We start from the raw sequence: 133,442 nt of genomic DNA, 5'->3' as shown, positions 1-133,442 counted from the left end.
ATACACCATAGAAAATGGGGGCCAACCTCTTTCCAGATCTGAGCCACACCTCCCCAGCAGGCTGTTGTCTCTGCAGCCTCACCCCAACTGTGTGCCGGTGGATCCGGGGCCCTACCCTCACCTCCCCAGCCCAGGGGGTCTAAACACCATGTGTGTTGATGGCAGGAGATGGGGGAGGGTAATGAGGGGCTGTCGAGAGGGTAGGCTGATGCTTTCTTAGAGCTGTCTCCAGAGAGGCCCCGCTGAGTATCCCAGGGGCTGAACCCCAGCCCCCACACAGCTGTGGGGCAGGCCATGAAGAGACTGTGGGGAAGCGAAGGGGTGTGACAGATCTACTGGTGAATTAGGAGCACAGAGAGGGTCTCGGGTCTGGAAGGCCTGATCTTTCTGGGTGAGTCTTCATGCACCCGACCTTCTGTGGGTGCGGCCTGAGGTTTCAGGAAGTCCACTTGGGCACTCGTACGGATGGCATCAGCACCAGCATCGAGGCCTGTTCTTTAGCACACAGCACTCTCGGCGTCTTTAAATGTGTGTACTGTGGTAGCAAATCATAACACAGTCTCCCTGGTTTTCTGGCCAAGCGAGGAGGGCTTGACTTTGACCTCTCCAAGGTCAGAAAAGAGCCAGAGCCAGAGCTGCCCAGCCGCAGCACGGCAGCCTTCCTCACGCCATCATGAAACCTTTGCTTGAGCGGCTACATAGGGCCTAGATGTGCCACCTTGACACCAGGCCTGTGTTACTGAGGTCAGGTTTGTGGGCATCAGTGTGCGAGGATAGTCTCTGCCATTGTGTGCAGTCACGCACATAAGAAAGGGATGGGAGAGAATCGGTGTGTCCGATCGAAGCCCCAAGGGACAGACAAGGGCGCGACAGAAATTCAGAGTGAGGGGAAAGTGTCGTGCCACATGCCTGTGATTCCAGCACTCAGAAAGTAGAAGCATGGCCAGGCGTGGTGGTGTACACTTTTAATCCAGCACACAAGACAGAGGTAGGTAGATCTCTATGAGTTCAAGGCCAGCCTGATCTACAAGTGAGTTCCAGGCCAGAGAGAACTATACAGTGGGACGCCATCTCACACACACACACACACACACACACACACACACACACACACACACACACACATATCCTGAGTTTGAGGCTAGCCTGTGCTAACAAAGTGAGACCCTGGATGGGTTCCCTGTGCCTCACACTCTCCCTTCAATGATGAATGTAAAAGAGGAAGATGCTTCACGCCCTCATTAGAGAAGAACCCACACCAGAGAGAAAGGGTCAAAGGTAAGGAAGGGAAAGAAAAGTGCAGGGGCCTGGAGGAAAGGACTCCTGTTCCGGTCTCCTGTGAGAGGATGAGCTAGGCTAGAGGAGGGGAAAGAGGGAACAAGAAATGCGATGGGAAGAGAAGAGACAGCTGGTCAGGGGGTGGGGAGTGGGGGCAGAAAGGAAGAAAGACATATGGGAGCCACTTCCCCCACACAGGGCTGTTTCTCCCGTTTATTGTGCCCCTTAGAGGACAGATGACAGTGGCTGATGAGGTGGATACTCCCAGCTCAAAGCTTCTGCTCTGCCCAAAGGCCCTCCCCATATGTTGCTGAATTGGAGGGCTGGGTTACCATGGCAACTGTGAGACCTGGAGGACAGCTACAGACAGGCATAGCTGGGGCCACTGCTGCTCCTGGGTTTTGGTTGTGGTAGTGACTGTGGTGGGCGGTAAGGCTCCATCTGGACCTCCGTCTCCACCTCCTCCAATCCACTTTCATTGGCCTTCTAGAACTGAGATGTACACCGCTCGGCTCCAAAACAGGTCTCTCTCTGCACAGATTAGGCAAGCAATCTACTGCTGAGTTACAACAGCAGACCCCTCTCCCCGAAAAAAACCTTCTCCCCCTCCCTCATTTTCCCATCTCCCTCTCAGAGCAAAACACACAAACGGTTACCTGAAGCAGGGATATAGAGTTACCTCTTTAAAGTGCAAGAACACCTAGCCAATAACATTAGTTTTTCTTGGACTTGAGGTTTAATTCACAAAAGTCACAGTCTCTCAGCTCCTGGTTAGTTATCCTGTGAGGTGTCACTCCAGCTCTAAGAGGCAGGAGGTAACAAGAGCACCCTCTGCAGTTTGGAGGCCAAGGACACCTAGCAGGGGACCACTTAGAGCCTAGGCAAGGGAGAGTTCCCAAGCAGCCATGCCTAAGTCACAGCCTGGAAGCTGGGGCAGCAGAACAGGATGTCCCTTTGGTACAGTCATCTTGGGCCCTCTTGGGGAGACCATTAGACGGGCCAAAACTAGAACAGTGTTGGAAGCCATCCAGTCCGAGTGGAAGAAACCTTATGGCAGTCGCTTTGCTCAAGGTGACAGACAGACAGCCTGTGACACAGTTGAGACTAGTGCCCAGTTCGCCAGGCTCCCATCCAGGACACTTGTTCTGCTGCTTTGGACTCTAAAGGCCACTGAGTGGAGCAGAGAAAAGCATTTCCAGATGAACTATTACTGTTTGTTTAGGGGAATTGAAATCTTGACAAATCCAGGAGTCGTAAAACGGGGAGTTCAGAGATTTGGTGAAAATGCAGCTTCATTGTTAATTACAGCATCAGTGCATTACGGGTTGAAAACCTTGAATTAAAAACTATACCGAGAGGGGAGCTGCACCCCTCTTCCTCCTCTCCCTCCTCTCCCTCCTCCTCTTCCTCCTCCTCTCCTCCTCCTCTTCCTCCTCCTCCCCTCCTCCTCCTCCTCCTCCTCCTCCTCCTCCTCCTCCTCCTCCTCCTCTTCCCATTCAGCATGCTGCCTACCCTTCCCCCACACCTCCACCCTCAGTACAGGCACTAGCCCCTACAGAATTCAGTACCCTAAATCATGAAGAGTCGTGACCTGCAAAAGGGAAGGGGACTCGTCTCCAGCAAAGGACCAGCATCTAACTTCTGGCATGCCACGAGGGTCAGAAGTTTGGGGATGTTTGTATGGACATACAGGACCACAGGTAGCGATTTGGTTAGTGGCCTTCCTCTCCTGTACCATGGCCATCAACCCAGCCACTTGCCAAACCGCCACCCCACTCCCCTAGTGGCTCAGAGGAAGAGGTGTGTGTGGTCGTCGGACCCAGGGCCACCGGAAGTCAGCCGGTCACAGCGGGCCTTGTAGAGGTCGCGCTCTCGAGCCAGGCGGGCCACCTCCGCCCGTAGGGCATCCAGCTGTGCGGCCAGGCGGGCGCGCTCGGCCTCCAGCCCGCGCCGCTGCTGCAGCCGCTTGGAGCGACAGGCCTGCGCGTAGCCGCGGTTCTTGAGCGTGCGGCGCCTCTGCTTCAGCCGCAGAGCCTCGTCGCGCCCGCAGCCCCGCAGCTGCCGGTTCAACTCGCGCACCGACATCGAGACCAGCGCGGCGTCTGAAAATCTCTCGGGCAACTGCAGAGAAACAGTGCAGGGTCCAGGTTGATGCGGGTGTCACCCGGCTAGACACTCGGGTCCCCATGACAGTCAGGGAGCCCTCCAGGCTCCACCTTCACCTGCTATATGCTCGCTCTTCCTGCAGACCCCACCCCAGGTTCTGACACCCTTGGACCACGGGGCTACGCTGCCACTCCCATCCTCCATCCCTCATCCCCAAGGCTCCCGCGCCCCTGGGTCCTTCAGCAAGTGTCGCAGTGTGGGCTCTGCCCCTCCTCTCTCTGGCGAGCCAATCGTGTCTCTGGACACTGCGTACCCTTCAGCTGTCTGCAGTGTCCCGGACCCGCGCCCAGACAGATCCCGCCCTTGCCACACAGACACGTCTCCTTGTCCTGAACAACACAACCCGGTGACCCTCAAGGATTTGGATTACATCCTAAAGCCTTCAACACCCCCATCTGTGTCTATAATTAATAGGATGATTCCCAATCCTATCTGAGAAGGTTAGGCGCTGGGGAAAACACGGAGCCTTTGAAAAAGCCAACCTCAACCACGGCCTTTACCGTTAGGTTCCACACATCGTTTTTTTTCTTTTTGCTTCCACATAATCGCCCCATCCCCCACCGCCGCCGCCATCACGCTCTTAAATTCCGAACCCTTTTCCCTCCCAAAGCCCTTCGAATCATTTTGCTTTGTTTTATTTTTTGACCTGGCCTCACTCTGTAGTCATGGTTGGCCTGGAACACTATTTAGACAAGGCTGGCTCTGAACTCACAGAAACCTTCCTGTGTCAGCCTCCCAAATGCTGGAACTAAAAGTTGTGAACCACATTTCTCCACCTCCTCCTAATCTTGTCTCTCTGTCCTCCATGATTCAACCGTTTCCAGCCATTTTGAAAAAGTGATCTAGTTTCTCTGATTTTTCTCAAGGACCTTGTTCTCTCTCTCTTTCCAGTCCATAATTCTCTTCAGGAATTCTCCCTCTCTTGACTGGCCTTCTTCCTTAGGTCTTCCTCCCCTCGGACTAACCTTCTGGTCACTCACCTGCACATTCGGGGCTCCTGTCTCTCCTGGGCTCCCTGAATAGTAGCCATGAGGCCCTTCTACAGAGACCGGGCCCTGGCTCTGCAGTAGTTCCACAGCCTCATCAGGACTCAGCCCCAGAACCTCATCGGCCCCCAACTGCTGCTGCAGGGTGGCCAGCCAGTAGAGCTCCTCCAGGCCTGCGGGCCTAGGGGCCTCGCCGTTGCCCACCATGCCTGGCTCACTGAAGGTGGGTGAGGGAGGCACTGAACTGTACGGTGTAGAGCCCAGTGAGGCCGTGGGGACTCCGGACCGGCCCTCAGAGGGCTCCCGCTTTATTTCAAACTTCATCAAGTCAAAGTCATTAACATATTCCATAGCCAAGGGACTGGGGGGAAGAGCCATTCTGGGACTGAGCAGAGAGAGAGGTGCTCCTGCAAGAAAGAGGAAAAGTGTGGACCGCTTAGAGGCTGCCTCCCATCCCTTTCCGTCCCTTTCACTGTGACTCCGGGGACCCAAGTGCCCTGAAACTACAGCCCTGGGATTCCGGAGTAATGAAGCAGCCCTGCTTCCCTGAACAGCTACTTCCAGGCAGCTCCCCGTGGGCAACAAAAACCTGCAGGCCTGAAGGACAGAATGACAGCACAGTCTTTAGTGTGTGGGATCCATAAAAAAAACAACGGCAACATGGTAGTGTTCCCAACCCTGCTGCTGGGACACGCCAAGAAGCGCTGTCATCTCCAGAGGCACCTTTCCATCTACAAGCAATTAAAGTTTGTACTTAATTAACTGTGGCGCTCTCTCTCTCTCTCTCTCTCTTTCTCTCTCTCTCTCTCTCTCTCTCTGTGGGGGGGGTGGGTGCCTGTGCACGTGCGTGTGCACATGTGTGTGCGTGTGCGTGCGTGTGTGTGCGTGTGCGTGCGTGTGTTACAACAATGGATAGACACTGTGCTGTGAATTTGAGGATATGAGGATATTGTGCTGTTATCTTTACCTCTCGAAGCCTTCAGGAGAGTGTCCGTTACACGTTTGTTCTATGGGTTAGTCAAGAGACAAATCTCTTCTAAAGAGACTTTCCATGGGAAAAGAAAGGTTCTAGGAAGAGCGGGACCGGGTGACCACTCTCTCTCTCTTCTTGAGAGCACTCTCTCCGAAGAGAAGCGTGGAGACTTATCATCTTTAACTTAGCACCTGCCATGGTGAGTCTAAGCAGATGGCCTTGGCTATCTGATCATTCTGTTCACCGCGGGCTTTGAAAACTCCCCCAAAGTGCTCTGTGGAAGACTAGCTCTGAGAAGTACCCTAAAAGGAGAGGCCTACACTCATAATTCTGATAAAGGTTGCCTCAGCCTCATCTTTTGCAGAGGCACAAGCACAAAAGCATATTACCCCCAAGAAGCCCTTGAGCAAGCCATGACCCAGCAGAGTGCACGCAATCTTCAACACTAAGGAACTCTCTCACCAGCCAAGGAACACACGCTCACCTCGGGCTAACTTATCTCACTACTTTGCACTTCCCAGTCTGGCAGGCCCTTCTCCAGCCCAGCTCCCGATGCCGAGAGACACACCCACCCCCAGAAGGAGAAGTTCCAGGAGTCTTCTCCCCCAGCACTTGGACTCCGGGTGCCTCAAGAGTCCCCGTTTAATTCGACCGCATCTCAGACTTCCACACTTTGACCAGAAAGTTATAAGAGGACAGGGCTGATGGAAGGAACTAGTCACTGGCCGGAAAGGAGATGGTGAGACACTGGTGGAGGTGTACTGGGAGACTGGGAGATGGTAAACCATAAGGCTGGGAAGGCAGCTTATCTCTCTGATACGATAGCATCCAGAGTAGGAATGGGGCAGGGTGCAGAAGAGCGAGAAGTCTACGTAAGATACACAGCAGAGAGCACACTGAAGAGATCAGGGGAGGGGCTCTACATGACAGGCCTAGCACCCACGAGGGTCACCAGACATACTCACTTTCAGAATGGCAGAGACCTTGTAGTCACCGTCAGAACCAGAACTGCACAGCTCCCCCAGAGACTAGGCACTCCATAGAGCAGGGTCTGGTGTCCCTGTATTCGGAACAAGGGGGCTGTGGGCACAGAGCCCAAAGGGCACTCTTAAAGGACTAGTTCTCTGAGATCATCTGTGGTCCTCAAGCCTCATCCAATGAGATAAGGGGCTTATTTGCATATCTCATTGGCCTGGAGCAGGGACGCAGAAGATAGTGAAGGACAGGTGCTACCAGTTCTCCAAAAAGGAAAACATGGCATCTTCCCCAGAAAAGCTTCCTATCCGTGGTCTTGCTTATGTGTGTGTGCTTGGTTTCCAGTATAGACAGCCATGCTGGCCCCAAGCATCTCCCCTCCATGTGAACACAACTCTCAGCCCAGTCACTCTGGTACAGATCTAGACAAACTATCTATGCGAGGCGTTTACACTTTCCCAGCCCATTCCCAGCCAGCTTGTTAGGGCTGCTTTTTTTTTTTTTTTTTTTCTTTTTTTTTTTTTTTTTCTTCTTCTTTCTTTCTTTCTTTCTTTCTTTCTTTCTTTCGAGCTGAGGACCCAACCCAGGGCCTTTGCGCCATAGGCAAGCGCCTACCACTGAGCTAAATCCCCAACCCCAGGGTTGCTTCTTTTTTTAACCATCCTCATATTTCAGCCCCTGCCCCACCTTCGCCCTGGCTGGCCTTATTCCTCACAGAGTCACTGAATTAGAAAGATAAGCAATGAAGAAACTCACTCTTAAGAATACCTCATCCCGAAGACAAGCAGCCCAGCTTGAGAGAAGAAAACAGAAAAAGCTGAGACCCGAACTCTGGTCCTTCCTCCAGAGACCAAAAGAGACTGACACACTTCCGAAGAGAGTCACACGACTGTGACTGCCCTCATGAGCCCTGTGACTGCCTTCCTCTCACCTTTTCCCTGCGTGTGCCTCAGTCCCTCTCTCCTCCTTGCACTCATTTTCAGACGGCTGGGGTGTGACCTACATTTTCAGCCTAATCCCCTGACGCCTCTTAGAGCTGTCACCCCCTAGTAGGAGCCGGAGCAGGATACTAGGACTTAGCCAAGGAGATGTTTAAACCTGCCTGAAGCTGTTTAAATAGGGGCTGTACTAGATAAACTCCCGAAGTTAAAGGGTATTCCCTGCCTGCTGGGGACTCCCAGAAACAGTTAATAGGTCTTCTTTCCCAATGCAGAGGAAGGTCTGGGCTCTGTCAGCCCCAAGAGTCCTCGGTTATATCAATTAACCAGACTTATATGTTAGGGAAGAGCTGGCAGATGCAGATAAGACTATGGTTTCCATAGTTCCAAGTTCCCTTGGGAACTTGAGGAAACAAATTCTCTTGCTTTACCTCAAACTCACAGAATCAGACACTTAGTAGGTAAGGTATAGACATCTGTGGTTTAATAAGCCCTTTCAACAGTTCTGCACACACTAATGTTTGAGAGCCACTGGGCCCAGATACCTACCTATTCAATCCATCTTATCTCTTGTGTGTGTGTGTGTGTGTGTGTGTGTGTGTGTGTGTGTGTGTGTGTGTGTGTATGAGTGTGTGTGTGTGTGTGTGTGTGTGTATGGTGTGTGTGTTTGTGTGTGTGGGTGTGTGTGTGAGTGTGTGTGTGTGAATGTGTGTGTGAGTGTGTGTGTATATGTGTGTGTGAGTGTGTGTGAGTGTGAATGTCAGTGTGCGTGTGAGTGTGTGTGCACGCACGTGTGTGTGTGTGTGAGTACACCCCCTCCAATCACTGCTATGGTTCGGTATATTTAAAAGGTTCATTTATTTATTTTATGTAGATGAGTACACTGTAGCTGTCTTCAGACACACCAGAAGAGGGCATCAGATCTTATTATAGATGGTTGTGAGCCACCATGTGGTTGCTGGGAATTGAACTCAGGACCTCTGGAAGAGCAGTCAGTGCTCTTAACCACTAAGCCATCTCTCAGGCCCCCGGTTCGGTATATTTTTAAAGGTTAGTTTCCACTGAGAGATGAGTAGATGAGAGAGAAACCACTAGCCCAAAGAAGTCTCTCCTTTGACTTTTCTCAGGGACGTGGCCACAACAACAGAAACTGGCGAACACTAACACAATTGCTCCAATGAATACCTGAAGTAATCAACTTAATCGGAGAGAGCTTTGCTTCGGTTTGCTGCCTTGGAGATGCTAGCCAGTGAGCAGTTGGCCCTATCATTTGCCTGTAGTGAGGCAAGCTGTCATGGCACAGACACACCTGAAAGCTACTCACTGTATCACTAGGACAAGGAAAGGGGAGGGGGTAGGCCCCTGCTTCCCTCAGGGTAAACCCCAGTGGCCAGGGAGGGGATAGGGCCCTGCTTCCCTCTTCCAATAAGGACACATTTTGAACACAAGTGCCTTTGGAGGACATTGGTTTGGTTTGGTTTGGTTTGGTTTAGTTTAGTTTGGTTTGGTTTAGTTGTCAAGTCGGGGTTTTTCTGTGTAGCCCTGTCTGTCCTGGAATTCACTTTGTAAACCAGGCTGGCTTTGAACTCATAGATACACCTCCCTCTGCCTTCCTAGTGCAGGGCATAAAGGGATGCACCACCAGGCCCAGCTTTGGAGTACATTTGAAATCTAAGCAATTCTTTCCACACATTAGAAGGCCTAGGCCAGATATCACAACTCCCCCATCCCTAGGTCTCTTTTATGAAATATTTTATCAAATAGAAATGTTACTCTTCACCAGGCTCCATTGCTTGTTTTCTTAGAAGAAGCAGAAAATTTAAGGCCAGGAACCAGCCACAAAAAGGAAATAGGGATGTTGAAAGAGAGGAAGCCCCCGCGTACATCCTGGTGGAATGAGACCAGGAAAGAGATCCTAGAGCTTCCCAAAAGGAGAAAGGTTGGCAGCACTGAGAGTAGCCCCTTCCATGCCTGCTCTGACCTAACCAGACACTTGCCCCCACCAGGCAGCTGTCATATCTGTCCTGATCCTCTTGTTTACTGGAGGACTCAGGGGAGAGGTGGGAGAGCTAAGCTGCTAAGGGGTGAAGGGAGTCAGGCCAATCGAGCTCAGGAAAGCTGAGCCCTTCCCAGTTCAGGCTAGGTACCACTCACTGGGGAAAGGGTTGGGGCATGGCAGGTGGGCTCAGCGGAGAGCTGTGCTGACTAGGGGAGACCCAGGAGGCACAGAGCATCCCAAGCACCGCAGGGAAGACTTGGAGGCTAGGAAGTAGATAATAGCACTAAGGACAGTTGCATATCCGAGAAAGGGTACTAGGGACCAGACAGATGGGCCGTCTGTGCTCAGTGGTAGGGGCCATTCAAACCCCAGCACTCAAACAAAAAGTAGAGGCACATGTAGGTTACATATGCTGTAAACACAGAACTGGGGAGGCCAAGGCAGCAGCAGTGCGCAAGTTCAAGGCCAGCTTGAACTACAGAAGAGGGGAGGAGAAGAAAGACAAAAGAAAGGGAGAAGGGACCACAGAGGCGACACTCTAGGGTGTCACTCACCCCAACCCCTCTGCTCTGCACACTGACTTTAGAATCCTGGAAGACTAGGTCTCAGTCCTAATTTTAATTTTGGTTTTGCTATGTGGTCCAGTCTTTCTCAAAGGTCCCATCCTCCTGCCTCACCCTCCGGAGTGCTGGCATTACAGATGTGCACATTGTTACCCTTGAGGTCACCTCTAATTCTCTTCTGTCCTTCCCTCTCCCTGCTCCCCTCTCACTGACCCCCTTGGTGGCCCACTCATAACTGACCATTATCTATAAACAGTTATTGTGCTGGACATAAAGGATACTCAATGAATTATAACACTGGTCGTCCATTCATGACATTTGTAGATTAATGAAACAGAAACCACACTACTAACTTTAGGCTACTGGTTCTCAACCATCCTAATGGTGCAACCCTTTAACAGTTTCTCATGTTGTGCTGACCCCCAGCCATACATTATTTTCATTGATATTTCATAACTCGTCTTGGTATTGTTATTAGTCATAATATAAATATCTGTGTTTACCAGTGGTTTTAAGCAACCCCTGTGAAAGGATCCATTGACACCCCCTCCCACCAAAGGGGTTGCCACCCACAATCACTGCTTTAGACCTACTCGAGAGTAACTTCTACCCTGTGCCTTCTGATTTAGAAGATCCATTCTGGTCTTTCTATGACTGAATATACCCCGTGGTGTGAAACATCCACCCTTCTCTGGCCCGGACCCCTGGTTCCCAAGAATCATACTCCAGGTATCCAGAAATTTCCTGTACAAAGAGTTCAAACCTGCTTCTAGGGACCACGTAGACTTTTTCCCCTAGGATTGCCCTTCCATGGTTGGACCTCACTACTGATACACAAGCCCCTCCCTGAGTGGCAGCCCTCATCTGAGAGTTGCCTCTCCCACAATACCACATCATGGACAAGAGCCCCAAGGACTCTAAGTAAACACCAAATTTAAATAAACCCTTCTAGACCACTATGAAGTGTGTATGTGTAAATAGAGAAAAATTAAAAACAAATATGTATTACTTTAAATGATTTATATGTTTTAAATGGAAGATTTAAAAGATGTTAGTACATGACAGGAAAGCACTCTACCACTGAGCTCTTTTGGGGGGAGGCATGGGGTGCAAGGGCAAGGTTTCACTAAGTCGTCCAAGCTGGCCTTGAACTAATGGATCTTTTTAGGTGGCCACCCAAGTAGCTGGGATTAAAGGTTCATATCACTTGGTCTGGATGGATTATTCATTTCACATATTTAAACACAGAGCTGTGGACAACTATTTGTACTCTTGCCCCAGGCAAGACTACTACATTTAAAAAAAAAAAAAAATACACGGGCTGGAGAGATGGCTCAGCCGTTAAAGGCTAGGCTCACAACCAAAAAAAAAAAAAAACAAAAAAAAATACACACGGTTTAGAGAGATGGCTCAGCAGTTAAGAGCACTGACTGTTCTTTCAGAGGACCCAGGTTCAATGCCCAGAACCCATAGGACAACTCACAACCACTTGTTAACTTCAGTTCTAGGGGATTTAGTGCCCTCTTCTGGCTGCTGCAGGAACTGCATGCAAATATACAGTCAAAACATCCTTACACATAAAATAAAAATAAATTTTTAAAATCATTCACACACGCATTATATCTTGAAATTGAGAAATATCTAACTATATTACCTGGGCTTTCCTGGGACTTCTTTTCCATCAAAGAAGTGGATATATATATATATATATATATATATACACATACATACATACAATCAATCACCAGGCCATCCTCGTAACTACAGATGTAACAAACCCTTCGAATTGAAATGCCATAAAGAAGGGCAGGATGCTGCAAGATTTTATTTCATGAAGATGTAATATTTGTTTGTTTATGTATTTATCCAGAGAAAGAGAGTAGATAAAAGAACAAACTTCAGACAGTTCTCTCCTTCTATTATGATGGTCCCCCTGATTAAACACAGGTTACGTATTATTAGCCTTAGTGGCCTAAGCCTTAACTTATGAGCCATCTCTCAGGTGCTGTGAAGATGTAACCTGGTAGGAGTTGTTACAGGCATCTTTCTGGAATAATCATTCCGACACCCATGTGGAAGAGGAGTTGTCACTGCTTGAGGAAGCTCCTGAAAGGCTTCAACCCCGGGGTCTAGTTTATATTCTCGTTCTATACTCTGAAACCACAGGGTGGGGTGAGCAAGTAAGGGTTCACGGAAGCATGAGTGGCGTTCAGTGGATTGTTCCAGGCCATGGCCCACTGCTTCGGCTATTTCTCCAGGTCCTCTGTCCAAGGAAGCAAGCGAAATTGAGTTAGGTCAATAGGCAGTGCATGCAGTGCTGTAGCTAAATCAATCAATCAATCAATCAATCAATAAATCAATACCTAGTCATTGGTCTCTCCTACCTTATTCTACTTACTTCCGAGGAGGGGACAGGGTGCCTATGGAAGTCACATTAAACTAAGACCGGTCAAATGACTGAACCTGGATATGGGAAGAGGGCAGGGATCCCAGGCCACGAGGCTGACATATGCACAGTTCTGAAGCAGACAGGATGGGACACGGAATCACAAACCTGGAGGCCAACGAGGAGAGCAGAGTGGGCTCTGGGTTAGAACTGGTGCTTAGGCATATCCAAGGAGTTGGGGGTCGGGGGAGTATTGAAAACTGGTATCTACACGCAAGTCCAGTAGTGTGGGGTGAGGCAGTTTTCGGCCACAGACACTCAGCAAGGGTCATCTAGTCCTTCCCTCGCACTGAGTTTGACTGCCAGGGACTCTGCAGGTAAACATGTAGCCCCCAGCCTCTGCCTGTCCCCACTTGGATACAAGTGGTTTATTGGGAAAGACTTTCCGGGAGGGTGAGAGAAAGAGCTAGAGAGAGGGGGGAAAGTTGAATTATGTTGCAGATGAATCAATGTGACCACGGTCGGGAGGGGGAGGGGCTGAGGTGCTACAATAGACCTGAGTTACCCTGAGTTGAGGCAAGGAGGCAGGCTACCGCTTCCTTATAAGGACCAGACACAGGACATGTTGCCCCAAGAAGGGACATTGCATTTGCCAACACAGCCCCTGTGGCCACAGAGTGTCCTTAACTATGTACAGAGGGTCCCCTTACCTACACTTCTCTTTGGCTTAAGTAGGCACAGCAAAATCCTTAATAACCAGTTTCCTCTGCCCTGTTTTCGACTCTCTGTGGCCAAACGTGGCCCAGAATTATTAAGTTAGTCTTCTGGGTTGTTTGTCCATTTGTTTTCGAGGCAAGGTCTCACTCTGTAGCCCAGGCTAGCCTCCAACTTAGGGTGATCTCCCTGCCTCAGTTCCTGGGTGCCAAGATTACAGGTATGAACCACCAAGCTGAGAAAATTCAAAACTCCCATACTGCATTGCTCTCACTCGAATACAAAGTGTCCCCTGGGTTTATGCACGGTGGAAGGGGGTGTCAATCTGGGGGAATAGTTGGGATCTAACCAGTGGATTGATGACTTGGTGGATCCCTAATCCGATAGCATTATCAGAAGGCCGTGGAAGTAGGAGTGTCGTCGGGGATACATCCTGACTTGACCCCTCCTGCATTTCTTACTTTCTGCTTTCTATCTGTCCTAAGGTGCCGCCTCCTTTATTTCCACACCCTCCAGTCACCACGACGATCTGTCTTGCTTTGGACTCAGAAGCATCCGTTGGTCATGATGGACGAAAATCTCTGAGCTAATGAACCATCCCTGCCATTTTGTCGTGTCAGATATTCTTGTCACCGCACTAAGGAAAGTATCTACAAATGCCGTTCTGAGCACTGACAGAATCTCAGAGCTTCTTGCCCTGCTCCAGGAAGTGAGTCACCCCAGTCCGTGTGTCCACGCTGTTGTGTGTACTTTCCAGTTAGGTCGGTTGGTAGCTGTCAGTTAGCAGATGGACCGTTCTATTGTCATGTTACTTGTGATTCCTTTATTTTATTTACTAATAGCCACAAGGTGTGAGAGTCATGAGGAAGGCAAACCACTCTCCCTCTGACATGTCAACCCTCTGATGTATCATCAGATCAATGGTGGCCTAACCCTATGTCATATTTCGTCTCACTCTGTGGGCATCAGATCATCCCACACCATAGAAAGAAGGGTAAAATAGGACCCTGAAATACACTAGAAGGTTAGGCATGGTGACACACACCGTTAATCCCAGCACTAGGAAGGCAGAGGCAGACAGATCTCTGCAAATTTGAGGCCAACCTTGTCTACCTAGTAAGTTGTGGGCTAGCCCATGATACATAGGGAGACCTTGCCTCAAGAATAAAAGAAACTAGGATTGGGGAATTAGCGCAGCGGTAGAGGGCTTGCCTAGCAAGCAAAAGGCCCTGGGTTCGGTCCCCAGCTCCAAAAAAAAAACAAAAACAAAAAAAAAAAAAAAAAAACCAAAGAATAAAAGAAACTCTGTTCCATCCAATAAAAGAAAACAGCTTCCTTCATAGTAGGTTGCCATAAGTATTCTTTTATTATTCTCTTTATTTTCTTTTTATTTGTTTGTTTGAGAACTCACTACGTAGATCACGTTGGCCTAGAACTCAGAGAAACCAGCCTGCCTCTGCCTCACGAGCGCTAGGATTAAAGGCACGTGCCACGGGCAGGCCCTGCCATCTGTCTAAGGTCTGGGCTGACCAACTCTGCTCCCATTCAGGCCAAGATCCAGCGCTCTGAGTTGATCCACCCAACACTCGCTCCAACCACAAGCTACTGGAGTTCATGAAGAAGCTGATCCTGCAGAACCAGAGCTGTAAGACCACCATGACTCTGGGCAAGATACCCAAGAGGATGGTTCAGTACTGATGGTGTGTCAGAAACCAGAAACCTTGAGCCAGGCCAATGACTCATTACGATGGATATTTTCATATAAAGCTGTTTGGGGGGGAAATATACTGTGTGACACACTGTGGCTTCCAAAACCACCATGATGAAGGACTACGCAATGGAGAGGTGGGAAAGATGAACTAGAGGCGTGACAGCTGTGACAGGTGTGAGAGAAGGCTGAGGTCGGTGGAGGAACATCGTCACCCAGCAGAGTTAGCAGCCTAGTATGCTGCAGCCTGGAGCTCACCCAGACCCAGCGCCCTGGCTCTGAACAAGTGACAGGATGTCTGTGATGAAGAATGCTCCATTTCCTGGATTGGACCTCCTTGAAAGCCCTCCATGATCCTAACTTCCCCTAGAGGCCATGCTGACATCAATGGTCTGTACTACTGCCCCAGGCCATGATGAAGCCCAAGTACCATGTGGATGTCCGTGATCCAGGCTGCTACCAAGGGCCATGTCTGGGTCCGTGGTCCTGACGTGGCTGGGAGCCATGTTGATATCCATGGTTCATGTTACCACCTAACGCCACACAGATGTCCATGGTCTGTGCCTTCCATGAAGCCATGTCGTTGTCTGTGGCTGTGTTGCCACCTGAGACCATGTTGGTGTCCATGACCAGTTCTTTGGCAAAGGGCTATGTTGATGTCCGTGGTCCATGATGCCACCAGAGTCCAGGTGGAGGTCCTTGTCGTGTGCTGATGCTGGAGACCATATGGATGCCCGTGCATGGTCCGTGCTATTGCCAAGCATCTGGTAAAGGCACAGGATCTGTGCTCCTGCTGACCGTGAAGGGCTAGAAAGCTATTTTGCGGTGGCATTGTTGACTACAGGCATAAGAAGAATGGACACAGAAGGCTTTTGTAACAACTCCTACCGCACAACCCCCACTAACGGTAACATTGTAAAAAGAAAGCCATCAGCCATTAAGTTAAGAGCACCGGCTGATCTTCCAGGGTTCCTGAGTTCAGATCCCAGCAGCCACATGGTGGCTCACAATCATCTGTAATGGGGATCTGATGCCCTCTTCTGGTGTGTCTGAGGACAGCTACAGTGTACTTATATATAATAAATAAAATAAATCTTAAAAAAAAAAAAAGGGCAGCCAAAATAACTATGGGAGAGGGAAGAGGGGAAAGACAGTAGGAGCCAAGGGGTCAAGGACACCACAAGAAAACCCACAGAACCAACTAACCACAGGGGCTCACAGAGACTGAACCCGCATGGCTCTAACCTAGGCCCTATGTTAAGGTTGTGTAGCTTGGTCTTGTGGGAGTCCTGACAGTGGGACGAGAGCTCTCTCTGACTCTGTTGCCTGCCTTTGGGACCCTTTCCTCACACTGGGTTGCCTCATCCAGCCTTAATATGAGGGGAGGTGCCTAGTCTTAGTGCAACCGGATATATCATGTCGGGTTGAGATCACTGGAGGCCTGCCCTTGTCTGAAGGGAAATGGAGGAGTGGATGGGGGAAACTGTGAGGAGAGGAGGGACGGGAACTATGGCCAGGAAGAATAAATATAATTTTTGTAAGGATGCTGAAGTGTAGCTCTCCACAATCAATGGCTCTTGATGGGGCTGCAGGTGGGGAAGGACTCAATTTTCTTTAGGGGACTGGCCACAGGGAGTATGGCCACAGGGAGTTTGGCCTGGCTGCAGTGACTGTACGGGCAACACAAACTGGACATGTTTTCCCTGTTTTTGTTTTTTTTTCCTTGGCTTTTTAAAAAATTTTTTTGATTCTTTGTTTCTTCTCTTTTGGGAGAGGTCACAGGGATAGGGGACAGACATGGGAGGACTGGGCGGTAGATGTGATCAGAGTACATGAAGTAAAATTCCCCAATAAGGCCTCCTGGCTCTCTCATCATTTTTAACCTATGTATGTCAGTGGGTGTATGTAGCATATGTACATACATTTTCACATGTGTATGCATGTGTATATAGGTGCATACCTTCATTTATGCACATGGAGGCCAGAGGTCAGGGTTCAATGTTTTACCTACTTGCTCACCTTACGTTTTAAGACAAGGTCTCTCCCTGAACCTGGGACTCACAAAGTCATTTAGACTGACTGACTGTCCAACAAGCCCCCAAAAGCCTCCTGACTTTGTCTCCCCAGCCCTCAGATTACAGTCGTGTGCCACACAGCCCAGATCTGAGCATGTGTGTGTGTGTGTGTCTGTGTGTATGTGTGTGTGTGTGTGTGCATGCACGTGTACACACGAGGCCAGAGATGAGCATAGGTGTCTTCCTCTATTGCTCTCCACACTACTTTTTGAGAAAGGGTCTCTCACTGAGCCTGGAATTCGTAGGTTGGCTAGACCTACCAGCCAGTGAACGAGGGAGCTTCCTGTCCCTGCCTCTCAGCACTAGGATTAAAGATGTCTGCCACCAAACCCAGCTTTTTACCTGGGTGCTGGGGATCCAAATTCAGTTTCTCATGTTTGCTTGGGACTTTGAACATCATCCTCCGTCCCTTACTGCTTTAATATCAGTCACTTACTATGAATACTTACATATCAAATTTTATCATAGATATATGTCTGTGTAAGAAAAATTGCAGATGTATATGAAATTGAATACTTGCTAAGTAATGGTTCCTTTCCTTTCTGCCTCTCTCTCTCTCTCTCTCTCTCTCTCTCTCTCTCTCTCTCTCTCTCTCTCTCTCTCTCTCTCTCTCGATGGGAGGGTTTTCAAAATAGGGTAGCATCAGCTGTCCCAGAACTCTGTAGACCATGCTGGCCTTGAACTCACAGAGATCTTCCTACCTCTGAGTCTGGAGTCCTGGGATTAAAGGCTCGGGCCACCACACCCAGCTACTGTGAGAGATGTTTTCACTATCTCTCTTAGATAAATTGGGACTGTTCTCAACTCCAGCCAATCTGTGAGGCATCCAGGGAATAAACCTTGATTGTCCCTAAGAAGGAAAAAACAAACAAACAAAAAAAACGAACCAGAGATCAGAGCAAGGCTGGTCGCGGCCCGCCCCCTGGTGGTACTGCTTGCACACAGCGCCAGCTGGCGGCGCAGGCTGGAGTTGCTGGGGATTGAGGAGAAGGCAGACCAAGACGGGGGCAAGCAACAATAGCGGGGGGGAATCCTACAGCATGTCCTTGCTCTGTCTCCCTAAGTTAGGAATGAAGTTGTGGGGAAGAACTGCAGAAATGCAGGTCTTGCTGGGTGTGGGCTACGTACATATATAAATTCCAGTTCTCCGGAGGCAAGGCTAACCTGTTCTACACAGCAAATCCAGGCCAGGCAGGCTGCATAGAGAGAAACTGCCCCCTCCCAAAAAAAGAATGCGGGATCATTCATTCTTTCATACAATCACCATTTGTCAAATGACTATCGTAGGAGGACACTGGTAGGGGACAGTTTAAGGCAAGATTCAGTTTGCTTAGATTCTTCTCCCTAGAAAGCAGAGAAATGGCAGTTAGGCAAGAAAGGAGGTGGAGGTAATCAGATAGCTAGGAGCCAGATGAGGGGCTTTAAGCCTATGCCTAGTCTAAGATTCTTCGGATTCCTCCTTTTTCCCCATTTGTTTTTTGAGATAGGGTCCAGCTCACAATAAACCGATGAAAAAGTATAAATAGGATTGCAGGGAAGAAAACAAGACCTGGATAACTAGAGTCAGAAAGACCCGGAGCCAAGTTCCATTTCTGCAGTCAACCAGATGTGCAACTTTGAGCAAAAGACTTAACCTTCAGTGTCTACATCTGCAAGATAAAGCTATCGCAGACTGAATGAGTTGTGTGCCCCAGCTGCTAACACAGAACCTATCACATCATAAATACCAATCCTTTCTCTATACAAGGTGACACCATACACAAAGACAGATGGGGCGTTGAAAGGCACAGTTCAAGAAGGGCCTTAGAAGTAATCAGGTAAATCCAGGTGAAAGATAAGCCCTGTGCTAAAGTGGGGCTAATTGGGTAGAACCATTCTAAAGGTTTATATGAGTGCACTGTAGCTGTCTTCAGACGCACCAGAAGAGAGCATCAGATCCCATTACAGATGGTTACGAGGCACCATGTGGGTGCTGGGAATTGAACTGAGGACTCTGGAAGAGCAGTCAGTGCTCTTAACCACTGAGCCATCTCTCCAGCGGTCCTGGTGTCAAATTAGCTATGGAGGATTAGAAAAAAAAATCTTTAATCTGACTGAGATGCCCCCCGGGACATTGTGGTAGATGATGATACCATTCACTGAGATAAGGAATCAGATGAAACAAGATTGTAAACAAGATGACCTTCAAAGGGTCAGCCATTCTGACACCAGAGTGAACACCCTGAGCCTACCCTGTAGTCAAGGAGTAACATGGGGATGGCAAGGTGAATGTGGACAGTTTTGATGCAGGAACCATTGGACGGGGTGTGGCAGGTAGAGGGTACAGGTCTATATGCATGAAATTAAATGCAAACGTAATGGGGATGGGAAACACCGGAAGCCAGCTACAGTGTTGGCCTTAGAGGCCATCTCTCTCTTTATACACAAAACTTTGAGGAGACTAAAAATCAAGATTATTTGTTTTCAAAGTGGCAGAATCCACTTAAAATAAGCTTAAATGAAAGAATAGATTTACCCATTCTTGTAACAAGAATATAGGCTTTCTGTTCCACCTAGTTCCAGAAACAGCCACCATTTCGTCCACAAAGTGCCAATCTAAGACCTGAGAGCTGATAGTAAAAGTTAGAAAGGATGAATTTGGTTGTATTGGTGCCGGGTCACCAAGGCTACCTTCAACTCTAGTACAGGAGATATTGATGACATCGATGACCCCTCAATTGACCTCAACTACATGGTCTATGTATCCCAGTGTGATTATTCCCATGGCAAGTTCCATGGTACAGTCTGGAAGGCAAGTGGAAAATTTCCCAGGAGTTAGATCTCTCCAACATCATGGGGGGATGCTGGTGCCCAGTATGCTGTGGAGTCTACAGATGTCTTCACTGTCATGAAGAAAGGTGGGGTAACTGGAAGGATGGAGCCCAAAGGGTCATCATCTCTGCCCTCTCTGTTTGTGATGGGTGTGAACCAGGAGAGGTACAACAACTCATTCAAGTTTGTCACCAATGCCTCCCATACCACAGTCTGCTCAGCAAACCCCAGGCCAAGGCCACCCATCAGGGGATTTATGATCACCATCCTCTAGAAGATCTTGGATGGCCTCCTGGAGACTTTGGTGTGATGGCCATGGGCTACCCGAAACGTCCCTTCATTCCTGGTACACATTTAAGTCCTCGGCCACGGCTGTGGACAAAGGTCGTGCCTAAGCTGAACAGGGAACTCATTAACATGACCTTCTCTGTTCCTACTTCTACTCTGCATCCTGGATCTGACAAGCTGCTGGGAGAAAACTGTCATTTGAGAGACAACAAGAGGTGGTGGCTGGGCGTGGTGACTTCCCAGCACTTGGAAAGCAGATTAGATCTTTCAAGGACAGTTTCGTCTACATAGTGAGTTAGTTCCAGGACAGCCAGACTACATAGGGAGACCTTGTCTCCAAAGTAAATACGTACGTGCAGATATACATATATAAGAAGGTGATGAGGCAGGCATTGGAGGGCCCCTAAGGGGCATCCTAGGCTTATTTAGGATCAGTTGCCTCTTGAGACTTTAACAGCAACATCCATTCTACTTTTGATAGTGGGGCTAGCACTGCTCTCAATAACCACTTTATCAAGTTCGTGTCCAGGTGTGACAAATAACTTGGCTACAGCAACGAGTAATGGACCATTTAGGTCCACACAGTCCTCCAAGGTCCACATGACCTCCAAAGAATAAGAAACCCTGGACCACCTGTCCCAGCAAGAACAGGAGAGGAAGAGAGCCCTCAGCTTAGGGAGAGCCTGCTCTAACTCAACCCCCACTACACTGAGCATCTGTCCCTCCCAGTCTCCATCTTAACTCCCAATGGAAGGGGCTTCAGAAGCCCTTAGATGCCTCAACAGAGTCCACTGTGGGAGGCTAGGGGACATCTACTGATCTTCGTCTCCTGGCCCTGCTCCTGTCTCAGGCAGGTTCGTGTTTTGTGTTACCAAGCCGACATCCAACAGAGCCCAACTTAGACTCTACGGGCTCAGCGATCCAGCAGAACATGAGCTCATGTCCAAAGTTTAGAAAAAGTCTCAGACAGGGATCTCATGGCCCATCTCTGTGCATCCTGATGGCTGTGGTCAGGGTGTCGGCCACATGAACTGTCCCTAAGAGAAGCAAGGTCAGACCCACATGACCTGATGGTGCAGTGCTGTCACCAGAAAGAGGATTCTGAGCGGCTGTTCGCCGTGGATGTGTTGAGTTTGAATTGCTGCATCATTTGGATTGGAGAAAATCAGTGGTCTCAAGTTGGAGTGACATGTTGAGAAATTACACAAGGACTTTATAATAGTGGCAAGATAAGGGCAAATACGCTCTTTGGAATTAGGTGGCGGTGGGCTAGGGTGTGTGGGAGGGATTAGAGGACCAAGGATGTGTCTGTGAGCCTGAAAGACCCCCACCAACCTCATGGTGCTAGAGGAAACTCCCTTGGTAAGCTGGGGGGGATGGGGACACCCACTCATCTCCAAGTGTTTAACCCAGAATTGCTCCTGTCAGAAGGAAATATGGGGACAAAGTATGGAGCAGAGACTGAAGGAAAAGAGACTGCCCCACCTGGGGATCCATCCCATATACAGACACCAAACGCAGGCACTATTGCTAAAAGGTGCATGCTAACAGGAGTCTGATACAACTGTCTCCTGAGTGGCTCTGCCAGAGCCTGAGAAAAACAGAGGCAGATGCTTGCAGCCAACCATTGAATGGAGCACGGAGACCCCAATAGAGGAGTTAGGGAAAGGACTGAAGGAGCTGAAGGGATTTGCAACCCCATTGCAAGAACACAATATCCACCAACCAGACTTCCCAGAGCTCCCAGGGACTAAACCACCAGCCAAAGAGTACACATGGAAGGACCCATGGCTCCAGCCGCATATGTAGCAGAGGATGTAATTGTCCGGCATCAATAGAAGCCCTTGGTCCTGTGAAGGCTCCGTGCCCCAATGTAGGGGAATGCCAGAGCGGTGAGGTAAGAGTGGGTAGGTGAGTGAGAGACGGGATAAGGGGTTTGTGGAAGGGAAACCGGGAAAGGGGATAACATTTGAAGTATAAATAAAGAAAATATCCAATAATTTTAAAAAAAAAGAAGAAGAAGAAGAAGAAGCTGGGCAAGGACAACTGTTTGGTTCTGTTAGTGTTTGAGGACTAAGGAGAGCTTAGCATCTGGGACCCTGGAAAAGAAAAGCCTAAGGCTAGGAGATCTCTGGAAAAGCAAACCTAGTCCCTGAGGTTTTAGGTGTCTTGTTATCCTGAGCTCCCCACCCCTGGTCTCATCCCTCATTCTTAGCTTGTTTGACATTTGACGTCTCCTAATTGCCTTCTCTAAGGAGCAACAGCCTTCAAAGTTACATCAGTATCCTTGCAGCGTGGCGGGTCGTAGGGCAAAGCCTGGGAGTGGGCGGATCCCAAGCTGAACTCAGGCCTCCAATGGCTTGAGGGTGTGATGACCGTAGGGCGGAGGCTTCCCAGAGCCGGAGCCTTGAGCCCGGGCTAGTGAGCCAGCCTACAGATGGTCGAGAGAACCAGCTAGGTTCCGCCCTGGCGACTGCCCGCCTCCTTTTAAGCACCTCCCGCCCAACCTCAGCTCCCTCTGGCTTTGCCACGCTTCTTCCTTCCCCGCCTTCCTTGACTCCCCGACTACACTGGTTCCTGTGGCCATCCCGCAGCTCCAGTCCAGGTGCCATGGCTGCTATGTACCTCCCCGGCCTGCGGTGAGTGACCCATAGCACGGGGCCCACTCCGCGCTCCATCTTCGGGGCTTCCTCCGCTTGTTTCCCATCCTAGCAGGAGACTGGCAGGGCGGCTGTTCACCAGTCTGGATCTCCTGGTGGTGCATCCTTCCCCACCTCTCCCCCGTCCCATCCCCAGCCGTGCCAGGTTTCCCACCCAGCCTATGTGCTCTCCCCCCACCTCGGGCCCGCTGGTGCGCTGTTTTATCTGCCACTCGCAACCTCCTCCCCCTTCTCCTCTGCCTTCCTCAGCCTCTGCAAATGCTCTACTTACCGGATGTAATTGTTTCAGACTGGGGGCTCCCAGTCCACCTTCAGTGTGAGAAGCCATTAAGGGCTTGAGGCCATAGGGCTTGAGGCCCCAGGGGTGCCGAGCTCAAAGCTCCCTAAAGAAGGTAGAAGGTAAACATCATTTGCAGCCTCCCTGAGAAGGAACCTGGCATGAAGCCCAGTGAAGCCTCTGGGGACTAGGAGGGAGGGAGGGAGAGAAGGAAGCAAGATGGGAGAAGGAAAGCAAACTGCCTTCTTTTTAACTTGGCTGGCTTCCCCTGGTAGGTCCTGGACCCCCAGGCTCGTCCTGGCTGGCGCCCCCCCCCCCAACCCTCTACAACCGGGTCTCATCTCTTCGCCCCTTTCTCCGTGGTCTTGGACGTAGAGTCTGAACTGACTCCTTATCTCTCCCGCGCAGGTTTTACTTGGTTAGTCCATGTGAGAGTGGTCTGTGCAGGATAGAGAGAAGGTCCTTCTTCGACTTAGAGACCTGCAGGAGAATGGGGGTGGGCCTGGGAGAAGCTGTGCTTCACCTAAGACAACTGGAGCAATTCCCGGAGGGCAAAAGCTTTCAAGACCATGCCAGGCCCCCATGCCCTGGGGCCACACAAACCATGCTGCCTTTTTTTTTTTTTTTTTTTTTTTTTTTTTTTTTTTTGTCTTCTGAAACCATCCCACCCAGGCCCAAACTCCCACATCCAAGAGCTTCATTTTTTCCCCCTTCCCAGGCAGTGGTCTGGGCTTCCCGTCCTCACTTGTTCTGACCCCACCAACAACCCCTCTCTTAGGAGAGCCAGAGAATTCACGGGCTCAAGCCATCATGGCCCACTATGGGTTTCTGACAGGTGAGGCCTCACACGTGAAAAGGGTAGCTGTGTCTCTCTGCGATGGTGGCCTTTGCTATCTTGGGTTCAGGCCCATCACAGCAGACCCTACCAGCTTCCAGGAGCATGGCAGGAAAAAAAACGACATAGAGACGCTGCACTTCTGGAAATCTAGGCATGGACCCTTAGCCAGTGGCACGATTCCTCTTGATCCACCTCTCGCTTAGTTAAAACATCCTTATCTAATCCACCCTTGTTGACCCAGGCAAACGGATGAATAGCCTGAAACTCCAATATCAGTTGTCTTCATGCGAGAACCCTAACGGTAAAGCCTAGCACTGGAAGAGGGCTTTACCGTCTCCAGCTATGCCTTTCGTTTGAGACCTTTCCACCAGAGGAGAAAGACGAGAATAGCTGTCGTTTTAACATAAAACCTGAAGGGAAAGAACATGTGCGAGCTTCTTAAAGACCACTTATGAAGCTCTCGTTTGAGCAATTTCTTCACTCTTGGGCCAGAAGCTTGACTACCTCTCCTCCCTGATAGGAGACCCATACCTCAAAAAGGCCACAAATACAAGTAGCCTGAACTCATCCCACATACCAATCATAACCTGGTCTCTGGGTGTCTGCAACCAGACACACATTCTCCAGAGGCATGTCTTTCTGTCCCTTGCCGAAACTTGTCCCCCGTGATAGCCACTGGTTGGTTGCCTCCCTGTTTTGACTCTTATAGGCTTAGCTGGCACGGGCTGAGGCCCTGGTGCCGGTCACCATGCCGTAGCATCCAAACCCTGCGCGTGCTCAGTGGAGATCTGAGCCAGCTGCCGGCTGGGGTTCGAGACTTTGTGGAGCGCAGTGCCCATCTGTGCCAACCAGCAGGCGTCCATATTTGTGATGGGACTGAGGCTGAGAACGCTGCCACACTGGCCCTGCTGGAAGAGCAGGGTCTTATCCGGAAGCTCCCCAAGTATGAGAACTGGTAAGCCTTAAAACTGGCAGCCCCCAAGATGGTTACTACTTGGTCTGAGGTCTCCTTGGGTTCACCACGACGAAGATACTTCTAGACCCTACCAGTGGAATGAGCCAGAATGGGAGCTTCAGGGGAAATGGAGTAGCAAGTGAATGTTTTCACATTAAATAAAAACGTTGATATGAATTTACATATTGGAGCTCTGATTTTGGAAGGGGCCTGCCCACTGCCTACCTCCTACTTCATGAAACATTTGCCAGGGGTAGAGGCTCCTAGGCCGTGCTTTGGAGAAACCACCTCTTAATGAAATAAAGCCTAAAGGATCTAAACTTCAGTCGGATAAGAAAAATTAAGGCCAGCAGATCTGGAGTCAAAGTTGGACTTAAAATGTAAGTGGCGGGGTTGGGGATTTAGCTCAGTGGTAGAGCGCTTGCCTAGCAAGCGCAAGGCCCTGGTTGGTCCCAGCTCGAAAAAAAAAAAAAAAAAAAAAAAAAAAGTGGCCGGGCTTAGAGGAGCTCGCCTTTAACCACAGAGGGCAGGTGTATCTCTGTGAGTTTGGGGCTAGCCTGGTCTACATAGTAAGTTTCAGGACAGCTGGAGTTACATGGTGAGACCCTGCCTCGACAAAAATGTAACAACAAAAAAGTAAGTCTGGGGATAAGTGAAATCTGCTAGCCACCACTTCCCGGCAATCCTCTCTCCCCCAGCTGGCTGGCCCGCACAGACCCCAAGGATGTGGCCCGGGTAGAAAGCAAGACGGTGATTGTAACTTCTTCGCAGCGGGACACAGTGCCTCTCCTGGCTGGTGGGGCCAGTGGGCAGCTGGGCAACTGGATGTCCCCAGATGAGTTCCAGAGAGCTGTGGACCAGAGATTCCCAGGATGCATGCAGGGTAACAAGTCAGGAACATAGAGGCAGGGGCACTGAAGATAGGACTGGGTTTGGAACCCTTCCTCCTAGCGACATCTTCCTCCGCAGGCCGCACCATGTATGTGCTTCCGTTCAGCATGGGTCCCTTGGGCTCCCCGCTCTCCCGCATTGGAGTGCAGCTCACTGACTCGCCTTATGTAGTGGCAAGCATGCGGATTATGACCCGCCTGGGGACACATGTACTCCAGGCCCTGGGAGATGGTGACTTCATCAAGTGTCTGCATTCGGTGGGCCAGCCCCTGACTGGACATGGTGAGTACCTATCTAGGACACTGAAACCTTCTTCCACTCAGAGGGAGCCCCAAACCTTGCCCACCCACAGAGAAATTGTGGATGTGAACGATTGCTCCCCAAGCCCAGGGAAGCATTCTGGACTGGAGCGACACCATTTGGCGAACAGAAGTCAGTCCCCGGGTCTGACAAAGCACAGAGGCTGATGGGTACTGAAGAAGGGGGCTTAGCTACCTCTGGGCGTTCCATTGCTTCCACGTGTCTCTTGAGTCAGTCCTTGATCCCTTCAGTCCCTGGCACCCCGGTTTCTGATGCCAGTGCGGGAAACACTATGACCCCATTGTCTCCAGGGGATCCTGTGGGCCGATGGCCATGCAATCCGGAAAAAACCCTGATTGGCCACGTGCCGGAGCAGCGGGAGATCGTCTCCTTCGGCAGCGGCTATGGTGGGAACTCCTTGCTGGGCAAGAAGTGTTTTGCCCTGCGCATCGCCTCTCGCCTGGCCAGGGATGAGGGCTGGCTGGCAGAACACATGCTGGTGAGGGCCTGAGGAGGAACTGCGAAACTGTGGAAAGGGGAATGGGCGGGGAAGCCTCGGCACTCTGCCTCAGCCTTGCCTCCTTCTGGCCAGGTGCCAGGATGGGGAGCCTGAAACCTGACGTTTTAGCCCCAGGCTGCTAAAGTGCCACCCCAGCCCTTGTGGCAGGGCAGGACACCTGCTTAGTGGATAAACATTAGTGTCCGTTTCCTGCTGCCTACCCCATGACCCGCTAGCTGTCCTTATCCGTGCAGAATATGCCATGAGTCTTGGTGACTTGGTTCTATTCCCTCTGTCTCCCAACACAGATTTTGGGCATCACCAACCCCGCAGGGAAAAAGCGCTATGTGGCAGCTGCTTTCCCCAGTGCCTGTGGCAAGACCAATCTGGCCATGATGCGGCCTGCTTTGCCAGGCTGGAAAGTGGAGTGTGTGGGGGATGACATCGCCTGGATGAGGTTTGACAGTGAAGGTGATGGGTCCTTTTCCTGAGCAGACAACATGGTCCCATACCTCGGGTAGCCTAGCAACTGCAGATCTCCCACATCAGAAAAAAAAGAGAGAGAGGAGGACCTCCTCCAGCCTCACAGCTCAGCTTTTCCTAGTTGGTCTTTCCTTTCTTTCACGCTTGGCAGGTCAACTCCGGGCCATCAACCCTGAGAATGGCTTCTTCGGGGTGGCCCCTGGTACCTCTGCCACCACCAATCCCAATGCCATGGCCACAATCCAGAGTAACACTGTCTTCACCAATGTGGCTGAGACCAGTGATGGCGGTGTGTACTGGGAAGGCATTGACCAGCCTCTTCCACCTGGTGTCACCGTAACCTCCTGGCTGGGAAAGCCATGGAAACCTGGTATGTGGTCCCAGGGCTCAGCACTTTTTTAGAATGTGGACGTGTGTTTTGCCTACCAGTGCGTCTGCACCCTATGCGTGTAGTAAACAGGCTATCAGATCCCCTGGATTTGGAATTACAGACGGTTGTGAGCCACCATGTAGAGGTTGGGACTTGAACCTGTGTCCTCTGCAAGAGCCGCCAGTCTCCAGCCACAACAATTTTAATGACAGAAAACTCTCTACCACCCTAGATTTTTGTAGTTTCCAACACCAGGCAAGATCTCAGTTCAGGTCCCTGATCCAATCATTCATCATTGTTTGGGGATCTGAGTAATTGTTGGACGTCCCTTTCAGTTTTCCAGTTTTCCATCCAATTGAATGGGGTTTATCTTGGCTCTCATCCACTAGGATGTGGAGGAGTAACACATATAAGGAGTTTAGCATGTTGTCAAATTCATAACGCTTGTCAATAGTGACTATAAGCTGGGCAGGCTTATGTTGGAGGACATTTGGAGAACTGTTAAAGGAGGAATTGGGCAAGTATCATTTGACCCATTGGGAAAGAAGGACCCCGTGTCCTCTACCGACGTCTCCTGTGTCCCCCTGTATAATAGCCTGTGTCTAAAGTTGTACTACCCTTCCCACCCCTCCCTATGTTGTAATCCTGCATGGACTCAGGCACTTTATTTTAGAGACTGCTTTCCCAAGCCTGTCATTACCAGGGTGCCTAAGAGACCCATCCCTTCGCCACCATCCCTCTGCCTTCTGCAGTTATAGGAGAAGAGCACTGCGGAGGAAGAGCTTGTGGCCACTGAAGCACAGACTTGAGTTTTGCAGGCTGGCCTCATAGTCAGCCTCCTTGTTTGATTAGCCTTTATTTTCCCTGACACTATCATTAAGTCGCCCTCAGACTCCCCATCCAACTGAGAAATCAAAAAAAAAAAAAGAAAGAAATCTTCCCTACAGGCTAGCTTCCCAACCCTCCCATCAACTCTGAATTCACTGATACAACTAGAGAGTCACGATCCTAGGCTGGGATAGACGTGTCAGCCCACAGCTCCCACTCCCTACTTCCAATCTGGTCGTCTTCTTACACTGGAGAAGGCACCATGAGTCCCCCCAGTGGTGCTCACACATGAGCTGCTAACTTGGCTCCCAGCTTCTCACCAGCTTACCTGAAAATACCAAATGCTCTGGGCTCCTCAGCTTTTGACTGGCCAGGTTACGTTCCTGATTGACTTCATGCCCTAACCAACCCATTCTGTCAGGGTCCAAGCAAGACTGGAGAAATCACCAATTGTCCGTTAGCCTTAATGTCAATCACTGGGCTGGTGAGATGACGCAGCATGCTAAGGTCCTTACCACCAAGTCTGAGGACCTGAGTTAGATTCCCAGAACCCTCATGGAGGAAGAAAACTGAACAAGGAGTCCTCTGATTTCCACAAGCATCCCGTAGCAACCCCTGGCCCCCAACACAATAGACAAATAAATAAACGTGTAATAAAAGCAATTTCTGGGGGTTGGGGATTTAGCTCAGTGGTAGAGCGCTTGCCTAGGAAGCGCAAGGCCCTGGGTTCGGTCCCCAACTCCGAAAAAAAGAACCAAAAAAAAAAAAAAAAAAAAGCAATTTCTGTTGGCATTTTGATGGCTCAGGACATTGTCTTCCTGGTTAGTTCATGGGAAGCCATCATTTAACATACTGACCTGACATGCTCAGAGTTTTGTGTTAGGTTTCAGAAAGTTAGATTTGGTAAGTAATAATCCTGTAGCTAAAAATTTCTGGGAGGAAAATTACTATAACCACATGCTAATATCTAACTCTGTTTCCTTAAGACTTGGCCAGGGGTTAGGGATTTAGTTCAGTGGTAGAGCACTTGCCTAGCAAGCACAAGGCCCTGGATTCAGTCCCCAGCTCCGAAAAAAAAAAAAAGACTTGGCCAATACTAAGTACCCAAAATGCCCTAGACCCATCCCAACCCTTCTTCCACAGCTCTCTAGCAGCCCCATTACTGATAAATAGCCTGATCTTTGTGGGAGGATGTCCTGACCCCTTCTCCCTTCTGCTTTATGACATGAGGTTGTAATTGGCTGACGAACCCATGCTGGAGATAGATCCCCTTGGTAGAGTACTTGCCCTCCGTGTGTAAAACCCTGGGGTTAAGTTTCAGCATCATGAAAGAAAAGCTCAAAGAAAAAAATGTGTGTCTGTGTTGAAAGTGGGCATGACCTTGGAAGTAATGGCATTTTGCATTTCCTCTGCCAGGGGACAAGGAACCCTGTGCGCATCCAAACTCTCGCTTTTGTGTCCCGGCTCGCCAGTGCCCCATCATGGACCCAGCCTGGGAGGCACCAGAAGGTGTTCCTATTGATGCCATCATCTTCGGAGGCCGCAGACCCAAAGGTAAACAGCGTGGGGACCACTGTGCCTTTGTAGTAAAGTCCAGCTCTACAGTCAAGCTCCCACCTCCCTGTACTTAAAACTCACAGGACCGCTCACTCGGGACCTCCAGCTGCTGTCCAACCACGTCTCCCATAGTGAATGCAGAATGTGCAAGGGTGTAGGGTCCGAAAATGGGAGAAGGAAATTGCCCGTAAACCTGTTCATTGGTGTTCCAGGGGTACCACTGGTGTACGAGGCCTTCAGTTGGCGCCATGGGGTGTTTGTCGGTAGCGCCATGCGCTCTGAGTCCACTGCAGCTGCTGAACACAAGGGTAAGTTTCCACCATCCACTGTTCCCTGCCCCGTCCACTGTTTCCCTTCCGCCCATCCCCTCTCCTTACTCTCCCGGAAGCTTTTTCAGAACCGTTAACTTTTTTTTTTTTTTTATTTTTTATTTTTTTTTTTTTTATCTTTTTTTTTTTTTTTTTTTTTTTTTTTTTTTTCCGGAGCTGGGGACCAAACCCAGGGCCTTGCGCTCGCTAGGCAAGCGCTCTACCGCTAAGCTAAATCTGCAACCCCTTTTTCATCCTTATTAACTTGAGTATTTCTTATTTACATTTCAATTGTTATTCCCTTTCCCGGTTTCGGGCCAACATCCCCTAACCCCTTCCCTCCCTACTATATGGGTGTTCACCTCCCCATCCTCCCCCCATTACCGCCCTCTCCCCAACAATCCTGTTCACTGAGGGTTCAGTCTTGGCAGGACCAAGGGCTTCCCCTTCCACTGGTGCTCTTACTAGGATATTCATTGCTACCTATGAGGATGGAGCCCAGGGTCAGTCCATGTATAGTCTTTGGGTAGTGGCTTAGTCCCTGGAAGCTCTGGTTGGTTGGCATTGTTGTTCACAAGGGGTCACGAGCCCCTTCAAGCTCTTTCAGTCCTTTCTAAGATTCCTTCAACAGGGGTCCCGTTCTCAGTTCAGTGGTTTGCTGCTGGCATTCACCTCTGTATTTGCTGTATTCTGGCTGTGTCTCTCAGGAGAGATCTACATCCGATTCCTGTCGGCCTGCACTTCTTTGCTTCATCCATCTTATCTAGTTTGGTGGCTGTATATGTATGGGCCACATGTGGGGCAGGCTCTGAATGGGCGTTCCTTCTGCCTCTGTTCTAAACTTTGCCTCCCTATTCCCTCCCAAGGGTATTCTTGTTCCCCTGTTAAGGAAGGAGTGAAGCATTCGCATTTTAGAACTGTTAACTTTTTACCCAACCTCTGCCAGCTGGACGCAGGACACTCTTCCCTTCCTGAGAAAGGAAGGTTCCTTACCCACCCTCCTCTCCGTCCTAGGAAAGACCATTATGCACGATCCCTTTGCCATGCGACCTTTTTTTGGCTATAACTTTGGACACTACCTGGAACACTGGTTGAGCATGGAGGGACAAAAAGGTGCCCGGCTGCCTCGTATCTTCCATGTCAACTGGTTCCGGAGAGATGAAGCAGGCCGCTTCCTGTGGCCAGGCTTTGGGGAAAACGCTCGCGTGCTAGACTGGATCTGCCGAAGATTAGGAGGAGAAGACAGTGCCCGAGAGACTCCCATTGGGCTCGTACCAAAGGAAGGAGCCCTGGATCTCAGTGGCCTCCGAGCAATAGACACCAGTCAGCTGTTCTCCATCCCCAAGGACTTCTGGGAACAGGAGGTTCGTGATATTAGGAGCTACCTGACAGAGCAAGTCAACCAGGATCTGCCCAAGGAGGTGTTGGCTGAGCTCGAGGCCCTGGAAGAGCGCGTGCAAAAAATGTGACCTGAGGCCTTAGGCTAGCAAGAGCACAGCACCCCCATCTGGGTAGAGGATCCCCAGGCTCACAGAAAACGTGGACAATTTGACATTAAAATGTGTGAGTGTTGGGAGGCCAAGCCACAGACCTCCTCCCATGCTGTCCGATAAGAGATGCACACTTTGCTACACGTGTGTTGTTTTTACTTCCCATTTGTCCTCGCGGGCTTCCTTCTTGTCGGTCTCGATGCTGGCTCACACAGTAGGAACTTCTGGAAGAAGGCATTGTTCTTCTGAAGAAACATAACCTGGTATGGTGGTGCATACCTTTTTTAATCCCAGAGGCAGCCGGACCCCTGGGAGTTTGTGTCCAGCCTGCCTGGTCTATATAACAAGTACCAGGTCAGCCGGGGCTATATAAGTAAAACCCAGTCCCCCACACACGCCAAAAAAAAACCAAAACAAAACAAAACAAAGGCCACAGCACAGTAGGCTGCTCAGAGTTAGGGTTAGTATTTTTGTCCCACACAGACGTACAGAAGCCTCCTCCAGAGGAAGCCATTCCAGGACCAATTTCTTCCTCCTGGTTTCCTCCCAGTTGCCTGGGAGGAGCCACACTTCTTATTTTTTCATTTTTTACTTGAGACAAGGTCTCATGAAGATCAGGCTGGCTTCAAACTCACTGCAGCTAAAGATAACTGTGAACTCCTGGTCCTCCTCCCTCTACCTCAGACAACTGTGCTGCTAGGCCAGCTAGACAACTAACATTTCTAGAACAACTGTCTGTATGCTAGGCTCATTGTCAAAGGACCGTTTTGCAGCTCAAAATACAGAGCAGGGCTGAACAAAATAACATGGCTTCAAATCCTAGCACTTGGAAGGACCCTAATCACAAAGCAAGAGAATTGTATATAGTGACCCTGTCTACCAAAAAAAAAGAAAAGAAAACACAAACCAAAGAAGTATCCAGTGAATGGTCCCGCATCTTTGTGTATATGGGCAGCAGGGGGTTATTATAAAAAAGGAAAAGATTGGAAGTTCAGAGGGAAACGGGAAATAGGACAAGGGGAGTGGATTTGACCAAATGACGTAATACATAAATTTCCCAATAATAACACTGTGAGGTACTTTTTAAATAGGCAGTTGGGAAAAATGGCTCAATGGCTAAGAGTATTTACTGCTCTAGAAGAGGAGTTCAGCAGCCGCACTGGGCAGGCTCACAGCTCCTGCAGCTCCAGGAGATCTGACATCCTGACATGACAGGCCCCTCACATGCACATACTCAATCTTTCAAAAAGAAAAGTGGCCTAGGATGTAACCCAGTGACAGGCTCCATCCCCAGCGCAGCAGAAAGCAAAAGAACACAGGCCAAGTAACTTGTCGAAGGCAAAATCGTAAGCAGGTAGAACCATCTCTCTAAATCCCCTGGGGACCAGAACCAGCTGCACAGCCTCACCCACTCTGGGACAGTGAGCTGAGCATGGTGGCACATACCTTCAGTCCCAGGACTCGGGAGGAGTTCTGGCACAGCCAGGATGACAAAGAAATTCCCTGACTCTAAGAAGAGAAAAAGACTCTACATGATACTAATCTTTGGAATAAAGTCCATTCGGTAGCAAGATAACCACTTAGTTTCTGAAATCGATTGTGAGGGACTGGAGAGAGCTCAGTAACTGTCTCCTCCACTTTCAGAGCCCCAGAATTCAGGTCCCAGCACCCACAATGTGTGGCTTACCACCTATAACCCTGGCTCCAAGTCTTTGAGGGTTCCAGCACACATATGGCATACACTCACAGAGACACATGAATTTAGATTTAATTTTTGTATGTGTATCAATGTAGCTGCCTGAATGTGTGCACACCACATGTATACCTGGTACCATGAAGGTCAGAATTGGATGCTCTGGACCTGTGAGACAACATGGATGCTGGGAACTGAACTCAAGTTCTGCTCTGATAGAGCAAGAAGTGCTCTAAGCCACTGAGCCATCTCTCTAGCTCATTAATAAGATGTTAGAAAGTAAAACAGGAGCAACTGTCCCACGTGAACGGGACCGTTTGCTAAGGAGAACGTCCCTGCTTAGGAACAAGATGAAGATATGAACTTAGAAAAAGAAGAAAATCTTCAAATAAAATGGGATTCCTGGAAAACCCTTCAGAAGAAGCAACTGGATGAGAAGATGCTGAGTGTCCTCCAAGAAAATTCTGGAAAACTGGCCAGGGAAGAAAGGTTTACTAAAGGTCAGAGTGGACCACAAGATAGAACACAGCAATAGAATACACATCCCATAAAAATACAAGTGGTAGAAGAGGCAGGGAAGGTTGATCAGATCCTGAGTTACAGCAAGGTTATAGCAACTAAGGTTGCTTAAGGATAACATCACAAAAGAGCTGAAGGGCCAGGGTGGTGACACCGGCCTTTAATCCCAGCACTCAGGAGGCAGAGGCTAGAGAACCTCAGAGTTGGAGGCCAGCGTGGTCTACAGAGCTAGTCCAGGATAACAAAAGCTGAGACCTAGTCTCAAAAATAAAACAAAAACAAAAAAACAAAAAAAAATACAAAAACAAAAACCTGATAGATTTTTAATGCTTCCGGTTTTAGCACAAAGAAATGATGTTTGAAGGGAAATTCATCCTAATTTGAACATTACACAGTACATATGTGCATCTAAACATCATGTAATACCTCACGAATATGCATAATCTTATGTCAAAAGAAACGGTATACTTTAACAGTCAGACGCTCATCTTCATAAGTAGCGATGGGTAACTGACACGATGCCCTTTGCACACAGTGGCTCTACCCCTTCATCTGTAAAATGGGAACATACCTCAGTGTCGTTGGGATGACCGAGTCAGTAGAGTAAAGCACTCCAGCTAGCAGCAAAAACCAAACCAACACTCTAGACAGCCGCAGCTCCTCTCCACACCGATGATTAGAGTTGCCCCTTTAAGTCTGTCTTATGTAGCCGTCTCTGCTGTTAAGAGGGAAAAGAGCAGTGAAAAGAAAACATAGGAGAGAAGAAGATTCAGAAATGGGACCCTCCAGGAAAGAGGCAGGGGGACTTGAGCCCCAGATACCTCTTGCATAGCACCAAGCCTTAAATATGAATAAAATTGGCCCACGTGGCAGATAATAGAAGCATGATTAAAATTCTTTTGAGTTTTAGTCTTGTTTGCTTGCTTGCTTTGGAGTTTGTATGTTTGCTTGAGACAAGGTTTCCTACAGCCCAGATTGGTGTTACAGAAAATGTGTTACAGAAGTTAGTAGTGAATTCCTGATCCTCCTGCCTCCACCTCCCAAATGCTGGGGTTACAGGTATGTTACCATGCCCAGCCTTGGCTTTAGATTTGGTCCCCTCCCCCTTTCCATTCTTTCTTCTTTTCAGTTTTGTTTTACCTGCAATACCAGAGTGGAATCTAGGACCCCAGGGAGGCCAGCAAGTAGCCTAACATTGACTTACATTCCAGTTCGGTTTTGTAAGGCAGGTCTCACTATGCAGCCCTGCCTACATTGGTGCTCTCCATGCTCTTGCCTTGACTCCTAAGTACTGGAATTACAGGAATATACACCACACCCAGCCAACACATTGTACAGAAAATAGCTGTAATCGAATAAACTCTTATAGTCACCCTTGAACACATCACCCGGAGAAATGGAGCTTTGGTAGACACCACATGCCCCTGCCTCTATCATAGCCCTTCCCTCTTGCCACAGATAGGATTACAATGTCCATTTCCTTGCATGTTTATAGTTTTCTCACCCAAATGTGAACACTTATCCACTATGGCTTAGCCTCCCCTGGCCTGTTTACAAATTGTAAAATGTTTTGGGTTGAAGCCAGTGCCTTGTGTGAATGCTAGGAAGTGTTCTACACAAACCAACATCTTCAACCATTCCGTTGCTTGGTTTCCGAAGACAGGCTCACCCTACATAGCCTTGGCTGGCCTTGGTTTTGCTGTGTGGCTGATCTCAAACTCTCTTCCTGCCCTCACTTCCAAGTGCTGGCACTATGGCCACGCCCCACCCCGCCCAGCTTTATGTGTATTTCATTTGTGTTTTAAATCTATCAACTCGAAGATGTCTCCTCTAGTCCTTCCATCTTTTTCAAGTCAGCCATTTGGAAGGATCTAGACACGGGTGTTGACTGCTTGGGTTAATTAATACACAGGTATCTACAAAGCAGACATCCTCGGGCCCTGCCGAAAGAGCGAGAATAAGTTTTATACAAACATGTCTCCCTTAACTTTCTCCTCCATTGCCTGTGGCCTACTTTATTCCTGAACAGCACGACTGTTGCCTATTTTCCCTTTGTCCACCATCTTTAAAATGACATAGTCTCCTATTATCTTTGAGTTTTGTTTTCTGAAACAGAGTCCCATATATTCCAAGCTGGCCTTGAGGATTGCTGGTCCTCTGGCCTCCTGTCTCCAGAGACAAGCCAAAATCACCAAACCAGGTTGACGCAATGCTGGCAACACCACCTAGAGCCTTGTATGTGCCAGGCAAATGCTGTACCAACTAAGCTACATTCCCCAGCTTTCAAAAGGATAGCCAGTTACTTATCTCTCTCTCTCTCTCTCTCTCTCTCTCTCTCTCTCTCTCTCTCTCTCTCACACACACACACACACACACACACACACACACACACACACACAATGAGTTTCTAGATTTAAACACTTTGCACTTAATAAATTATATGTACTAGTGTTCAAGTCCACCTACCTTTGCCAATGGAAACTTGGCTGAGTCATTTTAACAAGAGCCTAATGGTTCCTGCCTGTTTCCCTGCTAACATGGATTGTTGTAATAAACATCTTGCATATTTTATGCCCCAGACCTGGAATCAACCAGCTGCTAAAAACTGGAATCTTTCCATAGAAACAGTATGTAAAAGCTACACGCTCCTGAGCACGGTGGCACACACCTCTAACCTCAGACACAGACGATGTAGAGTTTGAGACCAGCCTGACACAGTGCCCAGGGCAACAAGAATTCAAATACTGGAGATAATGGAAGACATTTATCATTCAAACTACTACAACCCTTGATAATCTTATGATACTTACCATCCAAAATCGGGGTTAAAAGATGGATCAGGTGGTGCATACCTGCAGTCACAGCCACTCGAAGGACAAGGTGTACAGACTGCAAGTCGGGGCTATCCTGGGCAACTCAATGAGCCCTTGTCTCAAGTTCAAAAGTAAAAAAGAGAGCACTAGAAGTGTAGTTCAGTTGTAGGATAAAAGGGGTACAGGTTTTATTTTATAAAACAAAGCACACATTCATACACACACACACTTCTTTTTTATGTGTATAGCTTGTCAGCTTGCACATATATCTGTGTACATATGTATCAGAACCGGAGTTACAGATGGTTGGGAGCCGCCATGTGGATTCTCTGTCCTTGGAAAAAACACCCAGTGCTCTTAACCACTGAGCCATCTATCCTGTCCTCCCCAAGGCCCCCAAATCTAATTCTTAAGAATGTAAGACCACTTAGGATGTAATCTTCAATTGGTAGAACTCTTCTTCCCTGGCATGTATGAAGCCCTAGTTTCGATCTAAGTTCTATATAAAACTGGGTATGGTGGTACATAGCTTGTATCTCTCAGCATTCACACATGAGAGGTGTGGAGTTCTGAGTTATTCTCAGCGATATAGTGAACTCCAGATCAGCCTAGGCTACATGAGATTCTGTCTCAAAAAAGACATGAGAGTGTTAGAATATTTCATCACTATCCAATTGTTTTCTAATAAACAGATCTTAAAGTCCCTAGATAAATTAGCACACTTCTCCCCCTCCATCTTACAAGGGAAATGCTTCTTTCTTATAGTGTATAAACACTGGTGTGGGCATCAGTCACTTCAGCAGACTGAGCTCCTACAATCCCCAGGCTCCTGAGTTGCAATGAGAGAGAAGGAAAACTTGCCATCCTCTCCCCCAAAGATCAGGTCGCCCTCTAGTGGAGCTGCTCAAGGACAAAACAACAGGCAAACCTGAACAGGAAGTCAACCAACTGACATTTACTTAATAATTAGCCAACCTGGTCTTAAAATGGATACTGAAAGAAGAGAAACCTCTCTGTGGTTAAAGTGTCTTAGTGTAACTGGGGATGGCAAAAGCTGCTCAAATTCAAAGCACTTTACAAACTCACTAAGCATTGAAAATGCCAAGAATATATGTAGGGGTGTTTCCACTTCCTCCCTGTGATTTTTTTTTTAAAGATTTATTTATCTATTATATATATATAAGTACACTGTAGCTGTCTTCAGACACACCAGAAGAGGCATCGGATCCCATTACAGATGGTTGTGAACCACCATGTGATTGCTGGGATTTGAACTCAGGACCTCTGGAAGAGCAGTCAGTGCTCTTAACCACTGACCCATCTCTCCAGCCCCCCTCCCTGTGTTTTATATACATATTATTAATTTATTGATATTTCTCCTCTTCTTAGCACTTACAAATCTTAAACATAGTCAAACTGCAACTCTGTCATCAAAACAGGAGGGACAGGCTGGGAAGGTGGTTCAGTAATAAAGTACAAGCAGGAGCACCTGAATTCTGGTCCCCGGTACCCAATCTGAAAAGTCCAGCACTGCCCATGTCATGTGACTGGAATGCCAGGGCTAAGAAGCTGACAGAAGAGTTCCTTTGCTGGCTAGCCGGTTTGGCCAATCGGCTAGCTCCAAATTAAGTGAGAGGCCTTGTCTCAAAAACTAAGTTGGTAAAAATGTTTTTAAAGAAGACATGAAAGTAGGAGGGGCTTGAAGAGGGAGTATGAGAGGGAGGGAGGGGGAGCAGTTGGAGTGGCTGTGACCAAGATATACTGTATTTATCTATAAAATTCTTAAAAAGTAGATAAAAAATACTCTAAATAATTTGGAAATTTTTGAGGAAGACACCAGCCATCCACTTCAGGCCTCTACACCAATTGATACATGTGTTCACAAGCACCAGAACACACTTGACCACACAAACACAGACCTTTTTTCTGTACCTAATCATAATGTTTTGTTCATGTTATACCTTTGTTATTGTCCATTTTGTTATTTACTTGCATAAAGATTGGATTTTTTAAATTTTAAAAATTTTAATTTTTAAAAAAATTTAATTTTTTTTTATTTGGGTGGGTGTAGATGAGTAGGGAGGTACACGTGTGAGTTCTGAGGACAACTCATAGGAGTCCATTCTCTCCTAAGTCATAAGACTTAGTAGTAAGCACCTTTATCTAGCAAACACCCTTACCTGCTGAACCACCTCACTGGCTCAAATTTGATTATTTTTATATTTTATGAAGAAGTGCAACAACATTGGTTTTGTTGTTGTTGTTGCTGCTGCTGTTGTGTGCGTGCATGCGTGGGCAAGTTTGATTATTGATAGAAGTATCACTAGGTCACAGTTCAGGGCTATGAGGACTGGCTAGGACCGGTTAGAAAGATAAAGCATCTCTCAGATAAGACATTGTGAAAAGGTGCACGAGTAGAAATAAGGCACTTATAGGCACATTTGATTGGAAGACAAAAATTTTAATAATTTTTAAAAGATTTTATTTATTTACTGTATGCACGTGAGTACACTGTGGCTTTCTTCAGACACAACAGAAGAGGGCATCAGATCCCATTACAGATGGTTGTGAGCCACCATGTGGTTGCTAGAAATTGAACTCAGAGGACCTTGGCAAGAGCAATCAGTGCTCTTAACCACTGAGCCATCTCTCCAGCCCTAGATAAAATTTTTAAATGAAGTTAGTAATCAGGTTGGGAAGTCTGTATTTGAAGTAATATATATTTTTAAAAAACCGGAAAAAAAAATCACTGGTCAGCTCTTAAGAACGAAATACTTTTAAGAGCATACGTGAGCAGATCAACATGGAAAAAGTCTCGAGTGTGGAAAAATGGCAACTGTGAAAATAAACCTCAAGTAATCAGTTAAAAAATATCTACAGAACATATAAGAATTTGAGTAGTAAGGAAGGAAAAATACTTTCTAAAATTATTACAGACTTTCCAGACCAGATAACCCAGATAAATAGGAATCCTGAAAGCTCGGTGTATGTTAGAAATACCTGTCCACATAATTAATGGAGACCAGCCAAATAACAAAATGCTGGGCGCTTGTTTACAATTAAGAATTTTACAACCAATGGGCAGTTTAACCATCGTCAGTGTGGACCGGGAGAAAATGTTGGGGTCTCCGGCCTAGAGACCAGGGGAAACCTTACAGGACCTGTCACAAGCTGGTCCAGGGTACTGAGGTGTCCTCAGGGTGGCCCAGCTCTGGGCCAAGGCCAACGTCACCAGCCTCTCCGCTCCCTGGCCTGGGAAATCATCCCAGACAAGGTAGGGCTCGGCCTTGGACTCACCCAAGTTATTCATAAACCCGCAGGAGGCGGCGCGCGATTGAAGCCTAGGGAAGGTCGGCAAAGCCCAGACCCAGGGAGCGCGTGCGCACTACGCAACCGGAAAGACTCCGTGGAGGGCCGCGACATTTAGGGAGCGTCTGCAAAGACCAGGAAAGGAAGCCAGGGGTCGTCTAACAAGACCGCCGCGGGTAAGCCGGTACACCGCAGGATGGAAAGGCCTGGGTTCCACCAGTGAGGACTGCTTTCGACAGGCCGCTGGCGCTACAGCCAGGGAAAAACGGTTGAACTGGGGTTGCTGGGAGCTGAGGGAATAGGAGCGGCTGGGCATGCAGTAAAAAAAAACACTCGAGGCCAAGCGACCTTAAGGGACCACCTCGCGGACTTTACGTCTAGCTCCGCTATCTCTAATGCAGGCCGCAGCCAATTCCAGTCCGCTACGACTTAACGCCCCCCCTTGGGTTAAGAAATTTCTCCAGCCCACCCATCAATCACGGTCCCAGCTGTCCAATCAGCGGACCAAGGGGGCGGAACATCGAGGAGCGTCGAGTGACGTCATCAGGCCTGGCAGTCAGAGGCGTGACGGACGAGGCTCGCGACTTAGGAGCTGTTAGCCGGCGCGGCAGCGGTAGGCGGTGTAAACAGGGCCTCGCCCCTGCGGGTCCTGCGACGGCTCCTGGCTGGTGAGTGACCTCGCGTGGGGCGGTAACCGCCAGACGCCGGGGGAGGTGCTTCTCCACTTTCCCTCCCCCTGTTGTACACACCCCCGGCGCACCACGTGGGTGTGAAGCTAAACTGGAGGGGGTGTTAGGCTGACTTCTAACCTCATTGGCTGTTGCTGCTGCCGGCCCTCTCAAGAAATTTCTCTGATTGGTCAGCAGAGGGGGGCGTCGGGGGTCTGAGTTCTAACGCTTCTGGTTGGTTGTATGAGATAAGCTAGTGAAGTGCGTTCTTCCGCAAGGGGTTTTGATTGGTCAGCCGGAGAGGTTATCTGGGATTCCGCCACCCGGGGCCGGGGACTTTGATAGGTGAGTTTGGTTAGGAAAATGAGAAATTCCTCTTCATGGACTCTCATTAGTACGGTAGGGTTACACCCTAGGTTTCATGTGGCTTTCTTTGCTTCACAGGATTGAGGAAGGTTTATGTTCCCGAAACCTTGGGAGCTGTCATAGCTAAAGAGAAGGAAATCTCAGTCTCCTGGAGGGGTCACCCCTCTAAAGATAGCTTCTGCCCCGTTTCTGGAAACCCTGATATTTCTAGAGCAGGATTTGCTTTCACCAAACCCAATTTGGAGACAGGAGAAGCCCCTGCACAGGATATAAGGATGCTGTAACCAGAACATGGGATCACGGAACAGCAGCAGCGCAGGATCCGGGTCCTTAGAACCCTCCGAGGGCTTGTCCCGAAGAGGGGCTGGCCTGCGTCGTAGTGAGGAAGAAGAAGAAGAGGATGAAGATGTGGATCTGGCCCAGGTACTGGCCTATCTCCTCCGCAGGTAACTTACCCTCTGCTGTGACACTAAGTGTCACCCCAATATCTTGACCTCAACTTCAGGCAGGAAAAGTGCAGAGGATAGGGAATGGTACTGTCCCAGGACAACGTTTGTGTTTGAACAGGACGACCTTTCCCTGCTGGATGTCCATACTCTCTACGCAGCTCCATACCCAAAATGGTTCTTACCTAGGGCACAGCTTGAGGGACCTCTCAGGGGGAGTCTTTTTGGCTGTGACAACACAAATTTAATCTGTTTTCCAAGAAAATAAAACAAGAAATGGAGAGGGATTATGGAGGAAAGGAGAGATGTGAGAAGAGTTGGGAAGGGGGGTGTTAAATCACTTGCTATGTGAGATGAAGCCATGTGGATTTACTTGAAAAACAAGTTTACATCGACCTTACTAGCCCTGCTCTTAAGAAAAGAATACCCTGAAGGGGGTGACCACCAGGAACTAAGAACGACTTGAATACTTGGCTTTGTTTGCGGGCCTGTGGTTCCTTGGGAAAAGACAAACCTAGTGTCCCTTCGGACATTGTGTTCTGTGCTGTATTCCTACAGCAACGGCTGTGAGAGTTGTCACTGTCAGCTTGACAGGGTCTGGAGTCACCTAGGGGACAGCACACCTAGGAGGGATGGATTCTTTAGCCTCTCTGGGCAGGCCTGGAAGGGATTATAGCGATTGGGTTCGTTGATGAGGAAGACCCACACTGAACATGAGTGGCACCATCCCTTGGGTGTGGGTCCTAGACTGTATAAAAAGGAGAAAGGTAGCTAAACACAACCATTCATCCCGCCCTCTTCCCTGGTTGTGAATACTCTGTAGCCCGCTGTTCCTGTCCCTGCTGCTTTGACTGCCCCGCCATGATAGACTCTGCCCTTGAGCCATGAGCCACAATTAGCGTCTCTCACTGAAGGAGCTTTTGTTGGGGTATTTTATCATGACAGGAAAGGATTCTAAGGAATAGAGATGGATGCTCTCCTGATTCTTAGCCCTTGAACTTGGGGTGTAGCTTTGTGGTAGAAGCTTATCCAGTATGCACTGAGCCCCTGGGTTCAGTCCTTAGCCCTGAGACAAATCAGTTAGTAGGTCAGTCTTCATAGCCCGTTAGAACTCTGTGCTCTTACTCAAGAGTTCAAACTAGTTCCCTACTGTGTCTTTTTGTGTGTTTGCTTTGTTTTGTTTATTTTTGAGGCAGAGCTTCTCTGTAGCCCTGGCTGCCCTGGAACTCACTCTGTAGACCAGGCTTGCCTGGAACTCACAGAGATCCACCTGCCTCTGCCTCCCAAGTGCTGGGATTAAAGGCGTGCTCCACTACTGCCTGGCCCTCTATGACTTGTAGGAAACTTAAAATCCAACTTCAAAATGAGAACCAAATGTACTAGGAGCTAGACAGCCATTGACTCCAGCCAGATAGCCATTGGTTAGATGGGAGAAGGGATCCCCTCCTTTATAATGGGGATCTCTCCACAGAGGCCAAGTGAGGTTGGTGCAAGGTGGAGGTGCAGCAAATTTACAACTCATCCAGGCCCTCTCAGACTCAGAGGAAGAGCATGACAGTGCCTGGGACGGTCGCCTTGGAGATCGATACAACCCACCTGGTAAGAGGAGAGGCCATCTAATGTTTTTTTGTGTTTGTGTTTTCTTTCTTTTTTTTTTTTTTTGATTATTTATTTTATGTATATTGAGTACACTGTAGCTGTCCTCAGACACACCAGAAGAGGGCATCAGATCTCATTACAGATGGTTGTGAGCCACCATGTGGTTGCTGGGAATTGAACTCAGGACCTCTGGAAGAGCAATCAGTGCTCTTAACCAGTTTCCAGTCCCTTGTGTTTTGTTTCTAAGACTGGGTCTCTCTGTATCTCTGGCTGTTCTAGAATTCTCAGTTTAATCCAGATCTGCCTTCCTCTGCCTCCCAGGTGCTGGGATGAAAGCCATGCATAACTGATAATCTGATATTAATGTTGGAAGATGTTCACTAGACTTTTTTACCTTTAAAGTGAATCAGTCTTCTGAAGCTTAGTATGTTAAATGAAAAGAGAATTCAGGGGACGAGGGAATCCTTGTAGCCAACCACATCGAGTGGGCACAGTTTTGCTAGCTCATGTCTGGGCTGTAAGTCCTGGAACAAAACTTCTTTTTTGGTACTCACAGTGGATGCAACCCCTGACACCCGGGAGCTGGAGTACAATGAGATCAAAACTCAGGTGGAATTGGCCACGGGGCGGCTGGGACTCAGGAGGAATGCTCAGGAGCATAGCTTCCCTCGAATGCTACACCAGGTAGGCCTTTCTGCCTCTCGTCAGCCTGGCAGCAGACCTGTTGAGGCCAGAAGTTCTGCTAGCTCCTGAAAAAAGGATGTAAACTTCCAAGGAAACCTCACATGTGGGGGCTCGAGTGTGTTAGCAGCCTGCATCCTGGTGCTCTGGGCTGTTTGCTTTTTGTAGCAAGAGAAATACCCTTGGAGGAGGGGGACTGGGTGTGATTACAGTGGCCCTCCAGTTCTGCTAGCAATATTCCCCAATCCCTTCCATTTAGAGAGAACGGGGCCTCTGCCACCGGGGAAGCTTCTCCCTTGGAGAACAGTCTCGAGTGATGTCTCAGTGAGTATGGGGTTTGGTGGAGAGACCCTAGCGGCCAGCTAGACCTTATCTTCTATACTTGGAAGGGTGTAAGTTAAAGGTTTCTCAGAAATATTAAGACTAGTTTGAAAGGGGCTGAAGATGTGAAAGTAAACGAAATAGAGAAGTATGAAGAATGACAGGACAGACAAGGGGATTATATCCAAGGCCAAAGGGATATGCTGCATTCCGTTCTGCTGAGTCCTTCTCACTCAGAGCTCCCCTCTCCTTCTCTCTCCCCTTCTCTAGCTTCTTGCCCAATGATCTAAGCTTCACTGATACCTACTCTCAGAAGGCTTTCTGTGGCATCTACAGCAAAGATGGTCAAATCTTCATGTCTGCTTGCCAAGGTACTGGATCCTAGTCTTATTAACTGCCTTAACCTAAAACAAAATATTTCCAACTAGACTAGAAAGCCTCAGACCCAGGGAACTCAAAACCTGGCTTAGAGATGCTTAGCCTCGAGATGGTACATCGAGAGAGACCTCAGATACATCAAGCAAATGAGGTCTGATGTAGAAGGCTACAAGGAAGAGAGTCCATACTTTTGCCTGATTCCTCTCTGCAGATCAAACGATCCGACTGTACGACTGTCGGTATGGCCGCTTCCACAAGTTTAAAAGCATCAAGGCCCGGGATGTAGGCTGGAGTGTCCTGGATGTGGCCTTCACTCCTGATGGAAACCACTTCCTGTACTCCAGCTGGTCTGACTACAGTGAGTGTGGGCCCCACCTCTGCCGTGTCTCCAGCTTGGGACCTGAGGCCACCATGTGTTCTCTTCTAAGATAAGATACCATGCTGTGTCCTCAGAGAATCGCTCCCAAAGTTCTCTGACATCTCTGCCATTCGCTTTATCCCTTCTTGGTTTTACTTCCATTCTCTCTCCCTCAATCCTGAAGAACCCTTGTTTCTCTTCTCTCAGTTCATATCTGCAGCATCTATGGGGAAGGAGACACACACACTGCCCTGGATTTAAGGTATTGGCTTTTTCTTGTCACACTTATCAGAGACTTCTCCAAGAAGGCTTTCCAGGAGTGCCTCTTGAGCAGAGCTCCCACCCAGATGAACAAGTACACCGCTTGCAATTTCTCTGTGTGGCTTCCTGAGAGCACTGCCCATCCTGTGAGCTCTAGTTTACAGGCTTACTTCTGGGTTCTCAGAGGTGATCTGCATGCTAGCATGGGTTGGTGGGTCTTCTGCGTCCCCTTCTTTATAATCTTTGTCACATGCTTGCTAGGATGACAAAAAGCGAAAGGACATCCACTTAGCCTAGCTCCTCCTTTGCTTCCGTAGGCCAGATGAACGTCGCTTTGCTGTCTTTTCCATTGCTGTCTCCTCAGATGGACGAGAAGTACTAGGAGGGTGAGCATTGTGGGAAATGTCTACCTTGATTGGGGAGGTAAGAGTTCTGCCAGAGGTAGTCTCTGCTGTTAACAGAGACGGCACTACCAGCTGTGGAAAACAACTTGCCTTCTCCAAGGTCAAGGTTTACGAGTTGCTTCACTCTTGCTCACCAGTTCCCTGCATGAGGTCGAAGGTCTCAGGCCTCCTTGAAAGCTAAGCCACTGCTCCGTCCATATGTGAAAGAACACAAGAGCTCACTCCCTAGTTGAGTTCCTCAGCAGGACTCTCCTGAGAACACAGAGAAATAGTCTTGGCTCTACAACCCTCTTATCTCATGTCTTACAGAGCCAATGATGGCTGCCTTTATGTCTTTGACCGAGAACAAAACCGGCGTACTCTTCAGGTATTGTTTGTGAAACAAAAGCATCCTCCTTCTGGTCTTTGACCTATTTCAAGACTCGAGAAACCCTAAAACCCTTAGCTTCCTGTTCCTCTAGATTGAGTCTCATGAGGATGATGTGAATGCAGTGGCCTTTGCTGACATAAGCTCCCAGATCCTGTTCTCTGGGGGAGACGATGCCATCTGCAAAGTGTGGGACCGACGCACCATGCGGGAGGATGACCCCAAGCCTGTGGGGGCACTGGCTGGCCACCAGGATGGCATCACCTTCATTGACAGCAAGGTAAGCAGAGAGACAAGGCTGCATAGCTGTGCTCTTAAGGTTCTGGTTGCCCAGGAGGGTGTGACAGGGACTGGTTTGGAAATCCAAAAGCTCCTCTTTAGAGTGTGCAGGAACTGGAGTTTAGGAGAAGTGTTTAAGCCAAGAGACACGCGTGTCTTCTGTGCACCTCTTAGGAGGTCAGTCTACAAAGACCAAGGCAGGACTTACAAGATGGGGCTGGGGAGATGGCTGAGTGGTGAAGAGCTGTTCTTCCACAGGACTCAGATTCAGTTCCCAGCACACACAGCAGCTTACAACCGTCTGTAACTCCAGTTCCAGGAGATCAAATGCAGGCAAAACACCCATACACATAAGAAATAAATTACTAAAGAAAGTAGAAAACCATTTAGTCCAAGTTAGAATGAGGAACACAGCTGGTACTCTGTGATAGGCATTTTCTCTCCCTCGGTGACACAGATATAGGCCAGATTAGACCAGATTAAAAGTAGATAAAGGCAGGTTTATTAGGAGGCAGCTCTCGGGTGGGTTCATCAATCACTCAGGTGGAGGTCAGTGAAGTCACACATCCAGGCTAACTCAAGGAGGGTTTATGGAGCTTAGGCGAACAGTGATGATGTTCCAGCCAGGAGCTAGGATTGTGTCTATGCACGGTCAAACCTGAGTCCCTGATCAGGCACTCTTGAGTGGGCTTCTGGAAACACAAAGACTAGGAATTATGACATGTTAGCCCAGAGTTTCTCCAAGTGGGCAGGGGAGTTTCTCTGAGCAGGCAGGGTTGACAGAAGGCAGGCAGATGGGGTTTCCTAGCTTGTGTGGGGGATGGGCAGAGGTTCCAGCCTAATTCTCTGGACAAAACCCTGGAGATGAGGAGATCTGAAGCAGGACCTCAAAGGTGCGCTCATCTGGATGAGCAGAGGCACCGCGCTGGCAGCCCAAGCTTGACAGGCTCTCGTGCATCTGTCCATTCTTGCATTCCTAGGGTGATGCCCGGTATCTCATCTCCAACTCCAAAGATCAGACCATTAAGCTTTGGGATATCAGACGCTTTTCCAGCCGAGAAGGCATGGAAGCGTCACGACTGGCTGCCACACAGCAGAACTGGGACTATCGCTGGCAGCAGGTGCCCAAGAAAGGTAAGAGTCAGGATGAAGCTAAGGCCTGGGAGGCAAAAGTTGGCCGTGGCTAAAGTACATGACCACTAGGATGGCCTGGGTGGTTGTCTGTTGCCGGGAGTCCCAGAGCCCTCCCCTCAGTCTTTTCCTTTAGACCTTTTATTGGTTAAAGCATGAAGGAGAGGGATTCCAAGGCTTGGGGGACATAAAACCCACCAACACAAGAGTATTTTAGTATCATTGACATTGTCAACTCAGCAGGGCCGTATTGGTGACTTTTCTCACATGGGGAAAGTCAGCTGTTTACAGCTGGGTAGCCTGTTGTCTTTGAGTGTTGATCTCCATGAAGAGCTGGTGGCACAGGACAGTTCACTCACTCACTCAGCTAAGGCTCACCTCCAACACCATGTATTATCCTTACCCAGCCTGGAAGAAGTTGAAGCTCCCAGGTGACAGCTCCTTGATGACCTACAGAGGCCATGGAGTGCTTCACACTCTGATCCGATGCCGATTCTCCCCAGCCCACAGCACGGGCCAGCAGTTCATCTATAGCGGCTGTTCTACTGGCAAAGTGGTTGGTAAGGATGTTGTGAGAACAGGCCTTAAGAGGCAGGCATGTTTCTCTGGCATTCCCTCTGTAACTACAGTGAGCACCTTAATAACAGCTAAGGGAGATTTCATCTAGCTTGGAGCAGGAAAGGCTTAAACAAGAAACTAGGAAGTGTTTGTATGCACTTTTAATTAAGAAAGGGAACATAGAATGCTAGTTAGTAAATAAATTACCACAAACATAATCCTGGTTTCACCCAGTCAAGGGAAAGGATCACAGGTGAAAGGTGGGAGGGCCACAGAGACAAGCAAATGACAGAAGGGCAGCATTGAGTTGCTGGGCATAGGAACTCATGCCTGTGATTCCACATTAGGAGGTGAAGAGTTGCTGTGAGTTCAAGGCCAGCCTGCACTACATCATCAGTTTGGGCCAGATCAGCTATAAAGCGAGGCCCTGCCTCTCAGAGTAAAAGGCAGCATGAGTAGGAAACGTCACAGAGGCTCTAAAGCAGGCTAAGGAAATGTCAGGCAGCACTTGCTGTGCAAGCATGAAGATCTGAGCTCAGGTCCCCAGACCCCACTCATGGTGATACAATGAATCCCCATTGCCCAGGTTGGGGGAGCTGCAGGAGGGTCCCAGAACTTGTAGGCCAACCAGTCAGCAAGCTACCAGTTTCTCAGCCAGACAGTGGTGTCACATGCCTTTAATTGCAGTACTCGGGAGGCAGATGCAGGTAGATCTCAGAGTTTGAGGCCAGCCTGGTCTGCAAGAGTAAGTTCCAGGACAGCCAGGGCTACATAGTGAGACCCTGTCTCCCCTACCTTGCAAAATAAAACAAAGTAAAACAAAAGAAATAAATAAGGAAGGAAGACTCATCTCAAAAACATAAAGTAGAGAGTGGTCAGAGTAGCTGCCATTGACCCGTGGTCTCCACATACGCATGCATTCACTGGCAGATGTTGCACCCACTCAACCGCACACTGACTAAAGTTGGAAGAGCAGAAGTGTGCTTGTCAGACAGTGAACACAAGCACGCATCTACCCGGGCTGGGATTCACTGTTGGTACCTTCCATGCCTTGGTAAAAGTGTCTATTTTATCGTATTTTTATGAGGCAGGGTTTCTCTGTGTAGTCCTGGCTGTCCTGGAACTCACTCTGTAGACCAGGCTGGCCTCAGAGATTCACCTGCCTCTGCTTCCCGAGTGCTGGGATTAAAGGCGTGAGCCAGGCCTGACATTGGTACAAGTTTTAAAGCCAGTGCATTTCTGTTTTTCATTTTGTTTGAGACTGGAACAGTGTAACCCAGACTGGTCTTGCAACTATAAACCTAGGGCAGGCCTTGAACTCCTGCCTCCTGCTTTCACCAGTGTTGAGGGTCAGGAGCTCAAGGCCAGCCCTAGGTTTATAGTGTGTTTTCTTCACAGTCGTCCTTGAGACAGTAGCTAAAGGCCAGGGATCCCACATTCCATTCCACACCTTCAACCCAAGGTAGGAGCAGGCACAAGAGAAGGAGGCAGGTAGAGCACCATCCTCTGAGGTGGCCCTTGCTCCCATGGGCAAGTAGGATGCTGCCTGAGAAGCAAGTCAGTGGTGCCGCTGTGGGGGCTGAAGGGCAGTGGGAAGTTTCTCCAGCAGCCCTGTCTACTCTGGCTTTTCCTGCACAGTATATGACCTCTTAAGCGGCCACATTGTGAAGAAGCTGACCAATCACAAGGCCTGTGTGCGTGATGTCAGTTGGCATCCCTTTGAAGAGAAGATTGTCAGCAGTTCGGTGAGGTTACAGGGGTTGGGGGTGGGAGGACCCACCCATGTGCCTAGAACTGGGACCTGGGAGGGGCATCTCCCTGACTGCTTGCCACTTTCTGATCTGCAGTGGGATGGGAGCCTACGCCTGTGGCAGTACCACCAAGCTGAGTACTTCCAGGATGACATGACCGAGTCTGACGTGAACAGAGTCTGTTCCAGTGGCCCTGCTCCGGTGCCCTGCCCATCTGTGGCCTTTTCCTCACCTCAGTAGATCTGACCTCCAGTTCTGTATAGGGTGAATTCTCAGCATATTCTCTGCCTCCTCCTTCCTTTCCCCATCTGGGGAGTAAGTGGAAGAACTGCTGACACTGGGTAGTGAGAGACAGAAACCCAGAGTCTGGGCCCAGGCTGAGCCTGGACTGCCCACCCCCAAACTGGGCCAAGTGGTTTCCTCATGCATTCATACCCAGTCTGCTTGGATTTCTATCTCTAGCCAGAATGTGGCCGGACATCCATTATCTGGGGTGCAGCTTCTGCCAACAAGAGTCTTGAGTGTTTTAATCATGTTCTGATGTTAGATATGGCTCATAGTGTAGACACGAGGAATAAATAGACCCATTAGCCTTTTGCCCAGGTCTTCACACCAAGAGTTAGATTGACCAACCAGGGCCCAGTATACTGGCCTTTCTGAGATCTTTGAGGGAGTACAGGGTGGGCAGGGATGTGTTTCCTCTGGGGTGGGAACTGTGTCTGCTCTCATACTTGGCCTTTGAAGTGAAGAGACTGGTCTGACGTGTGGGTCTCAGAAGCTCCGCAGGGCCCTACTTGCCATTGGATCCTGTCTTTGCTGGTGGCCAGCAGCTTCAACAAAAGAGGATAAAACAGGACTTCTTCCACCTTCTCACTGGCTGTGGCTCTCCCAATAAACTGTCTGTGGGAAACTGGCTCCCTTTTCTTCTATCTGGGGTATGTTGTCTTCTCACTTCAGGGAAGCAGGTTTAAACCGGCTGCAGCAGTAAATACTGTAATCTCCTTACTTGCAACTAAGGACAAAGGGCCAGAAGTTGAAGGTCATCCTCAGCTACATACATAATCAGGGTGGGGCTAGACTATTGTTACTTGAGAGCCTGTCTCAGAAAAACCAAATAATAAAAGTTCCAACAGAGAGTATGCTACTCTATAAGAGAAATACACTTTGATGACTCAAAAAAAAAAAAATCTACAGGGGCTGGAGAGATGGCTCAGAGGTTAAGAGGTCCTGAGTTCAAATCCCAGCAACCACATGGTGGCCTACAACCATCTGTAATAAGTTCTGATGCCCTCTTCTGGTGTGTCCGGACAGCTTCAGTGTACTCATATAATTAATAAATAAATCATTTTTTAAAGTGGTACAAATCCAGATATTTAAAAAAAAGAAAAAAAGACTAGCCTACTTCTCAGCCTTTAAAAAAAAAAGAAAGTTCTACAATAACTTCATAAGGCTAGTAACAGGCTTTCCTCTCCAACCCAGAAACTGCACTGTGTCGATCTGGAGACAGTAGATGATAAGCACATTTTCTCTTCTAGCGCAGGCGTGCTCTGCTCCGGAGCTGTTCCACTGTAGAACCCACAGCCAGAGAACCTGAACGCTCTAGCCAGTCCTCTCAGACCCAAGCTCCTTCAGCTGGCAAGAAGGCTCTCGCCCAGCGAAGATGCCTGCCACCATGCTGACAGCTGAGCTCAATGCCTGGAGCGCACACAATAGGAGGAGGAAACTCACTTCCAGACACAGACACAAAAATAACTGTAATAAACTCCCAGCACTCGGAGTTCAAGGCCAGCCTGGACTACAAAATGAATTCCAGGACAGCCAGGGCACACAGAGAAACCCTACAGTGACAATGTTGGTGTTTTGGTTTCTTTGAAAAACAGAAATACTGTGGAAATGTGTTTTCATTTTGAACCCAGGTGTGGGCTATGGGGCTGCTTCAGGCTAACCACAGCAGCTCCCTGTGATTTGCCTCATGCTCTAGAAGAATCATGATAGTTTCTGCAATTCTGTGGCATTTATAATTCTGGGGACATTTCTGAAGGTATATCAATGCTTGACCCTGAGCGGTGGCTTGTTGCTGGGTTATTTGGTTGATGGTTCTTCAAGGAGGTTGGTTGCAGTTTGTTAGGTGATCATGTACAAAAGGAAAAAAGAAAAATTAGATATCCTGACAGCCAAGATAAAACTTATCCCAAGGAACTCAGTCCCTAATCAGCAGGAAGATAACGTCACCCCTTTCCAGTCATTGATATTCTTTTTTTCTCTCCTATCTAGTATTAGGAGGTTGAAAGGGTGGAAGAAAAGGGTTGGAGAAAGGTATAAGAACCCACAAAGTAGGGGTTGGAGATTTAGCTCAGTGGTAGAGCACTTGCCTAGCAAGGCGGAGGCCCTGGGTTCGGTCCTCAGCTCTGGGAAAAAAAAAAAAAAAAGACAAAATAACAAAAAGAACCCACAAAGTAGCAAAAGATTAGCTACTGAGAAAAAGAGGGGAGAGAGAGAACCCAAGCCCAAAAACAAGCCAAAGTTCAGATGAAGTAGCATCTTTCTTTCACTTACTGCAATAACAATAAACAGAGCTTTCCTGGCATGTCATACTGTTTAAGGCAATTTGTAAACTGGGTATGCACTTGAAGGGGTGGTCTTAGACAAGAGTGGGGGGGTGTTTTCTTGTTTGGAGGAGGACTCGCTCTCACTACGTCATCTGGGCTGGTCTCCAATGCTTGTGCCCACTTAATCCTCTAGTTTCGTTTCTCTCTGAGTAGCTAGGACGGCAGGCACATACCACACCCGCCCCCAAAAACAACAGTCCAGGGCAGGTGAGATGACTCAGCAGGAGAAGGCACTGGCCACTAGACCTATTGATCTTAGTTCAGTCTCTGAAGCTTGCGTGATGAGAGAACCAACTCCTGCAAGTTGTCCTCTAACCTACTCTGTGTGTGTGTGTGTGTGTGTGTGTGTGTTTAAAAATCGAAAACTGCCTAGAGCTGAGACTGCTTAGGTTAGGTATGGTGGCACTTGCCTATAATCTCAGTACTTAAGAAACGGAAGCAGAGGAATTCCTAGTTCAAGGTCTTAGCTACAGAGCAGTTTTAAAGGCAGCCTAGGCTGCATGAGAGCCTGTCTCAAGACAAAACAGAACACTTCCAACTTGCCTGCCCTTTGGCTCTTTGGCCCAGTGCCCTTTATTTTCTGATGATCAACTTCTGACCAGAGCTCACTGGTCAGTACAGGCTGCTCTTTGGGAATATATCTGGGTTCAATTCTCAGCACCCACACAGAATCACAACCGCTTGTAATTCTTGTAAATCTTAGAGATGAACAGCCTCTTCTGGTCTCCGTGGGCACCAGGCACACAAGTTTTGTGCAGACATGCATAGAAGCAAAATACAGATAAATAAGTTAAATACAGATAAATAAGATACATAAGTTAAAAACAAAGTCCCTTACAAGAGGACAGAGTTTGGTTTACACTACAGGTATCAGTCCATCGCCGAGGGAAGCCAAGGCAGGAATCATGGAGGAGCAACATTGACTCATTCTCTTACATTGAGCTAACTTTTCTATAGAACCCAGAATCATTTGCAGGGGAGGGAGCTGCCCAGAGTGAGCAGGGCCCTCCTGCTAGGTCAGTCATCAAGACAGTACCCCACAGTCATGTCCATAGGACAGTCTCATCTAGGTGATCTCTCCATTGAGGTTTTCCTCTCAGATGACTCTAGGCTGTGTGAACTTGAGGGCTAGAGAGATGACTCAGCAGTTAAGAGCACGGGCTGCTCTTCCAAAGGACCCAGGTTCAATTCCCAGCACCCACATGGCAGCTCACAGCTGTTTCTAACTCCAGGTCTAGGGGACCCAACACCCTCACACAGACATAAATACAGGCAAAACACCAATGCACATGAAATACAAATAATTAAGAAAAAAGAAAAAACTAACTAGAGCCAGGCAGTGGTGGGAGACAGAAGCAGGTGAATGTAAGTTTAATCCCAGCCTGGTTTATAGAGTGAGTTTTAGGACAGCCAGGGTATACAAAGAAACCCTGTGTCAGGAGAAAAACAAAACAAAAAAGAAAAAGGAAGGAAGACAAATGACTAGAATAGTTTCAGTCTGTCATTTCACTCCTAAGATACCAGTTCATCTAGAACCTGTAGTTCAGGGTTCCAAATTTAGAGAAAAATGTGAGTAATGCTTAAAGGCCTCACAGAATACCCATTCTCTGACATGACCATACAATTCTGTTAACAAAATATATGGTACTATTTACAATAGAAATTTAGTCCCAGAGGGGAGAAAAATGAACTCTTAGGGTTTTATGATCTCTAGAATTGTTTGTTGTTGGTTTTTTTGTTGGTGTGTTTTGTTTTGTTGGAGGTCTTGTTTTTGTTTTGGAGTTTGTTGTTGTCTTTGTTTGAGACAGCCTCACTATAGCCTAGGGCTGGAAGAGCAGCCACTATCACTGGGCTGGAACTCACCAGGTAGATCCGGCTGGCAGTGAATGTGAGACACCATGACCAGGCAACTCTTATAAGGTCAACATTTAGTTGGAACTGGCTTATGGGTTCAAAGGTTCAGTCCATTATCATCAAGGCAGGAACATGGTAGCATCCAGGCAGGCATGGTGCAGGAGGAGCTTCGAGTTCTACATCTTCATCTGAAGGCTGCTAGCAGAATACTGGCTTCCAGGCAGCTAGGACAAGGGTATTAAAGCCTGTGTCCACAGTGACACGCCTACTCCAACAAGGTTATATTTCCTAATAGTGCCACTGGGCCAAATGTATACAAACCATGACAATCGTCCCACATCAAAAATTGTTTGGTTTGGTTTGGCTTGGTTTTTTGAGACAGGGTTTCTCTGTGTAGTTCTGGCTGTCCTGGAACTCACTCTGTAGACCAGGCTAGCCTCGAACTTGGAGATCTTCCTGCACCTGCCTCCTGAGTGCTGGAATTAAAGGCATGCGTCACCACTCAACTCAACTTTATGTCTTTTAATTAAATTTAAATTCTTACAAAGATATTATAAATGAACTAAACAGTAACTAAAAGACTTTCAAGCGTGAGAGCATATTGGGTTAGATGTGGAGGTGCACACCTGCTAATCCCAGTGTTTGGGAGGCAAAGGTAAAAGGTAGGATTGTCCCCATTTTGTGCTAGCCAAGGAAAACGAGTAAGACTGTTTCAGAACAATGAAATGAGAAGAAAAGGGGAGAAAGGAAAAGACTGGAGACTCGGTTGCTCTGGGTCCCATCTCCACTACTGCATTAAATTGGACATGGGGTCTGGCCAGGTGGCCCAGTGTGTTCAAATGCTTGCTTGTATGAGCCTGAAAACTGAGTTTGATCTTCAGAACTCACAGTGAAAGTAGAGAACTGATCCCAAAAAGTTGTCACCTGGTATAGCAGGATTTTCTAAGACCTAACGTACTATTAATAATGACGGGCTGGAAAGATGACTCAGTGGTTAAGAGCACTGGCTGCTCTTCCAGAGGTCCTGAGTTCAAATCCCACAACCACATGGTGGCTCACAACCATCTGTAATGAGATCAGATGCCCTCTTCTGGTGTGTCTGAAGACAGCTACAATGTACTTATGTATAATAAATACCTCTTTAAAATAAATAAATAAATAATGACACAGAGACTTCTATTACAGCTGAGAGCTTGGGCATTTTGCTTGGGCAGCCTCCCAGGTAGCTCATCTGACTTAACCCATTACTTAGCCTCTGACCCTATGGGTAGCTCCCTATCTTTCTCTGCTCTGCTGCAATCCACTTCTGTTTCCTCCGTGTCTACTTTCAATTCTCCCGCCTCTGCTTTTCTCTGTGTCACTCCTCTGCCCCGAAGTTCCGCCCTCAACTTTTCTGCCTGAGCAGAATGACCTAATGTACTATAAATAATGACGGGTTGGAGGGATGGCTCAGTGGTTAAGAACACTGGCTGCTCTTCCAGAGGTCCTGAGTTCAATTCCCAGCAACCACATGGTGGCTCACAACCATCTGTAACGGGATCTGATGCCCTCTTCTGGCCTGTAGGTGTACTTGCAGATAGAGTACTCACACATAAAATAAATTAATCTTAAAAAGAAAATACAGAGACATTTTCACACAATGTGAATGGAGGAGGAGGAAAGAAAAAATGAGGGAGGATACTTTGGGTGTAGTTCAGTGGTGGCTTGAGGCCCTGCATTCAGTCCCCAGTTGCTTGAAAAGAATAGGGTTGGCTTTCCTCAGACCCACAACCTGGGTGTCATGGCTTGTTCATTCCCTTCTTTACTAGACCTCCACTGCCCTGAAACCCCCACCACCAGCTTTAAGGAAGGAGGAAAGAAACAGCTACCAAGTAACAGGCACTTTTTGACTGAGAGGCCAGGTTTGTGTGAGCCACGGGCCCAGTAACTGACTAGAGCGCAGACTTAACATTTTGATGGATGCCAGACTGGATATGTCTGTCTGAGCATCTTCACCCCATCACCTGAATGTGTTTGAGCTGCAGGACTGAGGACCCAGCCACGCCCACCATCCTCTTATACAGGTTGCCTTCCTCAGGGCACATGAATGTCCCCTATTGATTCTTACCATTATCGTGTGTACAAGCTGTGGCACACTCGGTGACACCCCGTGCATTTGTTCTGCCACCACCCGTGTTTTTGGCCTTCCTGGGACTAACTGGCCTCTTGGAGACCTCATCTGGATGGCGGCAGGAAGTCACCATAACTATAGGGACCGCCCCCCAAAAAATCCCCTTTCCAAAAATCCCCTTTCCACCACCTTCCCATGACACCACGCTTTGTTCTCTCAGAGCCCCAGGACAAGGACCCATATTTGGTGGGGACCACACCTACTGGTGGCAGCCCGAGTGAAAGGACGTGGAGGAAGAAAGCTTTTGCTTTTTTGCCTGCTTGCCCTCACTCTCCCTGGCAAGTTCATGTATCCTGTTGCTGAGGCAATTCCTTTACTGATATTAGAACCTAGTTCCTGGGGACTCTAACACAGTGACCAGCTGAGACATCCAGCCTCATGGACTGAACAGCTGCCTGACCGTTAGTCTTTCTATGGAGACATGGTTACTTTTGGAATTAAGTAGCCCACAGCCTGTGATAAAGCCCTCTAATAAATCCCCTGTTAATTTAGATCGATTCTATCTGTTCTGCTCCTCTAGAAAACCCCTGATTAATACAGGCATCCAAGGTTGAGTTTGGTTTTATGACCTCGATTTCCCCGTGCAGGAAAAACACGGTGGAGTTGAGTTAAGCATAGAGGGGCTTCAGCTGACCAAAATATGACAAGCAGATACAAGTCGGCCGTGGACCAGGACAGCTCTGAACAGCTGGCTTCACCCTGAGACACGGACTAGATGTGGCTGGAACTGACAACACAAAGCTAACGGGAAAGGACACAGGCTATGTCAGGACACACTTCCACCCATCTAAGGCCAGGGCCATGTTGACTGTCAGCCCTCAAACTGGCCCCTTGCTGGCCCCCTTCCCTGCCTGCCAGCTGCCAACAGGGCTCTGCCCTGTGTCTACCACACCTGTCACTGCCTATCCTTATCCGAGGGGGGGGTTGCATTAGCCCCTCCTCAGCCTCCAGCAGAGCAGGCAGTTAGTGGGGAGGGGAGGGAACATGGAGCGGGGGCCGACGGTGGGGGCAGGGCCGGGGGCCGGGACCCGAGTCCGAGCACTGTTGGGATGCCTGGTCAAGGTGCTGCTCTGGGTGGCCTCTGCCTTACTGTACTTTGGAAGTGAACAAGCCGCCCGCCTCCTAGGCAGCCCTTGCTTACGGCGCCTCTACCATGCTTGGTTGGCAGCAGTGGTCATCTTTGGGCCCCTTCTGCAGTTTCACGTTAACTCTCGGACGATCTTCGCTAGCCACGGCAACTTCTTCAACATGTGAGTCCATTGAAGTCCATAGGAGCTGCCTCCCCACACTCTGGGATTCCAGCTTCCTTCTTCAGGCCTCTCTGTTCTGCTGCCAGTCTAAATGCTAAAAATAGGCTAGGAGGTTGAGAAGGTCAGGGGGAGGGGGAGGGGAAGGGGAGAGGGAGAGAAACAGAGCCTGGGGGTGCCGGGGAAGTCAAGGACAGAAAAGGAAATGTGGACCCTAGTCGCCCAGTGGTCCTTTAAGGAGACGACAACATTGAAATGGTAGAGTTGTAAAGAAAACTAATGATAGACTATGGGACAGCCAATCAGGATGGGGAGATGGGACACCGGGGATCTCAACTAGCTTTCCCACTTCCTGCCCACAGAAAGTTTGTGAATTCAGCGTGGGGCTGGACATGCACCTTCCTGGGGGGCTTTGTGCTCCTGGTGGTGTTCCTGGCTACTCGACGTGTAGCAGTGACTGCCCGGCACCTGAGCCGACTGGTGGTGGGGGCAGCTGTATGGCGGGGGGCCGGACGAGCCTTCCTACTCATCGAGGACCTGACCGGTTCCTGCTTTGAGCCTCTGCCCCAGGGCCTACTGCTGCATGAGTTGCCTGACCGCAAGAGTTGCCTGGCAGCGGGCCACCAGTGGCGGGGTTACACTGTCTCCTCCCACACCTTCCTCCTCACCTTCTGCTGCCTTCTCATGGCTGAGGAAGCAGCTGTGTTTGCCAAGTACCTGGCCCATGGGCTACCGGCTGGCGCCCCACTGCGTCTTGTTTTTCTACTCAATGTGCTGCTGCTCGGCCTCTGGAACTTCCTGCTACTCTGCACAGTCATCTATTTCCATCAATATACCCACAAGGTGGTGGGTGCGGCAGTAGGCACGTTTGCCTGGTACCTTACATATGGCAGCTGGTACCATCAGCCCTGGTCCCCTGGGATCCCAGGCCACGGGCTCTTCCCTCGATCCCGCTCAATTCGCAAACATAACTGAAAGAAATAAAAAGCATACCAGGCCTGGCTCTGGCTCCTCCGATTCTTTTCAGGCCTAGAGAGGGAAGAGAGGGTGGGAAGGGTAAGATGCTCAAATTCCTTCCTCATCATTTCCTGAAGTTGCTGACCTTGAGTGTGTTTTCTTTTTTTTCCCCCCAAAGGTTTATTTATTTAATGTATGTAAGTACACTGTAGATATCTTCAGACACACCAGAAGAGAGCATCAGATCCTATTACAGATGGTTGTGAGCCACCATATGGTTGCTGGGATTTGAACTCAGGTCCTCCGGAAGAACAGTCAATGCTCTTAACCACTGAGCCATCTCCCCAGTCCAAGTGTGTTTTCCTGTACTTGACTTCCATCCAGTTGGTTTCCTGGTCTTTCTGGAGCTGTGCTATGGAGGGATGGTATTACTAAAAGCAGCCTTTAGGTTTGTCCATCAGCCTCCCTCTGCAGATGCTCCGTTTCCAACCTAGTTAGTTTTCCTGCCTTCTTCAGAGACTCTCCTGCTATTTTTAGGAGACTACCCATCTAGGCAATCCATGGCAGAACCTTTTCTACCCCTCTCTCATAAGGATGGCATACTTGGGTTAGGGATTTAGCTCAGTGGGAGGGCGCTTGCCAAAAAAGCGCAAGGCCCCGGGTTCGGTCCCCAACTCCGAAAAAAAAAAAAAAAAAAAAAAAAAAAAAAAAAAAAGGATGGCATACTTGTCTGCTTAATGATGGTTTGCTGTGCCAGGCATAGTTCTGTGCCGTGTGAAAATGACCAGCAAGGGGTTGGGGATTTAGCTAGTGGTAGAGCGGGAAAAAAGGAAAAAAAAAAAAAAAAAAAAAAAAAAAAGAAAAGAAAAAAAAAAAAAAAAGAAAATGACCAGCAAGGGTTCTACTCCAGATGAGCTCTGGAGGAAGCAAGAGAGAAATACACAAATAGCAAATGCTTGCATAGTTCTTGTTAGGGTCAGGCACTGCTCTGTTCTAAGTTATTTATATAAATTAATGTATCTAAACGCCTGGGGGGGGGTTGGTTCAGTAGGTAAAGTGCTTGCTTTGCAAACATCAGGACCAGGGTTTGGATTCCAGAGCCCAGGTAATAAGCTGGGCATGGCTATGCACACAGTTTAGCCAATGGGTGAGCTCCAGGGTTAGTATGAGAGTGAATAAGGCACGGGAGGGTGGGGGAGTGGTGGTGAGGAAGACACCATTCACCTCTGGTTTCCATGAACTCATGCATGGTGTATGCACTCTTGTTTTGTTTTTAAGACATATTTACTTATTATATATAAGTACATTGTTGCTGTCTTCAGATACAGCAGAAGAGGGCATTGGATCCCATAATAGATGGTTGTGAGCCACCATGTGGTTTCTGGGAATTGAACTCAGGACCTCTGGAAGAGCAGTCAGTGCTCTTAACCACTGAGCCACCTCTCCAGTCCCATACACTCTCATGAATATACAATGCGGAGACAAGTTTAATCCCCACAACGACATCCCAGTCACTGGCGTTCCTATTGTTTAGTTGTGAAAATTTTATTTTTTATGTGTGTGGTGGGTGTTTTGACTGCATGCATGCCTCTTCACCACATGCATATAGTGCCCGTGGAGGCCAGAAGAAGGCCTTGGAGCCCCTAGAAGTGGAGTTACGGGCAACTGTGAGCCGTCACGTGAGTGCTAAGAACAGAACAGAGGTCCTCTGGAAGAGCAGCCAGGGCTCTCTTAACCATTGAGCATATTTTAATGTTGAACAAAAAGCCAGGTATGATGGGGCAGGCCTTTTATCCCCGCACTGGAGAGACAGATGAAGGAGGCAGGCAGTTTCTGTGAGTTCGAGGCTAACCTAATCTCTACAGCTGTGAGTTCCAGGACAGCCAGGGCTACTAAGAGAAACCTTGTCTCGAAAAACAAAAACAGAAGTTGAAAAAATAATTCTGGATGTGTGAACATTACATGAAACTCAAACTCTCGAGTCCATCAGTTAAGTTTTATTGAAACTCACCCGCACTAATTAGTTTCTCGGCTACTTTCCTTTCAGCGCAGTTAACACTACACACATATTAACACTTCCCCAAACTAAATAGCTGTCATAAACCCTTGCCGAAAGTTTGCCTGGCTCCTGTTTAGACCATTGTATTATCCTGTCTCAAAAGTAAAACAAACAAGCAAACAACAACAAATGGCTAGTATCAGAGTCGCAGGTGCCATGGAGGTACTGAAACAGGTAATAAACTGCAGGGGGAAGGTACTTTCTGAAGAACGATGGCGGAACGTTCTCTCTGAAAAATTGACATCCAAGCTGAGGACTGAGTGAGGACGTTGAGGGGAAAGAGTGTTGCAGGTTTCCCAAGGGCAGAGAGTCCTTGACGCCGGAATAAACACTACCTATAAGTTTCTGCTTGTGTAATGGATGAATGTGCAAAGCAATGGACTTGAAGAGGACGGCGATGATTGTGAAAGAAAAAGTCTTTATAGATTTTATCACAGAGGCCCGAATCCCTGCTGTGGGGGCGTGGTTTATAGGGGAATAGAGGGCGCTACAAAGGCTTTGTGCTCAACCTATTGAGTCTCCCGTAAGGATGGTGCCGGCGCCTCAGCGTAGCGGTCTGGTGGGCGGGAGTATGTTGGTGAAGGCAGGGGACCACGCTGGGAAGACCAGATCTTACCCCAGATCATTAAAGATTTTAAACCCCCATGTAAGGCTTATTATCGCCTGGCCGTAGCAGAAGTAGCGGGTGCCGGGAAATGGGAGCCGAGGGTGGGAAGGGGCAGGGGTACTGGAGCTGGCTGGGAGGCGGGCGTGGCTGCGGAGCAGAGAGACCCGAGCGCCCGGCGGAAACGCTACTCGGGCTGCTGGAGGAGCCCCCGCCTCTCAGTAGGCTGTCCCCGCCTCCTCCAGTCCCTCCACTCCCCAAACCCAGGAAGGCGGTGCAGGTTTCGAGCTGTGCTTTCGCTTTCCCTTCCCGCTGCCCACCCCAGGCTCCGCGTGCGGCGTTCAGCCCCCGGCTCTGGCCATGGCTACACTGAGGGTCCATCCGGAAGCCCAAGCCAAGGTGAGCGTTGCGGGTTCGAGTGGGGACGAGAGGCTTTAGAGAGGCGTGGCTCAGAACGAACCAGAGTTCTAGGGAAATCGATCCACAGACCCCCACCCCCACCCACACCCCCATCCCCCGCACCTGAGTTGGGGGTCCTGCCCCTTAGCCTACTGCCAGAAGCACCTGATCCCCTGGGAGTAGGTGAGGTGGCCGTGGTCCAGTGGGGTGAAGTGAAGCCTAGAGCTAGTGTGAAGTCTGCTGGCTTGCAGCCAGGGCTACACACACAAACCTGGAGAGGGACTTGCCCTTGCCAACTCAGACTTTACCTCGGAAAGGGCACACACCGGCACCCTCTCTGCCTACCGTCTGGTGGTTCTGTTTTGTTTGAGACGGGCTCTGTACTATGTAGCTCTGGCTTTCCTGAAATTGGATATGTAGATCAGACTGGCCTTGAACTCCCAGAGATCCACCAGTCTGTACCTCTGGAGTGCACGCCTGGCCAGAGGGCTTTCTTATCACTCCTTGCACAACCATGGTGACCCCAGGAATGTTCTTATCTCCAAATTCAGCCCCCTTGGGGATCCACTGAACTCTCCCCAGATTCCGGTGTGCCTAAAACTACCATACCACCTCAAGCCACCGTATATAGGGACCCATTTAGCTTTCTTCAGGTGTGGCCTTAGAGGGCTCCATTCCTCTATTCCCCAGGTCAGGCCCTACACCTAAAGGGAACTGTCCTCAAAAGAACTGGCCTTAAAGCTAGGTTTCTGAAGGGTTGCCTGCCTGTACTCTACAGGTGGATGTGTTTCGTGAAGACCTGTGTAGTAAGGTAAGACCTACGACATCGGGAACCCCACCTCCACCCAGCACCTACGACTCTGGCCTCCCTTGCTGGGCGCTGTGAGCCCTTACTTCAGTGCCTTGGAAATGGTGTTTGCTTCTGACCCTATCCTCCTCCACTGCCTTACCCAGACAGAGAACCTGCTTGGGAGCTATTTTCCCAAGAAGATCTCAGAGTTGGATGCCTTCTTAAAGGTACTGGGGCCCCAGCAAGGACTCAAGAGGACCCCGGGGGTGGGGGTGGGGTGATATGAGGGGAATGCACTCATCTCCCGCCCCACCACCAGGAGCCAGCTCTCAACGAAGCCAACCTGAGCAATCTGAAGGCTCCGTTGGACATCCCAGTCCCTGATCCCGTCAAGGAGAAAGAGAAGGAGGAGCGGAAGAAGCAACAGGAGGCAAGCTGGCTGGGACACCTGGGAGGTGGGCCAGCCAGAGAGAAAATCAGCCTCAGTCCTGTCTTCCTCCCCACAGAAGGAAGAGAAGGACGAAAAGAAGAAAGGGGACGAAGACGACAAAGGTACTAGAACCGATGGGCTGGGAAGAGACTGGTGTCTCAGGACTTCCAAACTGCCTTCTACTTTTCCGTTTCCAAACCTTACATGCTCTGTCATTCGCTGACCCACTGCGCGCTCTCCAGGTCCTCCCTGTGGTCCAGTGAACTGCAATGAGAAGATTGTGGTCCTCCTGCAACGTCTAAAGCCCGAGATCAAGGATGTCATTGAGCAACTCAACCTGGTGAGCTCTTCCACCCTTAACTCTGCTCCAGGCATTGTCCTCTTGGTCCCTGCCAATTATTTCATGGCAAAGCAGGTGACCCAGACTGGGGCTCAGCAAGGACCTGGCATCCCACCATCCGCTTGTGGGCAGACAAGGGAAGACTAGGAACCTGGGAATTAGGGTACGTATGCGGAGGGGAGGGAAGGACATGGTGATAAAGCCATGATGCGTTCCTTTGCTCCAAGGTTACTACCTGGTTGCAGCTACAGATACCTCGGATAGAGGATGGGAATAATTTTGGCGTGGCTGTCCAGGTGAGAGCACCGTCCCCCTCAGTCCTCAGCCCCCCTGTGCAGCCAGCCCATGCTTCCTCCCAACTCTGCACTTTCCTTCTCAGGAAAAGGTGTTTGAGCTGATGACCAGCCTTCATACCAAGCTGGAAGGCTTCCAAACGCAGATCTCTAAGTGAGTGGCCTCGCTCAGTGTACCGCCAGCACACTCTGCTTTGGGCACAGGCCTGGGCTCCCTCCTTCTCTCCCCACTCTTTACAAACTACTTCCGCTTCCCACAGGTACTTCTCCGAGAGGGGTGACGCCGTGGCCAAAGCAGCCAAGCAGCCCCACGTGGTAGGTAAAGCCCAGGTCAGGCTGTGCCAGGGAAGATAATACGATTTCGAGTCAGGACTAACTCTTAGAGTTTCTGCAGGGTGATTATCGGCAGCTGGTGCACGAGCTGGACGAGGCGGAATACCAGGAGATCCGGCTGATGGTCATGGAGATCCGTAACGCTTATGTGAGGAGGGGAGAGGAGGGCAGGGGTGGGCAGAAGCACTTTTCCCAGGCCATCCAATTTCTGACCAAGCCAACGTGGGGTGGAGGATGACTTAAGAACAGCCTTTCCAAAGGTAGAGATGGGATACAGAACTACTGGGGGCCTGCGGCTGACCTCCCCTACTCTGTGATCCTATAGGCTGTGTTATATGACATCATCCTGAAGAACTTTGAGAAGCTCAAGAAGCCCCGTGGAGAGACAAAGGGGATGATCTATTGAGCCCCCTCGCTCGTTCTATGATGGGTATAGCAGAAACCCTCCTGCTCTTGAACAGGAACTCTAGACTGCACCCAGTCTTCTTCCTCCTGGGGTCTCCTCCCTCACTCTGCCTTCCAAACACAATAAATACATAGTTGCCCACCAGCCCACGTCTTTATTGTATTTGGACCCCTCTGGCTTAGGCATGTCCATCGGTGGAACCACTCCATTGAGTGATTTGAGTGTTGAGCCGCTGGTTGGTCCAGTCCTGCCGAATGTCATCAAGGTGGCAGTCAAAGTCCACAAGATGCTGGTGGGCCCGGCCCTCCAGCAGTGCTCCCACCATCTGCCGTGACTCCTCCCAATCTCTCCACATCACTCTGAAATGTAAAACACGGATGTCAAACAGTGGGGCCAGACAGCGATTTAAAGATTGTGTCTGGAGAAGCCATTGGGCAGGACCAGGGACAAAGGAAGCCTCAAGTCTTGGGCTTCCAAGGGACAAGAAGTAGGGGGGCACTCACAAGTTCTTGTCCTTAGGCACCCACTGAAGACCCTGGTTCTCCAGGACAATGACTGGAGGTACACGAGGCCAAGTTACCAGTTTCTTATTATCCAGCTGGGTGAACAAAGGGCGAGAGTCTTGAGGACCCTCTCCCACTCCCTCTCCACCTCCCCACTCTGAAGCCCCAGTCTCACCATAATAAGCACTGCGTTGGGGAAGAATTCTGCAATTCGTCCAGCGATTTTCAAGGCCAGAGTCCCAGGGCTGTTTGAGGGAGGAGGAGAGGAGTGAGCAGCCAGCCGAGGGCAGACCCAGGTCTCCCGGGTGCTCCTGGCAGCTGGCCCGGGAGTATCGGGCATGCGTGATGTTTGATGCACGATTGCTTGATGCTTCAATGCTGTGGGAAACAGGTCTCAGATACGGCTGCTGAGAGATGGAATCTAAAGTAGGCTTTGGGAAGGTAATTTGCCTTCATCAACCAAAGCGAAACAAACGGCTGGAGCAATGGCTCACTGGCTAAGAGTACTAAGTACTCGTCCAGATGACCTGGGTTTGAATTGGCATCCACATGGCAACTGATATCCAGTCCGGGGGAATCCAACGCCCTCTTCTGACCTCCAGGGCCACTGCATGGACAGATATACAAAGATACAATATAGGCAAAACACAAAAATAATAAAAGTTGGGGTTGGGGATTTAGCTCAGTGGTAGAGCGCTTGCCTAGCAAGTGCAAGGCCCTGGGTTCAGTCCCCAGCTCCGAAAAAGAAAAGAAAAGAAAAAATATTTCAAAAAATAATAATAAAAGTTAAAAAATCCAAGAAACTACAAAGAATTTACTAGGTAGGGAGATAGGGACCAGCAAAAGTGGGGCAGAAGAACAGTGTGGGGCACTGGCTGGGGAGGGAGGGGGCAATTGAGAATAAACTATGGAGCTGGGCCATAGAAGCACACGCCTTTAACCCTGCAATTAGGAGGCAGAGGCAGGCAGATCTCTTGAGTTCGAGGCCATCCAGGTCTACAGAGTGAGTTCCAGGACAGCCAAGGATACACAGAGAAACCCTGTCTCCAAAAACCAAAAAAAATAATAAGGTATGTATGAAAATACCACAGTGCGACCAATTTAATGCTAACTTGAAACCATTTAGGCCATGACTGGGAGCCACCAAGAGGTTTGGCTGTGTCTGGCCAACTTTCTGGGGCCTGAGTCAGAAAGGCAAACTTTTTTTCCCTGTTACTTTCAGATGCCGGCCAGGACTTAAGAGTGCTTTTCCTGACACTTTGTGCTTCCTTACTCTTTCTCTAAAGCTCGGCTGCTTTTCTGTCTGCATTGAGTCTGTGCTTGGGTTTTGGGTTTTTGTTTTTTGTTTTTTTGTTTTTTTTCGGAGCTGGGGACTGAACCCAGGGCCTTGTGCTTGCTAGGCAAGCGCTCTACCACTGAGCTAAATCCCCAACCACGTCTGTGCTTGTTTAGAGGGTGTTTTCCACCTTCTTTTCTCTCTTCTGGAAAGTACAGCTTGTCTGCTGCTGAGTCTTTCAACTCTAATAAAACCATCCTTGAGAGATTTTTAAAAGTGTTTTCCAGAGACAGTTTATTTTTATTTTATGTGCGTTGGTGTTTTGACTGCATGTGTGTATGAGCGAAGGTGTTGGATCCCTGGAAAAGGAGTTGTGAGCTGCCATGTGGGTGCTGAAAATCAATCCCAGGACCTCTGGAAGAGCAGCCAGTGCTTTTAACTGCGGAGCCCTCTCTCCAGCCCCTGTCAATTGAGTTTTTAAAATTCTTTTATTAATAAGACTAAGAACTCTAAAAGGGGACCCCAATTCCCCCTTGTCATCTGGCCACTGTGGTCAAAACAGACCCAGACCCAGGTGACATTGCTTGGCGGCCATGTATGATGCTGGGCTTTCAGAGGCCTCCCCGCATCTGTCTCATTGTGTAAGCACAGCTTCAAGACGTTTCACACAGTTTTAGTTGTTTTTTTGTTTGTTTGTTTGTTTGTTTGTTTGTTGTTTGTTTCTTTATTTGTTTCGGAGCTGGGGACCAAACCCAGGGCCTTGTGCTTGCTAGGCAAGCGCTCTACCACTGAGCTAAATCCCCAACCCCGATGTTTCGCACAGTTTTAACAGCTTGTCACAGATGACCTTACAAAACACATCTGAAGCCCAAAGGGATGGGCAAGACCACACCTTGCTCCTCATTGCTTAGCTATGAATATCCTTGTTCCTTTATTTATTTCTTTTTCTTTTTCTTCTTTTTTTTTTTTTTTTTTTCCAGAACTGGGGACCAAACCCAGGACCATGCGCTCGCTAGGCAAGCGCTCTACCGCTGAGCTAAATCCCCAACCCCTTGTTTCTTTATTTAAACTTTACTCTCTCCTCAGGACCCAGAAGACAGACTTGGGAAGATTATCAATACCTCACTAGATCTCTTTGTCCCTCGCTCTAGTATGCCCATGTTAAATATATTTTTCTTCTTCCTGCTATTAAAAAAAATATTTTTAGCTGGGCCTGGTGCTGCACAACTTTAGTCCCAGCACCCAAGAGGCAAAGGCAGACGATCTCTGAGGGATCCAGAGGGAGTTCTGGACCAGCCAGAGCTACACAGAGAAACTGTCTCAAAAAACAAATAATATAATCTTTAAAAAAATTTTTTACTGTAATAAGACCTCTGAAATTAAAAACTGGAGATAACTTCGATGTTTACTGCAGCGAGTAAATTACGGTTTGTCCACATTCATACTGTAGAGCTGTTAGGATGAGGTAGGTCCTGAGTTGGAAAGACATCCAATGTATTGAGTGCAGGGGGAGAAGCAAATTACAATAGATCGAACTTAACCCATATCGGATGCATTTGGCCTGTAGTGTATATGTCTATAATATACTTTTTAAAGTTGCTTTTAAGTTACTGGTCGCACTTCCTCGGTTTTTACAGCACCTGAAATTCTCTCCAGTCTGTCCGTCCCTCCCCCACTGCAGCTCCTTCAGGGCAGGAGTCTGTCATATTCATCTCTGATACCTCCTCACTCCTGTACTCAGTACAACGCCTGGTGTACAGCCCTGCTGCTAAACACTCGACTAAAAAATTAAGGTAAAAGGAACGACGTTGGTCCATCTGCACCTCACCCACAGTTGTCACAATCATTTCTCTTCCCGCCCCTAGCTATCCAACTCACCTCTGATCATCCAAAACCGCATTGGCATGGTAGTACCCAGCTACCACCAGACCGGCCTGCGTAGCCCACACATCCACCTGTCGTGAGAAGGGGCCATCAATAACTAAACCATGACTCTGGCTCTGTCGGTGCACACCGCGATCAGCGGGCTGCGCATGCATTTAGGCTGAGGGTCCTAAAAGGTGTTGGTGGGGGTGAATAGGGACGAGGGGCGGGGTTGTCCATGCCGCAACCTGGTTGAGCGCGACCTCCAGCATGACGGACAAGGCCAGATGGCTGTGGAAGAGGGGCACACAGTCGGTGAGGCAGAGACATTCTCCGGACCGCGTCGCGGGAGCCAGCAACAACCCGTTGACAGCAGCGTGTGGGTACCGAGAGGCGTGCAGACACATCTTCCCGTAGGCTCGGGCGGAGATCTCCACCTCCCCCATAGCGAGCACGCCGATCCCGACCAGTGAAGCTCCCTGACCACCCGAGGAGAACTTGGCCTCACCCTGTGCCGTCTCCCTTCTCACTTGGCTGTAAGATGCTCCTGACACCAGGCGACCTCTGTCTGCAGCCGGCCCCCTAGCAGTATAGAATTTGCCCAAACGCAACCTAGGCACAAGCCCCGCCCCCTCTAATCACTCCCTTTTCTAACCATTCCGGTGCAGGCGCACTGGCTGGCAGGCCTGCTCCCGGTAGTACCCTAACCGAGAGTCCCGCCTCCGCGGTGCTCTCTGATAGGGTGTGACGTCCTTATTTTGCCCAATCCAAAATTTAAAAAAAAATTAATCTTGCCTTGGCCTGAAGCAAATTGGAAGAAAGCATTAGGGCAAAAGAAACAGAATTGCCCACAGACTTAGCTAAATTGCCTAGTTTATACTTTGGTTTTTGCTTTTCTCTGTTTGAGGGAAGGAGGACGCACAAAGTCTCAGCCCAGGTAGGTCTCAAACTCAGGTACGTTTCTGCCCCCATCTCTGAAGTTGAAAGCCTTACATTTACAGACCCTGTGCCACCACACCCAATTCTGACTGGTGCGGTTACTGCAATGTGGCTTCGCCTGTTTATCTGCTCTGCCTACTCCAACAGGCTTCGGGCAAAGACTGCTAGGTGAAGTACTGACTCCTAGCTGGGTGTTTGAGGGAAACTTGGCGACAAAGCTGTCTCACACACACACACACACACACACACACACACACACACACACACACACACACACCGCACCCCCTGCTATAGAACGAGCGGATGGATCTGCACCCTAGATAAGGAACCTAATCTTCCCGACTGCAAACACTAACCTTTGGCTTCCTTATTGTAGTGCAACACCTTTAATGCAGGGATCAAGTCCCTTTAGAGATTAAATATGAGCACTGAACTCCAAACCGCCAAACGGATAAGTGTGCAAAACATTCGTATGCCATATTTTAAAACAGGACGAGAGCCTTACTTTAAAATCCCTTGGAGTCTCTAACAGCAGAGGACAGCAGGTGTCTCCACCACCTTCTCAGAAGTGAATCCTGAACTTGCAATCCCACTACTGAGTTCCAGGCAGGAGGATCGAGAGTTCAAAGTTAGCCTCAGCTACATAGTTTTAAGGCCAGCCTAGGCTATGGAAGACCTTGTCAAAAAAGGCTCAGAACCAAGGCTGGAGAGATGACTCAGCAGTCAAGAACCAGTTTCTGTTACCAGCACCCTCTCAGGTGGCTCATGACCACCAGTGAACTCAGCTTCAAGGGACCCAGCACCTCATTTAGGCCTTTACGGGCCCTAGCATACATGTGGCCTTCACTCACTGACACATACACACAGACTAAAAATAAAACAGAAATCCCAAGAGGTGTAAAGACGGAAACCAATTGGGGGAGTGGGTGAGAGATAAAAGGTCAATCCCACCCCCAGTACTGTCCAGTAGACGGTGGTATGTTCCAGTTTGATGCCTTTTAAAGACCTTTCCTCTCCGCCAGCACTGAGAAATCTCAGGGTAACCGCATTTCCCCTCAACCTTCTCTCAGCTCTACAACTGTTCCTTCTACATCCCCATTCCATAGCCACAAAGCCCAACTCCCCCTACAAGAGCATTGCCCCAAAACCTCTACCGTGAAGCCAGATTAAACTACCCTTTGACATATTCTAAAATAGAGGTTACCTGCATGGTTGACAAGGCATGCAAACTTTTACCCTGTTCATTTTTGGTTTTTTGTTTGTTTTTAAGAGCCCTGGCTGCCCTGGCTGGCCTCCAACTGGCTATGTAGACCAGGGGAGCCCTGAACTCAGAGAACCTTCTTAGTACCACTGGCTCTGAGAGCTGAGATTAAAGGTGTGCATTACCCTGGCCTGCTCTAACCCCCCCCCCTTTTTTTTTTCTGGGCAAAGTGGCTTTATTAGTGTGGCAGGATCACAACAGGACTTAGGAATTAGCAGGGTTGGGGATTTAGCTCAGTGGTAGAGCGCTTGCCTAGCAAGCGCAAGGCCCTGGGTTCGGTCCCCAGCTCTGAAAAAAAAAAGAAAGAAAGAAAAAGAATTAGCATTGGGGCCCTTCTTCTTGCCAAAGGTGGGCACCACCTTGACAAAGCGTTGGTTGTACTGCATTCGCCTCTTGGCCCAACCAGTCTTCTTCTTCTTTTCCTGTTTGGCCACCTTGGGTGTCTGACCTCTCACTTTCCCAGCACGAGCCAGAGAACCATGAACTTTACCTCCCAGCATGCGGCCAGCTAGCTCCAGAGTGGTCAGAGCCTTTACACCACACTGGCCTAGGGTGGCCTCATCCTCCAGTGGCGAGCCTGCCAGAAGCACAACTTGATCTTCGGGGGCAATGCCTTCCAGTGAGGCCACATGAGCTTTGATCTGGGCGACCGTCTCCTGGCCGGTCACCTCGAGGGTGTGTAGTTCCTGGGCGCAGACAAAGCAGACGCCACTGCTGCAACCATGAAGATGGGAGTCAAGAAAGAGCTCCCCCCCTTTTTTTAAAGTATTTATTTATTTGTAAGTACACTGTAGCTGTCTTCAGACACAGCAGAAGAGGGCATCAGATCTCATTACAGTTGGTTGTGAGCCACCATGTGGTTGCTGGGATTTGAACTCAGGACCTTAGGATGAGCAGTGTTCTTAACCACTGAGCCATTTCTCCAGCCCCTACCCCATTCTTTAGAATGATCTGTGAAAAACACAATGGGCCTCAAGCCCATCCTCGACTTCCTGGAACCCTCTCCCACTTAGTCTTTTAACTTTTTTTGTTTTTGCTTTATGTGATGAGTGTTTTGCTTGCACATTTGCCTGGACATCATGTGTGCATATCTGGTGTCTGTAGAGGTCAGAGAGGGTGTCCAGATCCCCTGGAACTGGAGTTACAGTTAGTCATCTTGTGGGTGCTGGGAATTGGAGCCTGGGTCCCTTTGGAAGAACAGCCAGGGCTCTTAACTGCTGAGCCATCCCTCCAGCCAACCCTCTCCCACGATCATCACCGTATTCATTACCATGGTGACAATGGAGGCCCTCGATAAATGCTCTCTCAATGAACGACAGAGGTAATATGCATAAAGTATAAATCATTTATTTTCCTTCTAATCCTTTGCTCAGTACATAGATGGCTTTTCTTCACCCTTTGGGTTGACAATTTTCTCTAGGTTGCTGCTGATGATGTGATGAAGCTCAGCCTGGAGGAGGCCACAAGAATAGAGTTCAGTTCTTGGCTTCCCACACCCTCTCCATCCACTCCCCTCAGAAGCTCACTCCATACTCACATAGAAGGCTCTCAGGTCCAGCACCATGGCCCTAAGCGCCCCATAGGCTGCTTCATCTCGCTCGTGCACCAAGGCCCGGTAATCCATCTGGGATGGAGGAGGCAAACAGTCAGCACCAGGGAGGTCAGGGCTTTGTTTTCTCACACAAAAAAGAGATAATAAACTGGAAGATTAGCCCCATCTTAGCACCAACACCCACAGAATTAAGAAAAGGGTCAGGGGGGTTGGAGAGATGGCTCAGGGGTTAAGAGCACTGACTGCTCTTCCAGAGGTCCTGAGTTCAATTCCCAGCAACCACATGGTGGCTCACAACCATCTGTAATGAGATCTGATGACCTCTTCTGGTGTGTCTGAAGACAGCTACTCTGTGTGTGTGTGTGTGTGTGTGTGTGTGTGTGTGTGTGTGTGTGTGTGTGTGTGTGTGTGTGTGTGTGTGTGTGTAATAAATCTCTTTAAAAAAAGAAAGAAAGAAAAGAAAAGGGTCAGGGATATTGTTTGGAATAGTATTTTCCATACTGTAGAAGTCAAAAAGCAGGACCAGGACCTTTCTCCCCAGCTCCATTCCACCCCTGGCCAGCCTCAACTAAGGGGCTGGTGGATTGTGCACTCACTACATGGGTGTCCTTGGAGGCCTTGGCTACAGCATCCCCACGCTCTGAGAAGTACCTGTGAGAAATAAGGAATGTGTGAGTGAATGGACACAGACAGCCACACCCGTCTCCCATCATTCGCTGGGAGAACCCTAAGGGGCGTGCCCTGCAGGGTCCCTGTGTTCCTGCAGCAGCTCTCACTTGGAGATGGTTGTCTGGAAGGCTTCCACTTTGGTCTTGACAGCATTCACTCTCTCCAGCACCTTCTCCTGCAGTGACGTGAGAAGCAAAGACAATACTTCATCTCCCCTTTGTGGTTTCTTTCTCCTACCTCCTGGTTATTGCCTTGTTTCCCTCCCTCCCTCTCACGTCTCTTCCCAGTCTGTCTCCAGTCACCAATTCTTACCTGAATTGCCACCCCAAAATCATTTCCATCCTCAATCTTGGGGATCAGGTGCTGGATCCATGTGATTACCTATGTTCAAAGGAGCACTCACTCAACAAACTACTAGATTCCTAATATGCTACTTCTTCTCTTACAATTTCTTTTTATTATTTTATTTTACATTTGTATTCTTTATTATAATATCTACTTGTTGGTTTTTGTCTGTATGTATGTCTACGTGCCTTGTGCTCACATGGGCCAGAAAAAGGTGTTGGATTCCCTGGGAGCTAGAGTCACAGATGGCTGTGAGCCACTATGTGGGTGCTGGGAATCAAAAGTGGGTCCTCTAAAAAAGCAGCCAGTTGGGCTGGAGAGATGGCTCAGCAGTTAAGAGCACTGACTGCTCTTCCAGAGGTCCTGAGTTCAATTTCCAGCAACCACATGGTGGCTCACAACCATCTGTAATGTGATGCCCCCTTCTGGTATGTCTGAAGATAGCTACAGGGTACTCACATACATAAAATAAGTCTTAAAATAAATAAAATGAAATGAAAAAAGAAACCAACATCACTTACACTGTGTACCTAATATGACTGGTTGAGGTTACAGAAGTGGTTCTAATTCAGTCTCCCGATTTAGAGGTATCATTGTGATACCACACAGAGGTCAAACAAAAAAACAAGAACAAAGGCTATCTAAACCCAAAGGGAGAAGACAGTGGGGAAAAAGGCTTGCTGTGCATACACGCATACATGAGGACTTGAATTCCAGTTCCTAGCATAGTGGGCATAGTGGAGTGCACTGTAACCCCCATGCTTGGGGGCAGCTCTAGAGGCTCCCTGGATATCTAGTATAGCCAAAACAGCAAGCTACAGGTTCAGTCAGACAGTGCTCCCCACTGCCCCTCCCCCAAACCTGATGTTCACCTCTGGCCTTTGCAGATACATGCAATGGAAAACATACCTGTACATGCCTGGATGCACACAAACACACATACCCACAATTCAAAAGTATGCATATAAATCCAAAACACGAAAGCCAGTTTTCTTATTTCTGGGTTAAAGGCCTGCATCTCTGACTGAACCAGAGCTTTGCTGTGCATTTCTTCCCCACCTCCACTAGGTCCCAGGCTTACCAGAATGCACTTCTCTTTGAGAGTCCAGACTTCTGGCTTAACCAAGGCAAGCAGGGCCAGAAGCTTCTCATTCCCAGGGAGGAAGCCACACTTAGGGACTAAGAAAAAGATGGGAATGGGGTCTTTTTGTTACCCATATCCCAGCGCCAGTCTCCCTCCTGGTGGGTTACCCAGGTCTCCATTACCTTCTTTCTTCTCCTGCTTGTCGGTTTCCATCTAAGGTAAAATGGGGAGGCAGATTTAGAACGGAGGCTACAGTGGTACCCTTACCACTGGCTTATAGTTCAGGCTCTGCACACTGAATGCCTTACCTCATCATCCTTGGGTGGGGGATCTGGGATAGGGATGTCCAGAGGAGCCCGGAGGGAGGAGAGGTCAGCCACATTGAGGGAATCCTCCTGTAGAATTTACTCTTAGACACTGCCTGGCCTCCTCCCTTCACCAGCCATAGTCCATCTGTGCCCCTGACCCAGGTTCAAACTTTATACTAGCCTCACTAAGTTCCCAGCATGCTGATACCCATGTCAGATGGGTGATGAGAGGTGACAGGAAATGGAGCAGAGGGTCTATACTACTCACTTGCAAGAGCTGACTCAGGGATATGATTTTCTGTGGCAAGAAAGTGCAGAGGAAGTCGTCAGCCTGCAAGTTGCATTATAAAAAAAAAAAAAATCATGCAAGATGTCTGATGAGATGTATGAGAAGTTGACCCTTGGAAATTACTGAGTCCCAGACTCACGTCTGAGGAAACCGTAGCCCTAGAAATAAAGGGACTTGCCCAATCTCATGGAGGGCAGAAATAGGGCTATGGGGTTTTCCCTTTGGGCGCCATCTTTACCTCCCCATCCATGGAGGGTGGGGGAGTGGCTTCTAAGAGTGATCAGATTACAAGTAGAAACAAATCATTCCAGTTCACCTTGAGTAAGAGTGAAGGTTCAGAGACCAAAATTAGGGTGAACTGGTGGGTTACTCACAGACTGTGGCCCTCGAGTACTACCCTAAGACTCTGGATTAAATCGCTTGAATTCAGAGACTTACCTCCTGGAAAAGATTTTGTCTGAAGGCATCCACCTGCACAGACAGCAGTAGCAGGTTAGGGGTTTAGGTTGTAAAGAATGAGGGCCCACTCCCAACCTGGGTGCCCTCCAACTGTAACTCAAACCTGTCCCACAAAGCTAGTTTTCACTAGAGGACCCTGCTCAGTGCACGGATTGGTCAGAGGACACAGCACTGGCAATCCCTGAGCAGAAGTGAAAGAAAGCTCTAAAGAAAGAGAGGCCGGAGGAGTTTGCTCGCAAGGCCTTGGTGCCCAGGAGCACCGAGCTTTATCTCCGTTAGGACTCCTTACCCCTTCCTGGCTTCGGTTCCCATTTACCTGTTTACGGGCTTCTCCACTCAAGCGAACCCCACAAGGCTTGGCCATGCTTCCCCAGTTGCCAGCTCTCGAATCTGGGATAGCAGCCCCAGCTTTCGCTTTCACTCTCCAGGCCCAGACCCACCCCCTCAGCCACGCCCCCTCCCTTCTTTCCCCTCCTCCTGGCAGGCCACCAACAGTGAGTAGTACCCCTTCAGCCATTCCCAGCCAGTTGCCACTAGGAAGGGCGGTGTTGGCTTTGATCACCAGGGGTTGTCCAAGGGAGGGGCTAGGAAAGCATGGGACAGCGGAGACTCAAACACAGGCTGCCTCTCGAGAAGGGCGGAGCTTTTAAGGACCGTCCTGGGGAAGTACTGGACTGAAAGAGGGTGGGACAATAGGAAAGAGGGTACCCAGAGGTGGGGTTCCATGAGGTTAGACTTTGAGGAAGGGACCGAGTAGGATCGGAGAGTAGTAAGGATAGGAAGAAGGAAAGCCTGGCGGGATGGAAGGGAGAAGGTGGAGCGGGACTGCCTTCCCTTCTGGACAGACTAGAGGAAGGCGGAGCCCGCCTGAGCCGGGCTAAGGGCGGCCAGAGTTATACCGCGATAAGTTGGGGTTTCCCCGCTGGGGACTGGAACAGAACCAACATTGTGGAAATAAAGATAGGCAAGTTTTGGGCAAAATTAACCCCTCGCGTGGGAGGTGGGTCCCTCCGGAAGGGGCGGGATAATCAAGGGAAAGCGAAGAAGAGAGACTGACTCGGAGGAAAAAGGTTCTGTCGCATTATGGGAGGAGCCGGGACCCCGGTTTCCTTATTGGCGGCGACCTGGCCGCTCTTCCTGATCATAGCTTTTCCGTCACTCTGAACCCGCCTTTTCCTCCAAAGTGGTCCACAGTCCCGCCCTCTCTGCCAGGACTTCCTGTTCCCGGTAACCCTGGCCGTGGCTGGGGCTGTAGCGGGGCGGTGGCTTGAGTGACCCCCGGCTGTTGTGGCGCTGCGCGCACCTGCGCCCGCCCCTTGAGGACAGCGAAGCTGAGCCTGTCTCCGGTCTCAGGATGCCAGGAGACGAGGAGCGAGCCTTCCTAGCGGCCCGCGAGGAGCTGGCGAGCGCCCTGAGGTGGGATTCTGCGCAGGTATTTCCCCTGGAGCAGCTCACGCCGCTTCTGGCCACCTCTCTGCCACTCTCCTCCCGCTACCGGCAGCTGGACGCCGGACGCCTGGTCCGCTGCAACGCTCATGGGGAGGTGAGGCCAAGCCCGCCCGGCGAGCCATGGAAGGGGACCTAGGCTCAGAGGCCAGGTGGGCTAGGCTCACAACTCTGCTTTTCTGAATGTTCCCAGCCTCGAAACTACCTCAACACTCTATCCACGGCCCTGAACATCCTGGAAAAGTATGGTCGCAACCTCCTCAGCCCACAGCGGCCCCGGTATTGGCGCTCAGTGAAGTTTAATAACCCTGTCTTTCGCAGCACGGTGGATGCTGTGCAGGTGAAACCCTTGGGCCTTATCGGAGAAGGGGATTAGACCTATGCTTGGGGTTGACCAGAAGGGCTTGAGGGCACGCTGAGTGGGGGACCAGCTCTATTGCCTAGGAGATCTGTTAGATGGTGACCCGATCCTGAATGTGTGCCAGGGTGGCCGGGATGTGCTACGGTTGTATGGCTATACCGAGGAGCGCCCAGATGGATTGAGTTTCCCCGAAGGGCAGGAGGAACCAGATGAATACCAGGTTGCCATAGTCACACTAGAAGTACTACTGCTTCGCACGGAGCTCAACTTGCTGTTGCAGGTGAGATGGCCTTCTGATCCTAAGGTCTTAAGCGCCATACTGGGAGCGCCACCTAATGCAAGCCACTTTGAAGCCCCCATGCTGGGGAATTCTGTTGCTGCAGCAGTCTGGAAGCTTCTGCTACACTTTCTCCCTCTGGAATGTTAGGGGATCGGGGCTTACGAGGAGAACTTGGTTCGAGGTGGGAATTCTTTGTATCTTCTTTGCAGAATACTCATCCAAGACAGAACGCACTGGACCAGCTACTAAGAGACAGCGTTGAAGATGACGTAAGGAAGGCAGAAAGGGTGTTGTTAAACCAAGGGAACCGAGTTCATGGGGTTCTGTGCCCCCCAACTTGCGCATTCTCTGCTTTCCTTCTCAGATGCTGCAGCTTTCAGAGTTTCACCCCCTTTTGAGAGAGATTGTTCCTGGCCCCCTCCCCTCTGCCCCAGGTATTATATGGTCCTTTGTGGGAGAAAATATTAGACTGAGTTGATGCAGATTTAGGGTTTCCTTTTGTTCTCTTGTATTTGTTTTTTTTATTAATTAATTTACTATATATGAGTACACTGTGGCTGTCTTCAGACACACCAGAAGAGAGCATCAGATCTCATTACAGATGGTTGTGAGCCACCATGTGGTTGCTGGATTTGAACTCAGAACCTCTGGAAGAGCTTAACCATTCTCTTAACCACTGAGCCATCTCTCCAGCCCTGTATTTGTTTTTATAAGATTTATTTATGTATATGAGCATCCTGTTTTATGTCAGTGTGACAGAAGAAAGCGTCAGACAAAAGAGGGCAACAGGTGGCTGTGAGCCACCATGTGGTTGCTGGGAATTGAACTCAGGACCTCCGGTGGAGCAACCACTGCTCTTAACCACTGAGCCATCTCTCTAGCCCTTTCATTTGTCTTTTATTTCAAGAGATTAAAGCCCCGCCCCCTGCCCACCACCATGGATCCAGATGTTGTAAAGAATAGTTTTGTGACTTGCCCTAACCCATAACAGATTTAAGTGTAACCTGGTCTTTTCTTTTTTTTAATATTATTTTTAGTTGTGGGAAGTGGGTGGGTGGATATGTGTGTGTAGGCACAGGTGCCCATGGAGCCAGAAGCAACCGATGCCCCCAGGGCTGGAGTTACAGACTGTATGAACTGCCCAACAGGAGTACCGGGAATGACACTGCAAGAGCGGTGCTTGATCTTAACCGATGAGCCATCTCTCCAGCTGAACAATCTGGTCTGTTTAAGGCTGCTCTGGGGGTTGGAGAGATGGCTCAGTGGTTCAGAGCCCCTCTGGCTCTTACACAGGACTTAAGTTCAATTCCCAGCATCCACTTGGTAGTTCACAGCCATTCTTAACTCCAGTTCTAAGGATCTGGCCCTCATTTGAATGCTGTGACACATATGCTACACAAAAAATTTAAAAGTAAAGAGAGAGAGAGAGAGAGAGAGAGAGAGAGAGAGAGAGAGGCCAGACCTGGTAGGTAGCTCACACCTTTAGTCATAGTACTGGAGAGGCAGAGGCTGGTGGATCTCTGTGAGTTTGAGGCCACAGTGAGTTGCAGACCAGGCCAGAGCTACCTGGTGCTGAGGCGGGAATAAAGGTGATGCTTCTCTTTCTGTGTCTGACTTGTTTTGCTCAATATGGTATCCTCCAGTTTCATCCATTATCCTTTACATAACAAGGTTTTTTTTTCCTTGTAACTAGTACCTCAGCATGTCTGTGATTAGAAAAGTTACTTATGTGTGTAAACGTCTCCACTCACCTGTTGATAGGCACACAAGGACTCCATGTCTTGGCTGGAGTGGTACGCCTGATAAGTTTTACTCTTTTGATGTCTTTTTTCCCAGGCTCTACTCCTGGTCCCTGCTTTCTCTGTGGTTCTGCCCCAGGCACACTGCACTGTCCAGCCTGTAACCAAGCCTCATGCCCAGCTTGTGACCTTTTGTTCCATGGGCATCCGTCCCGTGCGCATCACCTTCGCCACACCCTACCCGGGGCCCACCAGACCACCAACCTAAGCTCTAGGTGAGAGGCCTCTTCCTCTTCTTGGTAAGAGGGAAATTAAGAGGAAAATGGAAGATTACTTGAGTATCTGTTATGGGCCAGGTTCTCTATTAAAGGGTGTTTTATAGAAAACAGCCCTCAAGGAGATTCTAGATGTAAACACTCAGTCACAACGAGACAGATTGTTATACTCAGGGAGACAGTGGATGGCTACAGTCTCGGCTGAAAGATCACTGCAGTCAGTATTTTAAACATCTAGCACGATGTTAGGAGATCGCTTCCTGGAAGAAGTTGTCTATAATCCATCATTTAAATATTAAATCATATATGGGGATGAGAGTGTTCCAGATAGAACAGCAGTCACAGAGGCCAGGGCTGTATGTATAACCCAGGTGATGGGAAAGGCTGGGGTGAGGGAACTCGGGTACTAACTTCTACCTTCTTCAGCCACGTCTGCTTTTCTATTACAGTTTACCTGCCTCGTCCCAACCACGGCCCCACTCCTCCTCCCTGGCCATGGGAGATAGCTCTCTCTCTTCCCCTGACCCTGCAAATGCTTGTCTGCCCTGGCACTGTCCTACCTGTGCCACATTAAACGAGCCTTGGGCAGTGTTCTGTGCAGCCTGTAGTCAGCCCAAAGGCTGTAAGGTGCGGGGAAGAGAGGGTTCCCAAGGAACTGGGGGCCTAGAGCCCGAGCCTGCACGGGATCAGTGGGCCTGCCAGAGCTGTACCTTTGAGAATGAGGCAGCAGCCGTGCTCTGTGCCATATGTGAGCGACCTCGGCTGGCCCAGCCTCCCAGCTTGGTGGTGGATTCCCATGACGCTGGTGTTTACCAACAGCCCCTAAAGGTAACCCACTCCTGGCCTTCCCTGCTCCTCATTGGCTCCTGTTAACCTCAAAATGATTTTCTAAATTTGCATCCTGTCTTCTTTGAGTTTCCCCCCGGTATTTCTCTGTGTCACTGTCATGAACCTCTGTCACACAGTCAACAGGGTAATTCTCTCTACCTCTCCAGCAGGAGGATACTTTGCTCTCCGTTGCCCAGTCTCAGGTGTGGCACTGTGACCATTGTACCTTCTGCAATTCAGGCCCTGTCTGGGTGTGTGCCATGTGTAACCGGACTCGCAGCCCCATCCCTGCACAGCCCTATCCCAGCTCCTTGGAGAAGGGACTCTCACAGCCAGGGTCCTCACAACACCTCAGCTCCTCCCTGCCTGCTTCCTGTGGAGATCCAGAGAAACAGCGCCAAGATAAGATGCGGAAGGAAAGTCTCCAGCTAGTGAACATGATCCAGGTGAGGACGGGGCCTGGGGTGAGATGGGGCTGAGCTGGGGGCAAGGAAGATGCCGCAGATTGGTTTTTTTTTTGGTTCTTTTTTTCGGAGCTGGGGGACCGAACCCAGGGCCTTGCGCTTCCTAAGCAAGCGCTCTACCACTGAGCTAAATCCCCAACCCCATGCCGCAGATTGTTAACCGCCATTCTGTTATCAGAATGTTAGCTGTAGCTGCCTCACTGTTGAAAGCCTGCCCAAGGGCAGTTAGCATGCTGCACCCTGGTCACATGATCAGCGTTGCCTAGCTGAACCACTCCTGGTCAGGCAGAGGGTGAGCCCCCTTCCTGATGCGCCTCTGCCATTGTCCGGATGCAACCGTTCTTTAGGAAGGGGAAGCTGCAGGTGCCAGTCCAGAAGAGATCTTCTCGGCTCTACAATACTCAGGCACTGAGGTGCCCCTGCAGTGGTTGCGTTCAGAGCTGTCCTACGTCCTGGAGATGGTGGCCGAGCTAGCTGGACAACGGGATCCGGAGCTCGGTGCCTTTTCCTGTCAGGAAGCCCGGAAAGCCTGGCTTGATCGTCATGGCAACCTTGATGAAGCTGTAGAGGAGTGTGTGAGGGCCAGGAGGAGGAAGGTACCATTGTGTTGTGGGGGTGGCATGGGTGGAGAGTACCAGAGCCTCTCTGGCTTGCTTTACGTTTTTCTCACCGCTCTGAAATGCAGGTGCAGGAGCTCCAGTCCCTGGGCTTTGAGCCTAAAGACGGGTCGCTGCAGGCATTGTTCCAGCATGGGGGTGATGTGGCCCGGGCCCTAACTGAGTTACAGCGACAGCGCCTGGAGCCTTTCCACCAGCGCCTCTGGGGCAGAGACCCCGAACCCACTCCCTCCTGGGATGGCCTGGATAGACAGGTGCTGAGAGTGGGCAGGGCCCTACCATCCCACTTAAAGCAACAAGGGAAAATTGGAGGGAGAAGGTCCTGGGAGTCTGACAGCCATTGTGTCTCCTCCTGACACACTCTGCAGAGCCTGGTCAGACGCCTTCTGGCGGTCTACACACTCCCCAGCTGGGGTCGAGCAGAGTTGGCGTTAGCGCTGCTGCAGGAGACACCCAGGAACTATGAGTTGTTGGACGTGGTGGAGGCCGTGAGGCACAGTCAGGACCGGGCCTTTCTGCGCCGACTGCTTGCCCAGGAATGTGCTGTGTGCGGCTGGGCCCTTCCCCGAAACCGGGTAAGCCTCTTCCTAGCTTGTGCACCTTCCTGGAGAGCAGCCACCTCATCCTGGGTGGCCTTGTCTTCTACTCTTGTCCCTACGTTCCCGAAGCCTTCTGATGAGGAACGGGAGCACCCCATTTAGGAAATGTTGAATCTTCACACGTTGTATTAGCCAGCTCACGAAGAGAAAAGGTTTACTTCAGCGTGCTGTTTTTTTTTGTTTTTTGTTTTTTTGTTTTTTTTTTTTTAAGATTTATTTCTTATATATAAGTACACTGTAGCTGTCTTCAGACACACCAGAAGAGGGCATCAGATCTCATTACAGATGGCTGTGAGCCACCATGTGGTTGCTGGGATTTGAACTCAGAACCTCTGGAAGAGCAGTCGGGTGCTCTTAACCACTAAGCCATCTCTCCAGCCCTAGCGTGCTGTTTTTGAGGTTTTAGTTTTTCGTCCGTTGGTTTTGCTGTTTGGGCCTTTGTTGGTGCATCAGGTAGGATGTGTGTCAGCTCAGAGCCAGGAAGAAAGGAAGATAAGGGGTGCCGTAGCATTCTCAGGGCATGTCCTAGTGACCAAAGACCTCGGCCCCCTCCCAAGCACCCCACTTTTGCCAGCTGTGTGCCACACAACTTTAAGCCTTGCTCTCAGGAGGCAGAGGCAAGCAGATCTCTTGTGAGTTTGAGGCCATTCTGTCTACGTGGAGAGTTCTAGACTACTCAGAGCTACCTAATAAGATTCTGCCAACCAAAAAAAGCTAAAAGATGATCTGTAGCAAGCATGCAATAGTATGAAAGACTCAGACACTAAGCTTGCTGCTCCCCTCTGCTCACAAACCCTCTTCTCTCGGCGCCTGCTGTCTGTATGTGCATAGGGTTAATTGGAAGTGGATCTCAAGCATCACATGGTTTTATCTATAAGTATTTTAGCATATATCTCCAAAAAGGGAAATGTTGTTTGAAAAATATAACCACAGCAACCACACCAACAGAGAGTAGCGACTTCTGAAGTTTTTTTTTTTTTTTATTGCATGTTTGTGCTTTGGTTTGTGTCACATGTATATGGGTGCCCATGGGGGTCAAAAAGATTTCAAATCTCTTGGAACTGAAATCACAGCTGTTCGGTAGGAGGTGATTTTGGATGAACTGATCCTCCTGCCTCCGTGTTCCCAGGGCTAGGATTACAGGCATGTGCCGTCACATGGCAACGCACTGGGGGTTAAATGCCTTCGTGCACAATTTATACCCGGCATAGTAATCTTGGATGTCACAATATCTAGGCAATAGAAACAGGTCTTTATTATATTCCGGGCTCTCCACTTAATCTAGGTCAAAGGTGACAGTTCTTCAGGTAAATACAGCCTCTCTCAGTCAGACTGCATGTGTTTTTGGGGTTTTGGTTTGGATAGTGTGTGTGTGTGTGTGTGTGTGTGTGTGTGTGTGTGTGTGTGTGTGTGTACACAAACATACAGCACATACACATAATTGCCTTTCACTTTTGGGTAAACGTAAATGCCTTTAAAGACACACGTTGCTTCTCTTTAGATCTCACCATTGCTGGCTGCCGTCCATCCAGCTGTCTGTAGACGCATCTTACCTGCCTGGGGCCTCTAGGTGCTTGAGTGTGTTCTTCTTCCCCACTTAGCTAGACCTTGGCTTTTCAGTGTATCCCTGAACCATGTGGTTGTTGTGTATCTTGTAGATTACTGACCCTTCCCGGGGCTGACAGCAGATCTCCCTTTCCCCCCTCCCCCTCCCACTGTAGATGCAGGCCCTGATCTCCTGCGAGTGCACCATATGCCCTGAGTGTTTCCGCCAGCACTTCACCATTGCCCTGAAGGAGAAGCACATCACAGACATGGTGTGCCCTGCCTGTGGCCGCCCTGACCTCACCGATGACGCGCAGTTACTCAGCTACTTCTCCACCCTTGACATCCAGGTAGTACAGCCACTATGGCTTAAGTGGGCTGGGCTGTGAACCAGCTCCCACCCATCTACCACCTCTGCATCTTGTCCCCAGCTCAGAGAGAGCCTAGAGCCCGATGCATATGCTCTGTTTCACAAGAAGCTAACCGAGGCTGTGCTCATGCGAGACCCCAAGTTCTTGTGGTGTGCCCAGGTAAGCCTGGCAAACGAATCAACCGTTGAGGGCAGGGATGTTACCCGGTCAGGTCTGTCTTGAATAGCTTTTTTGTCCTTGTACTAACAGTGTTCCTTCGGCTTCATATATGAACGAGAACAGCTGGAGGCGACATGTCCCCAGTGTCACCAGACCTTCTGTGTGCGCTGCAAGCGCCAGGTGAGTTACACTTGCCTCTCAGAAGTGTTGACTAAGCTGTTGCCAGGTACTGTCTTAGTCTAAGGAGTACATGGGCAGACAAAGCGGTCATGCTCTCTAAGCATCGGGAGCTGACTGGAGACCTAGAGAGATGACACAGTCAGTAAAGTGCTAGATGCAGTCACAAGGACCTGAGCGCAGTCCCCAGAACAACCACTTTACACAAATAAACAAACTGGGTCAGAGCTGGAGAGAGGGTCGGGAATTAAGAGGCTGCTCTTCTGGAAGACCTGGGTTCAGTTCCCAGCACGCACATGGCATCTCACGTCTGGGTTTAACTCCAGTTCCAGGGGATCTCACATCCTCTTCTGGTCTTCTTGGGCACGAGCATGTGTTCGGTGAACAGACATGCAGGCAAAGCACCCATACACATTAAATAGATGAGGTTTTGAAAGCTGGGTTAGAGCCAGTGAGCTAGCTCAAGGAGTATAGATTGAGGTTTTTATCACCAGACCGGACACCCTGAGTTCTTTTCCCAGGACTCACATAGTAAAAGGAGAGAAGTGACTTCTACTAGTTGTTGTCTGGTTATTGCTTTTGTTTTTTGTCTGTCCTGGAACTTTGTAGACCAGGCTGGCCTTGAACTCTGAGATCTACCTGCCTCTGCCTCCCACGTGCTAGGATTGAAAGCATGCACCACCACTACCTGGATAAAATTAATTAATTTTTAAAATAAAGAGTTAATCTGGGTAGTGATGGCACATGCCTTTAGTCCTAGTACTTGGGAGGCAGAGGCAGGAGGATCTCTATGAGTTCCAGGACAGCTTGTTCTACAGAATGAGTTCTAGGACAGCCAGGGCTACACAGAGAAACCCTGTCTTAAGCCCTCTCCCCCACACCCCCACAAAAAAAAGAAAAGAAAAGTTTAAAGCCAACTGTGGTGGAATCCACTTGTAATTCCAGCACTGAGGGGTTAACAGGTGAATCCCTGGATCTGCTGGCCAGTCACCATAGCCTGTTTCTGTTCCAGGCCAGTGAGATACCCTGTCCCAAAAAGAGGTGATCCAAAGCATTATACCCTGGCCTCTGCACACACGCATACACAGGGGGCACTCGTACACAGACACATAAACACACACACACACACACACACACACACACAGAGAGAGAGAGAGAGAGAGAGAGAGAGAGAGAGAGAGAGAGAGAGAGAGAGAGAGAGAGAGAACATGAGAATGCAAAACTTCCTAGGTGGGGAGTCAGGCTCAGAGAAAACATGGAGGAAGAGAGGAGCATGCATACAGGCAAAAGTTCTGTCAAGAAGTTAGTAGAAGCTGACCTGAGAGAAGCTAGATCCCTGAGGCACATGGTTGGAGCCAGCTGCCACAAGACGGCAGGCAGACCTTGAGGCCAGTATTGGCTTTCATTTTGAAACTAAGTACATAGAGTGACACTACCCTTTGTCTTACAAAAGGTTGGCCTGATACCAGGACCCTTGGGTCTGTGTCACAGAACAGAATGATACCTGTGGCCCTACCCCCACACCTCAGGGTCAGCATGCTAGTAGCAGTCGGAAGCTCCCTGATACCTACTTTGAAAGTGGAGAGTGGGGTGGAGTGAGCAGGCTGTACTAGAAGGAGCATTCCACCGTTACCTGGAGTGAGGTGTAGCAGCCAGCACAGAGAGGTTAGGCTTGGAAGGGAACAACCAAGGTTTCTGGGTGACTGCAGTAGTGTGGGGACATGAAGAAAGAGTGGCCCTCAGTTTTAGGATCTAAGTGGATGGTGGGCAACAGTGACGTGAACAAGCTGGGCCCACTGGGTGTGAGTAGTTTGGACAGGGCTTGGGGCAGACCTTCCATCACAGCCGCCTTCCCTCCTGGCAGTGGGAGGAGCAGCACAGAGGGCGGAGCTGTGAGGATTTCCAGAATTGGAAACGCACCAATGACCCAGAGTACCAGGCTCAAGGCCTGGCCATGTACCTTCAGGAAAACGGCATAGGTAAGGCTGCCCCACCTCGCCTCTGCTCATAGTCGGAGGGCGTGGGTGTTGGGGTGCTGCCCTCACCCTGAGCTGCTGCCCTTCCAGACTGCCCCAAATGCAAGTTCTCATACGCACTGGCCCGAGGGGGCTGCATGCACTTCCACTGCACACAGTGTCGCCACCAGTTCTGCAGCGGCTGCTACAACGCCTTTTACGCCAAGAATGTGAGTTCAGAGAGCAAGGGACGGAGGGAGGTGTGGGAGGCTGCGGTGGGGCTTGAGGGGCGGGGGCCAGGGAATGGAGAGAGAGGTCAGTAGGATAGAAAGCATCTCTGTCCTCCTCCCCACTTTGCTTGCTCCAGAGTTGTTCTTTCTCCCTCTCCTCTCATGTCCACGCCCCCTTGCACCTCTTGAGAGTCCAGGACCCCAACAGTTTCCAACTTCCTTCTCCTATCTGGGTTTTTACCAGAAATGTCCAGACCCTAACTGCAAGGTGAAAAAGTCCCTGCATGGTCACCACCCTCGAGATTGCCTCTTCTACCTACGGGATTGGCCCGCTGCCCGGCTCCAGAAACTTTTGCAGGTCAGAGGTGGCCAGCCTGGCTGGGTGTGTAGATTGCTGGGCGACAGGGTACAGGATGGGCAAGAGTGGGAGAGACCGAATGCTGGGAAATGGGACAGTGGCTGGATCGAGGGAAACAATGCCCTGTCTCTGTTTCTCCCCAGGACAATAATGTCATGTTTAACACAGAGCCTCCCGCCGGCACACGGGCAGTCCCTGGAGGTAAGTGTCAGACAAACCTCTAAAGTGGGGATGGTGGACTAGGCCCCCATGGTAATGGGTAAAGATGTCGGGGAGGCTTGGGTCTGGAGTCATTTGTCGGCCCTTTTGTGTGGTCGTTAACCTCTCCTCCGTGCTTGTTTCTTCTTGAGAAATGAGAATATCCACCTAACGGCTGAGCTGTGCTGCAGGACGTGACATTAAAACGCTTGACCCTTAAATGTCTGCGCACGCTCTCTAATAGTTAAGATTCGTTAATTAACTCTGAGTATTAATGATGCCTGCCGTTTTAGGTTTTAGGCTACAGTTTTAGGTTCTGTGCTGGTAACAAAAGATGCTGAGTAAGGTTCTAACCCACCCTGCTCACCTTCTAGGCAGAGGTGAGATCTCCAGAGAATAAGCTGGCTGTGCAGGAGCTAAATAGCAACCAGGAGAGCAGTTTTAAGAGCATGTGACGGGCCAGCCAAAACTACATAGACAGACAGACAGACACGCACACACACACACACATACATGCATGCATGCGCGTAGACAGACAGGTGCACGCATGCACGTGATTATGGACCATAAGCCACTTTGGTAGAAAGTAGAGGGGTTGGGGATTTAGCTCAGTGGTAGAGCGCTTGCCTAGCAAGCACAAGGCCCTGGGTTCGGTCCTCAGCTCTGGAAAAAACAAAAAACAAACAAACAAACAAAAAACCAGATACTGGTTTTGTTGGGGTTGGGGATTTAGCTCAGTGGTAGAGCATTTGCCTAGAAAGTAGAGCCTTGGGATCTTCACCCCATTTCTCAGTCACTGTGCTGCTCTAACCGGCTCCCAAGTGCTCCTGTAACTGCTCCTGCTCCAGCAGGATGTCCTGGGCTCAGAGCCCTCACCCAACATGCACTCCTTCCTTCCCTTCTTCCTCTTAGGTGGCTGCCGAGTGATGGAACAGAAGGAGGTTCCCAGTGGGTTCAGGGATGAAGCTTGTGGCAAGGAAACTCCGCCTGGCTATGCCGGCCTGTGTCAGTGAGTGCCTACCATTGCATGGAGCATGGTGTTGGGATGAGGGCTAGGCTGCCCAGGCAGTAAGGTGGGGTCTCTGGGGCCGGCTGATCCTTCACAAAGTAGGAGGGAGGAAGGGACGGGTCCCTGGCCTATCCTATGGACGGGTAGTGGCAGGCAGCATTGAGTACAGCAGGCAGGGGAGCTAATAATAGTCTCGCTCATATAAGAATCCCAGTGTGTCCAGGACAGCCAAGGCCGTTTACTCAGAGAAACACTGTCCCAAAACAGCAAACTCCCAGTGTGGGCTGGTGAGACAACTCTGTCTGTTAGTAAAGGTACTTGGGGCCAGGCATGAGACCAGAGTTCTGTCCCCCAACCCCACGTAGTGAACGGAGAAAACCACCTCAAGTTGTCCTCCTGCTTGCATATGCTCGCCCTGACCTGAGTGCGAGTAGATGCATACAGCATAGCACAGTAAGAGAGAACAAGGTGTTAGGCTCACGCGGTTAATATTAAGCAGGAGAATAAATACCTCATCTCCCCAGGGCACACTACAAAGAGTATCTTGTGAGCCTCATCAATGCCCACTCGCTGGACCCAGCGACCCTGTATGAAGTGGAGGAGCTGGAGACAGCCACTGCACGCTACCTACATTTAACGCCCCAGCCCATGGATGGAGAGGATCTTCCTGCTTACCAGGCCCGGTTGTTACAGGTAGCACTGTCACCCCCGGCTTTTCCTCTGCCCTTCCAAAAGTCACCCGTGACAGCCTGTTTCTCCACTGCAGGTTTCCAATATCATTATCCTCTGTCTTTTGCAGAAGCTGAGAGAAGAGGTGCCCTTGGGACAGAGTATTGCTCGCAGAAGAAAGTAGCTGAGAGCCGGGTCCTGATGGACCTTCCTGAACCCAGCCTTCAGCAGCAGTTCCAGCACCAATAAAGAGGCATCTTATGGCCTAGGCTTCTTGGTGGTCCTTCTTCCTGGCCTCACCATCTAGGGGCATTAGGGGAAGGGAGGGGGTAGAAGAACAGAATCTTGTGAGATGGGCCCCCTCAGCCTACCGTCCAACCACCCCAGGACCCCTGGCCAGGAAGAAACGAAGCGCCACAGATGAACAACAGACTCTCCACATCTAACCACCTGGCGTGGGTTCAACCTCTTTAAACTCCGTGTACCTCGGCCGCTCAGTGAGATCACCTAACGTGTACCGAGCAGACCCTGTGGGGAGCACACACCAGTCTCCGGGTCAGATCTGGAGACTGCCTTCCTGGGAAGCAGACACGGGGAGTGGTTCTGGGAGGAAGGAGGAGTCTGACCGGAGCCACGGGCCCAGGGCGGCTCTGTCGCCGAAAGCTTCGGATACTGCTTCCCTCTGGTGGTGATCGCTTGCCCTGCAGCTCAGACCACGTGATTTCTAGGAACTGCACCTCCCAGGAGGAGAACTGAAACTTAGGGTGGGGACTGTAGAAAGGGGAGGAGAGATCAGAAACAGCCTAGAACAAGCAGAGCCTGGTACATCCTCGGTCGCTCAGGTAAGAGCAGTTCTGCAGGGGGACCAACTGGAAGCACTGAGAGGGGGCTGGTGAGGGCTCCCAGGGCCCTGGGCTACAGGGAGAGTCAGGCTGGTGAATCTGAAAATAGGTTTGGCCTGAGTGAGAAACTGATACTGGGCCTGTGGGCAGGGCAGGAGGGGGAGGTACTGCTGCCAACTAGACTGTTGAGGAAGGCCCTTTGTGGGCCTCAGTTAACCTTTGTTTTTCTTGCCTCTGGCCCTGCCCACTTCTGCTTCAGCTCCACCCTTGCCCCCAGCTACTGCCCCACCTACCCCACTAGCAACAGGGGAATGGTAGTGAGATGGTTGGTAGGCTGGGGAGATAGATGCCTTAACTGCCAATGTCCACTCTGCAGATGCCTGGGATCTAAACAGTCTGATACAAGGAACAGGTCATTGAGGGGATTCTCCCAAGTAACACGTCTGAAACACTTCGACTTACTAAGACCTATGTCCGTGGTTCCCTTTCAGGTGTGATAACTTGGAATTTTAGAAAGAAATTTTAAGAATTAGTTTCTACCTCGGAGAATGCTGCTAGAGAGAAAAGAACATGGAAGGGTCTTCAGGGAAGGGCCTTTGCATGAAGTTGGCCCTGGTGGTCAGAGGTTAGCAGGAGCTTCCCAAGTTGTTGGCTCTCCCTGGGCATGGTGTCACTTATCTCTGATCCCAGCATTTCAGAAGCAGGCGGGTCTCTGAGTTTAAGTCCAGCTTGGTGTGTATAGTGAGTCCCAGGCCAATCAGGATAACATAGTGAAATCCTGTCTCGAAATTAAAAATAGTTCTCCTTATAGATCCTGTCTCCTCTTCCTAGGATGGCCACAGGCAAAGCACGCTGTACCCGAAAGCTCCGGAACTGGATAGTGGAACAGGTGGAAAGTGGGCAGTTCCCAGGGGTGTGCTGGGACGACACAGCCAAGACCATGTTCCGGATTCCCTGGAAGCACGCAGGCAAGCAAGACTTCCGAGAAGACCAGGATGCTGCCATATTCAAGGTGAGAGTTCCTGAAGCCACGGTCCCAAGGATGGTGTCTGCAATGGTGTGTCCCTCCCGAAGCACTTTTGTGTGTGTTGGGGTTTGGATAAAGGCAATACTAGGAAGTAGAACCAACGATGTCATTCGGAGAGCCGCGGTCGAAAACTGCTAAGGACTTCAAGTCAGCAAGAAAACGGACTACAAAGCCAGTATAGGCTTCTCTGATTTCAACTCTTGTACGGTTGCTCGGGCACATGCCTGTGCAGTCAGCCGTTTGGAGGGACATCTGGAGTCTGCAATACGTTCCTTTCTTCATTTTCTCTCTGACTAGGCCTGGGCACTGTTTAAGGAAAAGCACAAAGACGGGGACATAGGAAACCCTGCTGTCTGGAAGACTCGCCTACGCTGTGCCCTCAACAAGAGTTCCGAATTTGAGGAGGTTCCCGAGAGAGGCCGGATGGATGTTGCAGAACCCTACAAAGTATATCGAATACTGCCAGCAGGAACCCTCCCTAGTGAGTGCTCTCTTGCCAGCCGCTCCCGGAGGGCAAATTGACAAGAATAGAGATAAGAACCCTCTGTGGGCTGACAGCCCTTCCTGGGCTCTCTTCCTGCCCAGCTTTTTGCTGCTTCAGATACTTTTCTCCCTCCGTCTTTGTAGAAGACCTAACTCTCTTCTACCTGCAACATTTATTTCCACAGCCCAACCAAGAAACCAGAAATCGCCATTCAAGCGAAGTATCAGTTCTGTGTCACCTGAGAGGGGAGAGTGTAAGGTAAGGAAGGGCACCACCAAGAACTTACTTAGACACTTACTTATCCCTGCCTTCAAGGCGGCCTTGACTGTGAGTGCGGGGGGGAGTAGGGAGGAGATCAAAGAGCGGGATAGGATAATCAGCAGGAGGGTGTGCGAGCGAGAGATGTTCTGTCTGTAGGAAAATGGGATTGTAAGCCACTCAGACAGCGGCAGCAATGTCTGTGGTGGTGGCAGCAACGGTGGCGGCAGCAGTGACAGCTGTGGCAGCACCAGCAGCTCTGAGCTAGAGGAAGGTACGGCACCGTCTCCCCTACCTCTGTGTCTCTGTTGCACATTTCCTCTCAGTCTCTTCAGTGCCACCCTCAATGATCAGTACCTATGCTTCCTGTCCAGGAGCTGGCACAACTGAAGCCACCGTTCAAGAGGACCCCGTGTTCATGGAGAATCCGCTTCCTCCGAACTCAGGTGTGTGGCCCTCCCCTGTTCCCTTCCTCTCGGGTCTGCTTCCTCAGACTTTGCCTGTGTCGTCTACCCTAGAAGAACCCCACTCGTACCAATTGAACACTCCGTGTGGCCGACCATACTTTATATAGCTTTTTCACCCTCAGAAAACAGCTTAAGTACTCTGTTCTTCCAGCAGCCACAGTGAAACATTTATTTCTTTTATCATCCGGAAAAGTCCAGGCTGTGAGGCTTTCTTGTACGCACTGCAGCCATGAGCATTAAGCTCTAGTGGGCGTGACTCCCAAGTGGTGGGGGACAGAGGAGAGCATCGACGTGGAGAAGGAAGGCACCTTTCTTTTCCCTTCTTCCTTTTTTTAAAGACAACAGCCCCATGAAGGCAGACTGACAGCACTGTAGCTAAAGATGACCTTGAACTCCTGCTCCTTACAGATGTGTTAGCATGCTGGGTCCTAAGGGTTTATGCTGATTGAACCTTGCCTGGGCTTTAAGCATGGTAGGCAACCACTGAGCCACGATAATGATAATAAGATGAAAGGAACCTTCCCTAACTAAAGGAGGAGCTGTCTCAGCCCTGCTCTCTCTCCCAGTGCTTTCTTGGATTCCTGCTCTGGACCTCAGTTTTCCCATTAGCAAAACGAGCTTCCCTTTTCTAAAGCCTTGTTACTTGGGCTGCCTTGGGGGAGAGGGCCTCCCAGCAGCCTTCGGGGCTCCTCCTGAACCTGGTACCTTTCTGTCCCCAGACTACTCGCTGCTGCTCACCTTCATCTATGGCGGGCGCGTGGTGCATAAGATCCAGGTGCACAGCCTAGACTGTCGGCTTGTGGCTGAGCCCTTAGACCCGGAGAGCAGCATGGTGCAGCAGGTGGTGTTTCCCAGACCTGACCCACTGGAGCCTACCCAGAGCCTGCTGAATCAGCTCGAGAGAGGCATCCTGGTGGCCAGCAATTCCAGAGGCCTCTTTGTTCAGCGCCTCTGCCCCATCCCCATCTCCTGGAACGCACCCGTGGCCCCACCTGGGCCTGGGCCTCATCTGCTGCCCAGCAATAAGTGTGTGGAGCTCTTCAGTACCACATACTTCTGTAGAGGTAAGGGTGTCCCGGCTCGACCTCCCCTTCCTCGTTATCCTTTGCGCCCGGTGGGTTTCCCCACCACCCTCCCCAGCAGCACATCCTCACTGCGTGGGACCCCTGCGTTGTGTGATACTTATGTTCTGTAGCCATATTGTTCCACTCTGCAGACTTCCCCTAGCCAAGGCCATGGTAGATGAGGGTCAGCTGGAGTTGAGCTCTTAAGTGATACGTCTTGGGGAAGCAGCGTGGTTAAGTGAATTTGTACAGTTGAGTTCGTGTGGATTTTTAAGCCCTGTGACAGGGGTTGGGGATTTAGCTCAGCGGAAGAGCGCTTGCCTAGCGAGCGCAAGGCCCTGGGTTCAGTCCCCAGCTCCGAAAAAAAGAAAAAAGAAAAAGAAAAAGAAAAAAAAAGAAAAGAAAAAAAAAGCCCTGTGACTGACTCCTCAGACATTAGCAAACACAGCTCTGTGGAAGAGCCAAGACACCTTACCCACACTTGCCCCTCTCTCCCATCTCTGCCATATTGTAAGCATCTTCTAGGACTGTCCCTTCTCCTGTCCACTCTCGAGATTCCAGTCACAGCCTCTAAATGTGCGCGGAGTGGAGAGAGGAACATTGAGGACAGAGTGCTGTCCTAGTATTGGGAGAGCAGGCAAGCAACCAAGGGGTTGGTAGGCAGGGCTGCTGCTTCTGAGGACTGCGAGCCTCTCAGCAGGAGCATCTGCTCCTGTGAACTGCAGGAAGGGGCTGCCTCTTCCTGCAGCAGCAGGGAGAGCAGCTTAGTTCCCCACAGCACCAAACCACAGTTTCTGCTGTGCCCTGGGTGCCGGAGTTACCCCATCCCAGTTTTCTCTGCGTTTGGCTCCCCAGGCAGTGTCACTTCACTCATGGCCCTCTATCTTTTTTGTTTTTGCTTTTGAGGCAAGTCCTCATACCACTCTGGGTGGCCTGGAACTCACTAAGTAGATCAGGCTGCCTCAAATGTGGTGACTCTGCCAACCTCAGCCTGAGTGCTGGGGTTACAGGCTAACACCAGCGTGCCTGGCCGCACACCACCATGCTCGACCTACTGCCATGCCTTGCCTTCTTCCTTCCAATCCTTGACCCTTTTTCTTTCAGATTTGGCCCAGTACGTCCAGGGCCAGGGACCTCTACCCAAGTACCAAGCAACACTGCATTTCTGGGACGGGAGTCCTAGCTCTAGCCATACCCAAGAGAATCTTATCACGGTGCGGGTAAGTTCAGCCCCGGGATGGAGCTCCGTGATGATTTGTCTCAAATAACTCCCTGAGGGAAGGAGCTGCAGGGTGGTGGCTGTCCCTACAGTGCTCACTGAGGCCGCTCCTCACTTCCTCCTGCACAGATGGAGCAGGCCTTTGCCCGAAATTTACTAGAGAAGATTCCAGAGGAGGAGAAAGCTGCCTTGTTCCTGGTACAGCACACAGAGCACCCACCTGCCACTCTCGCACTCTGATCCTCGGGTCCCGGTTGAAATAGACTTGTTCTCCACACCGTTGGTCTGCCTGCTTTCGTGATGATTCTTATCACTGTGGGCTTTCCAATGTGGCCAAGAGAAAGTGCAAGGATAACTTTTATCTTCAAAACCTATTCTGAGAGCCAGACTCGTTGGTGGATATTCATAATCTCAGCACTGGATTATGAGTTCAAGGACAACCTGGGGGAGACTTCTATTTCCTTTTTCTAAAGCTATATCTTCTTTCATTTCTAAGAAACTGGAAAGTTCCAAAGGGCGTGATCTCAGAGGAAATTTTGCTCTCCTCCCAATCCCTAACTCTAAACCTAAGCTGTATGTATGTGTGTATGTATATATATAAATATATATTTCCCCCCTCAGTCCTCACTAGAATAAAATAAAATTAAGCTGGGTGAGGTAGTACACACTCGGCACATAGGAGTGTATGTGCAGAGGCAGGAAGATTGTGAGTTCAAATTCAAGGCCAGCCTTGGTGATACTGTCTGTCTCCAAACAGTAAATAAAAGCTTACTAAGAGAGAGAGATCAGGATCTGATTCGTTAGGAGAGGGTGGCAGGGGTTAAGATGGAGACCAAGGTACCCAGTATCTGGGTTCTCTGTCACATGGTGTTTCTGGGCCTAGCCAGAGTGCCATAGTCTCTAACCCATGGTGATTTCTCCTGCCCTAGCCTCCTGAGTGTTGGGGTTCTGGGTGTACACCACTATGCCTGGCCGTACCCCCATGTCTCCCTCCCTTTACTCTTTTTTCCAGTTGACCTTCCCGCCCCCCTTTTTTTTCAGACTTGACCTGGTACTTTGAGGGTAAGGGGCCCCCACCCAAGTTACAGGCAACCGAGATTGGATTGGGGTCAACCTCTAAGAGAGGCACTGTTGCCTACAGGCAGACAGCACTATAGCCATAAGGCGGTTTGAATGAGATTAGCCTCCATAGGCTCATATGTGAATTCTTGGTCCTCAGTGGACCCACCTGGGAAAGGCCAGGAGGTGTGGCGTTGGACGAGCTGTGTCAGTCACTAGCCATGGGCTCCCCTGCCGTCCCCTGCTAGCACACTCTCTGTGTCTTGTGCTTGTAAATCAGATGTAAGCGCTCAACCCCAGTACCATTCCTGGCTGCCTGCCTGCTGCTGTGTTCACTGCCGTTTTGGTCACAGACTCCAAGCCTTTAGAAATGTGAGCCCCAAATTAAACTTTTGTCTTTCCTAAGTTGCCTTGGTCATGGTATCTACTCTAGCATTAAAAAGGTGACTGAGGGAGCCGCCAACTTCATGTGGGATGTTGTGGCTGCACGGTGTTTTGCTAGGGCTTCAGGAATGTGCCTGAATAGGGATGGTCCCCGGACTAGAAGTCTAGACCAGGAGGAGACGCTGGAACTATGGTCCAAACCTCCAGGACATAAGAGGGAAGGAAGCTTGAGGGAAGAGTTGTCGTACTTCCTGTGTCTGCTGCTGCAGACATTGTGGGGACATGCTCGTCCTTGGTAACACTCAGTGTGAGTGGCGGGCACTCCTAAACTGGATTCCTCTCTACTGAGCCCCACAAAAGGCAATCTAGGCCAGGCATGGTGGTTCGTGCCTATAATCACAGTACTTGGGAAGTGGAGGTAGGGGATCAGAATCAGGAGTCTGAGGGCTGTCTGGGCTACCTGGGATCCTGACTCATTTGTTTGAGACAGAGCCTCACGGTGTAGCAGTGTCAGGCCCTGTCAGTCCTGGAACTCAGAATCTGCCTGCCTCTGACACCAGGCCAGCTTGACCCTGTCTTGGATAGCCTTGTTTTGGTACTCTGTTCACTGAAATTTGAGTGCCTGCTTGAGTTTTGGTTGGTTGGTTGGTTTGGGTTTTTTGATAGGGTTTCTCTGTGTAACTTTGGCTATCCTGGAACTTGGGTTTGTAGATGAGGCTAGCCCTCCAAGTAGCAGAGATCTTGTCTTTGCCTCCAGAGTGCTGGGATTAAAGGCATTCGCCATCTTCCAGTGCTTATTGGCTGACACTCCTATTATTCCATTTAACTTTGTCACCAAATGGGGAAGCTTTTCCTTCACAAAGCCTCTTTAACACCTAACTTCCACCAGATCACTTCCACTGTCACCTGACTGCCACCACCTTCAGCAGAACACCATAGCAGAGGCCTGCAGAGGATCACCCACAGGATCATGTCTGGATGCTTAGATCCTACAGTCTCCCAGGTGGCTTTGTATGTTTCTGCCGCCTTGGACTTCTCTTCCTTGTCTGTTCGTCCTCTGGGAAGCTGAGAGCAATCAAACCACTGCATCAGCAAAGGCAGACGTTGCTTTGTGCCCCTCGTTGTTTGTGCCCTTGAACCTTCTTTTTTTTTTTTTAAGATTTATTCACTTATTCTATATAAGTACACTGTAGCTGTCTTCAGATACACCAGAAGAGGGCATCGGATCTCTTTACAGATGGTTGCGAGCCACCATGTGGTTGCTGGGAATTAAACTCATGATCTCTGGAAGAGCAGTCAGGGCTCTTAACCGCTGAGCCATCTCTCCAGCCCCCTTGAACCTTCTTTGTATCTGTTCTAAAGTACAACTTCCTTTTCAGTTTTTCCCTTTGTACCCTACGTCTAAGCCAAAATGGCAAACCTTCAAATAAAACTTTGATGGGCTGGACATGATGGCGCAATTCCAGCACTCAGAAGGCAGAGAGGCAGGTAGATCTCTGAGTTCCAGACCAGCCTGAGGTCTTACAAAGTAAGACCCCATCTCAAAAAAAAAAAAAAAAAAAAAAAGAAAGGCCTCCACTGCTAATCCTGGAGATTGAAGAGTTTGAACCAACTCCCATCCTCAGACTTCCACACATGCATGCATCTTGGTTCATGTGCCACCCTGCAATACACACAAAATAAATAAAAGCATAGATGTGTATACGTGAGGGCATGCATGTGTGTGATCTGATTCCTGTGGAAATACAATGTGTTGCATGTTGCAATGAGAACAGAAGCTAACGTTAAAATGTCAGTCTGGGGCTGGAGAAGTGGCTCAGTGGTTAAGAGCCCTGTCTAAAAAACTTAAAGCATTCCTTTCTTTAATTTTGTAATTCTTTTTGTGGAATAGCTTGGGATGTCAGTTCTGTTCTAAGGAGCAGACTGATGACTGAGCAAGGAAATGTAATTTGGATTATAAAATTCTTGCTTTAATAAAAATTCCTTAAACAGTAAAAAAAAAAAAAAAAAAAAAAAAGAGAGCCCTGTCTGTTCTTCCAGAGATCCTGAGTTCAATTCCCAGCAACCTCATGCTTGCTCACAACCATCTACACTGGGATCTGATGCCCTCTTCTGGTGTGTAGGTCCATATGCAGATAGAGCATTCACACATAAAATAAATAAATCTAAAACAAAATTGTCAGCCTGGAGCACTGAGGGTGAAGAAGAGGGCTTGTAACTGGGTGCGTGATAACTATGCTAAAGGCTCTGGGCCAGTGACAGCTGGACAGTTGCTCCTCCCCAAAGCCCTTGAGACCTATGTGTAAGGCACTTAAATTGTTGCTTCTAAGGCAACTAATTCTGACATCCATAATAGAAAGGAAGTTAGATTTCATCTAACAAGCTTCTACCTAGGAGACTACCTTAGACCACTCCAAAGACAAGGAACTAAATATGGGTAACCAAGAAAGGCTGGAGCAGTTATCTTGGTGGCTGTGATAGAGGTACAAGCTGATCGTGTAAATGTGAGAACAGAGTGCTCAGTATAGTTTAACAGCACTTAAGGTACAAGGATGGGCCTTTTCCGAGCAGCTGCCAAGATGGCCGAAGTGGAGCAGAAGGAGTGAACCTTCCACAAGTTCACCTACCATGATGCAGACCTCGGTCACTAGACATGTCCTATGAGCAGCTGATGCAGTTGTACAGCACCTGCCAGAGGTGGCACCTGAACTGTGGCCTGCAGTGGAAGCAACACTCACTGCTCAAGCACTTGAGAAAGGCCAAGAAGGAGGCGCCATCCATGGAGAAGCCTGAGGTGGTGAAGACCTATCTGAGGGACATGATCATTCTGCCTGAGATGGTCGGCAGCATGGTAGGTGTGTACAATGACAAGACCTTCAACCAGGTGGAGATCAAACCAGAGATGACCGACCACTACCTGGGCAAGTTCTCCATCACCTACAAGCCTGTGAAGCATGGCAGGCTGGGTATTGGTGCCACCCACTCCTCCCGATCATCCTTCTCAATTCATCCTTCTCAAGTAGCAGAGGTCAATAAAGACTCGTTGTTTTCATCCCACCCTCCCCACCCCCACCCCCAGAAAAGATACAAGGATGGAAGGTAGTAATGCTGGCTAACAAACGGCATCGGACAGTCAAGGTCAGCAAGGAACCAAGTACAAGTCAGAGACAGAGAGAGGGACCCCAACAACTCCTAACTGGGTGGACAGCCCAGTAATATCTGCCTGATTGGGTCAAGCCATCATGCACAGAGCACATTTATTCTCTATTGGCCTTCTCTGAGAGCTAACCACCTCAATTACCTCATCTTTAGTCCCCACGGGGTTGGGGATTTAGCTCAGTGGTAGCGCTTGCCTAGGAAGCGCAAGGCCCTGGGTTCGATCCCCAGCTCCGAAAAAAAAAAAAAAAAAAAGAATCCCTACCCACGGGGCTGGAGAGATGGCTCAGAGGTTAAGAGCACTGACTGCTCTTCCAGAGGTCCTGAATTCAATCCCCAGCAACCACATGGTGGCTCACAACCATCTGTCATGGGATCTGATGCCCTCTTCTGGTGTGTCTGAAGACAGCAACAGTGTACTCACATACAGGAAATAAATAAATAAATAAATCTTTAAAAAAAAAAAAAAAAAAAAAGAATCCCTACCCACTTTTGGGAGTCTCTCACTTTTCCTTAATTTCTCTTTCTTTTTTTTTTTTTTTTTTTTTTTTTTTTAGGAGCTGGGGACCGAACCCAGGGCCTTGCGCTTGCTAGGCAAGCGCCCTACCCCTGAGCTAAATCCCCAACCCCCTCTTTTTTTTTTATTTTTAATTTTATTATGTGTTCAGGAGTTTTTGCCTGCCTGTATCTGTGTACCACATGAGTGCCCGAGGAGTCAAAAAGAGGACATCAGATCACTTAGAACTGGAATTACAGGTGTTTGTGAGCTGCCATGTGGGTCCTCTAGAAGAACAACGTGTGCCCTTAGCCTCAGACATCTCTCCATCCCCGCTTTTCTGTAACTTTAATAAAGCTCACTTCTGCTTTGCATTCCCACACAAGAATCGGCCACTGTCTCAGCTCAACCTTTGGAGGTCTTTGAGTATCTAACATCTTAGGAGCTTGGGCCAAGAATAACTAGGCCAAGAAGGATTCTGTTGTTCTCAAAAACCATCAGTCCCACTGTTACACACTGAAGTCATCGTTATCTCCACTCTCTTCTTTCTGGTTCTTTCCCGTTGTCTCTGCCCACCCTTACCTGCCTTCAGCCTATTCTCAGCACAGTGCAGAGACCTCCTGACACTCATCTGCTCATTTCCTTCCTGTGTTCAAAGCCCACCTTGGCTCCTACCTCCCTCAAGGTAACAACCAAGATCCTGAAAATGACCCCAAATGTTATCTAGTCCCCAGCCTTTTTTTTTTTTTTTTTTTTTTTTTTTTTTTTTTTTTTTTTTTTTTTTTGGAGCTGGGGACCGAACCCAGGGCCTTGTGTTTGCTAGGCAAGCACTCTACCACTGAGCTAAATCCCCAACCCCCCCCCCCGCCTTTTTCTTAACCCCAACCTTACCCTTCTTGCCCATACGGCTTCGCTCCAGGCTCCTTGAACCCACTAAACATTGCTACCTCAGGATTTCATTTGTTTGTCCTTTTGCCTACACTACTGTTCCTTGCTGGCTGAAGGTGCAGGCCTTTAATCCCAGCCCAGAGGTAAGATCTCTGTGAGTTCAAAGGCCAGCCTGGTCTACAGAGCAAATTCTAGGCCAGCCAGGACTATACAGAGAGACAAAATCCAAATAATAGGGCTGGAGAAATGGCTTAGTGGTTAAGAGCACTGACTGCTCTTCCAGAGGCCCTGAGTTCAATTCCCAGCAACCACATGGTGGCTCAGAACCATCTGTAATGAGATCTGATGCCCTCTTCTGGTGTGTCTGAAGACAGCTACAGTGTAGTTATATATATAATAAATGAAATCTTTTTTAAAAATCCAAATAATAATAATAATAAATAAAATCGTCCTGCAGGCAGTCACATGACCTGTCCCTTCATTTCAAAATACCACCTCTTTAGAGTTCCCCTGAGTATCCCACATTAAGTCACCCACACATCTTATGGTCCTTCTCCTATTCCCCATTTAACCTTACTTTTTAATCTCTACTATTTTTAATTTGTGTGTATGTGGGTGTCTGTGTGCTGATATGAGCAGAGTCCATAGGAGCTGGGTTCCCTTCAAGCTGGAGTTACGGATGGCTGATGGCTGTGGGCTGTGGGTACCAAGAACCAAACTTGGACTATGCGGAAGAATGTGTGTGTTTTCTGTTGGTGGTTTTCTTTTTAAAGACTTGTTTAGTTTGTGTATGAGTACACTGTCAGACACACTGGTGTCAGACACACCAGAAGAGGACATCAGATCCCATTACAGATGGTTGTGAGCCACCATGTGGTTGCTGGGAATTGAACTCAGGACCTCTGGAAGAGCAGTCAGTGCTCTTAACCGCTGAGCCATCTCCACACATACTAAAGTTAAAACTGTACAGTGCCACCATTTCTCACACTTGTATTTCCTTATCTCTCCTCCCCACCCCCTGAGAAGAGGGAACAGGGTGTTCCTTGTATCTCCCCAGTAGCTTAGAGGCACACTGGAAGTGCTTGTTGAACCGAATGGACGATGGCCAGGTTTCTCTATGTTCTGTATGTATGTCCTGAGCCTAAATGTAGGTGTGGAGCACATTGTACCTTCTGGTCAGGGACAACACTTAATCTCAGAGCAGCAAACTGACAAAGTGATGCTTCTTGCCAACAAAAGTTCAGTGATGGAAATAACTTGCCATGTGTAGAAACCAGTGTAGCCAGGCATAGTAAAATAGGGACTGGGAATGCTAGAATTCAAGACAGCAAAAATCCAAGCCAGGCTCTCGGGAGCTGCGTGGTCTACAAGAAATAGTGTGGGTTCTGTTTCCCCTACCCGTCAGGATGGGGCTTGGAAACCAGATGGTGGCTTGTGTATTTGATCTCAGGGCTGGACAGAGGCAGGCAGAATTCTCTGAGTTCAAGGCCAGTCTGGTTTACAGAGCAAGTTTGAAGAAAGCCGGGGCTACACAGAGAAACTCTGTCTTGACAAAGGAAAAAGAGAAAAGATAGGGTGTGGATCAGGTTCCTCAATCCCTGTGTTGTGTTGTGTTGTTGTTGTTGTTTTGTGTGTGTGTGTGTGTGTGTGTGTGTGTGTGTGTGTGTGTCCTCTGCAAAGGAAGGAGTGCTCCTAACAACTGAGCCATCTCTCTGTCTGGTTTCGGTTTTGTTTCTTTGAGGGAGGGTCTCACTATGCAGCCCTAACTGTCCCAGAACTAATTATGTAGACAAGACTGGCCTTGAACTCACAGAGACCTGCCTCTGCCTCCCTAGTGCTGGGATTAAAGAGCATGCCATCACACCCTGCTTGCTGTTTTCTTCCTTCCTTTCTTTCTTTCTTTCTTTCTTTCTTTCTTTCTTTCTTTCTTTCTTTCTTTCTCTCTTTCTGTCTGTCTTTATTTATTTATTTATTTATTTATTTATTTATTTATTTATTTATTTTTACTTTTAGAGACAAGGCCTCCACTAGCCCAAGGTGAAATCATTATACAGCCCAGGCTGGCCTTGACCTCTGGCGACCTTCCTGCCTCAGTCTCCCTCTCAGTGCTGGGATAACATGCATGAGTCACTACACTCAGCCTCTCAATCACTTCTGGCTATGGCCACATATGTTGTAAATATAGGGCAACTGAACATGACACATACCGTACCTAACTCAGCTAGAAGCCTGGCATACTGGAAAAATTCCACCCTACTCTTAAGAGCTCCAGACTGAAGGGATAAAGGTCAGCTCGATTGCCACAGAACTAAGTCATCGCAGCCTACGTGAGGCGTGGCAGAACATGATTTTAGTCCCGGCACTGAAGAGGCAGAGGCAAGTAAATCTCTAAATTCGGGGCCAACCTGGTCTACAGAGGAAGTTCTAAGACATCCAGGGCTACACAGAAAAATCCTTTCTCAAACAAACAAGCAAGCAAATAAAAAACAAAAGAAAGGGGAAAATCAAGAGAAAGAGAAGATGTACTTTCCTTTCATTCTTAGGTTTATGAGCTGGGCCTCGGGATGGTCCAGGCTGGTATGAAACTCTGAAAGAAGGCGGTCCTTCATCTCCTGTCCTTCCCCCCAAGTATGAGATGACAGGGGTGCACACACCTTTACTTCTTTGTTTTTTTAAAGATTTATTTATTTATTATATATGAGTACACTGTCACTGTCTTCAGACACACCAGAAGAGGGCATCGGATCTCTTTACAGATGGTTGTGAGCCACCATGTGGTTGCTGGGAATTGAACTCAGGACCTCTGGAAGAGCAGTCGGGTGCTCTTCACCGCTGAGCCATCTCTGCAGCGCTTTACTTCTGTTTTGTTCTTGGTTTTGTTTGCTTGGTTTTGAAACAGGGTCTCACTATACTCTTCTGGTTAGCCCGAAGCTCACTGTGTACACACCATCATGGCCTCAGACTCACAGGATCTGTGGGACTCTGCCTTCCGAGTGCTTGGATCAAAGGCTGGTTTGTCGTTGTTTTTCCCTTTCTTGCAGTACTGAGCTGAGCCCAGGGCCTTGCATATACATGCCAGTCAGGCTCTCTACTACTGAGCTACATTTCCACATTTTCAGCCCGGTTTTTACTTTTTATTTATTTATTTTATATAGGATTTCACTAACTCTCCCTAACTGGGCTGTAGGCCAGGCTAATCTCAAACTCCAAGAGATCCTCCTGTTGTTGAGATTAAAGGTGTGCACACCACTCCTAGCCTCTGTTTTTGCTTTTTGCTTAGAGCTAGTGTCTAAGTTGCTTAGGCTGGCTTTGAACTTGTCTCCCTTGCAAGTTCCTTGGTTGTTTTCTTTCTTGTTGAATAAAAGGCCACCTCACACTGTTTCTTGCACTTAGCACAGCATAGACCCTTCCTGGGCACAGAATCTGGTTGGTGAAATTTAGGAGTAAGGTCAGGTCCTAAGTTCAGGCAAGGTACCTTCCCTTGTATCTCTGTATCTAAGCAGCACCAAGGCATCTGCCCTTTACGTGACCCTGGCTCCTAAAAGATACTATTTTTAGCTGTCACCAGGGTGAGACTGGGTTTCCTCCCCGTTTATTGGTCATCTTACACCTTGGAGAAGTCCTGTTACCACCTGAGAGAATGAGACCCCATTGGCCAGGACAGCTCACAATGCCATGGTAGCGTTCAGAGTTCTTGTGATTGGCTCGCGACTATTCTCCAAGAGCCTATAGCCTGGAACTGAGTTTTGCTGCCTAGCACCAGGAGTCAAAGCTCCCTCCAATGCGGCTTCCCATTGGCTGTGGTGGCGCAAAGCCTTGGAGAGTGTGCACCTAGTCCCGCTGGAGGGCGACCGGACCTAAAGCAAGTTCCAGAAGCTCGACGACGACGACAACGACGACGTCGACAGCGACAACGGTGGGTGGTGGCGGCGGGCGACCTCGAGCTTGAGGAACAAAGGTTTTTTGACAAAGTAAGAACTCAGTCTTGCCTGAAGATCTGTTCTGTGTCTCTGCCTGGGTTTCTCTTGGAGCTTCGCATTTCTACCTGGACGCAATCCTGAAGGTAGGTCCCACTTGCGCGATGTGCAGACCTCAGGGATGGCAGAATGAGGGATAGTCCCTCGCTTCTGCGTCTCTGGTTGTCTCCTAATTCAACTACAATAGTCAGTCGGTCATCTTACTAATTGGGCTTTTTGCATCCACATCCACCACACCCCCTGTCCAAATTCCTACTCTTCAATGGTGCTGGAAATCCCATGTTCTCAATCAAGAATTTGGATTGAGATCCAAACGGGATTGGTGCCGAGCGAGAACCCCAGAGCGAAGATGTTCTACTATCCCAACGTGCTTCAGCGCCACACAGGCTGCTTCGCCACTATCTGGTGAGCACAGGGCTGATGGCTATACCAGGAGCCCAGTAATGGGATCCCACCTTGACAAGCCGTTCCCCACCCCTCCAGGCTGGCCGCTACCCGGGGCAGCCGTTTGGTGAAGCGGGAATACCTAAAAGTGAACGTGGTAAAGACCTGGTAAGATCCAGAAAAGAGGGCGGAATGGGGTTTGGGGTTACTTTGAGTGTTGCATTGACCAAGGGCTTCTTGTTCTCCCAGCGAGGAAATCCTCAATTATGTGCTCGTAAGAGTGCAACCTCCGATGCCCGGGCTGCCCCGCCCCCGCTTCTCCCTCTATCTCTCCGCCCAGCTTCAGATTGGTGTGATAAGGGTCTACTTTCAACAGTGCCAGTACCTTGTGGGTAAGGCTAGAGACTCTAGAGGTGGGCTAGAGCCGAAGGGCCCGTGGCTGGGTTGTTTATTTTACTGTTCTCACCCACAGAAGACATCCAGCATATCCTAGAGCACCTACACCGCGCCCAGCTGCGGATTCGCATTGATATGGAGGAGGCTGACTTGTGAGGCCCTGGAACTGAGGCCATCCATACTAAGCTGCCTGGCCTCAGCCTTGTTTTGTTTTAAACATTTGCCTGGACATGCATGCAGTGTGTGTGTGTGTGTGTGTGTGTGTGTGTGTGTGTGTGTGTGTGTGTGTGTGTGTGTGTGTGTGTGTGGGGTGTGTGTGGAAGAAGAGGGAGGGGAGGGGGAAGGGAGGGGGGGACGGAGAGCTCAAACGAGCATTGTATAGCATTGTATAGCATTGCATAGCATTGTATAGCATTGTATGCATGTGGAGGTCAGAGGACAACAGATAAAGTGGGTTCTCTTCCTTATGTTAGTTCAAACTCGGGGATGAAATTCAGGACTTTGGGTTTAGTGGCAGCACCTTTACCAGCTGAGCCACCCCACCCACCCTCAGCCTAGGTCTTTTCCATCCCTTGTTCTCTCCCAGACCTAGCTTGCTTCTTCCCAACTGCCTGGCCATGATGGAGACGCTGGAGGATGCCCCAGAGCCCTTTTTTGGGACGATGTCTGTGGACCCTACACTTCCCAGTCCTTTTGATATTCCTCAGGTAAGGTTCACTCCCCTAGAGCCCCTCAGAAATCACTAGACAACAGCAGAGGAGTTAGTTGATGTCCCTGTCCATCTGGAGCTGAGACTGAGGGATGGGACACTGCCTCGGGTTTCCATTAACAGGCTATGGAGCCCCAGCTCTTGCTTACTTAGGGCCAACCTGATAGGCTGGTTTCCCACATGAGGCGTTCTTCCCCCTCCACTGTTTGCACCGAGACCTGGCTCTCAGGCTTCAGCTGGGCATGTTGGGTTTTCTTCCCTGTCTTTTGGCATCTCCCACAGCTTAGATGTTGCTCCCGCCCCCGTTTCCCAGCTAAGCAGCTGGTTCTGAATGCAGATAGGATCAGCATCCAAGGACCCTCGGTACTTAGATTTAGGGGTGCTCATCCCCATTCTGGTCTCTTCTCTAGGCACCTTCCCTCTCAAACACCAGCCCATTGCACATGTCCCAACGGTGCCACCTTTATTCTTTTGCTTGTGAAAATGAGCATCCTAACCCTGTAAGAGTGGCCACCTCTAGTCAGGTCCTACTTGTCCTTCCAGACTTGGCTCAAGTGCCACCCTTTTCCAGGAAATCATTATCCCACTTAAAGCCAAAAGCAAATGACGCTTGGAATCTCAACACTCTACTAAGTTTGCTTCATCCTTTTCTTTTTTTGTCTTTTTTTTTCTCCTGGAGCTGAGGACCAAACCCAGGGCCTTACGCTTGCTAGGCAAGCATTCTACTACTGAGCTAAATCCCCAACCCCTGCTTCATCCTTTTCATTGATCTATTGGAACTGTACACAAATTTGTCCCCACCTCCAGCTACCCAACAATCTTTTCTCTTTGTCGCTGTCCACGACAACACAAATTGACGAGGCTAATTTGGGGGTGAGCTTAAGGCTGGGACAGGAGGGACACTAGGTGGTGGTGGCCTCTGACATACTGTTGTCAAATGGCACAGACATCTGATTTAGGTCTGGAGGTATAGCCCGCTGGTAGAAAATTTGCTTAACATGCATGAGGCCTTAGGTTTGATTCCCAGTTCTGAAGGAGAACACACACACGCACATACAATCACACACACAGATACACCACACACATACACACTCATACCGAATATGGTAATGTAAGCTAAAATAAGAATTCAAGAATTGGGCTGGAGAGATGGCTCAGTGATTAAGAGCACTGACTGAGCTTCCAGAGGTCCTGAGTTCAATTCCCAGCAACCACATGGTGGCTCATAGCCATCTGTAATGGGATCTGATGCCCTCTTCTGGTGTGTCTGAAGACAGCTACAGTGTACTCATATACATTAAATAAATAAAAAATAAAAAAAGAATTCAAGAGTCTCAAGGAGGGCTGGTGAGATGGCTCAGTGGTTCAGAGCACTGGTTGCTCTTCCAGCAACCTCATGGTGGCTTACAAGCAGATAGAGCACTCGTATACAAAAAATAAACAAATAAATCTTTTTTTTAAAGTCTGGGGGAGGAGAGCTGTCAAGTTTAAGCAGACAGGACTGGAGCCATGGCTCAGTGGTTATAAATGAGTTCTGCTCTTGCACAGGACAAGACCTCACTACCAGCCTTCAGCCACCTATAACTCCAGCTCTGGGGGTCCAACATCTATTGCCCTCTTCTGACCTCCAAACATACAAACATACATGCATAAATAAAATATCGAAAAACAATTTTTTAGGCCAATCTGGGCTACACAGTAAGACCTGTTTCAAAAACAAATAAATGAAGAATGCTAAAATTCCGAGATGAAAAATAGAGAGAGAGAGAGAGACTGCCAGACTGGTGTCCAGTATGCACTGAATGTTTCAAGAGAGGTCAGAGGACTGAAGTGGAGACCTATCTTTTGTTCCCACTTTCTTCCCAAAGATTCGACACCTTTTAGAGGCTGCAACCCCGGAGAAAATTCGTGAGGAGACCCTTCCTGAAGCCACGCCGGAGCCCAGGAAGCCTGGTTAGCAGAGAGAACCTTGCTGATGAAAGGCACAGAATCCCCAAGGGCTGAAAAAACACCAGTTTTAAACATTTTTTTTTTTTTTTCCGGAGCTGGGGACTGAACCCAGGGCCTTGCGCTTGCTAGGCAAGCGCTCTACCCCTGAGCTAAATCCCCAACCCCAAAACACCAGTTTTAAAAAAGCCATCCACACCTGTAATCCCATTTCCTTGAGAAGCTGAGATGGGAAAACAGCAGGTTCAATATATGCCCAGCTTAAATACCGAGCTCAAAGCCAGCTAAGACTAGTTAAAGACATCATTTCAACATTTACTTTAGAAAATAAAAGTCCCAGGTAGACACCAGTAATCCCAGGACTCAGAAAGTGAAGGCAGAGCCAGGGTGGTGATGATGTATTTAGTCCCAGTACTGGGGAGGCAGAGGCAGGCTGATCTGAGTTGGAGGCCAGCCTGGTCTACAGAGTGGGTTCCAAGGTAGCCAGGAGTGAAAAAAACCAACTTGGAATATTTGCTGGTAACTTGCCTGGGTCTGGCTCTTGGGCTCCAAAGTCCATGTTTTTGCCTCAGTAACTTGGAAAGAAGCAGTAGGCCTGGTATGACCTTCCTAACCTTCCAGACAGGACCTTGGCCATGGTACAGTCCCCTGAGGTCATCACCTTGCAGGAGGCAGAGCCCATCCGCATGCTGCGGATTGAGGTGAGTTTCCCCTTAAACACAGGGCTCCATCCCGCCCCATGGCATCCCTGTTCTTCTGCCTCTTTTCCATGTCACCACTCTCTCCCTTTAGACCCAAAGGGCTTCCTTAGAAGGTTCAGACTTGAAAAAATCCATACTTTTCTTCTCTCTGTAGGGAGAGCAGGATCTCCCAGAGATCAGCAGAGGAGACTTAGACCTGCTGATCGCAGAGGAAGATGACGCCATATTGCTGGAAGAACGTCAGAGAGGCAGACTTCTCCGGCAGCGGAGGGCTTCCCCACCACTGGATGGTCAGATCCCTGCACAGCCAACCTGGGAATGGAAGTGTCCTGTCCTTCTGTCTCCTAATTGTCTGTCTCCTCTCTCTGTAGAATCCAAGGAAGAGCCCCGGGCCCTGGAAGGAGATGTTTTGGTCTCCTCACTCTCACCTCCAGCTCCTGCACAGTAAGGGCAGGAATCCCTGTACCAGGTCAGGGGTCATTGTTGGGAAGGGTTTCCTTATCCTCCTGTTTCCCTTCAGGGTTGAAGGGATAAGAGAACCACTTCCAGACCAGGCCTTTCCCCCTGAGGTACAGAAGATGCCAGGCTGGGAGCCTGGGCCCCTACTCACTGGTAAGTGTCCATCACTGGGTCCTTTGAAAACACTTACCCAGCTGAAGAGACAAAAGCTTGTACCTCGCTACCTTCTGAGGCAGCTAGTCTAGTGTGGAGCTGGTATCTGTAGCCCAGTCACTCCAGAAGCTGGGGTTGAGGGTTGAGGCAGGATTGCCTTAAACCCAAAGCCAGCTTGGGTTAGTGCCAGACCTTTCTTTAAAAAAAAAAAAAAAAAAAAAAAAAAAGCAAAAAAAGTAGTGAGGGCTTATGGGTATTGTTACAGAGGTGACCCCACCTCAGGAGCTGCGTCTGCCTGCCCCACCGAGTATAGAGGTGAGTAGGTTCTTCCCCAAGCTGCCTCCTTTTTTCTTTCCCCACCTACATCCTTGTCCTTAAGCTCCGGACCATTAGTGTACAATGAGGATTTTGCTTCTATCAGTAAAAGATATCCCTTCCTGTACCTCACGTTGTGGCCTCACTTAAGCTTAAGTAAGGACCTTACCCAAGCTGCCTCTCCAGATAACTGAGAAGAGGCAGTATGGGCCACTGGTAGTCTACTGAGGAAGGGGAGAACAGCCTGACTCTTGCCTCCCCTCCTACTCCAGAAGAGGCCCCCGTCTCCTCAGAGGCCACCTCGCCGGCGCCGCCGCGGGCGCCAGTTATTGTTCTGGGACAAGGAGACCCAGATCTCCCGGGAGAAGTTTGAGGAACAGCTGCAGACTGGGGCTCACTGCTGCGAGTATGTGAGTACGGCCCAGTCTCCCTAGGAAGGAGAGGGATGCAGGTCTGGATGGACTTCTGAACTAAGAGCAGTGGGAGTCTGACAAAAAGGCCCTATTTCCTACCAGTGAGGGTGTGTGGGACTGCATATACCCAGACACCACGTCGTCACCTACCCAATGTGTAGCAAGGGAGGGGCAGGAAGAAGTGGCTCCCTCATAAAAGGCCACTGGCTTTCCACCATCTTACAGCCAGTGGTCCAGCCTCCCAAGAGGAAGCTCATGAGCCCAGCGGAGCTCTTCAGAACCCCAACTCTCTGTAAGAATGGTGAAAACTGGAGCAGGTGGGAGCTTCAGAACCTGGAATCTTTGGTCTTATGATTGAAACCAATTTCCTTTGTTGTCAGCTGGCTGGTTATCTCCAGAACTACTAGCTTTATGGACCCACTGTGCCCAGGTTCCCCCAAGAATGCTCAGACAAAGGCCACAGCTGGAGACTGAAGAGACAGTTGAGGAAGAGAGAGTGGCAGACAAGGAAGAAAGGAGAAAGACTGAAGCTCTGAGTGAGATTGAGGTAATGCCTCCACTGTGCCCCCTAATCTCCCTCAGCCCCGGTGAGCACCCACTTGCTCACCAGACTGAGACCCTGCCACTGTGGTGTTTGGACCTCAGCTCTTGCTCTCCCACCTGCAGGTTCTGAGAGAGGCCCAGGAGCCCAGTGGTCCCCTCATGTTGTCTTCAGGTAAGCGCTTGTGTGGGAGGTGAGAATGGAGACTGTCCTAACCAGTCTCAGGAAGCTAGCACCCCAGTTGCTGAGGCCGTCTCTAACAGTGAGGGAGCATGCAGAACATTACAGCACAGATTCGATTCTCCAGCACTCCCGCTTTGAACAAGTAAACTAGGCTCCAGGATATGAGGGGGGCTTTGTAGTCCCGGGGATTGAACGCCCGGCCTTGCCATGTCAGGCAAATGCCTCACTACTGAACTACATTTCTTTCTTTTTTTTTTTTTCCTTTTCTCTTTTTCGGAGCTGGGGACCAAACCCAGGGCCTTGCAAGCGCTCTACCACTGAGCTAAATCTCCAACCCCTGAACTACATTTCTAGCCTAGCTACAAGGTCCCAATTCCTCAGAGCCAAGCGGACTCCCTCAGTGCTTTCTCTCTCAACAGAGCTCTCCCTAGAAGTAGCAGAAGAGGAAAAATCTCGAACTAGCTTCATCCCTCCAGAAGAACGGTGGTAAGCATCCTGGCGATGCAAGCTCACACCCTGGTGGCCCTGCCTTTGTCTCTGTCATGACTACCCACCCCCGTCCCTGACCCTTTTGTTTCCTAGGGCCTGGATTGAGGAGAGGCAGCCAGAGCCCCCTGCACTGCCCATGCTGCCTGAACTTCCTGAAGTGCCCATGGAGATGCCCCCAGGGCCTGAACTACTCTCTTCAGAGGCTGTGCTCAGGTATCAGGGAGGGGTCCCTGCAGGGGTAGGGCCAGGCTGCTACCCCAGCTGACAATCCTCTGTCCCTGCAGGGCAGTGGCACTGGAGCTGCAGGCTAACAGGGAGCCTGACTTCAGCAGCCTGGTGCCCCCTCTCAGCTCCCGAAAGTTGGCTTCTCGGGTCTTCTATCTGCTCTTGGGTGAGTATAGGTACAAAAATTAGGGGGCAGTTCTGTGGCACACCATAGCACTATAGTGACCTGCCTTCTTTTTTGACCAGTGCTGTCCGCACAGAAGATCCTTCTTGTGGACCAACAGAAGCCATATGGGCGCCTCCTGATTCGTCCAGGACCCAAATTCCCCTGAGCAAGTGTTCATTAAACCATATCCTGCCTCACTGGACTTTGTCTATCCTTTTTTTTTTTTTTTTTTTTTTTTTTTTGGAGCTGGGACCGAACCCAGGGCCTTGCGCTTCCGAGGTAAGCGCTCTACCACTGAGCTAAATCCCCAGCCCCTGTCTATCCTTTTTTTAAAAAAAGATTTATTAAAACTTGTGTGTGCCAGCCAGATGTTGCAAGAGTGAGGGAACTAAGCCCTCAGCAGCTGGAGTGCAAGGCAGGCAGAGCCATCCAGTGTGGGCAGGATGGCTCTCCCGCCTTCTGCAAGAACAGTATGCCGTCACCAGTGCGCACCACTGCAGCTCTCCCTGTCTCATTCCCCAACACATACCTCTAGCCTTTGTGCAGAGAGCTAGTGTCCAAGCAGAAGACAAGCTGCCTTTATTATAGTTGATGTCACAGCTCTGCTTGTAATAGATTCAGCCCCAGAGACACCCCGGTTAAAACAGCACGGTTGACTTCAATGGATAGAGTCTTTGGTAAGGTGAACCAGACCAGGGCTGACCGACAATCTTCCGGCCCCTGGCCCAGGGGTAGCCTGTAGTCTTACGTGAGGCCCAGCATGGCCTGAAGTTCCCGAGCTTTATCATCTGGCAGAGAGCCCAGGGCTGTGTGGAAGCTGTCGCTGTGCTGCTTGGCCAGGAACGTCAGTAGTAGTAGCAGTGCAGCCTTGGTGTCTGGGTAGAGTAGAAGGCCTGATGAAGGACCTGGTTCTACCCCTCCACCCCCCCTCTCCTCTGCCCTTAGCTGTGCCTGTCAGCCTCACCTGGTGGGATCCTGTTGTCTGGCAGGATCAGGCTGCAGATGCGCAGGAGCTCTGAAGCCACACCCACAACCTATGGAAAAGGACTGGTCAATTGGGCAGTGACAGCGGGGCTTAGAGCAGGGGGTTGACCGGAAGGAGGGAAGCCTATGCAGTTGTCTGAACTGACATTCAACACAACCGGAATAAAGAAACATGGTATCAACCTCCTTTTAGAGGTTAAGATGTGTAACCAAAGATGTTAGCTTCAAGACCAAGTGAAACCCAAAATCCAAAAACCTCCCCAATTCACACGAAAAAACCCCCTAAGACCCAGGCACAGGTCCCAACCTCGGCAGCTGGAATGTGTAAGACCATTCCCAGAGCAGACTATAATCTACGGTGGGTGGTGAGCAGCACCAGGGCTCCCTAGGGAATGGCTTTCCTATCCTTGACCTGGGAAATCAGCCCAGGAAACTTGTGACTACTGGCTTAGCCCAAGAGAAGAACCAGAGAAGCCCCGGCAAAATCTCTCAAACTTTCTGCCAACTCTGTGGACAGAAGGAAGAGCAGCAGCTGCGGATGTGGCTCGGGTGGTGGAAGCGCTGGCCTCGCGTGCCTGAAGGCTGGGTTTGATCCCTAGCACCACATAAACCTGGCATGGTGATGGGAGTCTGGAATCCCAGCACTTGGGAGGGAGCAGGAGGAGACTGGAGGACTGAGGGCTCAAGGCCACCCTCAGCCACGTAAGGAACTGGGGACCCTGTCTCAAGAAGGAAAAATGAAAACAAGAATATAGCGTGTCAGCTGGGCAGTGGTGGGGCCTGCCTTTAATCCCAGCATTGGAGAGGCAGACATGGGCAGATCTCTGAGTTCGAGGCCAGCCTGGCCTATAGAGTGAGTTTCAGAAATTCACTATGCATCAGTTACTCCTGAGACTGGAGCCTAACACTCCCTTGGCTCTTAGCTCCAGCAGCAGGGTTACCTGGTCAGGGTTGTTCTGGTGCAGGAAGCTGAAGAGTTGACCTATAGTGACCCATTCCTCCATGTCTTCCTTCAGGGGCAGGGCATGTAGCAGGGTAGCCAGAACCTGGATACACACAAGTCTCAGGCCCACATGTCCTATCCCCTCTACCAACCTGGGCCGCCACCCCTGCCTGATGCCCCGTCCTTTACCTGGGGCTCTGTTTTTCCTGCCGGACTGGCCATCAGCAGACGGGCAAGAGCCCCACAGATGTTATCACGGACTCGATCATGCCGCTCCCTTGCCAGGAGGGGCAAAAGGAGGCCCAGTAGCTTAGGGAAGTGGCTGGTCCACAGTTAAGGAATACATACACACACTGGTAGACTTCACCCTGCAGCAGCACCTCACCAAATCCCTGGGCTCACTGCCAACCCCATTTTCCCTCCTGCAAGCATAGGATACTCCTGAGCAGGGCAGCCCCCATGCTCTGCAAGTACGCCCAGCCCAAAGATGGCATTGCTCCGCACCTCGGGGTCTGCTTCCCGGGCATTGTTTAACAGCACAGGGAACAGCCGGGACACAAACTGGGCTGAGGCAGCACCTAGACCCTGAATGGATTCTGCCAGTGTCCCCACTGCAAAGGACTTCTCTGCCACTGTACAGCTCTGTTTCTGTAGGGGAGGTTGAAGGAGCACAAATTGGCATGGCGGCAGGGTTGGAAGGGTGCAGGGACTACGTGCACACGTAGGTGGACCACGACGTGGGCTGGAGGAGAACACTCACCGTCTTACACAGCAATAATGGCAAGAAAGTGGCAAAGAAAGGAGCGAAGGTATGTCCTCCGGCTGCGGCTGCCAGGACAGGGATGGCCTCTCCGGCATGCTCTAGTAACATGGCGTCATACTCTGCCTGTGGAGACAGGTGAGGGACTAGAGCACTGGGCCAGCTCTGTGATTACACACCTCCTAACCGTGCTGTGGCACTGGCTGCAGATGCTTCTGGGGCTGCCGACCCTTGCTTCACAGACTGAGCCGTTTCCAAGTTGGCATTTTTAAGCCCTCATTTATCATTCCCAACCCTGCCCCAGCCTCAGTGCCTGCCTGTCCTCTGAACTCTCACTGCCCTTCTCGGATGAGCGTGGCACTCCGGAAATCACCAGCTTCTCTGAGCAGCCCTAGCTCCCACAGCCGAAGCTCAGTGCACTGCCTACCATGGCGCCTACCTAGATGGTCTAGGTCACTTTTATCTGTAGCTCTCACCTGGTCATCATCTTCATCGTCATCCTCCTCAGCGTCCTGACAGGCTGTCTGTGGAAGAAGGGTTCAGCTGAGCCTGGGCTTCCCCGCCTTCTCCTTTCCACAGTGGTGGTGTGGGGGGCAGAGTGGGACTCAAAGTCTCTGACAATCTAGTCTTCTGGAGCCCGATGCCTCTTCCCTCTTCCCCCTTGCTCTCGAGAGGCCCTGCTCACCTTCTTCTGCAGCACAGCCTTGAGCACGTTGCAGAGTTCACTGAGACGCCCAGGAGGCTGCAGCGTGAGCGCGCCACAGGTGCGCAGCACCCCTGTCAGGGCCTCCAGCACGGCCATCACCACTGGGCGCTCCCTTTCTACCTTCACGGCCTGCATGTAAGACGGGATCGCTCGAGCCAGGGAGGACTGCAGCGCTGGAGACACAATCGGTGGGAGCCGGGTCAGGCCCTGCCACTCCCCAGGGCTCCCAGCCTCTGGCACTGCCTCCTCACCAGCGTTGTTGGGATCTGAGGGGCCTCTCTGACAGGCCTTGTGCAGCGCACAGCAGAACTGTCCCAGAGCTTCGTAAGCTGCTTTCCGCACATTCATATGAGGGCACTGGAACGAGGAGAGCGGTGTACGCCTGGCATGTGCGAGGTGAAGCCGACCCTACCTGGAGCCTGAGGACGCTGCTAACTTACCTCCAGCAGTTTGTATACTTCATCAAAGATGGCGTCCATGAATGGAAGGAAGGCCACACTACGGAAAGACACACAGCGGTGGGGAAAGGGTCCTGGGTGTGGTACCCACACCACGCAAGGGCTGCTGCTCACCTGGTGTTCATAGAGATCTCCCCCAGGGCAGTGCAGGTATCTTCTTTCTCATCGAAGAAGGCATTCTCCACACTATACCTAGGGAAGGATGGGGAGGCAGAAATGACGGCTGCCAGCAGGGGGCAGACCTCACACTGGGGCTGCGTCCACAAGCAAAATCCACGTCTACATATTTGTTGTTTGGTTGGCTTTTGTTTTTTCAAACCAAGATTTCTCTGTGTAGATCTGGCTGTTCTGGAACTCGATCTGGAGACCAGAACTCAGAGATCTCACTGCCTCTGCCCCGAGTGCTGGAATTAAAGGCATGAGCCACCACTTCTGACTCAAAATCTACATTCTTTTTTTTTTTTTTTTTTTTTTTTTCCTTTTTTTTTCGGAGCTGGGGGCCGAACCCAGGGCCTTGTGCTCGCTAGGCAAGCGCTCTACCGCTGAGCTAAATCCCCAACCCCTCAAAATCTACATTCTTAAGTAGACAAGCACCCCTCCTACCCCGAGATCTCAGAGTCATCCTCCTCCTCTTCCATGTCTTCATCCATGAGCTCTTCCTCCTCCTCTGCTTCGCTGTCATCATCAAACAGAAGGAAGGAGCTGATGCCATCATACTGAGGCTACAGGAAGAAAGCACATCAGGGACTGCCTCAGGTTGGGACCAGGGGATAAATCCCACCATTGGGCTAGCCTGGTCTAATTGGCCCAGCACACCCGCCCTCTGCTCACCACAATGCCCTCAGTGGAGCGCAGCGACAGCAGCATGAGCGTGGTAATCTGAGGCAGGTAGGGTCCCAAGCTCTCTCCCATCAACCCTGATAAGGCTGCAAACAGGCTGTACCTGATAAAGGTAGAGAGAATCCGTATGGTGCTGCCTGCTATCGACAGACAAAATGGCAGAGTCCAGGGAACCTGGCTGTGTCCAAAACTGAAGGACTGGTATCTGGGATGAGGACTGTCAATCCAGTGAGCAGGCAGGAGAGGCAGGGCGGGAGGAAAGGTCACTCACGTGCAGCGCCTCACGTCAGGGTCGTCCACATGAATACATAATCCTAGTCCCAGCTGACAGCATTCCTCAGCCAGGGGCTTCATGGACTCTCCTAGAGCTCGTGCTAACACTCCCAGGGTCTCTGTGGGAGGGAGCAAGAGCTCAGTCAGCACTGAGGTGTGGACAGAAGGCATTCAGGACTCTACCCTACTCTCTGGTGTAACATGGAGAACACCTTTTCATCAAAGGAAGGCACCTGACTGCCCTGGGAGAGATCAGATAAACATCAGGTAACACTGGTTTTACCCAGGCTCTGGATCTGCACGAGATGAAGGTCATCGTGGCCCGTCAACAAGAATTCCCGGATGTGCTCCATGACGGTTGGGAAGTAGGGCAGCAGGGAATCTTGGGCAGCTGTGGCTGCAGGGTAGAACAGAACACAATCAGAGATGGCAGGGGGTGGGGTCTGCCTAACACAGACTCTGTGGGTGAATCTGCACTTCTGGCCCCTTGGTCCTTTTGCTCACCAATGGCCCCTATGGCGCTCACAGCCAGCTCTTTGGTCCGGGCTTTGCTGGGGTTCTTCAAAGGCTGCAGCATACACTCCATCAGCTCCGGAAGGTAGGGCTGCACTTTGGGCCCTATGGGAACGTTTCTTTACTAACCAACTCAGGTCTTTAATCTTTGCAAAATTGACCTTCTTCAGCCCGACAGTCCATGCAAGCCTCCCACACCTCGTTCCCACCAGGCAGCAATTCAAGAAGATGCATGTTGTGCCTCCTTTAGCCAATGTGTTGCTCCCCTCCTCCCCTGTACTCTCCACAGCCATCACTACCTAGGTTCTCCACGAAGTTCTCCAGAGCATAGCAGGCCTTGGCCAGGTGGTGCGTGTTTCCCATAGGCACTGACTTCAGGTAGGTAAGGAGCAGGGGCATTACCTCCTCGGAATAGCTGCTGATATGGGGCTGGGGAGGAAGCAAGCAGGACCCTGGTCAGGCTTACCCTCGGAGCACACCCTTGAGTGCCAATGGCAACAACAGCCTCTGAAGAGAAGAGAGTCCCTGGCCTTGGGGCATTTAGCTTTGCTGACCTGTAAGTTCTCGGAAAACTGGCCCAGGGCAAACAGAGCAGCATTTCGAACAACCTGTGAGGGGTCATCCAGGCCCTTGCACACGATCTGCAGCAGTGGGTATAGCAGTCTGAATGGGGCAGGATAGAAGAACAAAGTCTGAGGGACAGGACAGAAGAACCCTAGTCCCAGCCCCATGGTGGCGGTGGTGGTGGTGCACACTTTTAATCCTGGCACTTGGGAGGCAGAGGCAGGTGGATCTCCAAGTTTGAAGCTCACCTAAAGAAATATGTCTTGGAAAACACAAAAAACCATAGACAGATCTCTATGAATTCCAGGTCAGTCAAGGCTACACAGGGAGTCCCTGTCTCAAATAAACAAGCAGGCAAGCAAACAAACAATAAAAGCAGTTAAGCCGACACTGGGTACCAGGGCTGGCAGAGGATGCACAGCCATCCTCTCCATGTGACTCAGCTCACCCTGGACAGGACTGAACGTGGTACCTTTGTCTGATGTGGTCACCAGCACCGTCAGATAGTACGGCCAACACCAGGAACCCTGCTTTGCGCTGGTACGGGGCCTCACTCCGCAAGGCTTCTTCCAGCATGGGCATCTAGGGAAGTACATGGCACATTCCTGAGAGCCCAGCAAGAGCCTGCCTGCTACTTTCTCAACAGGCCCATCACACAGGCCTATCTATACCCACATATCCTTGGCTTTACGGGACTATACCTACCTAGGGCTAGTAAGAGCAAGAAAGTCACACTTACCACATGCGGACAGAGCTTCTCAGGGGGAAGATGCAGTGCCAGCATGTCCACAACCTGAGAAGATTCAGGTAGACGGTCACTCCATCGCTCACCTCCCATGATCATTTAACACCCGGCCCATAATCCCCCTGTGATGACTGGTTCTATGTTTGTAGAGACAGGATGGCGCCGACTGCCCAAAGTTTTCAATTCTACCTCAGCCTCCCAAGTGCTGGGAGCTGAGCTCATAGGTGTCTACCAGGTCATCTGGGTGCGATGGTTGACTTTAATAATCAACTTAACTGGACTGTTAAATGCCTAGGAGATTGTGAGGACATTTTCAGAGCCAATTAGACCAGGAGAGCTCTGACCTCAAGAGGAGTTAATCGCTGGACGGGTTAATAATCCAATGCTAGTCACTAGGAGGACCAGAATAGAAGGCAGAGCTTAGTTCGGGGCCACATCCTTAAGGGAGCTATCTTGCTCTGTCTCCTTCTTGTATATATCCCTTCTCTGCTTCCTGTCCATGTGAATGGTTCTGGCTTGCTTCCTGGTTGCTAAGACCTGAACCACTCTGTCTGGCCATTCCTTTCCCATCACAGTGAATGGAAATCTCTGAAGCCATGAAAACACTTCCTCCCCTCAAGGTGCTTCTCTGAGGTATCTGGTCGCAGTGATGATGAGGCTAATATATCACCTGCACAGCAAAGTGCTTGGGAGTCTCCCCCATCAGCCCAATCTCCAAGTCGTCGTCGTCAGAATCTTGGTCTTCAGGATCCAGTTGGCCCATGGGTGGCTCGGCAGCCATAATGGGGAAGAGGGCGTTCAGCAGGGGAGGCACGAGGCGGTTCTTTAGCAAAGCCTAGAGGGGAGGACTATTCCTGAGCGTCTTCCCAGACGCTCCCAACCACAAGTAGCCCAACCAGAGATTCCCAATCTCCAGGCAGGAATAGAAGGCTGGGCCAGAACGTGAGCAGGACCAAGACTACAACTAATGGAGGAGGCAGCGGGGTAGGATAGCATCCCCACAGGGCACTTACCTTACTTTTGACTTTGACCAAGAAAGTGAGGCAGCAGAGAATGCGTACACGAATTGCTTCGCCAAGGGCCACATTCTGAGCCACCTATACAGACACTCAAAAGAATCAAAAACAAGCAAGAAAGAGGCAAACCAAGAAGCAGGGGCAGCACCCACCTGAGGCTCACCTCCAGGCAAAACGTGAGGACCTCAGAGAGGTGGGGGGTGATGATGGGCAACTCTGTCTCCAGCATTTCATCCAGGGCCTCCAGGGCCTCACAGGCCTTTACCTGTAGACAGGTAAGCCACAGGGTACTCTCTCCTCTAGGGCACCAGGGTGGGTGTGCCTCCATTTTCCTCCCAAAAGGAGATCCTCCCCATCCGTCCTTACCTCATCTAAGGGGATCAGAGTCCTCAATGCCGTAACGACTTTGGGCACCAACATCCGTGCGAGAGACTAGAAGACACAGGGTGAGTTTAATCACATAAAGACATGCAGCCTAACCAGAAAGTGGAGACTTCCTCATAGTACACCATCTAAGGATCCAGCCAAGCCCCGCTAACAGTACTCCCTCAATCCTCAGGAAGAACGGAAGGCAGAAACTTTAAAGCTTTAAAGCATCTTGGGCCAAAACTTCTAAAAGTGAGGGCATGAAACCAAGAGATACAGGCAGTGACCGGGGTTAAGGTAGGACAGTCAATGCCTTACCACATCATCTGGTCTGAGGTAGCGGGCCAAGGCAGTCAGAGTGCGCAGGGAGTAGAAGAGCACTCCGGGGAAGCTCACTTCACTGAGCGTCTCAATCAGAAGCTGAAGGAGCTCTTGCTGGTGGGCGTGGAAGGCCTCAGGCTGAGAAGACACCACCACACTCAGTAGCAGCAGTCCCACCTGTCCAGGAGTAGGGAGTAAGAAGAGCTCTTGTGGTCTATCCAGCCTTTCAGTCCCTCCTTCCTGCCAACAGGGCAACGACAGTACCTCTTTCTCAGGGCTGTGGGCACTGTGAGTGCTATGCTGAAGAAGGTTCATGAACTGAGGCCAGCCTTGCAGGCCTTCCTTGCGAAAAATGGTGGCTGAGAGCTGGGCCAAGCTGACGCTCACATAATGCCTGCAAAGAGAAGATTCATTCATCCAGAAACACCCTTTACCACCCTTCCCTTGCAAACAATGCCTCAGGCCCAAGGAATGACCAGAAGAGACGCCTCCAGGTATGTGCACACAGTCTTTCCTAGGGCAGACCCCAGAAGATGACAACTGCGGGCGATGAAGGGAGGGTGGTACTGTCATTTGGCTTGTTCAGGACCACTGGACAGGCTGAATTCAGTCTTGTTTTCCCGATCTGGGTTTAGCAGATCATTTTCACCCATTCTCAGAAACTTTAGTTTTCTCAGGCTCTACCTTCTAGGCCTGAAATAAGTCTCTGATCCCTAAGTCCCAGTCTGGGACTGAAAAGGTAGAAGCCCAGAGCGTTATCTCAGTCCCCTATCAGTTAGGACCCCCAAGAGAGGGTGCTCCACACTTACTCTGTCTCTTTCTGCAGTGCTGTCAGGACCAGAGACTTGAGGCTGGAAGACAGGTGGCAAAGGCTTGGTACTAGGGCCTGTCAAAAAGTCTAGGCCCGGCCCCTCCCATCCTAAATCCAGCCCACCTCTCCCGCTGCTCAGGTGCCAAGCGACGCCAGCGATTGCTCAGCCTTCTGCGGGTCAGGACCGCTGCAAACTGGCGAATCTAGAGGGAGAAGAGGTGGCCAGCCAAATGAGAATCTCGGGTAGTCAGAAGATGAACAGATTAAGACCGCAGGGGGCGGAGGCTGGGGCGGGACCAGGGGCACGGTGAGGAATTTCAGAATGTCGGCAAGGAGGGGCAGGTAACTCGCCTGAGGGTCGGTCGCTGATGCTAGCAGGTCGCAGAGCGCTGGCAAGGCAGCAGGGTCTCGAAGGGCGGTCTGGAGCTGCTCCGTAGCCTGTTGGGAGGCTGGGGGCGTCAAGACCGGGCCTTTCCCACAGCCTCCCCATCCCCCTAGCCCTGTTGGGCCTGCCCATACCCGGCGGATGCGCTCGGTGTCGGGCATCAGCAGCTCCTTCAGGATCTGTTCCAGACCCGCAGGCTCCATGGCAGCTGCCGAGCCGCCGCCGCTACAGGGCCGGGTGGGGAGGGGGAGGAACGGCACGTGGAGACTCCGACAGCAACTTCCGGCGGAAAGGGCGTTACTCTGCGTCTCTCCAGTCGCCTGGGTGATTCAGCTTGCTTCCCTTCTAAAACTCCTGCTGAAAACTGGTGGCTGGCGTCAGTCTGGGCTTCCGTCTGGCTGAGCACTCTCTAAACCACAGAAACAGAGTCTCGGGAACGTGAGTTCCCTGTGCCGACAGTTCCCAGAGTCCAGAGTTTGTGTGGCAGTAGCGGACTCGGGTTTTCAAAGCAACTGTGCATTGACAACAGGTTTCAGGTTTCTATAACTTAGACCAAAATTTCCAACTACAGGATCCTTTTTCTTAATAAATTTTATTTTAATAATTGTAAAAAGAAAAAAAAATCAGGACCAAAACATAAGGCAACTTAAAAAGTTCAAATATATATATTTCTTATATAATAGAGATTTTTAATTTCCAGGTCCTCCCCAAAGAAGGGAGGTCCAAGGGGTAAAGAGGGAAGGAAGGCGACAATGCCATCACACAATTCGGTCAGAAGAGAAGCTATCCAGTGAAATCAATGGGGCATGATGAGAGCAGGAGAAGAGTCGTAGTTCTGTCACGCAGAACTCAGTCCATCTTGAGGTTAACATAGATATAACGGATGAACTTTAAGGAAGAAAAGAAGGAGATGGTGCCCAGCATGAGGAAGAAGACATAACCAGTCAGTAAAGAGTAGCCAAAGAACTCTACTGTCTGTACTGCCCCTGACATGTTGGACCGCCGAGCATAGTAGAAAACTGAGTAGAGGAAGATGAAGAGGCCAGTGGAGCCAACGCTTAGCACAGATCGCCACCACCAGCGGTAATCTTCCCCAGACAGCTGGAAGTAGGTGAGCGCAATGGAGATGCAGGCCCCCACGCTCAGCAGGATGGCGAAGACAAAGAAGAGGATGCCGTACAGCGTGTACTGCTCTCGGCCCCAGACGGTGGCAAAGATGTAGTACAGCTCCACAGAGATGGCACTGTGAAGAGAACAGACAATACACACCATTAAAGCAGTCTACAGCCACAGCAGGCTGAGCCAAACCCGGCCACACCTTCCCACGTCACACCGTGGAGATCAAGGCAGCGTGAGGAGCCTTCTGCCCACTAGTTTAATAGTTGCTCTCATTTCATGAACATCGTCCCTTACAGGCTGAAAGCAGACATCTTAACTAGACCAGGTGACATACCTCTAATACTACTATTTGGGAGGCTAAGGCAGGAGGATTGTCAAATTCAAAGTCAATCCTGGTTACAAAATAATTTCAAGGCCAGCCTGGAAAATTTAAGACTGTCTCAAAATGAAAGGTAAAAAATAGGCTGAGATGTGCCTCAGTGGTCCAGTGCTTGCCAAATGATGCTTGAGGCCCGAAGTACACTCCAGTAGTACAAAAGTACAAAACGGGATTGTTTAAAAGGTACATAGCAAACTGAATGAGAAAACAAACAGGCTTTAAGCTCTCCCTCCATACCTGGAAACACTACACAGAAATCAGGTTCTGTGGGCTCCAATACAAGGCTTAAAGCCCACTTGATTATTCTTTCAGTTTGCTGAGTGAAAGAGCTTCAGGGTGAAACACTCCTCCCTGACCTGGCTGAAGCTCATTCCTGATTAGACAGCTAGAACCACTCTCTGAGCTCTGCCGAGCTGAGGATCGTTACTGGGCTATGGACTGCGAGCAGGGAAAGGCAAAAGTGAAGCAAACACCGCTGAAGGCTCGGTGTGGTGCCCGCACCTGTAATTCAAGCACCCAAGGCACGACAACTTTAAGGATTTTTTTCTGTTTGGTTTTTCAAGACAGGATTTCTCTGTAGCCCTGGCTGTCCTAGAACTCTGTAAACCAGTCTGACTTCAAATTTATAGAGATCTGCCTGCCTCTACCCTCCAAGTGCCCATGGGCCTTATGAAACAGCCTCAAAAAAGAAAACAAAATAAACAGAAGTGTCTAGCGTCCAAAACCAAACCAAACCAAAATCCCCAAGAGTGGATGGCCATGGTATGAACTGAAGATACCTGAAAGGCAGGAAGCCACCAACAGTCATGTGGATGACCGTAGACTTGTACCAGGGTTGGGGTGGGATCTCCCGGGCGATATTCTTCGTGCGACAAGGTGCATCAAAAGGACTAGCGTTGTTCTTCCCGAAGATGCCTCCAATGACAGTGAGAGGAAAGCCTACCAGCAGCCAAACTGTCAGAAGCAGCAGGATGGTCGTAACTGGCAGAGCCTGTGTCGAACCGTTGGCCCAGTGCACTGAGTTCACCACACTCCAGGTCAGGAAGAAAGGCACTGCAGGAGGGAGGGTCAGCAGTAGGAGCAACATCCCTGTGACACCCCACTCTCACTGGACCTAAGGGGAAAGGGACGAAGTAGCCTGCCACTCACAGGGCCCACCTATGCTCCAGATGGCCAGGGTTGATTGAACTCACCTTGACCCTTTTATAGTTCTGTATTTTTCATACATCCTATTCCCCAACCCAGTGACATCAAGACTTAAGACAGTTTGTCACTATGGTCCCAAGAGTGATACAAATCCACCTGCCTACAGAAGCCTGTCTTGCCATAGCATTGATAACCCCTAGCATGAAACCGTTGTTTGGATTAAGGACCTGTTATCAGAAAGCCATGCTTCAAATATAGATGGGATGGGATAGAAGTCAAATACATCAACTTGGAAATAGCAAGGTTCAGAACATAGACTACTACAGTCTTTGAAAAGGCAAACTGGTTTGAAGGCCAGAACAAACCTACCTCCAAAATAAAAAGTATGGAAAAAGTAAATTCAAGAATGCTATTTAGGACAGTTGAGGAAAAGGTTCAATCAGTAAAGCCCTTCCCCCATGAAAGCATGAGGACCTGGGTTGGGTCCCCAGCATTAAAGACAAACAATAAAAATGAGTCAGATTGGTGGCCAGAGCTCATAATCACAGTAGGCGGAAGGCAAAAGGCACAGGATCCTTACAGCTCACTGACCATCGGGTCTGGTTAATTCAGTGAGCTCTAACTTGAGTGAGACACCCTGCCCCAAAAGGTAAGGTGAGTTACTGAGGAAGACCTGATACTGACCTCCTCTTTCCAAACGCACAGCACCCACACAGTGCACACATGTATGTATGTACACATACCAAATCATTTAACATAATGCCCGAGGGACTGATGACTCAGTTGATAAAATGCTTGCCTTACAGTTATGAAAGCCTCGGTTAAATTCCAGGATCCCGCCTGGAAAAAGCTAGGTACGGTGTGGCTCATGTTTTGTTTTTGTTTTTGTTTTGAGACAGGGTCTGTGTAACCCTGACTGTCCTAGATCTCAAGGTGTACACCAGGGTGGCCTGGAATTCAGAAAGATCTGCTTGCCTCTTGAGTGCTGGGATTAAAGGTGTGCTCCACCACACCTGGCTCTCATGCTCGTAATCTCAGCACTGGGACAATGGAGACATCACTGAAGCATGAGAGCCAAGCAGCCTAGTCTTGACTACTCGGCTAATGAGAGATCTTTCCTCAAAAGAGGTGGACAGTGTCTGAGGAATTATACCTAAGGCTGCCCTTTGGTTTCCACACATACAACTGCACATTTGCAAAAGCACTTGAGCACATACACACAAATGGTCGAAGCCCAGGCATGGTGATGTGCACCTATAACCCCAGAACTGGGAGGCTGGGGCAGGTCTATAACAAAGGCTCATGTGGGCTCCATGGTGAGACCCTGTCCTAGTTTAGTTTCCTCATCTTGTACAATGAGGACTATATTACCTGTGTCACATGGCTACTGTGAAGATTAAATAAGAAGAGAACATATCAAATGCTAACCACAGTGTCTAGTCACTTTCCAGCACTTAACTATTCAAAGAGAAATGTATATTTTCCTGGGTTACAGTCACAGTACTCAAGAGTTTAAGCTGGAGGATCATAAATTCAAAGACAGCCTGGACTACATCGTCAAGATCCTGTCTAAAAAAAGAATTAAGATAAAGAAACTTGTTCTTTTTGATGGATTGCCTTTTAAACTCCCTACCCCTACCCCCTATCTCCACCCAGGGGCTGGAGAAAAAGCTCAGTGGTTAAAGCACTTGCTGTTTTTACTGAGGACTGGGGTTCAGTTCCCAGCACCCACATGGTGGCTCACAACCATCTGTAACTCCAGTTCCGGGGGATCCAACACCTTTGGCTTCCATAGGGACTGTATGCATGTATTGCACAGTGTTGCACATGTTGCATATGTGTTGCACATGCAGGCAAAACACTCAAACGTAAATATTAAAAAATTCTCCCTACAGTCCCTGCACTGTGATTCTGTCCCAGGACCCATGATGTGTTCTTGGTTACCAAGTGTAGGCAGACCCACGACGAACGGAGGACGTTCTCACCAGAGAAGAGACTGGTGGTGAGAATGATGTTCCATACCCATCGCTCGCCTCCGATTTGCCGGTAGAAGTGGCTGGACACGTAGCCAGAGATGCAGCAGGTCAGGGCATACAACAAGATTGCTGCTGAGTTAATGGCTCCATGACGGTGTACATTGAACATGCCCAGCAACGCCATGACAATGATGCCTACAAGACAGTAGTGGAAAGCTCAAGTTAGGTCTCACCTACGCCTCTTCTCCAGGTCAGAGAAATCATACCCCTCAGCCCAGATCCTCAAGTGATTTTCCTAGTTCTACTAGAGTCGGGAAAACCCACACACATCCTCACTAGAGCTCTCGATTCCCTTAGGCCTTTCTCTCACCTTGAACAGAAGAGAAAATCCACAGAACTTTTCTAATAACCTATCTGCTACCCTTTGAGAGCAATTCATATCCCCTCACCAGTGCCAAGGGCCAGGAACTGGGCGCCCACACCAAGCACAGCACAGAGTAGACCACGACATGGAGGGAAGCGGAAGACATCTGTATGGATAATTTTCCAGCCATTATCACCCTGGTCAAAGTCATCACTAGAGCCTCCAGAGCTGGTCTCTTCATCTAGGTTGTACCGAGCCAGGTCATTTCGAAGCACACGCATTAGAATAACAGCCACAAAACCCACCAGTAAAAACACAAGCACCATGGAGTTGATGATGGACAACCAATGGATTTCCAGGGTTCGAGGAAAGAAACCACCATCATCAGCTCGGCGCCTATCACTCCGATGCTCCACTGACGTCTCGGACCAGCGCACACTGTAAGTGTGAGTAAGGCCCAGTAATTCGTCAGACCGTAGCCCATCCAAGCTATGGGGCTTGACATCCCGAACTGAAACATTGGCAAATATAATTCGGTCTCCATGGAATTCTAGGTGGAAGTCCAAATGTGTCCAGAGGCCTATCTTGTGGCTGTGCGGCAGGAAGCCACTCTCTTCCATGTAGCCCACAAAACCACGGATTGGCAAGTCATCTACCACAAACTCAAAGTAATACAATTCCTCAATGGCCTGGCGCAGCTGCTCCACCTACAAAGAACAAGCCAGGAGTCGGTTACACGAAGCCTCTCAGAGTGAAAGCTGTTTCGAAGACTCGGCAGTCCTCTCATTTTGGTTTGGATAAGTCTGTGTTATAGGGAGATACTGATCTGCGCACTGCAGAGGTCAGCATCCTTGATCCCTACACACCACACACCAAATAGTGCTACTGAATGCTGACCATCAAAATTATCTCCAAGATGGTGGTGCACACCTTTAGTCCCAGGACTGGGGAGGCAGAGGCAGGTAGATCTCTGCGAGTTCCAGGCCACCCTAGTCTACAGAGTGAGTTCCAGGCCATCCGGGGCTGTTGTTAGAGAGAAGCCCTATCTTGGTGTGGGTAGGGATCTGGCATAGAACATCCCCGTTATCCCAGCACTTTAGAAGGTTAATATTGGGTTTGAGGCTAGCCTGGGCTACATAGTAAGACCTTATCTCAACAATCAAAGGAAACAAGAACAAACCCCAAACCAACCAAACAAAATGTCTTTATACATTGCCAAAGTACCACTGAGACACTGACTGAGTCTGGTATATTAGGTCAAGAATGAACAAAGTATCTCTTTGCTAGGATAGAGCCTCAGGGGGAAAAAATGGGGCAGAGTATAAAAAGACTAGAATTAAGAAGTTATAAATTTTGCTAAAGAAAAAAAAGTAACAGGGAAGGTTAGAGAGTAAAGAAGCCATGAGTCAGTCATAGGTATGTATGGAAGGAGAGAGAATTACAGAGGAGTCTGGGACCTATTACTGAGAGCCAGGAGCCCCAGGCTCTAATCTCAGTTCTGCACCACTCTATCCATGTAATCTTGAAAAGTCAGTTTGGGACATCTAAGCAAGTACACTGGGTTGTGGTTGGAGTCCAGACAAATAATTTCTATAAAGGTACCGTAGATGCAAGGCACCCTCAGTCCCTGGCAAGGAGGGCTAAGTGATAACTAACGTGGAGAGCTGACCTGCGCAGAACTGAGCTGCATGTGGCACAGAATTCTCTTCTCCACATTCTCCCGAAAGCGGATCTCGTACAAAGATTCGGCCATTCGGTCCCCATCCAGTACTTCACCCAAACTAAGACTTTTGTGTCGGATCTTCTCCGGACAGCAGACTGGAAGCTGGTAGTAGTGGTAAGTTTCCTGAGGGTTATGGTAGGGTCCCACTTTGTTGACATATAGAATGACAGGGTCGCCGGGCTTGTAGTGTGTGACACCTTCCACCCGTGGCCCGTGGCCTATGCCCAGCAACAGTATCAGGACTGGCAAACAATGGCAGCTCCAACTTCGAGGGTGCCCTAGGACTGTCATCCTTAAGGCAGCAGAACCTGTTGGGGGAATCCTGTGGTTACAGAAACTAGGAATCAAATCATGGTGCCCGGGGTTTGGTCTCTCAAGTGCCCATTGGCTCCACCTCCTCCCATTGGCCTCCGGATCCCCACACCACAGGACTTCTACTCCGAAGACTTGGCGTGCACTCAATAGTACTCCCAACCTAGGGTTCACGCCTCTAGGCCTCCCCCGCCCGGGGCTGCGCTTGCCAACCCGTTTCTATAGCAACGCCCGGCGGGCTCGCTGCTCCGGAAGGGGCACCCGCCGCAGCTCCGGGGTCCTCTCTGCGAGGTACCGGCTGGCCAAAGAGGCGCCAGTGGCCTCACAGGGCCCCGTAGCTGCCCTTGGGCTTCTGCCCGGCTCTTCCAGACAGCGGCGCCGGAGCAGTAGACCTGGTGAGGACCTGACGACGGACCTCCTCCGGGTTGTCCGCCGCTGCGCCTGATTGCCGCGGCTGCTGCCACGTCGCCAGCGTCCGCACTCGGCTCGTTCAAATGCTCCTCGAAGAGCTCTGGTTCGCCCGCGATCCGGCCCTGCCACGAATTCCACGAAGTTCGCTCCCCGAGCCACCGAACGATGCCAGTTGTCGTCTGGGCGAGCAGCACCGCCGCCCAGACACGTCAGTCTTACCACTTCCGCCTTCGCCGACGGGGACCTCAGCTCAGGGAAGGCGGGAAGGAAGGCTCCTCTTCTGAGCCAAGAACTCGGCGATGCTCGCCGGCGTGTCGCGGGCAGCTTCCCATAGGGTCTCGCGCAGGCTGGGCTGCCCTCCCTAGGTTGGAGGGTTGGAGAGACACGGCCGGGGAGCGGGAACCCGGCCGGGTAAAGACGGGACCCGCCCCCGGCTGCTGAGGTCGGCTTGACGCGGAAAGTTGCCCCTAACCTGAGCAGGGCGGAGCTTTATGTGCGTTCCCACGCCAGGGACCTGTGGCCTCAAACACCTAGGTAAAGGTTCCCCTCCGAGGCTTTCTGGAGGCACACACCGGTCATTGTTGGCAACAAGCATGTGGGAACTGGGCGAGGTGCACCTACAGTTTGCCATTTCACCCCGCGAGTTGTGCGGGTTGACATAGCGGTTTTTGATCGGAAGTAGGTTTTTGTTTTGTTTTTAAATCTGGAATCCCTGCAGACCTCGAACTCGGGGGTCTTTTGAGTCTCCGCCTTCAGAGTTTCAGCGCTTACAGGTACACACCGTACCTCATTTCCGTCATTTTGTTCGCAAGTGTGTCTGTGGGACATTTGGGCTTCTCCCTAGTTTTGCAGGTTACTTTGAAAACGTTTACTTTTGTCTGGCCCAGCCATTCTGAAGGGGCTCTGTCCTCGAGGATTCCCTCCGAACAGTGTCTTTCACTTGGCCACATGGAAGCAAACGGGAGGAAGCTGACTTAAAGTTTTCTAACCTGGCGGAAGCAAGTACTGAGGGAAATCACAAACAGCCATTCTTTTCCGCACTCCTACGACTGTTTTTTCCAGGTCACTCACTGTCCCGAAACAGTGAGATTCTAGGAAGTTGGCGTTGAGTCAGACACAGCGGCTTTTGTTTTGTCCCCTTTGCCCTTACCGAGACAGTGTTTTGCCGCGTTGCCCGGCTGGCCTTGGAACTCCAGCTGAAGCAATATTCCTGCCTCGGCTGCGTGAGTAGCTGGGACTGTAAGTGTGCAAGACTTGCATTACTGAGGCAGGCCTGACTGAGATTTGTGGTTAGGGATAACTTAAGATGCTTCCTTCTGATGACCTACCTAGTGAAGCCAGAAATCAAAGCTTCTGTTAGTACCTCTCAAATGCAAGCTCCTTTGGTTTGTTTCCCGATTATCTTTCCGTATTTGCTTTCCATCATTTTCTTGATGTAGAGGCCCTCTTTCATGTCAACCATCTTGCTAGTCTCCTATCCACCACGACCATCCCCACCCCCACCCCCGGGGACCATTTTTCAAACCGCTACTGAAAGGATTGTTGAACTGGAGGAGAAGGTGCCGAGCATCAGGTTTTGTGGTTTTATTGAGCCAGGTTTCTACAGCCTCATCTGCCCTCAAACAGGGATCCTCTTGCCTCAGCAAGGGTTATAAGGGTGAACCACTGTGCTTCATTTGTTTTTTTTTTTTTTTTTTAACTTGAGTATTTCTTATATACATTTCGTGTGTTATTCCCTTTCCCGGTTTCCGGGCAAACATCCCCCTCCCCCCTCCCCTTCTTTATGGGTGTTCCCCTCCCCATCTGCTTCATTTGTTTTTATTTCTCCCTTTTCATAGATATCTAGCTTTAAAAAAAAAATGTTGTGTGTGTGTGTGTGTGTGTATGCCACTTAGGTGGGGGTGCCCAAGGAGGTCAGAAGAGGATGTTGGTTCCTCTGTAACGTGAGTTAGAGGGAATTACATGTTGCTGAGTGTGGATGCTAGGAACTAAACTCGGGACCTTTGAAAGAGCAAGCACAAAGTTCTCTTAACCACTGAGTCATCTCTCCTCCCAATTTTTTTTTTTTTTTTTTTTTTGGACAAGCTCTGATTTTTATGTATAACCAACTTTGACCATGACAATGTAAAGTAGAAAATAGCTTAACACGATGCCTTACAGAGCCACATCCTAATGCTAACCCTAATTCAGACACAGCAGAAGAGGGCATCAGATCCCCATTGCAGATGGTTGTGAGCCACCATGTGGTTGCTGGGAATTGAACTCAGGACCTCTGGAAGAGCAGTCAGTGCTCTTAACCGCTGAGCCAACTCTCCAGCCCTGGATATCATTTCTTAAGTCTCGTATTCTCCCTGTGTAGACTGCTTACCGCCTTTCTCTACTTATTTGACTAAAGAACTCCACTCTCTGAACAGAGCAGATCACACTTTTCACAGAAGTCCTTCCGTGTTTGTCTTATCACCTCATCTCAATGTGCTGGTGTATTTTGTGTGTCACTTTTATAATTTCAAACCCCTTTCGAGGAGACTAACTTACCCCTCTTTTTGTCTTCAGAATTTAGCAGGGTTCTTGTATGTACTGGGCAGCACAAAATATGTTCCTTGAACAACTTAGTGTATCCTCTATCTGTGATGAGAAATGACCAGTTTGTTACCAAACCGCCTACCCAGGGCTGGTGAATGCACACTGATGAGGAGTGCTGGGCATATCTCCTTAACTGTGATACACTTTGGCAGTTCTTTAATTGTACTAGGTTGTGGCACTGAATTCCAGCAGACCTTGGAACTGCCGTGCAAGCAGGGTCACATACTCAATAGGTGGGACTTGACAAGTCAATCATGGTGTAATCATTTATATTGGAAGATGTTCAGGTTTTGAGACCCTATCTCAAAGCAAACAAAAATACCCAAGGTTGTGGTGACTCGAATGAAAGGCCCCACGTTGGCTTAGGCGTTAGGAGTTTTGGTTCCCAATTGATGGCAGTGTTTAGGGAAGTTTAGGAGTATGGCCTTGTTTGAGAGTACTGGAGGCATCTTTGAGAGTCGGCTCAATTTCCTGCTTGCAGTTCGAGACAGGACCCTCTGGAACTATAAGTGCAAATAAACTGTTTCCTGTAAATTGTTTTGGTCATGGTATTTTATCACAGCAATAGAGAAGCAATACAAAGGTGGAAGTCAGCCAGCATCCGCCTCTAACCTCCACATGCATGTGAACCCTCATAACAAGTGGACAGAACCCAACTTAGCAATCCTCTTACCTTTGCCTCCTGAGTGCTCAGATTCCGGGCATGCACCTGTCATGCCCAGGTTTGCCACACGGAACCACATAGACCGAGCACACCTTCCTGCCTGGCTAGCTTTATGTGAGCTTTGGGAAGGAGGAACCTCAGTTGAGAAAATGCCCCTATAGACAGACCTGTTGTGCATTTCCTGATCTGATGATTGATTTGGAAGGGCCCACTCACTGTGAGAGGTGTGTGTGAGGGGTGCTGGGCTATGGTCCTGGGAACTGTAAGAAACAGGCTGAACAAGCCACAGGTAGCTAGTCAGTCAGTAGCACTCCCCCATGGCCTCCGCAGCAGTGTGTGGTTTCCTCCCTTGAGTTTGTGCCCTGAGTTCCCTGAATTATGAACAAGCTGTAAAATGAGCTGAACCCTTTCCTCCTCAAGTTCCTTGTGGGTTTGGTGTTTTATCACAGCAATAGAAACCCTAAGGCACTGCCCTTCTCACGTGACCGCTCCCTAACTTTGTTCTTCCTTCCAACTGAGACTTGCAGCTCATCTCCCAGCCTCTGCTTTGTCTCTAGCTTCCTTCTCTAGAATGTAGAGTCCACATTCCATCATTTCAGCCGCATTCTTACCTGAGATTTTGTTTTGTTCTGAGGCAGGTTCTTTGTAGCCCTAGCTGGCCTAGAACTCTATGTATAGACCAGGCTGGCCTTGGAGCTCACTAAGATCGTCTGCCTGTACCTCCCAAGTGCTGGGATTAAAGAATGTGAACAAGTGTATGGATGCCAGAGGTTGACCATGCTGTCCCCTGGAGCTCTCTGATGTGGCTAGGCTGTCTGGCCAGTGAGCTCTAGGGTCTTCCCTGCTTGTGCTTCCTTCCCAGCCCTGAGGTCACAAGTGCTTGCCAGCTTCTTTCTCGGGTGCTAGGAATCGAACTGAGGGCTTGATGCTTATGAAGCAAGTACTTCACCGACTGAGAACTTCTCCAGCCCCAGCTTCTCAAACATCTGCCATCACTTGAGAACTCTGTATAACCTACTAGGCCGATGATCTAAGATAAGCAACTGTGGCCGTGTGTGCATATAATCCCAGTACTTGGGAGGCTGAGGCAGTAGAATGATAAGTTTAAGGCCAGCCAAGACTAACAGAGACCTTCAAAACCAGGAAATCCTGAGTTCTGAGGGGAAAGTTGGCCTTTGCCAGAGGAGGAAGAGGAGAATATTTGCTAAGCTGGCACAGGCTTGCAATCCCCACTGCTGTGAAGGCCCAGACAAGTCTCTATTGCAAGCTTGGTGCCTGCATGGTTAAGTTAGACTGTCAAAAGAAGGGAAAAAGAAACAGGCATAGAGCTCTTAGGACATTTGTCTGTCATGTGAGAGGCTGCAGATTCAAACACTGGAGGGATTGGGGAGGCTAAGGCAGGAGGATCTGAAATTGAAGGCCAACCTAGGATACATAGTGATACCTTTTCTGGAGAGAGAGACAGACAGACAGACAGAGAGAGAGAGAGAGAGAAGAGAGAGAGATCCGAAAACCAAATGAAAAAATGAAAAAAGCACAGAGCTGTAACAGATCTGAGAAGCAGGAGGATTTCAATTTTGAGACCAGCCTAGGATACATACTGAGACCCAAAACCCCATAGTAAAAGAACAAAACAAAAGACAAAATTGGAAAGGCAAAGTTTATCACAGGGCTGATGTAAAGGTATTAACTTGATCCTGAGAATCAGCAGACAGTAAGTTGTTTTAGATTATTTTGTGTTTGCTGGCTTGAGTTTATGTGCATCTCGTTTGCACATGAGTCCATGGAGGCCGGAGGAGGGTATTAGCTGCCCTGAAACTGAATTACAGGGGCTGCTCTGTGGCTGCTGAGAACCAAACCCTGCTTCTCTCCGAGAGCAGCAAGCACTCTTAGTCACTTAATGTCTCTAGCCTCAACTTAGTCTTGAATGGAAATAAAAATCAGATGTGTGAGGTTACGGTGAGGGCTCAATGAGCAAGATGGCCAGCATGAAAACCTCATATACTTGTTTTTTTTTTTTTTTCCCCATACACTTGTAACCCCAGAATTGGGTGGTAGAGATAAGTGGATGCAGAGAGCTCACTGGCTACCCACATTAGCCAAAATGGCAAGCTTCCAGGTCACTAGCAGACTCAAGGCTATAAGGAAGTGTGAGCAGAAAACACCCAATGTCCTGCTCTGGCCTCTGCATGTGTGGGCACACGTGTCCACACGTAAATGCTTCAACTGGAGGGGAGCAGCAGGCTTGCAAGTGACCAGTTTATTGATAGGGGGTTGTGCTGAGCAGGAATGGCAGTGGGCATAGAGCCGTGAGTGCTTTATTTTTATATGTATGGTGTATGGGTAACTGTGTATAAGAACGTGCACCCGTGTTCATATGGAAGCTAAAGGAGGACATCAGATGTCCTCCATCACTCTTTGCCTTATTCCTTTGGGGCAGGGTCTTACTGAACCAGAAGTTTGCATTTCTGGAGTAGGTGGGAAGTGAGCAAACCCCAGTGATACTCTCGTCCACCTTGCTCAGAGCTGGGACTGAACTCCAGTCTTCGTGCTTGAACAGCAAGAGCTCTTAACTGCTGAGTGATCTCTCTAGACCCTTCAAGGGCTTTATGAATGAAAAAAAAATAGGTTGAAGAGACGGGATTTGGTGATATAATATATTGGATGTAGGCACGAAGGCAGACAGTGCTGGCGTGATATTTGATGTCCATGTTCAGGACAACATGGAAGTCTTAAGAGTAGGAAATAGTTCAGTTTTGGATAGGAATTTGAGGTGCAGAGAGAAGACATGTTCCTGTAATATTTAGTAAGCAAGTAAGCAGATAGGCACAGTCTTGAACTCCAGTAAGTATCTGGGGTGGAACTGGCACAAGGAGCCATCAGAATAAACATGAAATCTTAGGGCAAGAGCCTGGGAGGAAGTGAGGGTCCGAGAAAAGGAAGCTTGTGATTTAGGCATGGACAGGGGCTTGGGAGAATGGGGGTTGACGGGAGCAAACGGAAGGCTCTAGGCTTAATCAACAGTGAAAACAAGAGAAAACTGAACACTGGAGATGATGGTGCTCCCATGGGAGAGTGACTGAAAGGATGGGACAGACCAAGAGCATCCCTGGTCATATGAAGCAAGCATGCAGGGCAAGC

General features: G+C 49.6%; 13 protein-coding genes and 1 pseudogene across 26 annotated transcripts; 8 read left to right on the top strand and 6 right to left on the bottom strand.

Moving 5' to 3' along the window:
- Positions 1 to 2,806: 2,806 nt before the first annotated feature.
- Nrl (neural retina leucine zipper) lies at positions 2,807 to 4,808 on the bottom strand. Of its 2 annotated transcripts, none has more exons than XM_032918111.1 (2): positions 4,425 to 4,808; positions 2,807 to 3,399 (listed from the first exon to the last, which is right to left on the bottom strand). In XM_032918111.1, exons 1-2 carry the CDS (start codon positions 4,806 to 4,808, stop codon positions 3,067 to 3,069), a joined length of 717 nt encoding a protein of 238 aa, XP_032774002.1. In that variant the 3' UTR covers positions 2,807 to 3,066. The 2 variants fall into 2 exon arrangements, with proteins under 2 accessions (XP_032774002.1, XP_032774003.1); XM_032918112.1 differs by having other exon boundaries at positions 2,807 to 3,388; positions 4,732 to 4,808.
- A 17,547-nt stretch (positions 4,809 to 22,355) lies between these two features.
- On the top strand, positions 22,356 to 31,730 carry Pck2 (phosphoenolpyruvate carboxykinase 2, mitochondrial). Its single transcript, XM_032917797.1, has 10 exons — positions 22,356 to 22,499; positions 24,345 to 24,590; positions 25,289 to 25,473; positions 25,560 to 25,763; positions 26,093 to 26,280; positions 26,589 to 26,751; positions 26,915 to 27,133; positions 29,378 to 29,515; positions 29,731 to 29,826; positions 30,841 to 31,730. Exons 1-10 carry the CDS (start codon positions 22,471 to 22,473, stop codon positions 31,293 to 31,295), a joined length of 1,923 nt encoding a protein of 640 aa, XP_032773688.1. The 5' UTR covers positions 22,356 to 22,470; the 3' UTR covers positions 31,296 to 31,730.
- A 7,984-nt stretch (positions 31,731 to 39,714) lies between these two features.
- Positions 39,715 to 50,147, top strand: Dcaf11 (DDB1 and CUL4 associated factor 11). Of its 5 annotated transcripts, none has more exons than XM_032917487.1 (16): positions 39,715 to 39,826; positions 40,052 to 40,318; positions 40,934 to 41,130; positions 42,602 to 42,729; positions 43,286 to 43,413; positions 43,670 to 43,734; positions 44,002 to 44,102; positions 44,321 to 44,467; positions 44,675 to 44,729; positions 45,046 to 45,114; positions 45,442 to 45,499; positions 45,594 to 45,779; positions 46,759 to 46,912; positions 47,317 to 47,469; positions 49,106 to 49,212; positions 49,315 to 50,147. In XM_032917487.1, the coding sequence occupies exons 3-16, from the start codon at positions 40,976 to 40,978 to the stop codon at positions 49,456 to 49,458; spliced, it is 1,650 nt and encodes a 549-aa protein (XP_032773378.1). In that variant the 5' UTR covers positions 39,715 to 39,826; positions 40,052 to 40,318; positions 40,934 to 40,975; the 3' UTR covers positions 49,459 to 50,147. The 5 variants fall into 5 exon arrangements, with proteins under 5 accessions (XP_032773378.1, XP_032773377.1, XP_032773379.1 ...); XM_032917486.1 differs by having other exon boundaries at positions 40,896 to 41,130; XM_032917488.1 differs by having other exon boundaries at positions 40,763 to 41,107.
- Positions 50,148 to 56,826: 6,679 nt separating this feature from the next.
- Positions 56,827 to 58,099, top strand: Fitm1 (fat storage inducing transmembrane protein 1). The gene is made up of 2 exons (XM_032918141.1): positions 56,827 to 57,101; positions 57,461 to 58,099. Exons 1-2 carry the CDS (start codon positions 56,836 to 56,838, stop codon positions 58,071 to 58,073), a joined length of 879 nt encoding a protein of 292 aa, XP_032774032.1. The 5' UTR covers positions 56,827 to 56,835; the 3' UTR covers positions 58,074 to 58,099.
- Positions 58,100 to 60,967: 2,868 nt separating this feature from the next.
- Psme1 (proteasome activator subunit 1) lies at positions 60,968 to 63,853 on the top strand. Its single transcript, XM_032917962.1, has 11 exons — positions 60,968 to 61,117; positions 61,896 to 61,928; positions 62,072 to 62,134; positions 62,227 to 62,337; positions 62,414 to 62,459; positions 62,580 to 62,677; positions 62,905 to 62,973; positions 63,057 to 63,124; positions 63,231 to 63,285; positions 63,365 to 63,451; positions 63,629 to 63,853. Exons 1-11 carry the CDS (start codon positions 61,079 to 61,081, stop codon positions 63,707 to 63,709), a joined length of 750 nt encoding a protein of 249 aa, XP_032773853.1. The 5' UTR covers positions 60,968 to 61,078; the 3' UTR covers positions 63,710 to 63,853.
- Emc9 (ER membrane protein complex subunit 9) lies at positions 63,844 to 68,058 on the bottom strand. Its single transcript, XM_032917963.1, has 5 exons — positions 67,600 to 68,058; positions 67,367 to 67,443; positions 64,388 to 64,457; positions 64,213 to 64,307; positions 63,844 to 64,068 (listed from the first exon to the last, which is right to left on the bottom strand). Exons 1-5 carry the CDS (start codon positions 67,795 to 67,797, stop codon positions 63,888 to 63,890), a joined length of 621 nt encoding a protein of 206 aa, XP_032773854.1. The 5' UTR covers positions 67,798 to 68,058; the 3' UTR covers positions 63,844 to 63,887.
- A 1,813-nt stretch (positions 68,059 to 69,871) lies between these two features.
- LOC116913219 (ubiquitin-like protein FUBI) lies at positions 69,872 to 70,489 on the bottom strand (the record flags this gene model as incomplete). Its single annotated transcript, XM_032917394.1, has 2 exons — positions 70,485 to 70,489; positions 69,872 to 70,265 (listed from the first exon to the last, which is right to left on the bottom strand). Coding segments are annotated over exons 1-2 (399 nt in total), but the record flags the coding sequence as incomplete, so codon positions are not given.
- Positions 70,490 to 70,873: 384 nt separating this feature from the next.
- Positions 70,874 to 74,698, bottom strand: Psme2 (proteasome activator subunit 2). Its single transcript, XM_032917457.1, has 11 exons — positions 74,574 to 74,698; positions 74,237 to 74,269; positions 73,778 to 73,840; positions 73,510 to 73,596; positions 73,384 to 73,414; positions 73,199 to 73,296; positions 72,085 to 72,153; positions 71,880 to 71,947; positions 71,700 to 71,754; positions 71,089 to 71,175; positions 70,874 to 71,001 (listed from the first exon to the last, which is right to left on the bottom strand). The coding sequence occupies exons 1-11, from the start codon at positions 74,619 to 74,621 to the stop codon at positions 70,921 to 70,923; spliced, it is 720 nt and encodes a 239-aa protein (XP_032773348.1). The 5' UTR covers positions 74,622 to 74,698; the 3' UTR covers positions 70,874 to 70,920.
- A 603-nt stretch (positions 74,699 to 75,301) lies between these two features.
- Positions 75,302 to 87,807, top strand: Rnf31 (ring finger protein 31). Its single transcript, XM_032917456.1, has 21 exons — positions 75,302 to 75,800; positions 75,897 to 76,043; positions 76,189 to 76,344; positions 76,554 to 76,613; positions 76,709 to 76,778; positions 78,181 to 78,358; positions 78,808 to 79,186; positions 79,354 to 79,632; positions 79,998 to 80,246; positions 80,336 to 80,521; positions 80,636 to 80,842; positions 82,588 to 82,761; positions 82,843 to 82,941; positions 83,032 to 83,121; positions 84,983 to 85,097; positions 85,185 to 85,303; positions 85,548 to 85,661; positions 85,805 to 85,862; positions 86,772 to 86,868; positions 87,393 to 87,561; positions 87,668 to 87,807. Exons 1-21 carry the CDS (start codon positions 75,612 to 75,614, stop codon positions 87,719 to 87,721), a joined length of 3,189 nt encoding a protein of 1,062 aa, XP_032773347.1. The 5' UTR covers positions 75,302 to 75,611; the 3' UTR covers positions 87,722 to 87,807.
- A 106-nt stretch (positions 87,808 to 87,913) lies between these two features.
- Irf9 (interferon regulatory factor 9) lies at positions 87,914 to 94,362 on the top strand. 4 transcript variants are annotated; one of them, XM_032917451.1, is made up of 10 exons: positions 87,914 to 88,379; positions 88,871 to 89,004; positions 89,211 to 89,391; positions 89,704 to 89,887; positions 90,075 to 90,148; positions 90,308 to 90,422; positions 90,523 to 90,594; positions 91,335 to 91,679; positions 92,784 to 92,899; positions 93,028 to 94,362. In XM_032917451.1, the coding sequence occupies exons 2-10, from the start codon at positions 88,928 to 88,930 to the stop codon at positions 93,136 to 93,138; spliced, it is 1,275 nt and encodes a 424-aa protein (XP_032773342.1). In that variant the 5' UTR covers positions 87,914 to 88,379; positions 88,871 to 88,927; the 3' UTR covers positions 93,139 to 94,362. The 4 variants fall into 4 exon arrangements, with proteins under 4 accessions (XP_032773342.1, XP_032773343.1, XP_032773344.1 ...); XM_032917452.1 differs by lacking the exon at positions 88,871 to 89,004; XM_032917453.1 differs by lacking the exons at positions 87,914 to 88,379; positions 88,871 to 89,004 and adding an exon at positions 88,398 to 88,870.
- A 2,105-nt stretch (positions 94,363 to 96,467) lies between these two features.
- Positions 96,468 to 97,444, top strand: LOC116913217 (annotated as a pseudogene).
- Positions 97,445 to 101,978: 4,534 nt separating this feature from the next.
- Rec8 (REC8 meiotic recombination protein) lies at positions 101,979 to 110,136 on the top strand. 4 transcript variants are annotated; one of them, XM_032917357.1, is made up of 20 exons: positions 101,979 to 102,944; positions 103,153 to 103,263; positions 103,342 to 103,410; positions 103,492 to 103,634; positions 103,715 to 103,790; positions 104,225 to 104,345; positions 106,216 to 106,300; positions 106,916 to 106,995; positions 107,150 to 107,285; positions 107,367 to 107,439; positions 107,516 to 107,607; positions 107,873 to 107,922; positions 108,195 to 108,332; positions 108,561 to 108,627; positions 108,716 to 108,882; positions 109,002 to 109,050; positions 109,479 to 109,545; positions 109,642 to 109,761; positions 109,833 to 109,939; positions 110,020 to 110,136. In XM_032917357.1, exons 2-20 carry the CDS (start codon positions 103,208 to 103,210, stop codon positions 110,103 to 110,105), a joined length of 1,782 nt encoding a protein of 593 aa, XP_032773248.1. In that variant the 5' UTR covers positions 101,979 to 102,944; positions 103,153 to 103,207; the 3' UTR covers positions 110,106 to 110,136. The 4 variants fall into 4 exon arrangements, with proteins under 4 accessions (XP_032773248.1, XP_032773246.1, XP_032773244.1 ...); XM_032917355.1 differs by having other exon boundaries at positions 107,150 to 107,439; positions 110,020 to 110,130; XM_032917354.1 differs by lacking the exon at positions 101,979 to 102,944 and having other exon boundaries at positions 103,107 to 103,263; positions 110,020 to 110,130.
- Positions 110,137 to 110,490: 354 nt separating this feature from the next.
- Positions 110,491 to 120,033, bottom strand: Ipo4 (importin 4). Its single transcript, XM_032917361.1, has 29 exons — positions 119,759 to 120,033; positions 119,591 to 119,677; positions 119,363 to 119,442; positions 119,238 to 119,279; positions 118,426 to 118,822; positions 118,108 to 118,173; positions 117,905 to 118,006; positions 117,739 to 117,822; positions 117,396 to 117,560; positions 116,720 to 116,773; positions 116,453 to 116,562; positions 115,971 to 116,079; positions 115,716 to 115,845; positions 115,408 to 115,521; positions 115,187 to 115,300; positions 114,902 to 115,022; positions 114,622 to 114,733; positions 114,394 to 114,512; positions 113,905 to 113,982; positions 113,773 to 113,830; positions 113,584 to 113,689; positions 113,312 to 113,505; positions 113,103 to 113,150; positions 112,627 to 112,752; positions 112,306 to 112,514; positions 112,056 to 112,188; positions 111,865 to 111,969; positions 110,904 to 110,973; positions 110,491 to 110,814 (listed from the first exon to the last, which is right to left on the bottom strand). The coding sequence occupies exons 1-29, from the start codon at positions 119,825 to 119,827 to the stop codon at positions 110,684 to 110,686; spliced, it is 3,333 nt and encodes a 1,110-aa protein (XP_032773252.1). The 5' UTR covers positions 119,828 to 120,033; the 3' UTR covers positions 110,491 to 110,683.
- Positions 120,034 to 120,197: 164 nt separating this feature from the next.
- On the bottom strand, positions 120,198 to 127,710 carry Tm9sf1 (transmembrane 9 superfamily member 1). Of its 3 annotated transcripts, none has more exons than XM_032917360.1 (6): positions 127,274 to 127,710; positions 126,278 to 126,639; positions 124,694 to 125,315; positions 124,254 to 124,439; positions 121,902 to 122,175; positions 120,198 to 120,867 (listed from the first exon to the last, which is right to left on the bottom strand). In XM_032917360.1, exons 2-6 carry the CDS (start codon positions 126,620 to 126,622, stop codon positions 120,474 to 120,476), a joined length of 1,821 nt encoding a protein of 606 aa, XP_032773251.1. In that variant the 5' UTR covers positions 126,623 to 126,639; positions 127,274 to 127,710; the 3' UTR covers positions 120,198 to 120,473. The 3 variants fall into 3 exon arrangements, with proteins under 3 accessions (XP_032773251.1, XP_032773249.1, XP_032773250.1); XM_032917358.1 differs by lacking the exon at positions 127,274 to 127,710 and adding an exon at positions 127,059 to 127,267; XM_032917359.1 differs by lacking the exon at positions 127,274 to 127,710 and adding an exon at positions 126,857 to 127,042.
- Between the last annotated feature and the right edge of the window lie 5,732 nt (positions 127,711 to 133,442).

The sequence above is a fragment of the Rattus rattus genome, chromosome 12 (assembly GCF_011064425.1).
Source record: "Rattus rattus isolate New Zealand chromosome 12, Rrattus_CSIRO_v1, whole genome shotgun sequence".
In the NCBI taxonomy this organism is placed as follows: Eukaryota; Metazoa; Chordata; class Mammalia; order Rodentia; family Muridae; genus Rattus; species Rattus rattus.
Note: the sequence above shows the minus strand (reverse complement) of the source record. Positions and strands in the feature narration are given on the sequence as shown.

Coding starts and splice junctions, on each gene's coding strand:
- Psme2 (XM_032917457.1), bottom strand. CDS start 74,621: ATGGCCAAGCCTTGTGGGGTTCGCTTGAGTGGAGAAGCCCGTAAACAG. Junction 73,597..73,777: donor CCCTGAGTCAGCTCTTGCAA/GTGAGTAGTATA, acceptor TAAATTCTACAG/GAGGATTCCCTCAATGTGGC. Junction 72,154..73,198: donor TCAAAGAGAAGTGCATTCTG/GTAAGCCTGGGA, acceptor CTTTGAACATAG/GTAATCACATGGATCCAGCA.
- Ipo4 (XM_032917361.1), bottom strand. CDS start 119,827: ATGGAGCCTGCGGGTCTGGAACAGATCCTGAAGGAGCTGCTGATGCCC. Junction 118,174..118,425: donor ACCTCAGACCAGATGATGTG/GTAAGGCATTGA, acceptor TGTGTCTTCTAG/TCTCTCGCACGGATGTTGGT. Junction 114,734..114,901: donor CCTGACGTGAGGCGCTGCAC/GTGAGTGACCTT, acceptor TACCTTTATCAG/GTACAGCCTGTTTGCAGCCT.
- Rec8 (XM_032917353.1), top strand. CDS start 103,121: ATGGTGCTGGAAATCCCATGTTCTCAATCAAGAATTTGGATTGAGATC. Junction 103,264..103,341: donor GGCTGCTTCGCCACTATCTG/GTGAGCACAGGG, acceptor CCACCCCTCCAG/GCTGGCCGCTACCCGGGGCA. Junction 107,923..108,194: donor CTGCCCCACCGAGTATAGAG/GTGAGTAGGTTC, acceptor CTCCTACTCCAG/AAGAGGCCCCCGTCTCCTCA.
- Fitm1 (XM_032918141.1), top strand. CDS start 56,836: ATGGAGCGGGGGCCGACGGTGGGGGCAGGGCCGGGGGCCGGGACCCGA. Junction 57,102..57,460: donor CACGGCAACTTCTTCAACAT/GTGAGTCCATTG, acceptor TCCTGCCCACAG/AAAGTTTGTGAATTCAGCGT.
- Dcaf11 (XM_032917487.1), top strand. CDS start 40,976: ATGGGATCACGGAACAGCAGCAGCGCAGGATCCGGGTCCTTAGAACCC. Junction 42,730..43,285: donor AGATCGATACAACCCACCTG/GTAAGAGGAGAG, acceptor TGGTACTCACAG/TGGATGCAACCCCTGACACC. Junction 45,780..46,758: donor TCACCTTCATTGACAGCAAG/GTAAGCAGAGAG, acceptor TTGCATTCCTAG/GGTGATGCCCGGTATCTCAT.
- Irf9 (XM_032917451.1), top strand. CDS start 88,928: ATGCTGCTAGAGAGAAAAGAACATGGAAGGGTCTTCAGGGAAGGGCCT. Junction 89,392..89,703: donor AGGATGCTGCCATATTCAAG/GTGAGAGTTCCT, acceptor CTCTCTGACTAG/GCCTGGGCACTGTTTAAGGA. Junction 90,149..90,307: donor CTGAGAGGGGAGAGTGTAAG/GTAAGGAAGGGC, acceptor TTCTGTCTGTAG/GAAAATGGGATTGTAAGCCA.
- Psme1 (XM_032917962.1), top strand. CDS start 61,079: ATGGCTACACTGAGGGTCCATCCGGAAGCCCAAGCCAAG. Junction 61,929..62,071: donor GTGAAGACCTGTGTAGTAAG/GTAAGACCTACG, acceptor TGCCTTACCCAG/ACAGAGAACCTGCTTGGGAG. Junction 62,678..62,904: donor TCATTGAGCAACTCAACCTG/GTGAGCTCTTCC, acceptor CTTTGCTCCAAG/GTTACTACCTGGTTGCAGCT.
- Nrl (XM_032918111.1), bottom strand. CDS start 4,808: ATGGCTCTTCCCCCCAGTCCCTTGGCTATGGAATATGTTAATGACTTT. Junction 3,400..4,424: donor CAGGAGCCCCGAATGTGCAG/GTGAGTGACCAG, acceptor GTTTCTCTGCAG/TTGCCCGAGAGATTTTCAGA.
- Emc9 (XM_032917963.1), bottom strand. CDS start 67,797: ATGGGGGAGGTGGAGATCTCCGCCCGAGCCTACGGGAAGATGTGTCTG. Junction 67,444..67,599: donor TGGAGGTCGCGCTCAACCAG/GTTGCGGCATGG, acceptor TTCTCACGACAG/GTGGATGTGTGGGCTACGCA. Junction 64,458..67,366: donor GCGGTTTTGGATGATCAGAG/GTGAGTTGGATA, acceptor TCCCTCAAACAG/CCCTGGGACTCTGGCCTTGA.
- Rnf31 (XM_032917456.1), top strand. CDS start 75,612: ATGCCAGGAGACGAGGAGCGAGCCTTCCTAGCGGCCCGCGAGGAGCTG. Junction 80,843..82,587: donor GGGCCCTTCCCCGAAACCGG/GTAAGCCTCTTC, acceptor CTCCCACTGTAG/ATGCAGGCCCTGATCTCCTG. Junction 86,869..87,392: donor GGCTATGCCGGCCTGTGTCA/GTGAGTGCCTAC, acceptor TCATCTCCCCAG/GGCACACTACAAAGAGTATC.
- Pck2 (XM_032917797.1), top strand. CDS start 22,471: ATGGCTGCTATGTACCTCCCCGGCCTGCG. Junction 25,474..25,559: donor ATTCCCAGGATGCATGCAGG/GTAACAAGTCAG, acceptor CTTCCTCCGCAG/GCCGCACCATGTATGTGCTT. Junction 25,764..26,092: donor CCAGCCCCTGACTGGACATG/GTGAGTACCTAT, acceptor CATTGTCTCCAG/GGGATCCTGTGGGCCGATGG.
- Tm9sf1 (XM_032917360.1), bottom strand. CDS start 126,622: ATGACAGTCCTAGGGCACCCTCGAAGTTGGAGCTGCCATTGTTTGCCA. Junction 125,316..126,277: donor TGCAGCTCAGTTCTGCGCAG/GTCAGCTCTCCA, acceptor TGTTCTTTGTAG/GTGGAGCAGCTGCGCCAGGC. Junction 124,440..124,693: donor GTTCCTGGCCCTTGGCACTG/GTGAGGGGATAT, acceptor ACTGTCTTGTAG/GCATCATTGTCATGGCGTTG.